This window comes from Castor canadensis, chromosome 11, assembly GCF_047511655.1.
Source record: "Castor canadensis chromosome 11, mCasCan1.hap1v2, whole genome shotgun sequence".
NCBI lineage: Eukaryota > Metazoa > Chordata > Mammalia > Rodentia > Castoridae > Castor > Castor canadensis.
Genome location: NC_133396.1, coordinates 23261331 through 23378101, shown reverse-complemented (window position 1 = coordinate 23378101; position 116771 = coordinate 23261331). Strand labels below are relative to the sequence as shown.

General features: G+C 38.7%; 2 protein-coding genes across 5 annotated transcripts; one reads left to right on the top strand and one right to left on the bottom strand.

Moving 5' to 3' along the window:
• Window positions 1-7551: 7551 nt before the first annotated feature.
• Window positions 7552-90738, bottom strand: Ikzf3 (IKAROS family zinc finger 3). Of its 3 annotated transcripts, XM_020175476.2 has the most exons (8): window positions 90464-90738; window positions 62552-62605; window positions 60438-60539; window positions 35997-36257; window positions 34170-34337; window positions 31756-31872; window positions 22410-22526; window positions 7552-12800 (listed from the first exon to the last, which is right to left on the bottom strand). In XM_020175476.2, exons 1-8 carry the CDS (start codon window positions 90468-90470, stop codon window positions 12097-12099), a joined length of 1530 nt encoding a protein of 509 aa, XP_020031065.2. In that variant the 5' UTR covers window positions 90471-90738; the 3' UTR covers window positions 7552-12096. The 3 variants fall into 3 exon arrangements, with proteins under 3 accessions (XP_020031065.2, XP_073901958.1, XP_020031066.1); XM_074045857.1 differs by lacking the exons at window positions 31756-31872; window positions 34170-34337; window positions 35997-36257; ... (1 more) ...; window positions 62552-62605; window positions 90464-90738 and adding an exon at window positions 22770-26228; XM_020175477.2 differs by lacking the exons at window positions 31756-31872; window positions 34170-34337; window positions 35997-36257; ... (1 more) ...; window positions 62552-62605; window positions 90464-90738 and adding an exon at window positions 22644-26227.
• A 3723-nt stretch (window positions 90739-94461) lies between these two features.
• Zpbp2 (zona pellucida binding protein 2) lies at window positions 94462-101581 on the top strand. 2 transcript variants are annotated; one of them, XM_020175486.1, is made up of 8 exons: window positions 94462-94510; window positions 94716-94781; window positions 95912-96037; window positions 96803-96964; window positions 97852-98070; window positions 98620-98705; window positions 100692-100872; window positions 101487-101581. In XM_020175486.1, exons 1-8 carry the CDS (start codon window positions 94462-94464, stop codon window positions 101579-101581), a joined length of 984 nt encoding a protein of 327 aa, XP_020031075.1. The 2 variants fall into 2 exon arrangements, with proteins under 2 accessions (XP_020031075.1, XP_020031078.1); XM_020175489.1 differs by lacking the exon at window positions 97852-98070.
• The last annotated feature ends 15190 nt before the right edge of the window (window positions 101582-116771 follow it).

Below are 116771 nucleotides of genomic sequence, written 5' to 3'. Positions count from 1 at the left end.
TCCAGGCCAGCCCAGGCCTAAAGTGAGACTCTATTTCAAAAATAACCAAAGCAAAAAGGGGTTGGGGCATGGCTCAAGAGATAGAGCTCCTGCCTTGCAAGCACAAGGCCCTGAGCTCACACTCCAATGCTTTAAAAACCAAACAAACAGGGCTTTAGGCTGCACGAAAAAAGGACCCAGGTGCCTGAGGTGCCAGGCAGGAGACAAAGCCCTTCTATGTCAATTAGCTAATCAGTGTCCAGGAGACTGATTATTTCTAATTTACAAATGGGAAACTGAGACTCAAAGACAGTGACTCCCTGGGAGTTAGGGACAGTAAGCCCAGGCTGCAGGTGGTAGGATGCAGTCCTTCCCTGCCCTTTGCTGTACAAGGGACCTGGGCTACTGGGAGTCTTACAGGTGACATTACTGGACCCAGAGCTGGATACTGGAGACCAGCAGCTGGACATCCTGGGTGAGTGGCTGAGATTTCTGGCTTCTTAAAGGAGATGTAGAAGCTGAGACTGTGTGAACTAGGGTCCCTCCAACCAGTTCTGCCCAGCTCTGGGGCTGTGGAAAGCCTGCTGTTCTACCTCCAGAGACTGCTGCATGACTTACCAAGGCCAGACAGCAGAAGGCACTGTCAAGGACAGAAACAGGTAGATAGTGAAGGTTCACGGTCCTGATGAAATCTGGGCTGGTAAGATAGCAGCAGGGGCTTTTCCAGTGAAGGCAGAGCCTGGAATCCCAAGATGCAATCTTTCAAAATTAAGGAAATTTCCCTTAATCTCCCCATGTCTAGGAGGACCCAGACATTGAGATAGGGTGATGCAGGGTCCACATCCATGGAGTTGGCCTTTAGTGGCCTGCAGTGTCTTGTTGACAGCAGCTTCCTGTGACCAGCATGACCAATGTAAGCCTAGAGATGGAAGCACCTCAGGCCTGTGAGGGTGTGGTCACAGGGCTGGTCACCCCGCCTGATGAAGCGGAGAGGGCAGAGAAGATTAATGCAAACTTTCCAGACTTTAGGAATGGGGGTGGGCATGATTCTAGGGAAGCCTACCTCTCTGGGGCTGACTGGTCTCCAGTGTCACTGCTCCCAATATCCTATTCAACAAAACCTCTACCCTCTACATTCATGGGCTGAGGGCTTCCTGGTGCAAGTCCCAGGGTTCAATGTCAGGTAGGCTCCTTTCTCATGCTCCAGTGCCTGCTACCCTGAGGGATGGAGAAGGCAGGAAAGTCCAAGGCTACAGGAAAGATCTTTCTTCCTCACTAAGCACATAAGCAGTTTTTTAACTGCTTCCCACAGTCCAGGGTCCAGTAGGGGCTGGGGAGCAGGCTGAGCAGGAGGTGGTGTAATCACGGCCCTTGTATCTGGGAGTTCATCCTTATTGGTACTGTGCATTGGGAAAAAGTCTCCCAGTGATCTGGTCCAACAGACAGAAGAATGGGGAGGTCCAGGCTGGTCCACCTTGCACAGGACAAGGTCTGCAGCAAAGACTGCTTCCCTGTCCCTTGCAATCGGCAGAAACTTAATTGTGGACACAGCACAATGGTGACTGTAGTGGCCACTTAAGACTGAGGGCTGGGACCTTCTGGATGGGGGTTGGGGGAGTTGGATGACACAGACTGGACTCTGTACCTCAGGGGAGTCTGGGATCCTGGGACTGAGGCTAGTCCCTAGGGGTACTTCAGAAGCTCCACACAAGAAGGGGTGCTGAGAAGTGAGGGTACTATCTGGGCTGGGTAAGGTTGTGCTCCATCAGACCCTAAAGGGCCTAAAATTACCCCCCTCACACACACACCCCTGTGTGGGCTGAGCTATTTTGGCCCCTGCCTTGCATTCTCCTACATGGTTGCATCCACTCCAAGGAGGGGCAAGGTTTCTTTGGTCTGTGTGTGTGTGTGTGTGTGTGTGTGTGTGTGTGTGTGCGCGCGCGCCCATGAGCCGGATGGAGGGGTATTGGGGGGGGTGGGGGGGGCGGTAGCGGCAGTAAGGGCGGTGGTGGAGGTGGGGTGGCTGGAGCTGCATTTCTGTGGTAAGCAGTTTGTTCTTACTTGAATTGGGTTTGTCTTGGGATAGTTTGGGAGAGAGGTTGGGAAGCACAAGCCATCCCCCACTCTTTTTTTTTTTTTTTTTGCGGTGCTGGCATTTGAACTCAGGGCCTGTACCTTGAACCACTCCACCAGCCCTTTCTTGTGATTTTTTTGTTTGTTTTTTTCCGAGATAGGATCTCACAAACTATTTGCCTGGGGCTGGCTTCCAACCAGGATCCTCCTGATCTCTGCCTCCTGAGTAGCTAGGATTACAGGTATGAGCCGGCGATCGGCCCCCAGCCGAGGTAGTCCAGGCTGGCCTCGAACTGCTTCTGCCTGGAAGCCATACCCTTAGTGCCACCGTGTGGATCCCCTCAAGGTGTCAGTAGTGGAAATGAGCCCGATGACCTTAGAGTTTGAGGGGGAGCTGTATGCAGGGATGCCATGGGCTGCCTGTACGCCACACACCGGTGACCAAGCATGTCCATCCGCATTTACCTGCCTAATTTCCATGGCCTGAGCCAGGTCTCCCATGACATGGTAGAAGCAGGGCATTACCCCACTTTTCTGCCGGATTCCAGGGGATCCTCTTTCCCCAGCCTTTCTACCCTCAATAACCCAGCACGCGGATGCTGGCGTTGACGGCCCAGAGCTCTTGGGGAACCTTGGGGGGACGAGGACCCACGTACGCACTGTCTGTCCCCAGGGTCCACGGGAGGGGGTTTCGCGTGGCTCCGCGGCCAGGGGCCCATCGCCACGCGGCGCGGGACCAGTCCTTTTGTCTTTGTGAGCCGGTGCACTAGATCGAAACTTCCGAGAGCAGGCGGGGGACAAAAGCGTGAGCGGAGCATGCAGGCGCCCAGCCCGCGTGCAGCGCCGCCACGGTGCGGCTGCAGTGACACCCAGCGGCCACTTCGGGAAGTGCGGGCGCTCGGCCGCGCCTCTTGAGGTTCCCACTGGTGGTTAGGAGCGGGCACCCCCGGGAGCGAGATCGCTCTGTGCACGCTGCCCGCGGGGCACTTCCCCTTCCCCTCCCCCGTTTCCTTCCTGCGCTCGCTTGAGCGCCGGGAGACCCTGCCTGGCTGCTGTGCCCGGAAGGGCGGGGCGGGGCCCAGCGGCGGCGCTGGGCTGTGACCCGAGCGGTTTCACTTCTGGATCCCGCTCCCGTGGTGATGGGAGAGTACCTGGGCGGGGCGGCTGGGGGACACGCGCCGGCCCGGTCCAGAGATCGATCGGGACCCCTGGGGTGTCACGCGACCCACGCCTTCCTCGGTTTTCCATCTCCCCCTCCCCCAATGGGTTCCACTCCACTGTCCCCAAGCTGTCGCTCCTCCCCGCAGCCTCCCCCGCCGGGGCTGCCGACCCCCGGAGAGGCCACGATCGGCGTGGGCGGCAGGAGGAGCGAGCTGTGAAGCCGCAGGCAGGGGTTAGGCTGAGGGCTGCTGAAATGCCGAGCTGTTTCTCAGAAGTGCAGCTACCCCTCCCCTCACACCCCCTCTGCTCCCACCTCGCGTCGCACCCCTTCCCTTCTCCGCCCGGCTGCATGTGCCTGTCCTGAGACCTCCCAGGCCAGGAATCTGTTGGGTCAACGCAGAACTAAGGGGAGAACCCCACAAAGGCCGCAGGGCTGTGATTCAGACAGAGCCCACATTCAGAGCCTCCCACCTGGAACCTCCCTGTTCCCCACCCCTGTGAGCCAGGATTGGAATTTCATGGAACAGTTGCGAAGGTGGCTTCTTGGGAAAAATCACCATGTACCCACCGCCACCCTTGCACACCTCCTTCCTGGTGTCTTGAGTCTGGTGAGCAAAGGAGGAAGAAGGACCTCTGTCTCCCTGGTCTTGTTTTTGGAATTCTGGGGGAAGGGGCTGGAGCAATGGGTTGAGATCAAGCTTAGAGTCCCTGGAGTCAGGGGGAAAAAAAAAAATCAAGACCCAAAGAAGAAAAGTGAAGTGTTTGGGGTCACTCAGAGTGTGACAAGACAGTGAAGGGACTCGAACCAGGAGTCCACATACTGCAAGAGCCTGCACTAGGCTGGCTCTCTCTCTCTCTCTCTCTCTCTGTCACACACACACACACACACACACACACACACACACACACACACCTGGCTCTCTCTCTCTCTCTCTCTCTCTGTCACACACACACACACACACACACACACACACACACACACACACACACACACACCCAGGCTCCTCAGGAGTCTATGAGAAAGAGGTAGGGATGTGGAGAATGTAATTCCAGTGGGGGTGTGATGGGGTCTGAGCTGGTTGCAGGACAAACCTGCCCCCCTGGTTCCCATCCTCCAGCCACCCCCAGGGCTGTGGTTTATTTGACTAGGCAGCTCTTCTGGGCCAGGGGGCTGGGGGCTGAGGGGGAGGGGAGGTGATGGGAAAAGACTGTTTTGGGGCTTCCTGCCCCCTCACTCCCCGGGTAGGGGGGCAGGTTACATCACTCACAGGCCCTCTAACCTCCATTCTTTCCACTGTGGAGCTCTTTCCTTGGGTATGTGTGAGCTATTCTGGGGGAAGGTCTGTTATTTGTGGGGCAGGGAGGCAGCTGTGTACTTCACAGGTCAAGAGAGAGTTAAAAACAAAACCGCAGCAAACCCAACACCCCATGTCCTTCAGGGACTTTCCATGACACCTTCCTTCCCCCTCTCCCCCAAGCCAGGGAGTACCTCCCCAGAGGGCCTCCCCACCCCAGGTGCAGTGGCTTTTGGCTTTTATGCAAACAACTGTCTACCATGGGCAGGGAATGATCCACAGCCAGAACTTCTGCCTGGGCACAGCATGCCTCTCCACCATCCCTCAAGCCATTCCTGGTCTTCCTTGGCCTTCCTGGTCTCACCTCCATACTTCCTCAGATGGAGATTCTATGGGATGGGGACAAGGGAAGGTAGCTTGGTCCTTTTCCTGCCTGCCCTGGGGTGGCAGTTGCCTGCAGGTGGAAGTTTGGGCCTCCACAGCCTGTGCGAATGACCTGGTGTGTTGAGTGATAGGGGAGGCAGAGAAGAAGGAGACTGCAGGTGTGCGGTAGCCTCCCCTACCACAGGCCCACCACTCTCTAAAGTAACAACTTGGGCCCCAAGAATTAGGAAAGGAAACTGTCCTTAGACTGGAAGGAAGCAGTTTCTGTCCTTGCAAATGAGGATCCTGGTGTCCCTGTCTGCTTGGGAAGGGCTCAGGGTCAGGGAAGGCCACACAAACATCATTTCCAAGGCTGACAATCAAATGGAGGGAGGTCACTTTTGAATTATCTAATGTTAAAATACAAAGGTGGGCTGTTCTGCCATTCCTCACTCTTCCTGTTCTTTGTTGACTCTGTGTGTGTGTGTGTGTGTGTATGTAACTGCTAGAGTTCCTCAAAACAGGGAGGGAGATGGTGCTGCACACAGATCCAGGAAACACTGCTTCCTCCAACTTGTGGGCAACCAAACTGATCCACAACTCCAGAAGCCTCTTTCTCCTGCCTCTTCCACAGACAAGGACAAGTGGGGTGCGCTTTAGATGAACCTGGGCAAACAGCCAGACCATCTCTCAAACTCTTCTTCTATATTGTCTAAGAGAGAACATAGATAAGTAAGACAGGGTTGGACCATTTTATCCTAAGAGCATCTCCCAACACCTCAGGTTTGGGCCTTCAGCTAGCTACAGACTTGTTTAACATGGCTGAGTTTAATGACTACAGCTTAAAGCCAGGACATGCCTATCTTTCAGGAAGACTCTGTTGAAGGGGAGGCAGAGCAGTGACAGGGAGCAGTGTTAATTCTGCTAAGTCCAGACCCCACCCCCTTCCTCCATCCTCCTTAGTGAGCTAAGGACCAGTGGAACCAGAACCCTACTATGGGGCCCAGTGGCCAGTAAGATACCAAGCGCAGGCTCAGCTGAACACCTGAGGAGATGACTTACTTCATTAATATGGAATTATTTTGCTACCTGGACCTATTTCTTAGAAATAGCCAAGGGAAGCTGGGCACCAGTGGATCACACCTGTAATCCTAGCTACTTTCAAGGTTAAGATGGAGAGGATTGCGGTTGGAGGGCAACCTGGGCAAACAGTTCATGGGACCCCCCCCACCTCCAAAGTAAGCACAACAAAATGGATTGGAGGTGTGGCTCAAGTGGTAGAGCACCTGCTTTGCAAGCGTGAAGCCCTGAGTTCAAATCCCAGACCTCCCCCCAGAAAAAAAGTCAGGGGGCTCAATTAAGGAATGATTCCTTGGGGCAGGATAAGGTCCTTCCATTTTCTGACAGCAATGACGACAAATGATAGGCATGTAGAGGGACTAATTTTAAACACACCAGGAATTTTTTTTTATTTTTCAGTGTAAAAATCAAACATGGTAAAGAAATCTTGACAGTCTCAGCAGGGTGTTTCAGATGTGAGGAGGCACTCATGTTTTGGCAAGTCAGCATGGCTGCATTCAAAATGGCTTTGGACAATCTTTACAGAGGAGGGGATACTGTACCATGCTCCAAGAGGTTGAGCTTTGAGCAAAACAGCAGAGCTGGGAGGAAAGACACTACCATGCAGGAGGTATTTTTGAGAAACACAGATGGGAGGAAGAGACTGTGAGCACAGGCCCTGTGGAAATTACTAGGCAAGGGCGCCCTCCTGCACTCCGGAGCCTCAAACCGCCTTCTGTTCCTTCATCGTCATTCTGCAGACAAGGGTCATCCACAGACCACACGTGTGGTGGCTTTGGAAACCAGAAATTAAAAATAAGCTATGGTTTTTCCAGTAGCCAAAATGATCCTTCCCCAAAGCTCATAGACTGAGAAACCTGAGCATGCAAAAACCACAGTCTGGGTGAAGGTAGGTCTGCTTTTTAAATGACCTGCTAATTCTTTGCAACCCACAGTAATTTGGTTTCCGTGAACCCACAGAAGCAGACCCACCAGGAAGGGCTTTGTCTGCTAGCCTGGAAAAGTCCTTGTATCAATGAGTCACTGGCAGTGGGATCAGTCATTTTTAAGACTGCCCCATTTCCCAACCTGTTAAAATGCATGTTCTCAGTACTTTTAAGAGGTGAAGAAGCAAAACTGTAATAACTAACTGGATGGGTGAGAAGGGCTTGGGAGGAGGTAGGTGGCACGGTGGGCTTCCCTCCAGCTTTCTGAAGTGAGCTCAGTGGAGAGATGAACAGTAGGAACTATCTGAGAAAAACTGAAGTTCCTTAAACAGGGAGGAAGCAAAGCAATGATAGTTCCCTAGGTGCACTGCCACAAAGTGTCACTTGTGATTAACTCACAGGGGTTCCAGGGTCCAGCATATTCTCTACCCTATGCATTAAAACATGATGTAAACATCAGTGGCCTCTGTTCACATCGAAATCATTGCCGTGGCTCTAGTATGATCTTGGCATATTTTTCATGCCTTTAAATCCAGACACAGTATATACAGCAGAATATTTGCAGTCATCCAGCACAACATTTTTGTGGGGGAGTCCATCTCCCCCACCCTACCCCACCCCCACAAAAATAACATTACCCCATAGACAAAATTACATCAAACCTCACAACACCCTTGGAAGGTATTGCTATGTCCTCATATTTTTAATAAAAACATTAACGTTCTAACTTCAAATAACAACTACTGATATCAATGTATAAGACTATTACAATATTTATAGGGAACTTGCAACCAACTTCTTCAATGTCCAGAAACCTGTTTAGCGTATTGATGGCATGGTGGGGTATAGACTATCTACAGCTTGGGTGAATCAGAGGCACAGTCTTGTCTTACTTTATGAGCTCACAAGTTTAAAGCCCACACTTCTAGGCCTTTCCAAGTCCACAGTTCTTAGCGCCAGAAGTGACCCCCTGGGTTCGCTGATCATTCTCAGGACCTTCAGTTCTGCACCCTTATAAAACAACCCCTTTCTTAGAATGGCTCAGGGCTAGCCTTTGGTTTTAGGTCAAAATCGTCACGTAAATCTCCAATCATTCTTCTCATCTGATCTCTGTCCATAGAAATTTCCTGAACTTTATTTTCTGTATGAATGTAAAAATAGATTCTGATTCTTTAAGAGATTTCACTATATGTTGCTTATCTTCTTCTAATCTTGATGGGTGTTTTAGGACAAAATTTTCTCCACTCGCCTTTTCTCTTCTTGAAATCACAAGTCCTAATTCCAAGTCTTTGAGTCCTTAGAGATGTCCAAACGCTTGCACAAATCTCCGTGTCTCAGAGTTTCCAAAGCTCTAGAAGGACCAACATTTCTCTCAATGAGGTGCCCTTTACAGTTAGGACTGAGACATTAACCTGACGGTGTTCCTCCCTGCCGTGGGATATGTCTCAGAGGTAGTCCCTCCTCCCCATCCACCCTTGATGTTGGTGATTGAACCCAGGCCCTTGGTATGCTAGGCAAACACTACTACTGCCAAGGAATACTGCTTTTTCCCATAAAACATTCTAAACTCATGCTCTTCAGAGGGGAGAAAGAAGCACAGGAGGATAAGAATAGTGATACAGCTGCTACTTGGAAAGCTTTATGTCAATGTAAGATTTGTTAATAATACAGTGTTTCAATTGAGTATGACTTTGTATCTTTAGATATTTCTCTTTGCAGGAGAAATCTGAGGTCCTTTTCTTTCTGTGAGGCCTCTGTGAATATGGATGCGCCTAGCAAAATGGTAAGCGTACATTAAAAGGTGAGAAATTTTGTTATGGGCGAGCTAAAAGGCTGAATCAGAATGGGTAGCAAAGCATGATTAGTGGCTTATCTCTCTTGGGGAGAGAATGACTTTTAGGCATCTAAGGATTGGTGGATTTCTCTCTCTCTCTTTCTTTGAGAGACACTTCTATTTAGTTCTCTGCCAGTAGGAACAGCCCATGCAGCACTTCAAATTGTGATAGGGAACATTTGGAGAGTCAGTTTTATTTTTTTTCCCCACTCTCACCCCAACTTGCCACCTTGGCTGCAAAGGGAACTTTTTGTGGGTTTGGTTAGTCCCAACCTGGGTGTGTGAGGGCTGGTGGAAAAGGAAGGTGAGAGTTATAGGGTTTGCATTCCGGGGCCTCTGCTTGAGAAAACAAATGTGCTGCTGAAGCTGCTCCAGCACTTCACTGACCAACTTACAGGTGCCAGTCCGACCCCTTCTTTCTAGGCACCTTACTTCAGCTCCACCCACCCCCATCAAGGAGGGGGTGTTAGTACAGGAGTGCATGCAGAGGAAGTGCGTGCCTGTGTGGTAGCAACCACTACACCCCACTGAGTTCAACTGCAAGACTTAAGAATGTGGAGTTTCCACCTAGACATTCTCACTGAGTTCCATGGGCCCCAACTGAGGGTCAGAATACCACCATGAAAGTGCAGGCTTTGTGAATGGGCACCTTACTCAGAAAACTGGCCTCAGGAGTTTGGGAGTTATTCAGCAAGTCCATAGTCACAGCACAAAGGAGGGTCTGATCCATAAAGAGTCCTCAGGGCTCTTAGAATGGGCCTTAGTTTGCCATTTTGAAATGCAAAAGTTGGTTTCTTCAGCAGACTCTAGTGCTAATCTGCTAGGAATGTCCCTTTTCCTTAGCTGTCTCTCCTGCTATTTCTTGCTTCCTAATTCTTGTCCCCTGAAGAGTCAATAGGATGTGTGAAATTTCAAGCATATAAGCAGTTCCTCATTCACAATGGATGTGAGAGCTGAGTCCTGCAGAAATACAGTGACACGCTGAAGACTACACACCAAAACACACCTAGTCCTTTAGCTGAAGTGTCAAACATATTGGGACTGTTGCCATGGAATTTCATAAATCCTTTTTCCCTGAGATAGACGCCATGCTACAAAGAAGGCTAAGCCATTTGTGCAGTCGGAGGTGGAACATTTTAATTACTGGCAGCACATAAATGAGTTGAGTGAGAGCTGAATGCATAAGCCCTTTAGAAATAAAACGCTAATCTACCAGGAATTTGGGATTCTTGGCTCTGATAGAAATTTTCATAAACCTGGTTCTTAATTTGTAAATAGGCTCCATGAAGTTGTCCCTGGAAGCAGAATTTATTTTCCCTAACACAAGTTCTTAAAAAGGGAAAAAAGAAAGAAAAGGCTCTGGTAAGCAGTTGCAGGTGCCAATTTGTGTGTACATTTTGGGCAAGATCAAAATACCTTCCTGTTTTTTGTTCTTCCCCACCATCTTCTTCACATTCACAACTCAGTGGTTAAAGGAAAAACTTATCACACCAGCATTTTCACACTAAAGAAATGTGAAACATATTTTCATATATAGACTTGTCTATTTAATACCCATACATTAAGAGGTTTAAAAAATAACTTGTGGTTAAGGCATATTCGCATATAAATTTAAAGCTGGAAGGAATTTTCAAGAAGGGTTTAAATCCAACTCTTATTTTATGGTTGAGGAAACTTAGTTTTTAAGAGTTAAATGATTTGCTTAAAGTCACATACTAATTAGTGGCAAATATGAAATCAGCAAACAGGTTTGGTGACCTCTATTCCATTGCTAGTTTTACAAATGATCACAGCACTTCTTGATAGCTTGGTGCCCATTTATAGTGAGAAAGATGACTGGTACATCTGTAGATCAGAATTTTCATGGAATGCAGCAGCTCCATTTAAAATGGAGGAGGGAGGGCTGGTGAAGTGGCTCAAATGGTAAAGCACCTGCTTAGCAAGTGTGAGGCCCTGAGTTCAAACCCTAGTACCACAAAAAAGAGGGAAGGTTGGAAGAGCCACATCTGCCTGACCCAGAAGAACCTGTCAGTAGAGGTGTTCCCACCTCACCCTGTCCTGAAACTTAGCTCTGATCTAAACAATACTCACAGCATCTCTCTTATGAGGCAGGGAAGGCTAAGCAGAACAGTTTGGATCCTTCATTTTTTTGTGTGTAAAAAAAATCACTTTCAAGTTTGCTTTGGGTCTGTCTACCCACGTTCCATGAAGGAGACAAGAACTTTTAGGTAGCTGCTAGAAACTGGTGCTGCCAAAACATTTCCCCTCACACCCTGCTCTGCCAATTTTTTTTTTCTTAAATGGCACTGGGGATTGAACCCAGGGCCTTGTGCATGCTACACAAGCACTTTACCACTGAGCCATGTCCCCAGCTTGCTCTGTCAATCATGATGCCACCGTCTTCTGTGGACAACTCTTTGGAGTTTTGATGATGCTCTATTTAAAACCATTAGCTCTTCTGTCACTGAATTTCTCCTACAAACAACTGGCTTAGCCCAAAGCTTTTCACTGATGATGGGAGGGTAAAGGGTAGAAGCAAAAGTGTCATTAGATGGCTTTTTTTTTTTCTTTTGTGATAGGAAGTGGATCTGGTCCTCTGATAGTAGGATTTTGAGTTAATGGTAACAGATATATTATGGCTGTTCTTTTCCTTACTATAACTTGGGATGGGGAGATTATATTCTAACATTTCAGCCTTTTTTTAAGTGCAGAAAGGCAAGGCCAGCTGGTCAGTTCTTCCTCTTTGTGGATTTGGACATAAGACCAAAAGGCTTTTCCACATATGGCTGATGTAGCGCAGAAAGAATGTCTCGTGCAGCACAACTGGGGGACTGTTCCAACTGGCAGCAAACTTCAACGGATGGCCTGTTCGACTGCTGCAAAAGATAATGGTCAAGTACTTCTTTGGCTTTCAAATTCAAAGGTTAAATCCAATTCAATTAATGGGAAAACAAAGGTTTCACAAAAGTAGCAACACAAAAGATACCTGAATAAAAACAGCGTTTCATTCATTTCTGAATGAAAACAGTGTTTCTCTGGCTGGTGATGTGAACATCACCCTTTGGGTACTAAAAATGATGTGGGAAGGAGTGCAGGTTTGAAAGCAGTCTATTAGGTGGGGTTATCAGTTTTTAAAAATGGCGTTGTGTAAGCACATATGGAAATATCACAATGAACCCCCTATACAACTAATATGTGACAATAAAAATGTTTTAAAAAATGGTCTTGATTGGGCTGGAGGTGTGGCTCAGTGGTAGAGCACCTGTCTAGCAAGTGCAAGGCCCTGTATTCAAACCTCAGTACCGCCACCACCAGAAAAACCAAAAAACCAAAAAACCAAAAAAACAGGTGTTGTATCCTCAGGCAGGATCTCAGAGACTGCCGCTCACTTCAGCATGGCTCTGTGTTCTCCTCTGGCTATGTGAGATGAGAACTCGTATCGATCATGGCTGCGATATCCACACATGTTACATTCAAAAGGGTCACGGAAGCCGTGGCACCCCATGTGGATAGTGAACATCACATAATCCAGGAAGAGAACTCGGCAGTGGTCACATCGAAACACATCTATCACCTCCCCTTCTTTGTTGATTACTTTGATGGAGTCTCTTGAGCAAATTGGTGGGGGCTTGAGGAGTTCATAAGAACGGGGGACCTCCTTCAGAAGTGGCATCCCATTGCGGGCCCGGGGAAGGACCATGTGACTTTGCTGATAGATGTGATTCTGACGTTCTTCGTGGTTGCTGTCAGTGTCCGTGGAGTCAGGGCCACTATTGTTGGGAGACAGGCCTCTTTCGGAAGGCAGACTCTTCTCTGGCAGGTGGATGCTCTTTTTTTCCAGCTCCTGGGGGGCACCATTTGGCATCTCAGCCCGGGTGAGGGCTATGGGATACATGCTGCTGATGACTGGGACCATCTCAGAGGTGGGAGCAGGTGGGGTCTGAACTAGGGGGCGCAGTGCCTCAGCACCAAGATAGCTGATGGCATTATTGATGGCTTGGTCCATCATTCGGGTCTGAATGATCTCATTCTCCTTCTCGTACAGGTAGCTGGAACTGTAGTTGACGTCAAAGCACGGGCGCTTCTCACCTGGAATAGTGAGAGGAAGAGTTACAATGGGAACAGCACCAAGGCAGAGAGCATGTGAAGTTATTTTTCACAGTCCTCAAAAAGTATGGAAGGGTCAGCTGCTGTTGCTGCTCAACAGCACGAAGTCCCAGCAGTTGAAGTCTCAGGGGGTGCTGCTCATCAGTCACACATTTGGTTGGTCAAAATAAAGCCAGTGGGCAAAAGGGAGGGGGCAGAGATGTTATTACGTGACAACTACATTGTGAAGTGTGCCCACTGGAGAGAGGAGGAGGACAAGAACCAGGAGACACCAGGATGCAACTTAGAGGGGAGAGAGCTACCACTAGGCAGCGATTTGGAGCATCTGCACTTCCACTGTTGAGAACTCTTAAGGCACAGTTCTTCTCAACTCTTATTTGACTTGTTATTTTCTGTTTGTAATATTAGGTACCCAGAGGGCCGGAAGTGCTGCAAAGAGTGGGGATGCTCAGCAATTAGCCTCAGCAGCTTTTAAAATAGTTAACAGAGGTAGAGAAACTAGCCCCTCAAACTCCAACTTCCTACTCCCTAACTCACCAGCCACCTGTTGGATTGAGATTTGGAAGTAAAAGAGCTTCCAAATGTAGGCAGTTCTAGGAAAGCCTTCTGAAGGAGAGATTATGATTTTATCCCTTTCCTAAAGTGTGTTGCTCTGTTTTTTTTTTTTTTTTTTTTGAGATAGGATCTTGTTATGTAGCCCAGGCTGGCTTTGAACTCGAGATCCTATTGCCTCAGCCTCTTGAGTAAACTGGGATCAGGCATGTGCCACTATGTGTTGCTGTTCTTTGCCTGTAAGATGCATCCTAGATACACATGGGATACTTAGGACCTATCTCACACCTAACTGAAGACATTTATTTGTGGTCACCCTCTTCTACTTCTCATGTCAAGCTGAGAAATTCTGAAAACAGAGTTAGCCACCAGCAGGACGTGTGGGTGCTGTGTGTTAGAAAACACAGAGAGGCTCTCTGGCCACAGAGAAAGCAGGGACTATATCTTTGGCACCGTGGCTGGGAGAGGGATGAGAATGCATGAAAGATGGGTTAATACTGGATGTGAAGCTAAGGTCATTCTGTTGATCTTGGGCTCTGGAGAGGTTTGTTGAACCCTGTCCTTCTCTTTGGTAACACTTCCTAGACAAGTTGGAGTTCCAAAATCTGTCACTGCCATACAGCAAAGGGTTCAGAAAAAAAAGAAAATAATGCACAAGGAAACAAAAGAATTGGAAGGAGCAGTTCCTGTTCTTGAGGTGTCTCCTGTCTAAATACTATATATTTAAACACTAAGGGAATGCAAAAGTTCAGAAGGACTTAGGGGAGGGAAAGCATTCTTGGAAAATCAAAATTTGAGAAGACCTTTAATAAACTTGCCAGGTTTAGATTGTCCAAGAGGTAAGAGGAGACATTCTGGTTGAAGGGGGAGCAGAAGTGAAGGCAGAGAGGGGTACTGTGCAGGGAAAAATAAGAGTATGAAACAAAGTGTTTCTCAAACTTCACTTGTCCTCCACACTCTGCAATATCTGCACACCAGGGTAGTGAGTGGTTGAGAGAATGAGCTCTAGAGTCACATGGTTTGATACTGGCTTAATGGTTACTAGCTGTGTGATCTCATGTGAAATAGACACAGTAACTGTACCTGCCTCATAGGGCCACTGGAAAGTGTTTAGGAAAGCACCTGGCACTTAGACAACATTTGGTAAATGTCAGTTTTTTTCTTTATTTACTTGAATCAACTCATATTTTTTTCATTCCTTTTTTTTTGGTATTGGGGTTTGAACTTGGGGCCTCATGCTTGCTAGACAGACAGGCACTCAACCACTTGAGCCACATCCCCATCCCTTTTTGCTTTAGTTATTTTGGGAGGGTCTCCAGAGTTTGCCTGGGGCTGTCCTCAGATTATGATCTTCCTACCAATTCTTCTTGCACAGCTGAGATTACAGATGTGAACCACTATGCCTGGCTTCATATTTTCTTTCTTTCTTTTATTTTTTTCTTTCCTCCTTTTTCCCTTCCTCCCTCCTTTCTTTTTTTTTCTCTTTCTCTTTCTTTCCTCTGTGTCTTCTTCTTCTTTTTTTCCTTCTTTTTTTAGACAAAGTCCTGATCAGCAGCCCAGGCTGGCCCCAAACTCATGGTCCTCCTGTGATTTATAGGCATGTGCCATCATGCCTGACTAAAATAAAAATGTTCAAGGAAACTTTGTATCACTATCATAAATGGAAAACTAGAATCACCTGCCACAAATAGAAGGTAGCTATGAAAAACAAAGACAGAGAGATTTATTAAACATTGAGCAGATACTACAGTGAGGACTTGGAGATTAAGATTTTCTCTTTTGATTAAAAACAAAGATTACCCAGTTTGAAGTCAGTGTTAAAGACAAGTAGCACCAAATTAAGTCTGAATCTTTCTTCTTACTGTCATCAATTTCCTTGGGGATTAAAAGAGAACTGAAAAATAAATGATTTTCTTGCCATGTGGATTAACATTTTCAAATGCACTGTGTGCTTTCTGGCAGTTTGTATTCTATATTTTGGGAAACAATGAAGAAAAAAAAGAATACATGGTGGGACAAAAGGATGATGATTCTGAATGACCAACCATAGGGTTTACACTGGAATACACAGCAAATGGCTATGTGCCCTTGAGAAAGTGAGCCTTGTGGTCAGTGTAACAGCAATGTGTAAGATGGATGAGAACAGTAAGAAATTGAAGGCAGAAAGGCCAGCTAGAAGATCTAATCGAGTCAGATGGAGTTATCCTGCATCCCCACTACCTTAAGGTCAACCCAATAGTTTCTAGACAACTAGGGGACAAGGGGAGTAAAGAAAAATGCTGTATCTTGGTAACTCATTAGGAAGCCACAGAAATGTGTAACTTGGCGAAAGTAATTAATGGTTATTATTTTCAGCTAATATATATGTTTAACAGAGATTTATTTAGCAGGGCAAAGCAGGGAAAAATAGAAAGGGAGAAAGGAGCACCCCTAAACAAGAGGTGGGAGCAAGAGGCTCAAAAAATTGGGTATATCTCTTGATGAAGGCTGCCTGGAGAAATGACACTGAGAACAGGAAGGCCGCTAGTGGAGGTCACTAGCATTCATTCTCCTGGAAGTGACACAGGAGTGATGAAATTTGGTTCCTTGGCCTTTTCAAGGTTAATGATGATTTCTCAGTGTGGCGGACTCTTGCTAACCTCCCTCAATACCAGGAGTCACGGGGAATCTCCTTATCTTTTCACATAACAGAGAGGCTCCAGGAAATTTCTAGGGCAGGGTAGGCACATCAGAACCTCTGTTTTCATTCTTTCTCCCAAGGGTCTGCTGTTCTTATCCAGGCCTACAAATTCACAACCCATACCACCTGCAGCATATGTTAGAAAACAGCTGAGTGCGAAAGTGGTGAGAGGCAAAACATTAAGAAGAAAACTAACCTCTGGAAGAATGGAAATATGTGACTGAATTCTGTGGTTAACACAGACCATTGTTCATTGTTAAGATGGGAAGAGTGTCAGATCTTCACGTGCATGCAATTTTGCAATCATCAGATCCCCTCCTCTCCCAGTTACGGTAACTTGAGCAGTGCAGATGATTATCAGTCACCTGTAGACATGATGACTCAATGTGTATGAAACCCAGAAGGGGTTAGCTACAGTAATTGAAAAGCCAGCAGCTCACGTTTCTTTAGTAACACACTCATAAAAAAGGTTAGTCAAACCACAAGAGTATAACTGCTTCCAAAGCTGCTCGGAGACTCTAGTCCAGCTTCTAGTCAAATCACACCACACCTTTGCATGATTCATGATACCAGCTTCAGGCTGAAGAGATGTTTCTTCCAACGAAAACACGAATGGTAACAGCAAGTCCTAAATTTAGAAACTAAGGTTGCCTGGTTGGAATATTCCCTCCCTGAGAGTCTTTTTGAGGGTGTTGATCTCTAATATTTAGGCTTTGGTAACTCTAAGCTGAGCAACTGCCAACCTGAACTGATGCCATGTAGTGAGGGCACGTGACTGCTGGCTTCTAACTGCCAACTTGGAAGCGTAGAATCACATACTGGGCATGTACAGTCACACCTCTGTCTTTAGGGTCTAGAGTCAAGATTCACCACTTAATCCATTTATTTCTGGTCCTTTTATGTCACAGTACCCAGTGCTGTATATATAAGTATATATATACTTATATATATACATATATATACATAAGAATACTACTGATCAGAGCTACTCTATATTAAGGCCCTACTGAATATATAATGCTATCCTAGATACTTTGTATATTATCTCGTTTTTAGCAGCCCTCAAGGATTAATACCTTTTGAGATACGGACTATCATCTCTTAGATGAAGAACCAAAGGCACAAACAGGTTGGATCACTTTCCAAGGTCATTCAGTTGGTGAACTGAGAACCAGGGTGCAATCCAAGAGTGCACATGTCTCAGCATATTTGGAGCATTGACTGCTGTGTCCTGGCAACTTCCTTGTCCATAGTGGCCCAACCCCACCGTTGTTGGTGACTTCAGATGCTCTGCTGGGGTGGTTCCTATAGCAGGGGAAGGCACTTAGTGGCTACAACTGCGTTTTTTTTTTTTTTTTTGACACCAACTAGCACATACATTCAAGAAGTATTGATGACACTCAGAGTTGTAGTGATGTCGGTAAAGTGCTTAACAGAGTGTGATGCCCAGATTTGCTGTGATGTCTATAAAGTGTAGCCTGGCACAATTAAACACTCAAAAAGAGATAGACCTATTGTCTATGCTTTGAGAAACACAAACATAATTGCAGTCCAATAGAGGAGATGCAATAGTTACCTAATTTCATTACAAAGCAGCATTCTTTTTTTTGGCAGTACTGGAGTTTGAACTCAGGGTCTCATGCATGTTAAGCAGGCACTATTTCACTTGAGCCACTCTACAAGGCAGCATTCTTAATGCTATACTTTGGTAGAACAAAGCATAGAGTAGCCAAGAGAGTAGGAAGAGGAAACTATGAACCACTTCTCAAGGAGACTATGCATAGTATGGTGTACACATTAATCTCTTCTTTTTTTTAAAGACTCCTTGTAATCAGAGGTGGTATTGGTGGAGACAGTCACATCTACAGCAAGAATCCAACTATTGCACAAGCCTGGAGTACACAGCAGGAACAGGCAGTGGGAGGACTAGGGAGAGAGAAGTGTGGAACAATGTGTACCATTAAGTGCAGCTGTGAGGGAGGACAAGCAGACTGAGAACCTGGAAAGAAGGATTACATAAATGTAAGGAAAGAACAGAAGGCACGGTGCCTCATGCCTGTAATCCCAGCTACTCAGGAGGTGGAAGCAGAAGGATTGAAATTTTGAGGCCAGCCAGGCAAAGTTATCCAGACCTTATCTCAAAACAAAACAAAACCAAAAAAAACCCAAAGAGCTGAGGTTGTAGATCAAGTGGTAAAACACTTGCCTAGTAAACACAAGGTCCTGGGTTCAACCCCCAGTACCACAAATTAAAAAAGAAAGTGGAATGGAGCACAGAGAAGTGGGAGGAATAGTTCATTGAGGCTGAAGCAGAGGCCTAATTGGTGGAAATGCCAGGATTAGAAAAGGCAAGTGGTTTGGAGTTCATTCATTGGGGAGCCATTGAAAAGTATTTTTTGAGGAGGGAGGCAAAATGATTTGACCTTCAGAAAAATGGTACAATATTCCATTATGATAGTCCAATATTATAGTCACCATGATATGGGGAATTGGGAAATATTTAGGTTTTCTTTAAGTCTTTACATTTCTCATGTCACTTAAATGTGTTTGCCACTACTTCATATAATTTCCCATGTGAACTATCGCTTACCCTACTGCAAGCACATATCCAAAAAGAGAAAAAACACGGGTAAGCAGGGAAAATGGAATGTCCAGTGAAGGGGGTGGCTTGAATTTCAACCTAAGGGAGATTAAAACTACTCGCAGTTCTTCCAGGAAGGTGACCACCTTGATCTGAATCATACATCTGGTTTTTGGGAAAAGAATGAAAAGCTAGTCATTTTTCTCCTCCTTCTAGGAGAGAACTCTATCCTCCATTTTATTTATTTATCTATTTCTGTGGTCCTGGGGACTAAACCCAGGGCCTTAATGTGCTAGGCAAGTGCTCCACCACTGAGCTATATCTGTCTGGCCTCCACTTTGAGCTAAATATTTGAGGATGAACAAGTTTATAACAGGACAAGATTCAAAGAAAGGGTTAGGATATGAAAAGTAAGTTCTCATCTTTTGGAAAGAACTAAATTATCCTGATGCCATAAAGATATATGTATATATATATATATATTTCTGATGAATTTGCATCAGTGTATTTCCCATTTGACACAAAGTGGTACAAAACTTCATGAATTAGAAAAAACAGGGCTGGGGGTGTAGCTCAAGTGGTAGAGCGCAAGCTGACCTCAAACCCCAGCAGCGCCAAAAAGAAAATTAGAAAAAACATTTTATTTTTCTCCTGTGTGGGCCATTTACTCTTGTTAATAAGAGTTTTTGTGTTTCCAAATGCATGTAGACTTAATTCAATGTGTCCCTCTTCCCCAGCTCATTGCTAATAAATGAAATTGCTACCCACTGGCAATCATCTTTGCCAGCCAGAGAGGAGCAGGCTGGCTGGGGGGTACAATTTCACCTTTGCCCTCACAGTTGAAGAGGTCAGGGCAGCCAAGGCTGGTGTGAGTGCGGTGTGGCCTCAGCAAGGATTAAAGGGAGTAAGTGACTCACTCTTCACACCTCACCCAGTGCCATTTCTCTGGCAGGTGAACTTTTTCAGAAAATGGTGCCTTGAAGAGGAAACGTGGGAGAGAGAAGAGAGGAGAAGGAAGAGGGAGGAAAACATTAGCCCCAGGTGTTTTATATCACTTCATCTCATACACTGCACAGTGTCACAGATAACCTCTTTCTTTCTTTTTTTTCTTTTTTCTTTCCCTTGACACAACTGTTTTTTATCAGAAAGGTCGATTCAGTTAAATGATTTGGGGAGTTTCTTTTAAAAAAATATCTTAAACAAAGGTTTGGGATGTAGGAAATGCTAGAAGATTAGAACAGTGCTCAGAACAACAGTACCATGTATATGGGACAGGAGCTCTTAACTGTTCATGTGAAGAACGAATGGGACAAGTGAGCAAGTTGTACAGCGCAGCCCTCAGTAAAATATACGGTGTTGAGCTAACACAACAATTTCTTTTAGAGTCTCAGATTTGACCTCCTCCTCAGATTGACAACAGGGCCTTGGCAGTCATTTGATCTTTTTTATTTATATTTTTTGGTGGTACTAGGGTTTGAACTCAGGGCCTCACGCTTGCTAGGCAGGTGTTCTACCATTTGAGCCACTCTACCAACTAGATTCTCAGATTTAATATTTTCCTCAACAACAACAAACAACCCCTGATGGTGTAAGTCAGTGGTAGAGCACTTGCCTACCATGCTCTAGGCTCTGAGTTCAATCCTCCAAACAAAAAGATCCCCCTCAAAACATGATATGTTTTATAACATAAATGGCCTATCTGTAGAGCCTCCAGAGAAAAGTTACCTGAAGTTACATACACAAGTTCTAAAACACAAAGTGGTATTTGGCACTGATGCCTGGGATTTCTAATTCATCTTACAGACTCATACATGAGAGCAGCCTTCCTGGTTATTTTATCATCTATTCAAACTCCTTATTTCACAGATACGACGAGTAAACAGAGGCTAAGATTATATGATTTGTCTAAACACATACAGTTAAGAAATGACAGAGGTAGAATGGAACTTGGGTCTTTTGGCTTCTGATCTGTTCTTCTAGTTGAGCTACATCATAATTAACAAGCAACAATAACAAAAAAAGTCCCCAGCTATTCTGGGCCCGGCAGCCCTGAAGCTGCTACCTCAGTTCAAATCAAGAGCTAACTCTGCTAGGTTTCTGATTCCAGCACAAAGAGAACATGATCATTCAAAAATGAGAGAAAGCACCTCCAAGGTCAGCATCTGTGGCTTGTCTGGAGATGGAGGAGTGAAACCCTGCAGTCAAAATGGCAACAAACTGTAGGATCCCTGAGGCAATAGGAAGAACCATATGGATCAGGACATAGGAAACATGTTGCATTTTCAAGTCCATTTTTGACTCAACTATAGGTTAAGGACAGCTGTGAGTACTAGGTTCCCTCTCTCAAATTTTTCCTCTCTCAAGGAAAACCTTTATTTGGTTTTCTTTGCCCATTTCTCCCCAGCATCCCTTTTCCATATCAGCTTCAACCATATCTAGAGTCAAAACTTCCCCAAATTAAAATACACTCATGTCAAAGAATAACAATCCAAGCTTTATTTTGTACTTCAGTCAGAACCTCTTCACACAGGCAAAGGTCAAAAGATATACTGGCAGTGTTTTAAGACAATGTCTCAGAATCCTGATTGATCCACGGGGTCTAATTTCTCTGTAGAAGTCACCACAGGCCCCATGACATTTCTCCAAGGGGAGACCAGGGCTGGGAGGGGAGAATCTCCCTAAACTGTAATACACCAACTTCAGTATGACACAATTTATTGTTAAAGTGACTAAAAGTGTAGAAAAGCTTTTCAGCTAATAAAGACAAAATAAATAACCCAAAATTGGTAAATTCGAAGTCTATAGGTTCTTTTTAATATACTCTGTAATTCACACAGAATGTCTGTTTGTAAAACCACTAGCTAAACCAGAATAAAATTTAACCAGATTTAAAACCAGGCAGGCACTTGATATCCATTGAAAAGGAGAAGGACTGACGTAAAAATCAACAACAGCAAGCAGCTTTGGAAAAAGATATTGGACAGGTTTCTAAAATACTGGTGGTGAGGATGGTTTATTATTGTGTTCAATATCACGAACTTTCCATTTATAATAAAGCTGATACATTCAATTCAGCTGTCAAATTCCTAACTACAAATCTATTTTAAGAAGCATGGTCATATGTATAGAAACATCTGGGAGAGTACAGCAAAATATCCCTGCCATTTGGAAGTCCTAACACTTTAATGAACATCATTATTTCTTAGTCATCTCATTCTGCTGTGGGTTTTGACAATGTGAAAACCTATGCCATAAAAATTAACTCCAGTAAGACAAATGATTAAATCAAACTGTAAATAACACAGCTTGCCCAACCACTTTCTGTTAAAACAGTTCTCAATCAAATTCAAGAATATAAGGCAATATGTTTTAGAACATGAAGAAAGTTTGAGCGTGCTAACAGAGCCAACTTGTAATATATAATTACAAAAGATCACAAAGATGCTATCTTGAACATCTTACTAGTGTAAGTTGCATAAATTCATACAACATATGTCTTTTAGAGTTAAGAGGAAGGAACAGCATTTTAAACACCAATTCCATTTAGGAAACTGAATACCAAATGCTTCCCTCTTCTGTTAAGATTTTTCAGTTAATATTTTTATTCTATATACTAGAGTCATCAAAATGAATCACAAAGAATAAAAGTGTACAAGGGAAACCAACTACCTTGTTTTAACAGAGGCTAAACTAGAAAGGGCCTGTGTAGTAAGCATCTACATGTTATCTCATTCAAACTATCTGCTAACAGCAGCAGGAAAAAGGTTTGCGTTCTTACCAATGAATTTCTGAGGCATTGAGCTTTTTCGTTTTGCCACATTGCTTGCTAATCTGTCCAGGACGAGAGCTCTTTCACTTCCCATCTCTGTTTTGATGTGTCTTGCCTCCGCACTTGCTGGTTTGGAAAAATATAAAAAGAAGAAGGAAAAGAACACATTGGTAAAGAGAGAGGAAAGGAAATCATCTGAGAGGAGGAGTGTCCAAAGTTCCAAGAGCTCTCTATTGTCCTTACCTGTAGTTACTGCTCAAATTCCTGCCCTGGGTACCTGCGGTGGTCAGTGAGGCCAACACCAGGGCATATTCAAATGTTGCAGTCTGATGCTGACATGGGAAAGCCCGACCCATCCCCAGCCAGTACCTTCATGAGCAAGAGGAAGTATTGAAGAAACAGCCTGGACGTGGTTGGTTGCAAAAAGATAGATGGGAGATCTTCTAACCCCCATCAGCCTTCTTTCTGATTCTGAGTAACTGCGTATGACACCTGCACACTGATATAATTCTTCTTAACAACTTTGAAAAAAAAAAGCATGGTGCCCCAGATTTACTGTTCTGTTTATGTTAATAGCACTTTTGAAAATAGACACACTCACCCAGATAGCAAGAAATCTACTCAGTGATTTGTGTATTGAAATTCTGACTGTTTTGTTTTTTTTTTTCCAGCATGTTCCTCTCAGTTCCTATCTTTCTATTTCTCTGGGCTCTGTGTGATCTGTTTCATGTGCTCTTCACATTTCAAAACTGTCTCAGTTAAAATTTCCCTGAGCCACACTGCTGTCTTCAAATTAAAGAACAATTTGTATAATGCATTTCTATTATACTTCTAATGAAAAATGTGAATCAAAACTGCTGAAGAATGTGGGCTAATTGCCGATCCACAAATAGACATTTGAGTGGCACAGGCTTGCACTTCTCAGACCTTGGTTACTCAGTAGAATTGCCTGAAGAGTATGTAAAAATATACCTATTCTTAAGCCCCTCTCAGATTAATGAAATCAGGCTCTCTGGCAGAGGGGCCTAGGCAACAGTATTTTTGAAGCTCACCAGATGATTTTAAAAAGCAGCCAGAAGAAGAGTATATAAAAAGCATCAATATCTAATTCACTAAAATGGTAAATTGGAATAAATATAGTATAATCTACTGTAGTACAGCGGGTAGTACCCAATGAGACACTAGCTATGCTAGATATAAGGCTTGAAACTTTAGCATATGATGCTGGCCAGGGATCAGCAAACTGTTTCAGGCCAGGTAGTAAATATTTTGTTTATTTATTATTTAATTTTTTTTGTCTTGCTATGTAGCCCAGGCTGGCTTCAAACTTTCAATCCTCCTGCCTAAACTTCCTGAGTGTGTACACTATTGCACCCAGTTTGGTAGTAAATATTTTAAAATCTGTGGGACAAATACAGTCTTTATGTGGGGTGTGTGTGTGTGTGTGTGTGTGTGTGTGTGTGTGTGTGTGTGTTTTCTGCCTTGCATCTCTTTAAAAATATAAAAACCCTTGTACACAAACAGGCTGCTGGCTGTATTTGGCTTGAGGGTCATGGTTTGACTATGCCTACTCAAAGCAAACATACTGTGATACTATAAACATTTCTCTTTGCTTTATCTAAGCATTGCAGGAATCAAAAATAAAATGAAGTATCCAAATATTTCTAATGTCTTTAAGAAAGAAGAAATTGAAATTAGTTTAAGGGACTAGAGTAAAAAGCAAGTGGTGACTACAGAATGGAATTTCACCCCAAATATATACATAGATTTGGGAACTGTCAGTGTTTATTCTGTAGTTGAAGGGTATGCTGTGTTTGCTGTGTGAAGAAGTTCTGACACATAGAAATAATGTCACAAATTCCAGAACCACAAGTGAAAATGCCCAGAGAAAAGAAAGCTGCCCACTTTTGCAGTAAATGAATGACAAATAAAAACCTCCAGGGCAAGACTGTCAAGTATGGCCAGGGAAGAACCAAGGCCTAATTAGAAAAGTATAATTCAAAGCATTAATGATTTTTCGTTTTATTACTAGCATTAAAAAATGTCTATACCAGGTATTATACATTATAAAACTGTGGGGGTCTCTTTGTTTTGTTTTGCTTTTTAGATTTAGGAATAAAAGGAAATCTGGCTCCAAAAATGAATAAAAGAAGATGGTGACAGTAACAATATTTACTAGACTTTGACTCTTGGTAAAAATAATTCTAGGCTCTAAAGAAATAGATCATTGCTTCCAGTCTAAGTTGTTAACAACTTTATGTAATTGAAAACAATAAAGGTCAAAACAAGGGGCCCTGGCAGCTTTTTGGACTAGTGGTAAAGTCCTTGGACTTTGACACTTGGTGACAGGACACTGCAACTGAGTGAAGTGGGTCAAATTCTGTCCAGCCTAGGGATGGGTTAAATGACCAAACAGGAAACTATTATATATATATTATTTCCTTTCACACAAACCACCACCAGATGTGGCACTACCCAAAGTCCCAAGAACAGAGAGATGAAAGACAAAGCCTGAAATTTGAATTAAGTTCCTGAGGCTGTTACAAGGAAGCTTTTTCATAAAAGCAGGGGAAAGGCAGCTAAGTTTGTGCTTTACCTGGGAACATTAGTTCTGGTTTGAGTAATTCTGAGCGAATTTAATCCAATTATAGCTGCCCCCAACTCAGCATTTATTATCAAAAAGGTTTATTTTGAAATAAGAACGAAAAATCACACTTTGGGAATTTTTACCTTTTACCCCAACTTTACCACTATCCTTATTAGTCTCTTTCAGTCCCTCCCCTCATGGTCAAATCATAACCTAGGACTTACCGCAAGCATTATGCTGCCTGCCTTGTTTCCCCACTGTCTCTCAGCAGTCACTGCCTATATTTGACCAGAGTCACTACCAATGACAACAAGCAGCTTTCAGAGGACACGTAATCAACAACCTCTACATTTGGGAGGATGATGAAGTGTGGACACATTGACCTAAATAATCGTAATTAGGGCATGCCACTAAATGGCAACCTTCTGAGATAACATCACCTTTCATTCCTGGTTACCCACCAAGCTGGTCTTGACAGTCATTTCAGACAAATCTTACCCTGTAAATCAGTGACCAAATGCCTGACATTTAAGAAAATAAAGTCCCAGAGTGCTCATGGGTGGACAGATAATTTGAGGCAGAGATGGAAACTTTCCCATTTCCATGCCTCAGTTAAATGGAAAGAAATCCTCAGAAAGGAATCTAGAGGCCTCTCATTCCCTTGCACCCTGTCCCTCGATCGCTCACTCAAAATACCATCTGCAACATCCTACCCCCACTATACGTGGGACCGTATTCAGGGGTTCAGTTCATCTTTACGTTAACTGTTTTCTTTCTTTTTCTTTTCTTTTCTTTCTCTCTCTCTCTTTTTTTTTTTTTTTTTTTGGTGATAGTGGGGTTTTAACTTAGGACTTTGTGCTTGCAAAGCAGGTGTTTTACCACTTGAGTCACTTCCAGTCCATTTTGATCTGGTTATTTTGGAGATGGGGTAGGGGAGGGTCTCATGAACTATTTGCCTGGGCTGGCCTAGAACTTCTGTCCTACCTGATCTCAGCCTCCCATGTAGCTAGGATTACAGGCGTGAGCCACCTGTGCCCAGCATTAACTGCTAATTGCAAGTTAGGCAAAGGTATGCACTCTCATTTTCTTCTCTAAACTGCTAGCCTTTTGCCTTGCAATTGTTGGACAACTGAGGCACCAAACCACTAAATGAGCACCCTTTTAAGCATATAGTAATATTTTGGAGTTGGACAATCTCTTTGCGATTACTCTAGAAGAGTTTAGGCAGTGCACTGAAAAAATAAAATAAAAAAGAATATTAGCTTTTGGTCCTCTGCTCCATCTTTAGGACCCAATTATCCATTTATACAAACAGTCTAGACTTGTTATCTTGCCACATCATGTCTCAGAAATGTACGTGGAGGGAAACCAGTCTGGCAAGATAGTAAGGGAACAAGATAATGGGTTTAAAAAAATGATGAAATAGGAAATCCGTTCCTAGGTGGTGTTTGGCGGTTTTTAATGTTGCAAGGGGTGGGTGTGGGGAATACTGGATGGGGTAAAGAACAGTTTGCACATTTGGTTCCTAAGTGAGCACAGAAGGAGCAGGACTGTAATTCTGGATCAATTTCCTTTTATGTCACTTGCCTGCTATTTAACCAATAAATATCAATTTTCATTAGCCAAGTGATTTTAAAGACATATTGAAAAATAAATGGTAATAAAATATAACTTTAAAAAAATCACAATTACAGAATAGGTCACTACCTTTATTCCCTGCATATGCCTTAACTGTTTGTTAGTCAACTGTTTCTATGAATGCAATTTTTATCTCAAAGTGATAGTAGATTTAGTTATGTAATGGTGTTTTGTTTTTGTTTTTGTTCAAAATGAACAAAAGACCTAATGAAGGCATTAGGTCTTAAAGTGTTAAATGGAGCTTAAATAAAAGGCGTTGCTTCCTGTCTCTCCCACATTATGGTCAGTCAGCAGCTAATAGAGAGTGGAACAAAGGAGTGTCATTGTGCAAAAAGAATTGTCTAACAAAAGATTCCTATCAAAGACTCAGACAGGTTCTAACAAAAAACTTACATAAAACTACTGCTTTTTTGAGCAAGTAAAATGAATACTGCTTGTCGGGAAAATAGACTTAAATTTTTTAAAACTTTTAAAAGAAAAAGTCTGTTACATTGCTAAAAATCTAAGTTTATTGTGAAAGTCTCATGTTTGCATTAGCTCACCTGAAACAACTAGCATGAAGATGAAAAGTTTTGACTTGTAGATTCTTAAGTAAATATTACTATCCAATTACTTAAAAAATCTTATTATTGCTAGAACTGACTGTTATACAAAAATATGTTTGGCTCCAAATATTCATAATTTGTGTGAATGAGGTTAAATGAATCTTTAAAAATACCTATGCATGCTTTTTTTGTGTGTGTGTGTGGGATAAGGTTTTGAACTCAGAGCTTCCCACTTCTAAAGCAGGTGGTCTACTGCTTGAGCCACAATTCCAGTCCATTTTGCTCTGGTTATTTTGGAGATGGGGTCTCACAAACTATTTGCCCAGGATTGGCCTTGAACTGAGATCCTCCTATCTCGGCCTCCCACGTAGCTAGGATTACAGGTATGAGCCACAGGTACCTGGATGTTTGTCCTTTTTTTAGAATAAAGATCACACTAATGAGAAAATGAAGGTCCATGGTCTTCTATCTATACTTCTCATCTATACTTAGACAACAGAACTAGAATATTTTGATGATGTCCCTGGTGATACCTGGTAATAGAAACTTGGGCTGAAGTTGCAATAGCTCATGCATCTCTATTAGACACCTCCATTATACTAATAGATAGTGTGTCTGGATGGATTGTGAGTTCTTCAAGGGCAGGACTTAGCTTTTACTCATTTTTGCAAACAATTCTAACATCGACCCTGGTACATATAGAACTCAACAAATATCATCTGAATAAAAGAAGATGATTAGCAAGGCCAGAAGTCCTGTCACACAATACCTGTGTTCTCTTGGAGGCTGGTCTTCACTCCAAGGTCTTTTCATCTGTCTACTTCCAGAAAAGTTCTGGAGGCAGCTTTATCTCCAGGCTTGGTGCTCCCATTTCTCCCCTTTCCCCTATCTCCCCTCGCTGTCTCTTTCCTCTTCCCTCTCTCTCCTACCCCTCTCCTCTCTCTCCCCTCTCCTGCCCTGTCCTTCTCTCACATGGGGTCTTGCTACAACCTAGGCTGGCCTTGAACTCAAGAATCTCCTCACTCATCCTCCTGAGTGCTGGATTACAGGTGTGTACCACCATGCCCAGCTGCATTTCAATTTAAATACTCACTTAATGTACTAGTGCAATATTCAGTGTGGCAATTTGGAACAGCATCACTTTAGAGGTGAGAAATGAAGACATCAGATGTAATATATTGGTCAAGCTTAGAATGGAATCCTATACCCACACTGGATTCCCAATTATGAGAAGGAAAGAGAAATGCAGGGAACAGTGTCAATAAAGGATTGGCTAGTGTTGGTTTAAACATTCTTTACATTTTAATCTCAGAAAAAAAATCATAAGAATTACCTTAAACATAAAAGATAGGGTAATATATTACTGACATGTAGTATTTATACTTGATTAAGCTGTGACCTTACCCATTTTGTAACCTAAAACCACCATTACAACATATTTGTTTTTTAAAAAAAATCAAAACTTGCTGACTTGGTTAACCCTTTAGTTTTTTGCTGAGACTTCAGGTATGTTGCACGCATTCATCAAACCGCCCTATGACATGCAAATTAATTCAACCTCTATATTTCAGCATATCCTGAATCATTTAAAACTATTGAAGATAGCTAAAATGTTTCTTTTGGTACTTTTCCTAACTTCAAATTCCTAAAAAGGTTGTGAGAATGGAAAGTAAGGTGGTAACCTCACTTCAAAATCAATAATTTATTTGTTGTATGTAGAGTATAATTTATTGATTTCTTCCCCATTTGTAGGAGAATCAACACACACACACACACACACACACACACACACACTATGTGTTATTATACTTCTTTTGCTAACTAGGTAATATGTAACCTTTGAAAAAGATAGCTTATCAAGCCCAAAAGTGGAAAAAAGTGAAAAAAACCCTTAAATATCCATTAACTGATGAATGGATAAAAAGAATGTGGTAAATCCGTAAGATGGAGTATTATTCATCCATAAAAAGGAATGAAGCACGAATACATGCCTCAACATAGATGAACTTCAAAACCATCATGCTAAGTGGAGGAAGCCAGCCATAAAAGGCTACATATTATGTGATTCCATTTATATGAAATGAATTTATATGAAATGTCTAAACCCATAGATAGAAAGTAGATTAGCAAGTTGCCAGGGGATGGAGGGAGGGAAGTGGCTGGTGGTGGGTATAGGTTTCATTTGGGAGGTATAAAGTGTTCTGGAATTAGATATTAGTGATGGTTCTACAACTTTGGAAACATACTAAAGACTGTTGAATTGTATACATTAAGAAGGTGAATGTTATGGTATGTGAATTATATCTCAAATTTTTTAAAAATAAAAAATATGGCCAGTCACAAAAACTACTAAAGTGCTAGTCATTTTTAAGCTAGTCACTGAACTTTGACATATGTCAATTTCCCACCCCTAAAAACAGGAGGTAGGATTAGATGCTTTCTTTCATCCTTCCAACTTTAAATATTGTCAGTTCTATTTGGTAGATGGTGGATATACATCACTTGGGAATTTCTCACACTTTGCCTATTGTCTGAAATTCAAAACTGTAGATAAAGATGCCTATGTTCTGTCCTTGGACAAGTACTGCCTACCATTAAAGCATGTCAAAACCCTAGTTTTAGCTTGCATTTATTTATTTTTTTTAAAGGGAGTAAACATTTCTCTTTAGAAATAAGGAGGAAATCCAACTCCTTCATAAAAACTAAAGATGCCATCAGGATAAAAAGCAGAAGCAAGTTGCAAACCAACGGAATTCAGTTGGCCAGCTCCTAACACCATAAAAAAGCCTTTATCTAAAAAGTTTCCTCTCACTTAAAACGGGGACAGTTTAAATGCTCATGATTTCCACTCCATTTTGTCTGAATTTCCCATTATTTCTGTGATATTTTTGTACTCCTTCTGCTTTATACTGTTCAAACTATTCAACTGTAACTACTGCTGTCAAACACCAAATCCCTGAAGGATTTTTATCTATTCTAAATAAGCACTTGGTACACCTAAACAGACAAAAAGGTTTTCACCCCAAGCTGGGGAACAGGACTAAGAGTCATCTGGATGATGCAAAGAACTGCAGAAATACAACACAAAAAAGTTTCAGGTTGTTTCAACTAAAAGATGAGAAAGAAATAAAACCACAATTAATCTAGGGAAAGGCATGAAGTGTTTCAACCAGTGGCCAGTAGGCATACAAGTCAAATGACTGAATAACATAGGAAATCCCCAACCAAATATAAACATTGCAATAAATCACATGAGCAGACAAGGATATGACTGAGGTACAAAGAAAAATCCTTGTAGTTTTAACCAACTCTCCTTAGCCACTCTCCAACTTGTTCTACCCTCAGTCTTTGCCATTTTAGTAAGTGGAAATTTTATTTTTCATCACATCCCACATCAAACTATTAGGAAATCGTGTTGTCTCTTACCTTCTCTCCAACCACAACCCCCTTTTACTGGCTACTTGCCAGGGAGGTGCTCAATACTTGAGCCATGACACCAGCCCTTTTTGCTTTACTTATTCTTTTTCAAAAATGATTTTTTATAACCAGGCCAGCCTGAACACAATCCTTCTTCTTTTTTTTTTCCACAATCCTTCTTTTATGCTTTCTATATAGCTGGAATGACAGGTGAGTACCACCATGCTCATGCTCTTTTTATTGGTTAAGATGGGTCTTGCCGTTTGATAGGGTCTGGCCATGAACCATGGTCCTCCCAATCTCTACCTCCCAAGTAGCTAGGATTATAAGCATGAGCCACTGAGTGAGGCTCAAATATATAAACACAATCACAACACTTCTCATCATCTCTATCACTACCAAGACACAACTTTATCTGGCTTGAATTCTTGTAATGGGCTTCTAACTAGACTACCTAACTTCTAACCTTGCCCCAGGTACAATCTATTCTCAACAGCAAATAGAATAATTCTTTTCAAATGAGAACATCTCTTTGTGTTCAAAACCATTTAAAGATTTTCAATTTTACTCAGAGTAAAAGCCAAAGTCTTTACCATAGCCTACAAAGATGGACAAGATCTGCTTTCTCATTTTCTCTCTGGCTTCATGTCCCATTACTCATTCTGTTCCAGCTACAGGGGACTATTTATACTTCTTCAAGTTTGAGCCTCAAGGTCTTTTCACTTGCTGTTTCTTCATTATCTGCAGGGCTCACTCCATATACCTTGAAGTCTGTTAAAATATCACCTTCTGAAGCCTTCCCTGACTCCTCACCTTCAGCCCTCAACACCTGCTTAATTTTTCTCCGTAGCATTTACTGCCTTCTGACACTTTTTTTTTTGGTGGGACTGAGGTTTGAACTCAGGGCTTTCCACTTGCAAAGCAGGTGCTCTACTGCTTGAACCACACCTCCAGTCCATTTTGCTCTGGTTATTTTGGATATGGGGTCTCAAGAACTATTTGCCCAGGCTGGCCTGGAACCATGATCCTTCTGCTCTCAGCCTCCCAAGTAGCTAGGATTACCAGCAAGAACTTTTTCTTGTGGTGTCATTTTATTAGCATCATATCCCAACACCTTCAAGGGCAAATGCTCACTGAATGTGTGCGAAGTGACTGCTATGGAACTCACCAGCGTCCCCCAGATCAGAGCTCTGAAGAAATGTGCGGCAGCGCTCCTTGTGCTCCTCCAGGGAACTTCTCTGCTTGTAACTCCTTCCACAGAACTCACATTTGTAGGGTTTCTCCACTGGAAGGAGAGCACAGGGGGTCACTCAGTAATTCTTAGAGGCTACAGGGGCTCCCTCCAGATGATGTACTGGAATTCTCTGAAAACTGTACACTAGGAATGAGACTGCTGGCCAAAGACAGAGTGCTTGGATGCTTGTGAACTCTGTTATTTTTAAATTTAGTAAGCTGAAATAAGGCCATAGTCTATGACTATTATTACTATATTTTTTGTGGGAATGGAGTTTGAACTCAGTACTTTGTACTTGCAAAGCAGGTGTTCTATCACTTAAGACACACCTCTACTCCAGTTTTGCTCTAGCTATTTCAGAGATGAGGGTCTCACAAACTATTTGCCTTGGCTGGCCTTGAACCAGAATTACAGGCGTGAGCCACCAGCACTATTACTATTATTGTGCCAGAGTATTTTTCAAAAGGATCACCCCTCTTGTCACAGATGAAAGGCTTTGGATTTGATGATTCCCATTTCACATAGTGTTTGGCTTCAGGTTAAATCTTATTTCTTCTTGTTTAACAACATAGGGCTTTTTTATTCCTCAGAGAGGTTAATGTGGTATAAGAAGACATAGGATGGGACTCTGTTTTGTGACATCCATCTGGCTGTAAGTAAAGACTGCTAGTACAATTTGTGGGAGTTACTGTTAGAACATCAAAATGTTTGGATTATTTTAAATGCATCTCATTCTTGTCAAAGTGACTATAACGAAGTCTGGGCTAAAACAATAAAAACTGAGCTAATCAACTAAGGGTATTTTTGAATAATAGAATTAAAAGTGAATTGCAAAAATGACCTCATCTAAATTTCCAAGATGAAGCAAAAATTTCCTCATAAATTCATCAATGCAATTCAGATAACCTTTATCTTTTCAACTCCCATGTAAGCAATAATTTCAACTCTTTGTGCAAGACTGGTTTTTCTGATTTGTAGATACAATAATACCATAAAAATTTGTCAGAGTTTTAGGGACTGAAGTTTTTAATTTTTTTTCTTTTGAGGTGCTGGGGGTCAAACATAGCCCACTGTGCTTGCTAGGTAAGGGGTCTACCCTTGAGCTATAGCCCTTTTCTGAAATTTTTATTTTCTAGCTACTTTTGTTCTGCTTACAAACAGAGGCTTTGGGATTTGAAGCATTAAAAGATCCTTATGAAATCCCAAATTAAAATAAAATGCAGGTTTGCTAACAATGTTACATTTCTACATAAATTGGAGTCCTCTAGAATTTGTCTTAAAATGCCTATTATTATTTTTTTCTTGCTTGAACAAGGCAATAAAAGAGAACTACACTATGTTTTTTGGATCAAACTCATCCTTAATTCATTACTTTGTGAAAGGAGCTATAAAAGAAAGAAACCCTCTCTTTGCCATGTACTGTTTGGTGGGTTTTGCTGGGGTTTACTTGTTTAATCCTAGTCTCTGAATTGTGACCAGTTTTGAGGTTGGGTCTAGGTTTTAGTCAAAGCAGTAACGGGGTTGAGATAAAAACAACCCCCCCTTTTTTTTCAATTAAAATTTTGCCAGATAACATCAAGAACATGAGGTGCCAAATTTGAAAATAAAAGCAGACTTTTTTTTCTAAGAGGGAAATTCTAAATGGTGAAAAAAAATGTATCATCTTGCTTGGTCAAAATAAGGAGTAAAAACATGAAGAGAGCACATTTTTTATGAGTATTTATTGTTATACATATTTAAAGATTAAAAATAAGTAGGCTGACTAAGCCAAAAGTTGGGTTTAAGAAATTTAGTCCAGAATGGCCAAAAAGGACCCTCAAACAATGATTTACACTTTATTTACAAGTTTTTATTTTATTTTTTGGCAGTACTGGAGTTTGAACTCAGGGCCTTGCACTTGCCTGGCAAGTGCTCTACTACTTGAGCCAATGCCTTCAGCCCTGGTTTACAGTTTGTATCATTTATAAAATGTACATTATTTGCTTGTCTGGTCTTGTAAATGGAAAATGTGTGTGTGTGTGTGTGTGTGTGTGTTTAGGAAAACAATCTTTTAACAAGGTTTACCATAAGAAAATATCAATGGCTATAATAGTCTTACAAAAATTAAAAAGGCATTTTTACAGGGCAGGTTCTTCCTATCTGACTGTTGTTTTCCAAGCACAAGGATGTTGAGTCTCCACTGAGGCAGACAGAGAGCAATTAATGCCTTAATGGAAGTGCAATTAGCCCTAGAGGTCTCTTCTGTTGCAACCCTTCAAAATGGGAATGACAGATTCAAGCCTCCACTTTTAACGCTTTCTAGTTTCCACACAGTTACTACATATGGAATGCTCATGTCCCTCACTTACCAGAATGTGTCCTAAGGTGCCCCGTGAGAGCATCTCTCCTTTGGCAGGCGTAGTTACAAAGGTGACACTTAAAAGGTTTTTCCCCTGTGTGCAGCTTAATGTGGCGGAGGAGGTTACCTTTTTGAGTAAAAGATGCCCCACACTGATTACACTGGAACGGGCGTTCACCTTTAGAAAAGACGAAAAAGATTTCTGGTTACCAGGCAAGTGGAAAAGTATGCACAGATTAGGTCCTTATGGCAAAAGGTCATCTTGTGGATGGTTCTGTCCACAGTGGGATCACTTGGGAGCTGCATTTCCAGGAACGTGTAAGATTTACTTTGGGATCTTCCTCACAGAAAAGAATGAGCTAAAGAGCTCAGCAAGGCTGTTCTAGGTATCATCTTGTCTTGAATCAGAGCAAAGAAAACAAGAGTAGCTTAGGAGAGCGTTCTAAATGTAGGTTTTTTTTTTTTTTGACATTCTTTTTGAATATAATCTGCTTTGAAAAAAGACTGGGAGACTCAAGTCCTAATAAGGTGTTCCTTAACATCTTAGTAGCTAGTAATGCTTCTTTTTTTTTGGGGGGGGGTGGGTACTGGGACTTGAACTCAGGGCCTTCACCTTGAGCCACTCCACCAGCCCAGTTTTTTGTGATAGGGTTTTTGGAGATAAGGTCTCTTGAACTATTTGCCTGGGTTGGCTTTGAACTTTGATCCACCTGATCTCTGCCTCCTGAGTAGCTAGGATTATAGATGTGAGCCACTGGTGCCTGGCAGAAATGCTTCTTTTTAGAGTTTTCATATCAGATATCAGATGAAATCTATTCGCTTAGTCAGATTGCTGTATATATGCCTTCCCACGGGCTGCCTGCTTATTGTCTGAAGATATATATATATATATATTTTTGGTGGCACTGGTGTTTGAATCCAGGGCCTCACACTTGCTAGGCAGGTGCTCTTACCACTTGAGCCACTCTGCCAGCCCCTTTTGTGATGGGTTTTTTTGCGATAGGGTCTCATGAACTATTTGCCCTGGACTGGCTTTGAACTGCAATCCTCCTGATCTCTGCCTCCTGAGTAGCTAGGATTATAGGTGTGGGCCACTGGTGCTGGGCTTGAAGATACATTCTTTAAAACTATATCCTTTCCTCTACCAAAATTGAACCCAATATAGTAAGGAGATCTGCTTTTATTTAAAGTGTAATAGAAAAATAGGTAAAAGATGTCTAGGAAGCAAATCACACTTCAACTCCTACTTATTAACTGAAGGAAAAATATTTGGATGACCTAGAGCACTGTGCTCTCCACAGTCTCATTTTTTTATTTATTTATTAATGGCATTTGTAATACGTTTGTCAAATGCATGGTGAAGTAGTAAGTAAAAATACCAGAATTATAGCAAAGATCAACGGAAGTAATCCAAGACTCTTAAGTTTTTTTGCTTTTTTTTTTTTTTTGAGTACTGAGGTTTGAATTCAGGCCTCCATACTTGCTAGGCAGGTGCTGTACTGCTTGAGTCACACTCCCAGTCCTTTTTGTGCTGGTTTTTTTGAAGATAGGGTCTTGCTTTGCCCAGGCTGGCCAGGACCAAAATTATGCTTCCTGCTGTTGCTGGGATGACAGGTGCATACCTTAATGCCCAGCTATTGGTTGAGAGGAGGTCTCATGAACTTTTTGCCTATGCTGGCTTTGAATTGCAATCCTCATGATCTCAGCCTCCCAAGAAGCTAGGATTAGAGGCATAAGCCACTGGTGCCTAGCTTTAAATTCCCAAATTCTGCCACTTCATTCCTCATGTGACACTTTAGAACATTTTTCAGAAGAATGGAAAAAAGAGACTATTTACCAGTGTGGCTCCGTTTATGTACCATTAAGACATTGAAGCTAATGCAGGATAATCCACACACATCGCAGTTCATCTTTCCACTGGTTGGCCTGCTACCATCATATGAAACAACATGTCTCTCCAACTTAATGTTTTCATATTCATTATATTCTCTTGCATAGCTGTAAGGAATTTCAGGCTCTTCTGCATTCCCCATGGGCTCTGGCTTTAAAACATTCTCATCTCTGTCACTGTATTCATCTTTTACTTTCAACGAATCATCTGCAGGGAAGAAAATGTAAGAAATGAACAATGACTATATTGGAAGCTGTGAAAACAGCTCAGGAAGCAGAGACCCACAACTGAGAAATAAGTACTAAATTAAACTAACTAACAGACACAAAACAAGAAAATGCCATTAGTATGATCACTCATTATTTGAATTCAGAACCACAGTCAGAGCAAAACACACATACATACTCACACACATAAAAATAGACAGTGTTTTAGATTATCCAGAAAATTAGAGATAACAGGTTTTAGCTATGACTACTCAAAGAGACCATGAAACAAACATTTTGATCAACTTGTCCTCAGTACTGGGGGAGAAGAAAGGTTCTCAGATGTAGTGCCTTTTTTGGTGGGTGCAGTTAAAAAGGCAGGGTGATGTGTGCTCTTAGGTTTCAAGAAGAAAATACCATTTTGATCCTTCAAATACATCAATTTAGATTACCAAGATTGGGAGTTAAATAGTGCAGTTAGAATTTAAGCCAGGCTTTGCTTCTTCCTCTTCCATGTATATGAACTGCTAAAACTCATCTTATCTTCCTATCTCTCTTGGAACTGTGAAATAGTGTTGAGAAAGATAAAAGGAGAAGTAATTCTTCAATAAAAATTAAGGCACAACGTCCCTTCACGTAGGTAAACTGGACTCACTTAAGTGAGGGAAGGACATTATACCCAAGCTGAGGAAGTCTAAACTCAAAACGCTAGAATTGTAGGACTAAATGGAGGGACAGGCCCAAGTGAGTTGACTGATCTACAGTACACTTTAAAAGGGCTATAACACTTTTTTTTTTTTTTGGCAGTGCCCTGGGGAGAACTTATGGCCTCATGCATGCCACATGCTATGCAAGTACTGTCCCAATAAGCTTTATTTCCAATTCTGCTATAATATTCTTAAGATAAAGAACATAAGAAACAGAGAAGGCAAATTTATGTACTAACAACAACAAAACCTAAAAATTTGTCTGATGAAATTACAAGTATTTGTAAGGGATTTTTCACGTATAAAATATGCTATATAAATGCTTAGTTTTTCAAACACTGGGTCTTTAGAAATTGGAAGTTATACTTTTCTATGAAGAATCACAAATCAATGGAACTAAGGGCAAAAGGGAATTCAGAGCTCATTTAATCCAACCCTCTTGTTTCTCAGATGAGGAAATCTGGGAGCAGAGATGTTTTCAGTGATTTGTCCAAACTTACAAAGCCAGTTACTAGCAGCGGTGTGCTTAGAATGCTAAACTTAATCTTGAACTATCAGTTACTTGGATTTTACCAGATACCCTAGATGTAAAAGGTCAAAGTGGCTTCTTACCAATTCCATTCCACAACCTCCCTTCACTGGGTAGATGTTAACACCCAAAACACTCTGAAAAAATATTTTTAAAAACTACATCCCTTTCAAAACACATTAGTGTTGCTCCTGTTGCCACATAGGAGGAAGTACAACTGCAGCTGTGCCTGGCTTGCTACCTTCAACCCAAGTTTCAATTTTCACTTCTATCAAGGTTACCTTTCATCTATATTAACTGTGTTTGCTTAATAGAGCAAGACAGGGTCTAACCAACAGCAGAGCCATGGCTGTAACACTGTTTCACTGCTCACCACAATTCATGGTTCGCAACCTTGCACTCTTGACTGGCAGAGACGGAGGACTGCAGTTTAAGCACATACTATTCCAAATTTGCCCATCCTATGCATCTGGGTTTTATATATATGAATTGATACCTATGTCCTACTTGGAAAGAGTTTTATTTTTCTCTGGACATTTCTGGACGGAATTTATTTCCTTAAGTGTTTTTTTTTTTTTTTAAGAGAAGGATGCACCTGAGGCTTGCACCCTCCTGCGTTCCTCCATCACTCCAGCTGTGGGTGATATTCCACCAAAGCTTGAGTGCTTTTCAGTTTGCATGTAGGCGTTAAAAAGAACCTCAACGGAAAACTTCAGCTACTAAAAACCAAAAAACAGCAGATTGAAAGGGCCAGCAGAAAAGGATCCTTTTTATTTTGGTTAGAAAATATGAATATGACCACACACAGGCCACTTCACAGTTAGTGAATTGTTAAAAAATAGTAAGATAAATGTGTGGGGTCTTTCTGAAAACAAAAGACAGAAGACAGCTGTTTCTTTCTTCAGGATTTTGGCTTCAGTAGTTCTAATTTGGAACTTAATACCCTAACCTGGCTCAGGATCAGATCTTACCAAGGAAGATGGTATTTGAGATCAAGAACATAAGGGAAAACAAATGAGTCATATGGAAAGGGTTGGAAAAGTCCTTTGGACTGATTACTGGACCAAAAAAGTTCATGGTATAGTTGCTTATTTACCAATTTTAGAAAAAAAAAAAACCTGCATTACTTTTCTGCATGATTATTGGGGATCAGCAACTTATAGTTTACTATTAAGGTTATCTTTCATCTATATTAACTGTAAAGGCAAACAGTTACAAATTAGAATCTAAGGTACAAATAGTATTTTTGAGAGATTACTGGGCTTAGTTCCCAGCCTCTAAATATAGTCCACTGAAACCTCCAGGAAAGACACAAAATTGCTCTAATAAAGAGATTCATTTAACTTCTTAGGAGGATTTCTTGAAGTAAAGGAAATGAGGGCACTCTACTAGTAGACCTAGGAAATACTAATAAGTATGTCTAAAATAAAATATGTCATCTTTGACCCCAAATTTGTTTCTAATTTTTAATTTATTCATATTTACAGATGGCATATCCCTTCTTCCAGTCTCTAAGTCTTGAAACTGTGGAGTTCTTTCCCATTCTAACTCTACACCAAATAAGTCTTCAGATTTAGCAACTCTATATCCTTGGGCTCTTTGGGTACCAACTCCTCTTTTACTTTTCATTTGCAATTTAGTTGAGCCTCCTATCAAAAGATAGCTAAACTCATGCTCTCTCAACATTCCTTTGCAATTAGATTGACTACAAAGATAATTTATACTTACTGCCTCTACATCCCTGAAAATGTCTGTAATCTGACTTCTGCCTCCATCATTCATTGAATCTGATCTTCTAAAGATCATCAATTATCTCATGATTCTTAAATGCAATGCCTTTTTGTATACCATTCCAAATTCTCAGTTATTCATGACATTACTGACTACCATTTCTTGTTCTTCTATACTCCTATTTCTCCAATTAAATTGTACTACCTTTTCTTTTTTATTGCTTCTTTCCAGCTTTTTTTCCTCCATATACCTCCTAACTACTGTCTTTAACCCTCTGTTTTCTTCTCTTTGCACATCTCTTCTATGGCAACTTCATCCATTCTTAAGGCTCCAACTAGCATCTTATATAATTAATCTTCAATTACATCTTTCCAGGTGTAATTCCTTCTTCAGCCCTCTTTTCCAAAGTCTTCCAAGGTATCTTCCCAGTTACTCAAGCTGTAATCCTTATAATCATGCTTCCTTTTTCTTGTTTGTGCTCTAATTCATTTACTCATTGGTTCTCTTTTTATACCCCACCTCCAGGCTGTTTTTCTACCCATCATTTGGCATGACCATTATTCTCTCAGAGTCTATCACCTTTCCCATTACCTGTAGCCTCCACATTTGTTCTCTTTTCTAACTCATCTTCTACATTACCACAAAATTGTTCTTCCTAAAGCTATAGTGCTGGTCATAGCATGGTCTTGCCAAAATTCTTCAACAGTCTCCACTGCCAACAAAATTAAGCACAAACTCAGAAACAAAGAATTTTAAAAGGTCTTTTGAGATCTGGTCCAAACTTATCCTTAGAATATTGGTTCTTGACTACTACTCAGATATCTTTAACTAACTTAAACAACTTCTAAGTATTCTTGGTTTTGTTTTTATTATTTCCACTGACTAAAAGGTCTTTCCCCAGCATTGCCACAGATCTAAATCACATATATCTTCTCAGGTTAAACTAATATGCTATTTTTCTTCTATTATGTCTTCCCTGATCTGCTTAGCTAGAAAATAACTTGTCCCTTCTTTCGAGTTACTTATAAACTCTCCTCACTCCCCTTCAGACATGTTAGCTAGCTGAGGGCAGAAGCCATACAGGTGTTTTGTGGTGTGTGTGTGTATCTAATTCAGTATTCCCTATGACACTACTTAACCTGTATTTACTAAGTACAAAAGTTTTTCTTGGGTGACATGGCATGTTCCCATATTCCTAGTTACTAAGGAGACTGAGGTGGGAGGATCATTTGAGCACAGGAGTTTCTGGTCATCCTGGACAACATAGTGAAACTCTTATCTCAAAATAAAATAAAAAGCAAATGCCAGGTGCCTGTGGCTCACACCTAGCTACTTGGGAAGCTGAGATTGGGAGAATGGAGGTTCAAGGCTAGCCCGGACAAACAGTTCACGACAGCCCATCTCCTAAATAATCAGAGCAAAATGGACCAGAGGTGTGGCTCAGAGCACAGGCTTTACAAGCATGAAGCCCTGAGTTCAAACCCTTGTCCCACCAAAAAAAAAAAAAAAAAAAAAAGTAAAATAAAATCAAGTAGTGGGCATGAGGGTGCATGTCTACAATTCTAGTAGTGAGATGCTGTCTCAAAAACATACAATGGCAACTAAAAAATCCCAAAGACCAGAGGACTGCATGGTTTTAAAATAGAAAGTTTGGAGCTCCTATGGCAGCTTTACTAATCTAGGAAAGGGGGCAGGAAATATGCATTTGAAAAACACACTTTCCACATAAACTTTAAGAACAATGGAGTTTGACACAGTGCCCTACATCAGGAAGGCATCCAATAAATTCTTGGCCCATGGGAATATAATACCATTGCATTAGACTCCTAATTAGCCTACTGCGTATGCAAGCTCTGTTACACTACCTCCAGTTGCCAGACTAGTCATGCCGTGGTGATAAGCCCTTGTTTAGAGACTTTTAGTGATTTCATCTTACTTACAGAATAAAATCCAAACTTCTTAGTGAATCCTGGCCAGAACCTGTCTCAGACCTACCTGAGCATCTCATTTCTCAGTTCTCTGGAATCAGCCTTTTCTCTGTAACACTAGAACCTTGCTATGCAAAGAATGTCACTGGATCTAGCATCATCTGGGAGCTTGTTAGAAACACAGTCACTGGGCCTTGACCCAGACCTACTGGATCAGACTTTGCAGCTTAAGAAGATCGTCAAAGATTCTGCACAGCACATATGATTAATCACACTTCTCCAAGTCTGTTCTCCAACCTTTTTTTCCCACCATGCCCCTGTTCTATTTAAACCTTCAGATGTAGTTTAAATGCCACTTCTTTCATATAGTCTTTCTTGATACCTTTAACTAGAAAATACTCTGTTTCTTTGTTCTTGTATACCCATCTCATTTTGTTTTGTATTTAGCAAGATGCAATTAACTTCTACAGATACATCTTTAGTTGATATGTTCACATATAATGTTACATGTAAAACCAACAACACTTTTCTACTGATTTACATGATATGATTAAGAGATGTTTATCATCATTTTTCACTGTTTTTAAATTATCAGGGATTGGCAACCCTTAAATTATTTTGTAAAGGCAGAAAATCATAAAAGTCTGGCTACAAATACTTGAATATACTAGAGGAAATGCTTTTAGTATCCCAAAGTCTTTTGCAAAGTGAATAAACCTTTTGTAATGTGAATAATCCCTCACTGTGATTTTGTAAATTCTAATCTTCTTAAAATATGTATTAGGTTTCTCAGGCATACAATATAAATTGACACATAAAAGATCATCGAGACTCTTCATAGGCACTAGCAAAACTTTCTTAAGTCAGGTGGTAGGTCTATGAATACTTGTTTAATGATTATTCTTTAAACTGCAAGTATAATTATATTTGCCTTTTTGTATGTATGATCTATTACATAATAAAAAACGTTACAGGCTTCCTAAGTAAATTTTTTATAACTGAACTTGTAGAGAAAAGAACCTAGCAAACTACAAATTGCTGATAAAGGTAATTGCTATACATTCCCAGAGGGAGGAAGAGATGTCTAAATTGAATCTAACCCATAGGAAATTAGATTAAACCAAACTTCTTTCTAAAGGAGCTGCTCTGGGGTACAATTGTTCCCATCTTTGTCTATGTTCTGGAGGCCTCTTAGGAAGATGATACACACTAACACACACACCCCCCAGAGAGAATTTTGTAGGCTGAAGAGAACAAAGGTTTGGCTCACTGGGGCTGATGCACATGGTTTCATTTCCTGGGGTGATGGTTATCACATGAAAGGCTTGCACTCCAGAGTAGACATTTTTGGTTTCACCTGAGACATTGCAAAAACAATGGGTCCTGGAAAGGATCCAACATCTAAATCCTTCAGGGGCAATAGCAGTCTCAGCCAACTGTGCCTCAGTTTGTTTTTATAGGCACATAAAATGCTCTGCTGGAGAAAAGAACTTATCAAAGATACAAAAAGAACAGACAACTTGGGTGCTTTGGGTAGCATGATTTACTAGAAACTTCCTAGTGTAAAAAGTAGGTTCTGAATTTCCACCTTAAGCTAGGAGATCTCAGGATTCAACTCCAAGAAGGACAGAATTTTAGGCAATAGCCTCAAGTTTGCCAGCGATACTATCAGAAGGGACAAGACGGCTGTTTGACAGGGAAGACACAAAAGGGTGATGTTGTTTAAGTGTTTTACAAGGATCTGGGGTCATAACCATGAAATCCTCAGCACATGCAAAAGTCAACTGGATAACAAAGAAGCTTAATCATCTTAATGTGGCATTTTAATGATGCCACTGATTTGCTATGCCAATTCAGAGATAATGAGGCCCTAATGCTACAGATGTTCAGCCAGGCTAAAAGAAGGAGGCGGGGGACTTTTTTAACATGCCATTTTCTAACTGCTCAATTAAACAAACTGTGAAAGCATCTAAATAGTTTACCAGGTTTTGACAGCTGTTAATAGGATTTAGAAGCTTTAAGCATTAAAGAGCAAAATGGGAGATATATGTATTGTAGGTGTTTGGTCTACAGAGTTTGTTACTACCACACAATCCTGCACAGATGAACTTGAACCGATTCCCTATAAAATTAATGTCTGCACTTTCTCACAATGGCTTCTTTGTATTAGGAACAAGAACACTGAAATGATGGGTCATTTTCATGTTTTAATGTACACTTTTATGTATAAAGTAATGAGAGAGAAAAGTTTATATTTTGAGAACTAAAGAATAAGGAGAGATTTTAGTATTTGGTAAAATTATAAAATTATAAAGTGTCAATGTAAACTAAATTTTTGGTCATTGATTTACAGGATCCATTATGTTTTCTTTTTTCTTGTCTTTTAAAATTATAAATGATAAAATGGCTATTAATTTTTAATAGTCTCTTTTAAGTTAGGAAAAAACTGGAAAAGGGGGATCAGGCTAAGAAGAGTATGAATTATCTCAATGGCAGAGAAATAAGAGATAGCAGGTTTGGATAATATTCAGTTGGTTTAACTTCTCCTTAAAACACGTTTTCATCAGACTTTTAAATTTCCCTGTAAAGAATCTACACTGGTAATCAGTAAATCCTGTCACTTCAAATGCAAGAGGATTAGCATGAAAACATGAACAAAGTTTTGTAGAAAAGAACTCCTCTCAGTTTTATTAATGATGTAAATTTTGCCTTATTATCTATCAAAATAGCTCATTCATTGGCATCGTAATAGAATTTTGTTAAATAATTTCAGTGCAATTTTTTTTTTTTTCGGTATTGGGGCTTGAACTCAGGGCCTTCACCTTGAGTCACTCCACCAGCCTATTTTTGTGAAGGGTTTTTAGAGATAGGGTCTCTTGAACTATTTGCTTGGGCTGGCTTCAAACCGCGATCCTCCTGAACTCTGCCTCCTGAGCAGCTAGGATTACAGGCGTGAGCCACCAGTGCCCGGTATTCAGTGCAATTCTTTACTTCCCCATTACAACAAGATGAAATTTACTACTTTTAACAGCAGGAAAACACTCCACATTAGCAGTAGGTAAAATCCCAGCTGCTCAGCTAGACTAAACTCTTCAAATGTCATGGGACCAGGTACAATTTTTATCTAAAATGGTAAGAACTGAAGAACATGATGTATGAAAGTTCCTTCTAAACCATAAAGCAATCTATAAGTATAAAGTATTGTTTCATTTCTGTCTATTATGAAGGTTATCTTTTTCCATTATTTTAATCTGTGCATTATATTATTTTGCAGTTATATTTCTGCTATCCATTAAAAAATAAGGGCTGAAAATACATTTAAGCCAGTTACAGTGGCTCACATTTGTAACCCAGCTACTTGGGAGACAAGAGGCACATAGTTTAACACTGGCCCAGGTGAAAGAGTTAGCAAGACCTTTTCTCAAAGAACAAGCCTAAAGTAGATTTAGGCTACTTTATAATCTCAGCTACTTAGGAGGCATAGGTGGGAGAACTGCAGTCTGAGCCCAGCCTGGGTAAAAAAGCACGACATCCTATTTGAAAAATAACTAAGGCAAAAAAGGTTGGGAGCATTGTTCAAATGGTAGAGTGCTTGCCCAGCAGACATGAAGCCCTGAGTTCAAACCCTAATACTGGCAAACAAGAAGAAAATTTAAAGTAGTTGCAGTTTCAGATGTTACCCAAAACACACTAGAAATAGATGAAAGCATGCATCTGATAAGAAATTTCACTGATAAATCCAGAAGAAAAGATTTCCTTTTCATTCAAAATTTTCTTGCACAGAATGTCACTCTATCTTAAAAAAAAGCAAACAAACAGCACTCATTAAGAAGTTTAAAGCATGTTAAAATATAATTATTTTTTTAACCTTGTCAATTTTTTTTTCATTTTATAAGGATATATTTGTTGTACAGGGGGCATACATTGTGAATTCTGAATAGGCTTACATTGTACATTGGTTAGATTGCCTTACTATCCCCCCCAATCCCCTCCCTGTCCCACTTAAAGCACTTGCAAGAGGTTTCATTGTTCTATTTTATATATGTGTATGAAGCACATCAACCATACTCCCTCACCTTTATCTCCTTCATTCACCCTCCCTCCTCCCATAAGTACCGCCCCCCCCCCACTGTACTTATTTTACAGTCCTGTTTTTCTTTTTTAATTCCAAAGTCAATTTTCAAAGGGGTTTCTTAATTATTCCCACTATGGGTATACTTTACTTTGGTCAGCTCAACCTTTCCCCCCACCCTCCATTATTCAACAGTTTTCAATATATATCGTTGTATCCTCTACCTGCACAAATATAATGCATAAAATATAATTATTAGAAAAACTAAAAAATTATCATCCAAATACAATTAAATTGACTAAAATCATTCTGACTGTCACAATATCAAACTCAGGATCACAGGTAAGGGAAGGAATGAAAATATCTTCCATATCCAGAGCATAAGTAGTCCTTGGTGTTTACATATGTGTTATATAGTTAACATGCTTACTTCCCATATAAACTAGGAGTATCTTCAAGGCAGACACCCAGAACCTGTCAGAGAGCTCAGTTATTTCAGGAATTGAATGAATGAATGAATGAATTCTTTGGACAGCCGGAACCTATTTACTGATAATAACCAGGCCAGGGAGAGAAGTAGTAAATCAAGTAGGACAAATATGCCCCCGATTTGTCTATAACAATTTCAAGATGATGTGTAGCAACAGAATTTCTCCTTACAATATATAGGAAGAAGACATATGTTCCCCAGCTGACTTTTTCTTTGTTGGTTGGTTTTTGTTTGTTTGTTGGTTGGTTTTTTTTTTTTGGCACTATGCAGGGCCTTGGACTTGCTAGGCAGGTGCTCTACTATTTGAGTCACTCTGCCAGACCTGTTTTGTTTTCTTGAGACAGGGTTTTGCTATGTAACCCAGGTTGGCCTCCAACGTACTATCTTCCTTCCTTCCCCTCCTAATAAGTGCTGGGATTAGAAGAGTGGGACATCATGCCTGCCTGATTTCCAGCTGACTTCTTCGCCCTCTGGAGTCTGGCTTCTGCCCCTCCTCCTCCATCACTTTGCAACAGGATGCTACTGGCCAGGGCCTTGCTTCTTGATCCTTTTCCCTTAGCTCCACTCTGCTGGTTCTAATCCTGATTCCCTATTTATATCCTTTGCTTATTCCTTTTTCTCTGTCTCCTAGATGTGAATGATGTCTAGGGATCTGTTTCTTGAAACTTCTCTCTTTTCACTTTACATTCTCTTACTTTTTATTGCCGAATACTCCCAAATCTGCTTCTAGTAGACCTCCCTGCTGAGCCCCAGGCAGACACTTTCAATCACTTCCTGGTTTCCTTCACTTTTCATACTCAACAGGTTGCAAACGACCTCATTTTCTTTATTCTTCTTTCCCAAATCTATACATGCTATGATATTCTCATTTCCTCCTCTACATGATGCTGCTTGGTGCCAATATCTATATATATTATTCTGCTTGTACTCTTGTCATTTAATACTGTGCTTAGTGTACAGCTTTGCGTCTGCTTAACAAACAAAAGGAGGGAAAGAAAAAAGGTGAGAAGGAAGGAATGAAGGAAGAAAGGAAGGAGGGAAAGAATAAAAAGAAAGAAAGAAAGAAAGAAAGAAAGAAAGAAAATTATTCTGTTCTTAGCCTCAAGTACAAAATTAGGGTTGATGATGTTTTTAAAAATTGCACAACTTGTAATTTTGCCTAAAGCTAACATATTAGCTCAGAGTAAAGGGAAACAATAAATTGTATTTCTAACTAAAGGTATACCAATCAGACCAATCTCAGAGGAGAGAGGAATAAGTATAGGGTTTAAAAATTAGAAGATTCTTAATCTTTTAAATATTCTATTAATTAAAATAAATTATGTAAAAATAATATAAAATTCACCATTTGTAAGATATTATTTGGACTTTTAGCTCTCTCTTCTTCCCTCTCTGTTTTTTAAATAACAGGATGAGAACACTAAGAACATGGAAGAAACTCAGCACTGTCCTCTCCTGGGTGAATGTGCACACAGGAATAAGTTATCTTGTCACTTGAACGTGTTTCATCCCTAGTGGTGAAGTACAACACTGCTCAACAGCTGCCCAGTCACACACTTTAAGGCTGCAACTAAAGTGGCATCCTAGCTCAACAAAACTGTGGACGGAATATTGTCTAGCAGAACAAAACTAGAATGGAATCTATAAACTGGAGTATATGTCCCTTCTATTGTAAATGGCAAATTCTAATGATCACAAATAGGTTTCTACTAATTGTATTCAATTAATAGAATGAGCACTGATAATTATGGGGAAGGGATGATATGGAATTGAACTCTTATTTTTCCCACTGAAAATACATTTGAATGCCTTGTACTCACCAGCTGGGTGAGCTTAGCAAGTCACTTGACTTTTGTGAATTTTCTCATTTGTGCAAAGATAACATCTACATCTCACAGGGTTGTTACAGTAATGAATTAAGCAAAACAATGTATAGTCCTAGCATAATAGCTGACATATAAAATGTTCACGTCCTTGAGCTAGACAAAGATTTCTTAGATATGACACCAAAAGCTTGATTCATAAATGAAACTATCTCACAAACCCATAATAAGACAAATAACCCAATTAAAAATACATAAAAGATGTGAAATTGACATTTCATCAAAGAAATTATACAAATGGACACTATGCCAACAAAAAGATACTTAACATTATCAGTAATTAGAGAAATGTAAATCAAAAACACAATGAAAGGTTGGGCATGTTGGCTCATGTCTATAATCCCAGATACTTGGAAGTTAGATATGGGGAAGATTTGCTGAGGCCAGATTCAGGGGGAAAAAGTTAGCAGGACTTTATGTCAACCAATAAGCTAGTCCTGGTAGTGGGTGCCTGTCATTCTAGCTATGAGTGAAGTATAAACAAGAGGATTGTAGTCCAGGCCCACTGGGGGCAAAAAACATGAGACCCTATTTAAAAAATAAACTAACACAGAAAAGGCTAGAGGCATGGCTCAAGTGGTAGAGTGCCTGCCTTGTAAGCTCAAGGTCCAGAGTTTAAAATGCTAGTACCTCAAAAACAAAAACAAAAACAACACAATGAGATACCCCTTTATACTCGCTAGAAAGGTTGCATCAAAAAGACACACAATAATGAGTGTTGGCAAGAATGTGGAGAAAATGGAACCCTCATATGTTGCTGGTAGGAATGCAAAATGGTGCAGTCATTTGAAAAAAAAAAGTTTGGTGGTGTGGCAGGTAGCCTTCTAAGTTACTTTCAGTGATCTCTGCTTCCTAGAATCCACAGGCTTATGTAATCTCTTCCCCTTCAGTGTGGGCTGGACCAATGACCAGAACTGGACAAAAGTGATGTGAGGTATCAATTCTGTGATTAGGTTATAAAAATTGTGACCTGGATTTTGTTCATAGCCTCTACCCTCCCTTTTCTGCTTCTTGTGTGCTTCTCCAATAACTAAACTGAACAGCCTAAATTTATGGCAAGGAACTGGAAGCAGTGTAAGGTCAATGTCCAGTGTGGAAATAAGGTCTTAGTCTAACAATCCTCAGGACTAAATCCTAACAATGACTGTGAGTGAGTTTGCTAATCAAGCCTTCAAAAGAGACCACGGACAGACCAATGCTTCCACTGAAACCTCGGGAAAGACTCAGAATCAGAGGACCCAGAAGTGCTGTGCCTATATTCCTGAGATAATCCTATTTGTACTGTTTTGAACTGCTAAGGTTTGCAGTAACTTCTTACACAGTAAGTGGTAACTAATATAGGAAATTTCTTATAAAATTAAACTTACAAATTTACCATATAGCCCTGTAATTCAACTCTTAAGTACCTACTCAAAAGAAATGAAAACAAATGATCACACAAAGACTTGTATAAAAAATGGTCATAGCAGCATTAGTCATAACAGTCAAAAAATGTAAGTAATCTGAATTAGTTGGTAAACTGATAAACAGAATGTGTGATACCAATACAATGAAATATTATTTAGAAATAAAAAGAAATAAACTAAAGATACATACAGCAACATGGATGAATTTCAAAAACCATTATTCTAAGTAAAAAAAAAGCTAGAAGTAAAAGACTATATACTGTATCATTCCATTTATATGAAGTGCTCAGATATGGCATACCTATAGAAACAAAAACCAGATTTGTGGTTTACTGGGGCTGGAGGTAAGAATGATATTTAACTGCAATCAAGTACAAGGGCACTTTTTAGAGTGATGAAATGTTCTAAAACATGGTGGCAATTGCATAACTCTGTGTTTACTAAAAAAATTACTAAAAAAATCATTGAACTGAATGCTTAAAGGCATGTAAATTATAAGCAGACTGTTTTAAAAAGAAATCTGTATGGAAAAACAAAAGAAAACTAAATTGATAGTTAGTTATCCTGATATGTCTAAAAAGGGAGAGTTTAGTTACCATTTACCAGCTACTACAAGAAGCATTGTGACAAGTGTAGGTTTTTGAGCTATGATCAGCCCCATATGACAAATTCTTAAAAGACTACCTAACTTCCTTTGCTCCTGTGCCACTGATTTCATGTCCTTGTCAATGAAATTAACAAGAATAACTGGCTAAAAACCACAAGATGCATCTCCTACTTTGCAGTGGGAAAAGAGGCTAAAACAATCTATTCTAAAGAGTCAGCTTTGACAGGACACCCCTCATACTTATTTTATTATCAATTTCAGACAACTGAAAACTACTGGTTTTTTGCTCTTTCTAAATTGTGCTACAATTACAGCTTTTCAAACTGTAGATTACTTCTTGGACATGCTTTGTGTTTTTATGGACTATACTGTCTCACTTTCTATCTGTTAATAATTTAGCATGCTTTGCTAGGCAATGATTATTAATTAGTTAGTGCATACGTCCCTGACCTACAAAGCAGCAGTAGCATAAATGCATGTGGGGAACTCCTCTGAAGGTTCATTTAAGGATGTGAAGCTTAGTTCTCTTAGAAAACAAAAGAAGAAAACAAAAAAATTATCTATATGGTCTCAGAGAGAGAACTAGCACAACCCGAAGGACTGGAACTGGAAAATCAAGTGGCTGCTGAGTAAGGAACAGGTCATATAAAAATTCCAGCAATGGTTCTGGGCTTTAAGCAATAAAGAGAGGTAAAAAAGGACAATTTAAGTTTTGTCCAGATATTTTGTTCCAAATTTTAGTAGATAAGAAGAATGGCCACAAGCCTGGATTGACTAGTCAAAAGCCTTTCCTAGCCAGGTGTGGTGGGGCACACACTCGGGAGGCTGAGGTCAGAGGATTGAAAGTTTGAGGCCAGCCTGGGCTACCCAGTTTCAATTTGGGAAACAAAGAAGAAAAAGGAAAAAAGGTGTTGACTTCTGGGTTGGGAATACAGCTCAGTGGAAAAGCATCCACCCAACATGCAAAAGGCCCCGCGCTTCACCATCCCCTGGGGGTGGGGTAGAGTGGGAAAACTTTTTTTTTCTCTAGGACTTCTGTGCACTTCCTTGAGGGGTACCAAAAGATAACGAAGACACAGATGGGATTTCTTCCTCTGTAGGTGCAGGTGCAGAAAGGGTTGGTTCTAACAAATGTTGTCAATGTCTTTAATGCCACCAGGCTGATGAATAAAGTAAAATATCTATCATGATCCCATTTTTACTTCTTTAGTTGACATAATTAACAAATCTATTATGGGTAAGGTCACAAATTATTTTTAATTATTAAACCATGGGTCTCCATATGTTGCTGTTTAGACAGCATCACCCACTGCAGAATGCAGTTTTTAAGACTGTCATTCATGCAACCTCAAACCTAGATCCAACTGCAGGCGGTAAAGGCAGATTTCAACCAGGCAGCTAAATGAAAAAACATCTGGACCTACCAGTCAAAATGAGAAAGGTCACATGTTAAATCCAGATAATCTTGTTTATTGGTGTTTGAAGGTTATTCACCAAGGGCTGGATTACCAGGGTCCTCCTTTAGGCCTGGCACGGATATCTTTATTCATCTGCTGTGTGAGTGACACTTTAAAACCCAAAGCCTTAAAACTGCTGTGTTAGTCACTTTCCAAATGTAATTTTCCTAACTCTGAACTTGAATACTACACCAACCTATTGCTAGACCACTGATTAGATGATGGAAGGAGCAGCATAACAGAACTCTCAGGGCAGATATCTATTCTTTTAAAAACTATAGGAATGGCAAAAAAACAAATAAAAAAACCCTGTTTTCCAAATTTCCATCCAGCATTTTTTTTTTATGGATGAAGCACCTGAAACTTCCCCCATAGAAATTAAGAAAAAGGAAAAGTCTTTGAATCAGCAAGGAATAAAATTAAGATTGTCCTCAGAAAGGTTTCAGGATGTAGCTCAGTGGTAGAGTTCTTGCCTAGCATGTGCAAGCCCTGGGTTCAATCCCCAGCAACAACAACAAAAAAAGAAAAAGATACTCAAGATTTTTCATAATTATTCCATAGTATTCTATATATAAACAGAACTAAACCAAAATTGTTTATGTTGCAAGTAAATCCTCAGGCCAGTGCATATGAAATAATCACAAACATACTGAAGACAAGAGCCTTAAGACCTTATGTACTTTGGTCAGATCTCTTTAATCTTTTCTGAGTTATTAACTCATTGAAGACCTGTACTCTTGGCCCAGAAACATGTACACATAACAATAAACATAAAATTTCATGTGCCATTAAGAGGTTTCTCAAACCCTGAGATATATAGCTGAGAATCCAGGCCTTAGAGCTTTAAATAAGCTCAGGCTTAATTGGAAGGAGCATCTGTGCTATACTTTGTACAATTTCTATGATAGTGTTTAGTATTCAACCTTTTTGCTCAAGTCTTCTAAAGAGAATTTTGAAATATGTTTCTTCTAAGGAAACATAGTGGACATTAAGAAGACATTGATCATATAATTTTTTATTATAAGTTTTAATACTCTTGTGCTGGGCACCAGTGGCTCACGCCTGTAATCCTAGCTACTAAGGAGGCAGAGAACAGGAGAATTGATGTTCGAAGCCACTAAGGGCAAATAGTTCTCAAGAGACCCTATCTCGATAAAACCCATCACAAAAAAGGGTTGGTGGAGCGGCTCAAGGTATAGGCCATGAGTTCAAACCCCAGTATCCCAAAATAAAAAAAAAGTTTAAATATTCTTAAACAAAACATACATCTTTGTTTATTGTAAATAATGATGGTTTAAAGTATTACTCAAATGTATCTACTGAACATAAATATTAGTGATTTGATTTACCCCATGACAAATTAAATATATAAATAAGCTTTTCAACAAAAAATCATGAATTTTCTCCTTGAAATTTTATTTCCAGTTCACTTCCCCATAGAATCTTATCGTAATGTGCTACTCTCACCTCTCTAGCAAAAAAAAAAAAACAAAAAAAAAACCATACGTATGAAAACAAAATTATTTTTGATACCATGAAGTGCCATGTGTTAAAAAATTTCTTCTGGATTGAATTATCATGACAACTGATTAAATGATATAGGTATATTATAATTTTTGATCAATAATTATCAAATATAAAAAGTAAAAAGAGGACTAAGAGAGTGGCTTAATTGGTAGAGCCAATGCCTAGCAAGCATGGGGCCCGGATTTCAAATCCCAGGGCAAAAAAAGTAAAAATTACTGGCAATATATCTTTCTTTCTCTCTCTCTCTGTTTTTTTTTTCCTTTTGTCGCACTGGGATTTGAACTCAGGCTCTTGCACTTGCTGGGCAGGCTCTCTACTACAGGAGCCACACCTCCAAGCTGGTAATTAATCTCTTAATGAGGAGAGAGGGGAAATAATTTATGGAAGTTTGATTAAAGAAGTTATTTAATTGGCCCTTTCTCGCACCTTATAGATGGGTGAGAGATGTGCCTTTCTTTTATAACAGTAGAAAAAGGGGAGGTAGGAAAGAAGAATCTCAACCACAACAGCCTCTGGGGCAGGACAGTTTTAGGAAGAGATCATATGAAATTAAGAACTTGGAAAGTAATTCTCGTAAACTTATCCACACCCATGCAGTTCTTGGAAAGTCTTCTTAGGGTTTGAAGAACACTGCTAAAAAAGATCCTATTGCCAAAATGTACTTCCAATCTTCTTCACTTTAACCAGTTGGTTCATTGAATGAACCAACCATTATTTAGGGGGCACTTGTGAACAGTGCAGGGGATAAATGGATTAATGGATGGTTGAGTGGAAAGGCAGAAAGACCGATAAAACGAAATATTTACTATCTTCCCAGAACTTTGGCATAAAAGAGTACAACTAAAAAAAAAAAAAAGAATGTCCTTGCTATGTCTTTAGAACACAATAAAGTATAGTAAGACCTGCCACAATACAATTTAGACAAATTTGGCTATAATAGGATTGTTGATTGCCTCCAGTTGCCCAGCCCTCCCCTCTCAAATAAGAGGAAATTAACATTCTTATATTATGGCACTAGGTAGGAAGTAGCTGCCTCATGAGCCTTTTGAGCTTTTAAGTTTATTATCTGACAATTGTTGCCTAGTCTAAACTTCATTGTTGTTGTTTTGTGCTTTTTCTAACAGCATGTATACAAAATATTTCATTTATTTTACAATAATGTGATCTGGATACTTTATTTGATTGTATTTTTTGCAGTGCTGGGGCTTGAACCCAGGCTCAGGACCTTACACATGCTAGGGAAGTGCTCTACCACTGGGCTACATCCCCAGTCCTTGTGACTCTTATGTTTTGGTTCCTACCATCTCCAATACTATTCCCTTTATGCAAATTACAAAAACACCCCCTCTAGGTGGATAAATTGTGAGCCAGGCAAGATTTTGTTCAGTCCTCAGTCCAGTGGTGTGCTGCTAAATGCTTAACAGTCTACTTAGGTTGGGGAAGGGCTCATTTGTAGCTTTGCTGACTTCGGTGGAATAAATACTCCACCATGGCCAATTTCAAGCTACCAGTGTGAAGTCAGCTAGCTCACAAAATTCCAAAAAATTTAACAAGCAACTATGAGTTGGCTCTGGCACACCACTGTGACACTCTTTGTTTCCCTCAGTGGGTGCCTTCATGTGGTTACCAAACTGCACCAGGACCCACAAAGGCCCGGTAGCCATGGCTGGTGCCAAACCTTATTTGATCCCAGAATTCACTTGGCAAGAGCAGCTGCTTTGAGAGTCAACATTCTCCTGTGAGTGTTTCATGTGCCTGTTAACCCAACTGGAAAGAGGTGCCAACACTACTGCTCCACGGAAAAAGAAAAGTAGAAAGAAGGGGAAAACTTTCCAAAGATCCATTAGGGATAGCAGGCAGATCTATGCTCCTTTAGCCATTTCAACTATCCATTCATTTTTTGTGGATACCAAATGTGTGCCTACACATTCCTTTTAGTTCAACTGTGCTACAAAGCTTGGTTTAAAAAAAAAAATCCAGAGATGTTTTTTGTTCACAGTTTCAAGGAGAGATGTCTTGGTTTTATCACCAACAGAACTTACCCGTTTGACATGGTGGAACCTGTAACATTCTCCCCATTGTAAGCATGTGCAGAAATCCCCTGTGACTGAACTTCTGCAGCAATGCACTGCTGATTTTGTAAGATAACCTCTGCATCCCATGAGCCACGGGGCTTGATCTGGGCTTGAGAGATGTAATATTTTGATAAAAAACGGCACTTCCTTTTGAAGCACATACTTGCGTGTGCTAAGCCGTACCACTGGAACCTCAGTGAGCACTGAGGTGAGGCTCACTCGGTCTCTCCCAACTTGCTCCAGCCACCCCCCCCACACATCTAAATGTAGCATAATTAGCATCCATAAACCACATATGTGGCTTGTTTTTTTCCCCTTTCAGAAGCTTCAAAAGTAGTTTGTAGTTCTTATAAGCACAACAGTTGTACACCTCAAAAGGGATCAAGACTATGGTATGGAAAGATACTGAAAATGGGAGGTATGTTTCCTAAAGAGGGAAGGATTTCTTTTTTCAGCAAAGTTTAAAATTAAAATTCTTATATTTGGTCCAAACATCTATACCACACAAGGTATCACAATAGAGAAAATTCAAGGTCTTTCAACAAATTATCAAATTCAACTTTTCTCATTGGAACTAGGCAAGACCCATAACTCTTACAGTACAGAAGTAATTAAGCAAATACACTGATTTATCGACATTGTACAATTAGTTAAAAATAAATCTATTTCACAATGGGTATCAGGTATATTCGATATCCAGTTGCAAAGTCAGGAGATGTGTTCCACCAAAATTCATGTCTGCCTGGAATCTCAGAATGTGACTTTATTCAGAGGCAGTGTCACTGCAGATGTAATTAGTTAAGATGAGGTCACATCTCATCTTAGGTGATGTAATTAGGGTGGACCCTAAATCTAATGATTGGTGTCTTGATAAGCAGAGAGGCCACATAGGAAGAAAGAGGTGAATTTTGGAGTTGTACTGCTACAAGCAAGGAGCACCAAAGGTTGCTGGAGCCTTCAGAGGAAGCATGGTCCCTTCAATGCCTTGATATTGAACATCTAGTCTCCAGATCTGTAGAGAATAAATTTCTACTCATTAAGCCACAGTTTGTGCTCATTTATTATGGAAGCCCCGGGAAACTAACACAAAGTAAATGTGCTTCCTGGGCAGAGGGTAAATAGCTGACGTTGATGGGTGATGAGTTTCAGCTGATACTTTTTGCACCTAAGCAACTCCAGAACAAATGGCTAGTACTAGCAGAAAGAGATGGTGGCTGTGTTTGTTGCTATGACAAAATACCTGAGAAAAACAAATTAAAAGGAATTAAGATTTACTTTGGCTCATAGTTTCAGAAGTTTCAGTCCATGATTGCTTGGCTCCATCACTTTGGGCCTGTGGCAAGGCAGGATGTTATGGTGAAAGTGTGTGGTGGGGCAAAGTTGCTCATCTCATGGAGACCAGAAAGCATAAAAAAGGTTCAAGTCCTAATACACCTTTCAAGGATATGACCCCAATGATCTACTTCATCCTACTAGGCACACCTCTTAAAAGTTTCCACCACCTCCCAATAGTGCTATCAGGCTAGCAACCAAGCCTTAAGCACAGAGCTTTTGGAGAACATTTAAGATCCAAACCATAACAGTGGCTAATGGGGACAAATGAGAAAAATGGGGCCAGTCAAATGGTAAATGCAGGGAGTTGGTGGCCAAACTTAGACACCCTAATTTTCACAGAGGGAAAAACAATGTTATTGGAAAATGCATGTGGAATTGTAACCTCATAACATACATGATCTTTACACACTCTTGCCTTCCATTTTTTAAAGTGGGAAATGGCAAGGATGAAAATCCAATCTCAGAGGAAGAAGGACTGAAGAAAAACTGTGAGGGTTCTTTCCACCTCAGCCATTCCACCCTTAGCTCCATGTCTTTTTACCGGCCCTTGTGAGAATGGTACTCTACTGCTTCATGTCTTATCTCTACCAGCTGATATTCCTGGACACAATGATGTTAAATGTATCTTACTCTAGCCCTGATCTTCAGAAGGTTTTATTTTATTGTGTTTCTCTGAGATCACAGGTCAGATATAAGTTATAAGGATATTTTTTTCTCATGAGATGTTTTAATATTGCTTTAGCTTTTCCTTTCAACATCACAGTATCTCACTGACATTTAAAAAATGTATTTATTTATTTTTGGCAGAGTACTGGAGTTTGAATTCAGGGCCTCATATTTACCAGGCCACTTGAATCACTCCGCCACCCTATTTGCTGACATTTTAAATTCAAGAGGAGGTCCCAGTATCTGTTGTAGTCAATGAAATGCCTAAGGTGCTCTTAGCACTCACTGGATACTAAACAGAAGTAAAGATCTGGGGACCCCCTGGACTGTTTATTGCTCAAGGTCAGTCTGAAAACAGTTTGACATGGCCACTAAGAAAAGGAGAAATAATAATTGCTCTATATAGGCCCAGGCTAGAAAAAGAACTCTGAATTTCTTTATTTTTTGTGCTTTTTAATCCAGTTGGATCGTACCAATTTACAGATAAGTATGTTTAGAAAGATGTAAGTTTAGGCTACTAGACAATGGGGTAAAAGCTTGTCAGGTAGAATATAATTAGGTATGTAAACAAGTACTAATCAAACATGTTCATTTTTAAGATGTAAATTAAACACGATTATAATTACTCTGAATTTAAAACATTCCAGACAGGTCTTAATTTCTAAAACCTTTCAAAGGACATTAAAAAAATGCTTCCATTAAACTTACATAGAATAGAATTCTCTAAAGAATGTTTTCTATAATTGTTAATACATTATTTCTACTGCTTCTTTAATTATATTATCACATTCCCTAATTAACTTTAAAGTATAATCTTAACTCCAGTCTTAGTACTGAACATGGCAGAAGTACCTTATTATGGTAGGTATATCTTCTATTAGGCAGTACTACTTTTCAATTTGATTATTTTATAATTTAGCAGGTATAAATTTGAACATACAGATTATATCTTTTGAAAAAGTGGTGTCCTGGTTTTAAATTAAGTATTAGCATTAACAGTACAGTAATCAGTTTGGAAGTTAATTATGAAAGAATATAATATATCAACACTAAAATTATTCTATTCATTTTTTCTAAGTTAGTCTGAGAGGAAAGAACAGTTTCTTCTGTTTTCCAAATTATTTACAATGATTGATTATATATTTTAATCTTTACCAAGAACTGCATAACACTTCCATACCCATAGCAACTGGGAAAAATAATTTCTACACTCAGATGCTTTATTAATAAATTAACATGTAGTTGATGTAGTTGGAGTTCAGGTGACAGAAATGGCAAAAGCAGCTTCAATAGAGAGGAACCAAACTGAATTGAGCCACAGAGACTGAAGGTCTCTCTTTCTCTCCTTGGTCACACGTCCAGAGCTGAGTCATCATGCACAGAGCCTACAGTCTACTCTATAGATTCCTAAAAAGGTGATGCATAAATTGAGTTTTTAAAGTATTCATTTTAATTCCCTATTGTTTAATGGAAATTATTTGGTTTCTTGCTTATGCTGGGGTAATCATTCCCTACTCCCAACAACTTGAAAACACAAAATTCATAGGCTACTTCTGAATTTGGAGGAAATTCTAACATGAATTATACATTCCCAGACCAGTCATTGAATAGGGGTCACTATTATTTCAAACACAAACTTAACAGTATGACCTATCGGAACTTAGAAACCCTAACTTAGAAAAATAAAAGCCAAAAGCACAGCTACCATTTGCCTTGTTCTGAATGTGACTCCATGGATGTCACCGTCAAGCAGCATAAAGTTGAAACACCATGTGCCTTTCCTCAGCACATATGACCACATCCTGCACCAGCAGCATTTTCTGTCCCTGTGGTTAAAAACTGGCACAAATTAATGTATAGCTCGGCAGAGCAGGAATGTGAGTTGAAGCTGTGATTTGAATCTCAGAAGTTTTAGACAAAGAACAACATTTCTTGGCCTTGAGCAAACAAAGACAAAAGAGAAACTATTTTCTTTTCTTCTCCCAAGAAACACACACACACACACACACACACACACACACTCTTAAGCTAGTGTTTTCATTTAGTTATTCAGCAAATATTTACTGCACATTTACTACCTACCAGTGAAAAAGATACCCAAAATGTCAGTGAAGGGTGAAAGAGAAAGACAATAAATGAACAAATAAAATTCCAAAATTATCTTTGGTAGGTGTCAGGCAGAGAATTAAAATGGGTATTGTGTTAAAATAGAGAATGGATTGTCAGGGAAATCCTCTCTGAAGAAATTATATTTTGGATGAGATCTGAGTGATGTTCATAAAGCAATAGTAATTAGATTTTTCAACATAATTTTCATCATTAAATGTGAGCAGTATAAATATAAAAATGGTGCTCAAAATTCAGACACACACATCCAAAAAGCTTGAACATAAGTATTCCATAATGCTAATACAGCATTTTACTTTTGGGTGGTAGGATAGAGGTGAATTTTTCTTTTTGCTTTCTACTTTAATGAGCTTTCCAAACTGGGATAATACAAAGATATATTTGATCTCTGTTACTGTTCCCAGTTCTGGACATAGAACTCCTAAAATTCTTGCAATTTCCTTAGTGATAGGAGTATATTTTGCTATTCATAACAAGCCCCTTTCGGTAGCACCTGAATTTATTCTAATGAGGTGACTTAGGCTGGGGCCTGTGGATGGCCTCAGAATGGGGGCTAGTAACCAAAGAAATCAAGTAATCAGAGGGCTGGAACATTCAGACTCACCCAATGACCTCTGGGAAGTGGGAGGAGGGAGCTGGAGATTGGGCTGTACAAAAGCTCTAGCGCAATGAGATTCAGCGAGCTTCCAGATCAAGGAACACATGCAGGTGCTAGAAGGGTGGTATGCCTGGCGACAGTATATACCATGTCCTCTTCCCCCCATACCTTGTCCTATGCAGCTCTTTCATTTGGCTGTTCCTAAACTGAATCATTTATAATAACCCAGCATGGTAAGAGAAATGCAATTTCCTGAGTTCTGTGATTCACTGTAGCAAACTATCACATTTGGCGATTTATGGGAAACCCTGGATTTGTCTAGATTATATAGAAATATCAGTAACCTGATTACTGATGTTTGAAGTTGCAGTAGTCTTACCTGTAAGTCTGACCTAACTCTGGGAATTAATATCAGAACTGAATTGAATTACTAGAACCCAACAACTGAATTGTCTGGAAAATTGGTTGTAAGTGTTAGAAAGCACCCAGAATTGGTGTCAGGAGTGGGATATGATAGCTCAGCCACAGAAACATGTGGTTTGGAAAGAAAAAGGATGAAAACACGGGGGGAGGGGTGGATAAGGAAACTGATTCCTAGATGGCTATATGGTCACCTGTGGTATGGAGTGGCAGCTATGCTGTGATCAACTAAGTACTAAAGATAAAAATTACCAGTGGAACTCAGAAACAGACCCAACCTCTCAGGAGATGGTTCATTGGATGTATAAGGAAATGCAAACTAATAAGAAAAAAGTGAGAATTGGCAAACTGGTTTTCTATAATGAACATGTATTACTCTTGCAGTGGAAAAAATTAAAATAAACATTTAAAAATGAAATTAATATAACTTGAACACTGAATGAACGTCTTAAATTCTCAAAGTTTACTGATATGGAAAAATTAAATGCAAATATTTGTGAAATGAACAAATCTGAATCCCTTCTCATTAAATCCACAAATGCAAGTTTTCCTTGGAGAGCTGATTTCTTTTTCATACTAAGCCTTAACCATATCTAGGTTTTACTCTGAACAGTATGGCTCACCTCCTGTATCTTCATCTTCATTGTTTGGGGCTTCTGCACTGTCCGCGTTTTCTATTTCATGTGGCTTGGTTAAACTGTAGTCACTCAAAACGGCTGGCCTTTCTAAAAGACAAAAAGAGTACACAATCAACTTTAAAGGATTTTTATAAATGTGTATTAAGTTCAGCTTCACTGACTCCTTTAGTGATAAACAGTGTCCTCTTCAGATATACATACACATACACACATACCCAAAAGTGACATGTGAAAACCCTTCAAGTTTAGAACTATGCACAGGGTTTATGCATCCTTCCATTACATTCAGCTTTCTCAAATAGTTCTTTCATCTGAGTTATTCTTTCTTTCTTGGTGTATCTCACAATATGCAGTAGGATGCTATTGCTATTATGTCCAAGGAGTATTAATATGTAATTATGAGAAATATTGATCCTGAAAATACTGGTATAACCCAATCTGGGAAAAATACTTTCTTAAGCAGAAGCCTGTAAACTTCTGTATATCAAATCCTATTTTCCCCTTCTGTTCACATCATAAGTGTGATTCTGTGGGAAACACACTGAATCTCAAGTTCCTTTATTTCTTTGAACATTTACTAAATGCTGACAAGGCTATGGATATTAATAAGTCATTATGCCTATCCTTAAGGAGCTTACACTCTGCAGATTTAGGTAAGGGAATCAATTTCTCAGTCTTCATGCAAGGCAGACTCAGACAAGGGATGGAAGGAAATAGTGTTATGGGAGTTCATAGGAGAAAAGGAGCTGACATGATAGAAGCAAGCTTAAGTAAACAGTAAGCTCGTTAAAGCCAAGTTTAAGGGAAATATAATGTTGTATAACACATATTAATTATACTAGAAATCAGAGAAGAGAACATAGCCACTGGAATTATTTTAATATATAATAGCTTAACAAAAGGGTGATAGCAAAAGAAATTAGCTGAGAAGTTGTTTAGTTTCTATTAAACTCCTTCACAAAATTTAATAAAATAGTTACTGACTACCTACTAATGCAACAAGTAGTCAAAGACCCTTGATTCTGTGGCATTTAACCTGAGCCAAAGTAGAGGAGGTGACTAGAAATTCTGCACTGGAATTCCTTTCAGATGCAACCATGACCAAGCTATGGAGCAGGGCACTGACTAGAATGCAGGGGTAAAATAGAAACATACTTTACAACATCCATGACTAAGAAGCCTTCATAACGGCCACCAAGGATTCATTTTTTATTATGAATACCTAAATATTGTAATTTTTATGAACTGTAAGATACTATTCTCAAGTGGTTTGCTTTTCTCAAGACTGAAATGATAACAAATAGTGCATACCTGTACAATTCAGATGAGGTTTAGGTTCAGTTAATTGTGAGGTTACAACTCACAGTAACACAAAAAGGCACTTAAGTGATAAAGGTTAGAAGTTTTGATTCAAAGTGAATTAGTTGATGGAGAAAGCATAGAATTTATTTTTAGGAAATAAATTACTTTAAATATTTATAGTTTATTCTGTAGCAAGAGTCAGTGAGTTATGGCCCGAGAGTCAGGACTAACTATGGCTTGTTCTATATGGGCCCAGGAAGCAGGGATGTTTTTTACATTTTTAAAAGGTTTTTAAGTACAAAGAATATGAAACAGACACCATCATCTGTGACCTGCAAAGGCTAAAATATTTATTATCTGACTCTTTATGAAAAAAAAATTTCCACACTGGGGGATGTAGCTGAAGTGGTAGTGTGCCTGCCTAGCAAGTGCAAGGCGCTGAGTTAAAAAAAAAAAGTTTGCTGATTGCTGACCACTGTTCTAGAGTGAACCACAAGTCATTTAAATCCAAGCTACTATATTATTCAACAAAATCTATATTTATTGAGACCAGTCAGTTGAAAAATAAAAAGAGAAAAAGACCAGTGATCAATGTAGGTAGAGTGTAATTTGACCTTACGATGTTAAAGAATTTATGTAATCTAAACAGATGAGTTATTTTAACAACAAGAGACAACCACGTATTTTTTAAAAAAAAATACTTTCATAGCTTTTTTACTACAACCACAATAAGAGCACTCCTCTTTCTTTGGTATTTTCTGTAAAGATAGGTTTCCAGTGAGGAAAGGTAATGTTACCTGCAGGTACTGGCTGCTCCTCAGGGCTTTTCAGTTCCACATTTGGTTGTATATCTAAAAAGAAAGAGGTATGAATATTAGACACATTTTCACAGCTTTGAGCATTCCAACTTTGATAAAGATATTATTTTGGAAAACGTAGTAGCAGAATTTCTCTTTCAGAGCAGGATTTCATTTATTTCCTTTATGTTCTCCCTAAAAGTGCCTTAAGAATGACAAGAATCATTGATGAAGCACTATTACTCTGAGAACTTTATGCCAAAGATCTACTTATACCAAGAACAATGACCAAAAAACTGGGTCTTCATAGAATTTCAGGTATCTTTTATTTTTCCCCCAATACTTTATTATGAACCTTTTCAAACACGTAGAAAGAAAAGTTAAAAGAATTACGCAGTGAACACTCATTAATCCCTAACTAGGTTCTGTGATTACATTATACTATCCCCTTTATCTCAGATCTTTCTACCTACTCACCACTCTATCCATTCATCAATCTATCTTACTTTTCTGATGGATTTCAAAAGAAGGTGCAGATATCAGTGTACTTCATCTTTAATACTTCAGCATACGCATTACTAACTAGAATTTTGTATTTGCTTACAATTTTTTTTTATGTAAGCAGGGGCTTGCTCTGTAGCCCAGGTTGGCCTAGAACTCACAATCCTACTAACTCAGTCTCTCTAGTGCTAGGATTACTGGTATGCATTACCACATCTGATATGTGTCACCATGTTTGCAAGACTTTTTAAGGTAAAATGTATATACAATGAAATATACAGATCTTAAGTGTATCACTCAAGCACTTTTAAGAATGCATATCCTTGCATAATAAAAATCTCTATCAAGAGTTGGACATCAGCAATACCACTGCTAGGGATATACCTGAAGGAATGTGAGTCAGGCTACAACAAAAGCGCCTGCATGCCTGTGTTTATTGCAGCACTATTCACAATAGGTAAGCTATGGAAACAGCCAGGATGACCCACTACTGACAAATGGATTAAAGAAATGTGGTGTTTATACACAATGGAATTTTACTCAGCCACAAAGAAGAATGAAATTTTGTCATTCACAGGGAAATGGATGGAATTGGAGAATATTAGTTTAAGTGAAGTTATCCAGGCTCAGAAGGCCAAAAGCTGCATGTTCTCCTTAATATGCAGATTGTAGACCTAAAATAAATGCAGCAATATTATGGGACACAGGTCACACTAAGGGGAGGCTGTGTAAGGGAGGGATAGGGCAAGGGAAAGAAACGAAAAATTTAAATGAGGTTGATGTGCTCACTGTGCAGGAATGAGTATAGAAATTTTAAACTGGTCAGGGCCACCATGGGAAGCAGACTGGAAAAGGCAAGTCAATTGGAGCTGTAATACACATATGCATGGGAACAACACAAGGAAACTCCCTGTGTAGTTATCTTTATCTCAAACTAGCAAAACCTAATGTTTCTCTGTTTATCTTTTATGTTTTTTCCTTCTACAAAATAGAAGAGCAGGAGGCAGAACCTCACCTGGGGAAGGGGGGGGTTGGTATTGGTGGGAGAGGGGGTGGATAAGGTGTAGGAGGATGTATATGGTGCAAACAATGTATACCCATGTATGTAAATGCAAAAATGATACCTGTTGAAACTGTTCCAGGAATCAGGGGAGGGGGAATGGGGAAGAGAAGTGTGTGGGAGATTCAAATATAATGTATTTGAAACATTGTAAGAACCTTTGTAAATGCTACAATTTACCTACACCCAGCACAATAATAATAATAATAATAATAATAATAATAACCTTGAAAAAAAAGAGCCAGACACAGGGTACACACCTATAATTCCAGCTTTTGTGAGGCCGAAGCAGGAAGATTGCAAGACTGAAATCCTGACTCCAAGGAAAGAAGGAATGAGGGAGGGAGTGAGAAGGAGAAAGGGAGGGAGGGAGGGAGGGAGGGAAGAAGGAAGGAAGGGAAGAAAGAAAGAAAGAAGGAATTCTTATCAAGACAGAATATTACCATCATTCCAGAAAAGTTCTCTCATGACCCCACCCAAATATTATAGAAGCTGTTTTGATTTATTTCAATCATACATCAGTTTAGCCTACTCTAGAATTCTGTAAAAAATGCGATCGTGGGTGGGAGGAGGAGGGAAGGAGCCAGGGGGAGGGGAAGAAATGACCCAAACAATGTATGCCTATATGAATAAATGAATAAAGAAAAAAATGGAATCGTACAGGCATATGGTGTGATTTTTTTTTTTGCCTGAGGATTTCTTTTTTGGCCATACTGGAGTTTGAAGTCAGGGCCTCAGGCTTTCTAGGCAGGCGTTCTACTGCTTGAGCCACTCCACTAGCCCTTTTTGTGTTGGGTATTTTCAAGATAGGGTCTCATGAACTATTTGCCAAGGCTGGCTTTGAACCTCGATCCTCCTGATCTCTGCCTCCTAAGTGGTTAAGATTACCTGGATGAGCCACCTGCACCGAAGGCTTCTTTTAATTCAATATAATGTTTTGCCCTTTTTTTTTTTTTTGATGGTGCTGGGGATGGAACCAAGGGCATCACACTTGCTAGGCAAGTGCTCTGCCACTGAGCTATAACCCTAGTCCAATGATGTTTTTGAGATACAGTCTTCCTATGATGCTTATTAGTAATTCATTCTTTTTTTAAAGTAGTATTCCTCTATATGCATACACCAATTTCTTTATCCATTCTCTTGTTGAGGGACATCTAGACTGTTTCCTTTTGGGGACATCATGACTAAAACTACTATGATATTGCTTTTCAAAATAATAAACTTAGATTTCAGCTTTAAATTTACAGAAAAGTTGTGAAGATAGTGCAAAGAGTTCTCATATAATCAATACTCAGTTAACATATTAGTATGGTATATTGTTACAATTAATGAACAAATACTGATATACCATCATTATTTAACTATTTGGATTTCCTTAGTTTTCATCTAATGCCCTTTTTGTCTCAGGATCTCGCGTTACATTTAGTTTTCATGTGTCCTTAGGTTCCCTTGGTTGTGATAGTGTTTCAGACTCTCCTTATTTTGATGACCTTGATGAGGTGTACTAGTCAGGTACTCTGTAGACTAGCTCTGAATTGGGATTTGTTTTTCTCATGATTACACTGAGGTATGATCATTCTTACAAGTTTTTCTGTCTGGGCACAATACCATTAATCCTAGCTACTTGGGAGGACTGCTGTTCTAAGCCAGCCCAGGCAAAAAGTTTGTGAGATCCCATCTCCACAAATAAGCATAGTGTTTCATGTCTGTTATCCCAGCTACTCGGTGGTATAAATAGGAGGATCACAGTCCAAGCCAGCCCTGGCAAAAACTTGAGACCCTTTTTGAAAAATAACTAAAGCAAAGAAGGTTGGAGATGTGACTCAAGTGGTAGAGCGCCTGTCTGGCAAGTAGGAGGCAGTGAGTTCACCACCACCCTGTACCACCACCACCAAAAAAAAAAAAAAAAGATTTTCTTTGGCAATATGCTTTCATATCTCTTCAGTAAACACCTAGCTATATAAATTACTAGGTCATAGAGTAGGCATGTGTTTAGTTTTAATAGAAACTTCCAGAACTTGCCTAAAAGTATCGTACCACAAGCGGTGTATGAGTTCATTCAGTTGCTCCATATTCTCACCAATAGTTGGCATTGTGAGAATTTTAAAGTAGAGCCATTCTGGTAGATGAGTATCAGTATCTCACTCTGACTTGAATTTACATATCCCCAAAGAATTAATCATACTGAGCATCTTTTCATGTGCTTATTCATAAATTTTCTTTGTGAAGTATCTGTTCAAGTCTTTTGCTCATTTTTATTCATTTATATTTTTATTTTAAATATTTTGGTGGTACTGGGATTTGAACTCAGGGCTTCATACTTGTTAGGAAGGTGCTTTGCCACTTGAGCCAAGCTTCCAGCCTTTTGCTCTGGTTATTTTGGAAATAGGGTCTAGTTTTTGTCCAGGCTAGCCTGATCCATGATCCTCCTATTTTATACTTCCTGCCTTCCTGGGATGATAGGTGCATGTCACCATGGCCAGCTTTTTTTCTGTTACAAACTTTTTCACTTGGGCTGGTATGGAACCATGATCTTCTGAACTCAGTCTCCTGCTTGCCTGGGATGATAAAAATGCACCACTGTGCACAGCTATTGGTTGAGGCAGGCTCTCATGATCTATTTGCCTGAGCTAGTCTCCCAGTCTCAGTTTCCTGAGTAGATAGGACTACAGGCATGAGCCATGGGTGCCCACCATATTTTTATGTTTTTATAGGAGTTCTTTATATATTACCAATAACAATCCTTTGTCAGATACATGTTTGGGTAATATTTTGTTCTAGTCTGTGGCTTGCTTATTCATTTTCTTAATGGTCTCTTCTGACACTTTTAAGTGGATCTTGTTTTCTGTTTCTTATTTAAGAAAAATGTACACCCCCATGTTGTAAAGACATTCTCCTGTTTTCTTCTATAAGCTTCATAGTTTTGACTTTTATGTTTCAGTCTATGAGCCATACTGAGTAAGTTATCTTGTAAGTGTGAGGTAGAAGTTGAAGTTCATTTTCTTCCATATGGATATTCAGTTGTTTGGCAAGTGAAATATTTGTTGAAAAGACTTTTCTTTCTCCATTGGATTGCTTTGATCCTTTTGTCAAAAACTGAATGACCAGTGCTGGAGGTATAGCTCAAGTGGTAGAGCACCTGCATAGCAACTGCGAAGCCCTGAGTTCAAACCCCAGTACTGCCACAAAATAAAATTGAATGACCTTAAGACTATGAGTTTATCTTTCAGCTCTTTATTATGGTCCAGTGCTATTTTGACTATCATTATACTAACGTTATAATATCTTAATACTTTATAGTAAAGCAGTGAAGTCAGATATAATTCTCCAATTTTGTTTTCCTTTTGAATATTACTTGGCCATTTTAGGACCTTTGCATTGTCATATAAATTTTAGAATAAGATTCTTTCTTTCTTTATTTTTAAAAAATCGTGGTGGGATTATGATTGGAATTGCAATGTATAATTGATCAGTTTGAGTCTTGACATGACTCTTTCCATGCATGAATATGATATCTCTATTTATTTTGGTCCACTTTAATTTTCCTCAGCAATGTTTTACAGTTTTCATTTAAAAGTCTTTCATGTCTTTGGTTAAATTTATTCTAAATATGACATGTTTTAGGATGGTATATATGAAATTTTAAAAGATTTTTTTGGTAATATTGGGGTTTGAACTCAGCGCCTGGAGTTTTACTAGGCAAACCTTCTACCAATTGAGGCACACCTCCAGCCCTTTTTTCCTTTAGTTACTTTTCAAATAGGGTCTCACTTTTGCCCTGTGTGGGCCTTAGACTATGACCCTCGTATCTACTCCTCACGTGTAGTTGGGATGACAGGCATATATCACCATACCTGGCTTCTTTGGTGAGATGGAGTCTAACATTTTTGCCTGGGCTGCTCTCAGACCTTGATACATGGTTGAAAAGTCTATATATTCTGCAGTTGTGGGTGTATTGTTTGATAAATGTCAATTAGATCGAGGTAATAGACAATATCATTCAGATCTTTTATGGCTTTATGTTTGGCTAGTTGTTTAGTCACTCTGAAAGGACTACTGAAATCTCCAAATACGATTATTAATTGCCTATTTCTCCCTGCTCTAGAGGCTACCGTATGTATATTTAGCTTTCCAGTCTGCTTAGACTAACTTATACTAGTTCACATCAATGTGCAGCTATTTAAGCCTATATTCCACTTTCCAATCTTTATGCTATTGCTGATATACGGGTCACATGTAAATATATGACAAACCCCACAATACAGTGCTATTAATTTTTGCTTTAAATAGTCACATCATGGAGTTTTTACTCCCATTTCCTGCGTGGGGAAATGTTTCTTTTTTTTTCTTCTATTTATCCCCACTTTTATCCTGCTATACTAAATTTCTTTCCTAATAAACATTACTATTATTTTTACTACAAAAAATAGATTGTATTTTACAGAAATTAAGAGAAAAAATGTTATTTACCACATATTGAACATTTCTGGTGCTTTTGTGAGTTCCCATATGATATCATATCCCTTCAGTCTAAAGAACTTCCTTTAGCATTTAAACAATTTTTGTTTCTTCTAGCTTTTTTTTTTTTTTTTTTGTAGTATTAAGGATTGAACTCAGGGCCTCCTGCTTGCTAGGCAAGTTCTCTACTACTTGATTCATGTCTCCAGCCTTTTTGCTTTTAGTTATTTTTCAGATAGGTCTCATGATTTTGCCCAGGCCAGCTTCCAACTGTAATCCTCCTACCTATACTTCCTAAGTAGCTGAGATTACAGATGTGTACCCCCATGCCTGGCTTTTTCTTTGAGATAAGGGCTCCTCTTGCAAACTTTTATGTCTGGAATGGCTTCACACCAAGATTCTCCTATCTCTGACTTTCAAGCAGCTGGGATTACATGATGAACCACTGCACCGTCTTCTTTTAGCTCTTTAAAGATGGCATTCTACTAACTGCTACTCTCCATTGTTTCTGATGAGAAGTCGATGGTGTCTTGTATTATTGCATTATTTAAAATATGCCCTTTTCTTTTCTTTTTAATTTTTTTGGAAGTACTGGGAATTGAACTCAGGGCCTCGGCAAGCACTCTACTATGTGAGCCACTCCCCCAGTCCTTTGCTTTTTGTTTATTTTTCAGATAAAGTCTTATATTTTTCCCTAAACTGGCTTAGGACCTCGATCTTCCTACCTATAAATTCCAAGTAGCTGGGATTACAGGCATGTACCACTATGCTTGGCTTTCTTTTTTTTTTTTCAGAATGCTTTCAGTATTTTCTCTTTACTTTGGTTTTCAGCAGTTTGATGATGATATGGCTAGATGTGATTTCATTTTCATTTATCCCACTTGGATCCACTGAACTTCTTAAATCTATAAAGTTAGAATTTTTATCGAACTTGGGAAATTCTCAGCCATTATTTCTTCAGACATTCTTCCTACTCATTCTCTTAATCTTCTTCTTCTATAGCTTCAGGTACTAGTATGTTAGACTGTCTCATATTTTCCCACACTCCCCTGAGACTGTTCTTTTCTCCCCCAGTATTTTGTTCTCTGTTATTCAGACTGAATAATTTCTATCATTATAGCTGCAAGTTCATTTACTTATTTTATTGTTGTTTTGTTATTGTTGAATCTCACTATATGGTCCAGGCTGGCCTTGAACTTGCCAACCTCCTACCTCTATCCCCTAGTGCTGGGATTACAGGCATGAACCACCATACCCAGTTCACTTGCTCTTTCTTCTGCACCTGAATTTGCTGTTAAGCCTATCCAATGGGTTTTGTCAGACAAGAAGTTTTTTTGTTTTCTTTTTTCTTGTGGTACTGGGATTGAATCCAGACTCTTACACATGCTAGGCAAGCAATATCCAATGAGTTTTGTATTTCAGATATTGTAATCTTTAGTTTCTTTACAGTTGTTACAGTTTCTTTGCTGATACTTCCTATTTGTTAATTCACTATAAGCATATTTTTTACATTTTTGAGGATAATTACAGTTGTTTAAAATTTTTGCCTTCCAGTTGCAATATCTATATCATCTTTGGGTTACTCACCACTGATTTCCTTTTCTCTTAAGAAATGATCACATTTTCTTCCTTATTTGTAAGACCTAAGGATTTTGGATTGTATTCTGGACATTATAAATGATACGTTATAGAAATTCTGAATTCTGTTATGTTCCTCTGAAGAACATAGGGATTTTTCTTTGCTTTGCTTTTTTTTTTTTTTTTTTTGCGAGATTGGGGTTTGAACTAAGGGTTTCATACTTCCAAAGCAGGTGCTCTCCTGCTTCAGTCATCTCCAGTCCATTTTGCTCTGGTTATTTTGGAGATGGGGTCTTACAATCCATTTGCCCAAGCTGACCTCGAACCATGTTCCTCCTCATCGCAAATTCCCAAGTGGCAAGAATTACAGGTGTGAGCTACTGGCACCTGGCTTTGTTTTACTTTTAAGTACAGTTTACTCATCTGGGCTCAAAGTCATATTCTGTCTCACTGTGATGAGCAGCAGCTAGGGTAACCAACTGTCCCAGTGTGCTTGGATTGAGGGAGTTCCCAGAACACAGAACTTTTATAATCCCAGGGAAATTGGGATGAATGGGTCACCTTTGCAGAAATGTAAATTTCTGTTCAGTTATTTTAGCACCAGATGAGCTACTTAAGAGTATAACCCTATGTATATGAGTTCAAGGGGAAGTCAGAGAACACATACACAGAAAAGCCTATCTCGCTTTCTCTATTTACCGATGCTTTCCCTTACCTCCCGGATGCTGTGACTGCTGTGTTTAAGCCAGTGAGACTGTAGATTTTTCTGTCTACATTTTAGTCATCTTGAGGTTAAAATGGGCCTGCTTTTGAACAAAATCCCATAGAATGTGTTGTTCTGGATTATTTTTCTAATGTTTTCAGGTGATAGATTTTTTTCCTTACATTTTGTCCAGAATCTGTCATTGTTTTCTGTGGGAAGGCTGGTTCAACAGCAGATTTTCTTCTATAATTAAAAAAAATTAAATCTCTTTTGTTTTTTTTATTTTCCTGGTGATCATTTACCAAAAAACTATTCAGAATAGTACTGATTTCAAGTAGTGAATACTGCAATCAGCATTATATTTCAATTTCTGGTTTGAAAAATATGACTACTGTATTTATACTCTATCTTAATTTTGTTAGATAAATTTAATAGTATTAATAACACTTATTTATTTATTTATTTGAGACAGGGTCTGGCTATGTAGCCCAGGCTGGTCTGGAACTCTTAATCCTGACTCAGCCTACAGGATGCTGGGATTACAGGTGTGTACTACTGTAACTGTCTTTATCCTAATTTTAAAAGTTAACATATCAGTCACTAGATGCCAGCAACAAAATATAAAGGCAGGGGAAATACACGTACTTAAGAGATAGCAAAGTGGCAGCTTGGCATGGGGTGTCGAAACCCAAGGTGGGTGAGGCAACATCCCTTAAAGGAAGCGGGGGTAGCCTAGGGCAGGCTACCATCCAGCATGAAGACAGTGTCCATGTGAGATGGGCAGTCTAAATGAGGTGATGAGGGCTTCTAGATGAAGGGAAAGATAGCATGAGAAGTCAGCCTTAACAGGGTGAGGAGGGCGTTCACCCAGGGACTGCCTGATTTGGAGAATGTGGAGTCTGAGGGTGGTGACAGAACTGAGGGACAGCCCATCATGGAGAGCCTGAGCCTAAGCATAGTAAGGACATTTGTACAGAGGAGTGGTCTAGTGTAGGGCATCAGACCCTAAACCAGATGAGCAGGGCACCCACATCTGGACAGTGGGGGCTGGCAACATTAAGCACAAATGTGGTGAAGAGAACTTGTACGCATGGGAGTCATCCAGGCAAAATGTCAGAACTTGAATGGGGGTAAATACAGTATCTACATTTTAAGAACAGTAATGTCTGGGGGTATCAGATCCCAAGGAATTGAAAAGAGTGTCCACATAGAGCAGTGGTCATGGTGTGGTATGTCAGACCCAAATTGGGCAAGAAGAGGCTCTGTGATGAGGAGATGGAAGTGGCAATGGGCGATCAGCCATCTAAATGGGGACTGATAATAAGAGCCTGGTTTTTCTCTGTCAGTGAAAGAGTTACACATAGGAAAACCTGTTGTACTATTTGAAGTTGCAGGTACTGGCATGAACCCCTTGGTTCCTGCTCTATCTAAAGAGGTATAAAAGTATAGATATAAACGTATGTACATAAATTTAGTTCCTAACTCTCTTCAGCAAAAGCACATAGGCACAGTGATACTACTGCTGCTTCTAGCCTCCAGATATCAATTCCTAAATATTGGAACCAGACTTCTTGGAGAAATGGCTGATTTTAGAGTTGAAGCAGGGAAAGTACAAGATGAGTCTGGAACATTTTGCTGTGCCAGAAAGCAAGGAAGAGTTCACAGAATGAAGAGAATATCTTAAGAGGACATAGAAGTTGTCATGACGAGGTTCCATTGGCCAAGTCTGAGACTAGGGAGTATTAAAATAATAATGATACTACTGGATTACAACACATTAAAATAAATTTATGAGTCCATTCTAACATTAATAAGTAGATGAATAAATTGAAAGTCTGATGATAAGCGAGATATTTATACAGTTTCAAGGTGCTTTTCCCACAAAATACTAATTACAAAGGTAAAAGAGTCTAATGAAGAAGTCTGGTTGACACCATTGTAACTGAGCAAAGTTACATATGATCATTGTCAGTAATGGAACAAATGAAAATGGCTGATAACAAATAAAACACAGTATCATTTTTGTGATATCCTTGCCAAATATACATATTAATTAAGCCATGAGGAACCAAAAAAACTAATTGAAGGACAGTTCACAAAGCAACTGGCTTATAATTCTCGAGTGCTAAGGTCACGAAAGATTGAGGAACTGTTCCAGACAAGGAGAGTGAAGAGAAATTGTAATGAAATGCAGTCTATGATTCTGACATGAATCCTCTTTTAATAAAAAAACATTATAGAAATAATTAGAAAAAACTGAACAGGGTCTCAGTATTAAATTGTAGTAACTCATCAGTGTTAATTTCCTGGTTTTGATAGCTGTATTGTGGTTATGTAGAAGATAGGATATGTACCCTAAAGTATTCAAGAGTGATAGGGATCATGTCAGCAACTTATTCTCAAAATTTCCGGAAAAAATAGGGTTTTTTTTGCACTGTACTGCAACTTTTCTGAGAGTTTGATAGTGTTTTTGAAATTTTTTTTTTAAAACGCTAACTGTGAAACTTTCAACTGCACACTGAAAGGATTCTTAACAGAAAAAAAAAAAAGAAAAAAAAAACTAGTTCAAAGGTTTCATGAGCAACCGTCATGTGGGAACATCTTTTAGTTAAACACAGCCAAGATGGCTTTTGATTTGGTGACTTAAAGGCAAAAGGTATGGTCTCTTGAACCTTTTAAACCATCTGACAGTGACATTTAAATAGGTCTCAATAATATTTTTTCCAAGTACCGTTGTGTACTGTAAATAACCCCAAAAGTACCTGAGTACTGTCTTAAGAGTAAAAAGAGATTTTAACTACCTTAGCATTCATAACTTCTAAGCAATATTAAGACCATCTAAATCAAGCCACATAAATGTTTGCCTTAGGTATTAAAAAATACTTAAAACACAAATACAAAATAGATTAAAGTACACTTCCTTCATGTAGACTTAAAGGAACATGAAGCCTATTCAAAAACAATCACGGATTGATGGTGAAGTAATTCCCAACTAAAGACCAGAAATTTGTTAAATATTCCTAAGTGCAGAAAAAATTTTTTGTTCTTAATGAATCATTTTGTAATTATTTACACTTTAGCAAATAAAAAAACACATAAAAATTTTCCATTTGGTCTATTGAGGTCTTTTTAATATGTAGGCAGTCAATATAGATTTAAAATATTTTCCAAAAGAATGTTCTGCAAACATAAGTAAGAAAGGATTTCTACATTCAGAAAGTAGATTACTTTGCTGGGTGCTGGTGGCTCATGCCTATAATTCTAGCTACTCAGGAGGCAGAGATCAGGAGGTTTGCAGTTTGAAGCCTGGGCAAATAGTTTGTGAGACCCCATCTTGAAAAACCCCTAATGAAAAAAATTGGGCTGCTGGAGTGGCTCAAGGTAAAGGCCCTGAGTACTGCAAAAAAAAGAAAAAAAAAAGTAGATTACTTTGTGGATAGAAAAGCAGGATGACTGTTAACAGGTAAGGGATTTTTTTTTTTTTTACAGGTAATGGGTAGGGGAATAAAATGTTCTAAAATTGACTATAATGAAGTTTGCACAATTGGTGAATATGTTAAGATTCACTGAATTGTATACTTTAAATAGATGAATTGTAAGATATGTGAGCATACCAATAAAGATGATATAAAACAACAAATAAGCAGCAGAGTCCTTATATTGCTACTGATAGAAATATAGTTCCTGTACTGATATTTATCCATCTCTGGTACAGATGATTGAAGAATCTTGGGGTAGGTTAATTTTGCTGAAATATAAATCTTGTTAATTTTTCCACATCTCTCCTGTTGCCTGAGGCTCCTGCTTCAGGGCCTTTGCATTTACCTTTCCCTCTGACTGTCATTCTCTCCCCCAGAAGATACTTGGTTCACTCCTCTCTTCATTCCTGCATCTGCTCAAAAGTCACATTATTCAGCCAGCTTTACCTAAATATTCTCTATCCTATATACCCTATCCTAAAGCCATCCTCCATTGTCTTTTTCCTCTTACCATGCTTTATTTTACTTCATAAAATGTCTTCATTAGCACCACCAGAATATAAATTTCATAAGAACAGAGATGCTATCCATTTTGTATAACTGTATCTTCAGCCCTCAAAACAGTGCCCATTCATGATGAACACTTAATAAATATTTGTTGAAAATCCTACCTAACACTCATATCATTTACCCTTCTGCCCTTCTCACAATAGGTTGTAAAGTTTAATTAGTTCATAAGTACTTTCTGTTAACACCTTAACTCTTAAATAACAAATCTTGTAAAGAGTAGAACTTAACAGGGATAGCTGACAAACACATTGGACAGTAAATGTTAAAGTATTATTTCTTTTGTAGCTGTCCACAGCATTCAACTATTGTTAGCTATTCATAGCTACAATAGAAATCTCAAATTGTCTTCTACCAGGATTGAAGACAAGTCTTCACCACATTCTTATTGAAAGATGACAACTTCAATTTTGTTTTTAATCCCTTCAGGTTCTTTTCACTGACAAAGATGCCATACAAAAGTTTTCATTTGTTAGAATTTTAAAGATGTCAACTCTTTTTCAAAATCTAGCATTTTATGTGCTGCAAAATGAAATGGCTCAAGTGTTAGAGCACCTGCCTAGCAAGTGTGAGGCCCTGAGTTCAAACCCCAGTGCTGCCAAAACAACAACAACAAAAAAGGAAGGTGGCAAATTACAAATAAAAATGGCAAGGGTCTGTTTAGCTGATATTTAATCAAAGTTCACATAGGCCACAAAATGTGTAACCATGGTCATACTGAAATGGTTATAAACTTGCCTTTATTTCTAATACTTAAATAACTACCATTCAATTAAGAATACTAGCTAATGCAGGGCTAGAGGTATGGCTCAAATGGTACAGTGCTTGCCTAGAAAGCATGAGGCCCTGAGTTCAATCCTTAGTTCCACCACTACCACCACGACTACCACCAAAAAAAAAAAAAAAAAAAGAATACTAGCTAATGCAATTCTCTTTTTAGTTTCAGACCTCAGATTTCACTTGCATAAAGGAGAGCAAAATGTCAAATTTCAGGAAGAAACCTGTACTGAATTCTCTAGCTGCCAGCACTGTTCAGACTGACAGGTGCCAGAAAGCTGTCTCTGTGTTTGATATTTCTTTTATCTTATTAGCAGTAAACTGACTCCCTTATTCCCATACCTCTTTTTTTTAAATTTCTCTCTTTTACTTTTTAACCAAATCTTTGGAAACTGAGGTGCTGACAATAAGGGATGTTTTCAGTATTGCAACATTAGTACTTGGGGCCATAAATGTGGCAGAGAAGTATTAGCTACCATTTCTGAAAAGTCTTCTGCCAGTTCTCTTAGCACTACTACGTCATCCTGGAATCCTACTGCCACAAGAACGGCTCTGTAAGATGAAAACTGATTCCTATAGGCAATGACATTGGGATATTGAAGTGGTAGTGGATACTTTAACTAGCTCACAACTCTTTTCCTTGCCATTTGATGCTTGCATTTTTCTAATATTCCCTTACTGTGCAGCCTCTGCTTACACCTTTGTAATAATAAAGCTACTCCTTTCCATTCAGGGAAATCCTAATGGTTAAAAAATGTTCTTCAATTGCAGATAAACTGAAATTTCCTGAAATGCCTATTGCAGGTCCTAGTTCAGATTTCAGGGAACATACAGGCTAATAAGTTCCTTGACCATGGAGAGGGCTTCTTCTGAACCAATTTTGTTGGCACGTAATCCTTTAAAAAGCTGGCACCAAGCACTCAGCCTAGACTGCAATGAGATTTCTTTTCATAGCATTGCTAGAAGACAAACAGGTGCAATGACATTTTTTCTTCATTTTACAGACAAGATCTAAGACATAGAGATTGACAAAAAATATAAAGTCAGGTAATTGTCCAAGGACACAAGCTCAGTGATGCATTAAGAAAAGAGTCAGGATTCCTCTCTTAAATTTCACTGTCACTTCAGAGAATTTAAATGATGTTTTAAAATGCCTTCCTATATAGATTATAGCTCGTAGAAGGCCAAAATGAGGAAAAATTTTAGGTTCTATTCATTTCAAACATCTCAACTAAATAACTATTATTATTGTTTGAGGGCAAAGGAAGATTAAGGGGGAAAAAAACCAACTGGTGTGGTAGCTCTTGCCTATAATTCCAGCTACTCCAGAGGCAGAGATCAGGAAGATCATAGTTTGAGGCCAGCCTGGACAAATAGTGAAACCCCATCTCAACTCATAAGTGGGGCCAGGTGCCAGTGGCTCACATCTGTAATCCTAGCTACTCAGGAGGCAGAGATCAGGAGGATCACAGTTCAAAGCCAGACTGGACAAATAATTCATGAGACCCTATCTTGAAAAACCCTTCACAAAAATAGGGTTGGTGGAGTGGCTGAAGGTGAAGGCCCTGAGTTCAAGCCCCAGTACCACACCCAAAAAATTGATAAGTGGGGTGTGGTGGTGCATGCTTGTCACCCTAGCTACATGGGAGGCATTAAGTAGGATGATTGTGGTCCAGGCAAAAACACCAGACCCTATTCAGAAAAATAACTAAAGCAAAAAAGGTTAGGGTCATGGCTCAAGTGGTAGAGTGATTATAAGGCCTGGAGTTCAAACCCTAGTACTATCCAAATAACAACAAAAGAACATAACATAAAGTGTGAATAATCCCTCCAGTCATGAAATGCTTCCTTCTCTACTTCTTGAACTAAGGTAAAAGTTAAGAAATACCAAGACTACCTGTCTAAGGACACCAGATCAAATATAGCCCATGTTAGCCATCCTGTTCTTCCTATCCTATCTTTTTGTATAAAGTATTCATTTCTTCCCTAGATTAAGTGTCTAATGAGGAAAATATAGATAAATTAATTGCTGATGATCATAACTAAAGTGACAAATTCAATGTCTAGTGTTATTTTTTGAGAGGTCAGCTACTTTAAAGTTGTAGAAAAATAAATATATTTCCATGTTTTTCTTGGCTATCATCTGTCACCAAATGAACATATATAGAAAAAGAAAGAAATAGATATTTCATGTCAGTGTTATTTAAAAGTAAATGTTTGTGCCAAAATGAATGAACCCAGCATATTCAAAGTAAGGCTTTCATGTTATAACTATAAAATGCCTAGTTTTGTTAAAAATAACTATAACCAAAACTAGAACCTGTAATTTAAAGTGTGTAATAGACTGAAGTATGAAAGTTTAAACTATCAAACTTCTAGAGGAAGACAAAGGAGAATATTTACATGGCCTTGGAGTAGGCAAAGATTTCTTAAACAAGACACAAAATGGACTTAATCACAAAAGAAAAATAATTGATAAACTAGCCTTCATTAAAATTAGGAATTCTATTTATCAAATAGATTAATAAGCAAGTTACAGACCGTGAGAAAATATTTGCAATACATTTCTGACAAAGAACATATTTCTGAAATATTTTTTAAATGCCTATGAAATCAATTATATAAAAGAAAGTCACTTAAAAAAACAAAAACACTCAAACCAACAAAAATCAAAATGACCCTGAGGATCAGAAAGAGGATATCCACATGGCCAACAAACATAGGAAAAGGTTCCCAACATCTTCTCACTCATCAGGAAAATGAAAATTAAAGTCACAATGAAATACTACTTCTTCTCCACCAGAATGGCTAAATGAAAATGCCTGACTTACAACAGCAAGTGTTAGCAAGTTGCAGAACAAATGAAACGCTCAGACATTGGTAGTGGGAGGGTAAACTGGTCCAACATTTTTGGAAACTGTTTGACAGTATGTATCAAAGCTAAACACACATCTACCTTATGATTTACAAATTGCTAGTCTTAGGTATATATTCAAGAGGCATGAAAGTATATATCTACTAAAAGACATAAATAAGAATGTTCATAATATAACTAAACACTAGAAACCATCAACATACTCTACCAACAGCAGCAGCTGGCGTATTCAACACTATTCAATAATAAAAGAGGTTGAACAACTAGTATATATAACAACATGTATGGATCTTAAAAATCTGTTGAAGAAACGAATCCAGGCAGACAAGAAACCACATATTGTATAATTCAATTTACATGGACTTCAAGAACAGGGAAACTAAATCAATGACAATAGAAATCTGAATAGCATTTAACCAGGGGGGGAAAGGTAATATAAATGGGCACAAGGAAGCCTTCTGAGGTGATGTACATGGTCCATATCTTGATCTGGAAGGTTGTATATATATAAAAAAATAACCAAGTTACATACACAAGACATGTGTACTTTATTGCATGTTATTTCTTAATTTACAAAAAATATAATGAACACCAACGATCTCAAGTATCTAAAACTCTAAGCCTTAGAAATGTAATTTTAGCAGTATTTTTCTACTTTGAAAAGGATATAGAATTTCAAGAATTTCTTATGGTTCTACTATTATGAAATTACACACACACCATCACTCCCACCACCACCACCACCACCACCATCATAATCATCATCCACTGAATGCTCCAGGTAGCTTAAAATCTCTCATAGTGAAGACACTGATGTATATATTATTGTGGCTTAGATATAGTTTGGGTATCTCCCAAGGGTCCACTGTTGGGATCTTGGTCCTTAGGGTATCAATATTAGTAGTGGTAGAATCTTTAAGAGACAGGGTCTAGTGGAAGGTCCTTAGGTCACTGCCCTAAAAAGGGATTAGGGTAGTTCCCGTGGGACCCCATGGTAGGTCTTGAGAGAGGGTCTTAAAAGGAGCAAGCCTTGAACCTTCCTCCCTCTCTGCTTCCTAGTTTAAGCTAAGACCACTGTTCCTATACATTTTCCTGCCATTTTGCCATCCACTACTCTCACCAGAGGCTAAACCAATTGGATTGCCTAATCTCGAACTTTCAACTGTGAGCTCTTTTCTTAATAAGTATTTTGTGTCAGGTATTTTGTTACAGTAACACAAAATTGATTTATACACATCATGTGCCAACTAAATAAGAAGGCATTTTCAGTGATAGCTAATTTCCAAACCTCCCTGAGAACAGTGATTTCAAAATCTGCTTTATTTTTTATGGTTCCTTTTCAATAAATTTAGGCTACAGATAGTAGCCTAAGACATAGGCTATAGAAAATAAAAACATCTATAGAAAATAAAAACAAGGGCTGGAGACATGGCTCAAGTGGTGGAGTGCCTAGCAAACATGAAGTCCTGATTTCAAATTCCAGTATGCAAAAATAACTAACCAATCAACCAACCAACCAACCAAGTAAGTAAGTAAATAAATAAAACTCTCAATCCACATTTCCCTCCAGCGACAACCCCATTAATTTCTTGTCTTCATCTCATAGCTGAGTTTCTGGGAAAAAAAGATCTATTATCAACATTTCTACTTCCTCTATTCCCACTTCTGCTTTAACCACTTCAATTTGGTTTCCTTCCTATCACTCCACTTTTGTCAAGGTCACTAGCAAGTTTTATGTGGCCAAAACTGGCACATACTTTTTTTTCCCTTGGCTTGCTTGATTTTTGAGCCACATTCAATAAAGCTGACCACCCAATCCTTCATGAGTATGCTCCTTTCTGTTGCACCACACTGCTGGTTTTCCTCCTGTCTCACTGACTGCTTTCTTTTTCACTGTTCTGCCGTCTCCACCTGAACAAATGAGGCACTTTTCAGGGCTCTATCTTGAGTCCCCTTCTTCAAGAACATTCTCTCTCCAGGGGATTCAGTTCATTCTCTTGGCTTTACATATCATAGATGTACTGAAGAGACCAAATTCCTACATTTAGCCAGACCTCTTATTTAGAAGAGAGGTCACCAAATCTGTTCTCTGCCATCATTTTTCATAACAGCATTCTTTTTATTTCCTTCATAGTACTTAGCATAATTTTAATTAATTCAATTATTATTACTTCTTTTTGATCTATCGTTCTTACCTTACTAAATTCCATGAGAATCAAAGTCCTGTCTTTGTTGTTCATCACTGTATTGCCAGTATTTTGCATACATGACCACAAAAGGCATTCAGCAAATATTTTTTGAGTGAAGAATGAGAATTTCTGACTTTTGAATTATATTATGCAATAAATGTTGTCTTCCAGGATTAGGTCAAAATTATAAAGCTTACCTTGTCCAATTATCTTTTAAAATCAGCATTTAAACAATAAAACATGTTAAATCCATCTATGCAGATGGTCCACCATTGATGCATTGCGCGGTGATAGGTTTCACTTGTACTGGTCAAATTGTAGACAATGTTTGTCAAACTTTAAACTATACAAGAATTCCTTGGAGTTCTTGTTGAAATGCACATCCTGATTCAGTAAGTCTAGCTTGAGTTTCTGCATTTGCAACAATTCCAAGTTACAATTGATTCTGATGTTGTTGAACCAGACCATACTTAGATTAGCAAGGCTCTAAAGAATCCTCAGAGTGGTTTATATATTCTGCTGAACATTTGCTGGATCCTAATTTTGTCTAGTATCGTGCAAGGTGATTTCATATACATTATTTTATTTAAGTTGCATCTGATCTCTTGTAGGATAGAAAGCTCCTGTTTATCTAAAAGAGTGGTTTTGGGCTGGAAGTGCAACTCAAGTGCCTGCTTAGCAAGTGCATAGCCCTGAGTTCAAACCCCAGCACCACCACCAAAAAAAAAATAAGAGAGTGGTTTCAACTTTACCAAGACTCAGTGCTCTTCTTTAGAAAAAATACTTTATAATAGTTGTTTTTACTATTGTGAGTTAAATATTGCCTACACATATATTTCTTTAAAAAATAAGACCCCCAATTGCAATGTAAGGGTGAAAAATGAAAATAATAATAAAATACATAATCTGTATTTCAAAATGTAAATGTGCCAGCACCATTTTTCTAGAAAACAGAATAATAAGATAGTCAGATATATTTGTAGAATAACATGAATGAAAAACCTAAATGCAGAAGGATATAGGCTGCATTAATAATGGTAAAAAGAATACTGGTTTTGAACTAAACCAAAAAATCATCCTCCCTCAATTTCATGGTAGTTGCAGTCCTAGAAAAATAAGAGTTGTGCTAAGACCACACAAAAAATATTTCATGTTTAAACCTAAAATGGAGTGAGAGTCTAGAAGTCATTAGACAGATGCAACATGTCAGCAAGTTTCAGCACAGGAAGAAAATCCTAGAATGAGGGATGGCTTCTTAAAGGAGTTAGCATTTAGGATGGACCATAACGGACACGGGAGAATTTTGATTGGCATGATTGTGGTGCTATTAACAGTATCGGGAAGCCAAGAGAAGTTGCTTTGGGTTGGAGAGAGAATGAATTCATTTTTGGACTTGTTAAATTGGAAGAACAGCAATAGAAAAACAGGGTATCAGGAAATGCAATGTGTGTTCAGAAAAAACTAAGCATTCTGGCGTAACATTAGAAGACAGGTATACTGAAGAAGGAAAGGTATAAAGAAGCTACACTGTGGAGTATTTTAAATACCCAAGTAAGAAATATTTAAAATGTTTTTGACTAGGGGATTAATTTGATGTTTTAGGTAGATAATTCTGGCAGCAATCCTCAAAATAGATTAAGAGAGGCAAGTCTAAACACAATGTTACCAGTAGAAAAAAAAATGAAGTATTCAAAATCAACATTTTTCAAATGTGTTCTATGGAACTTTAGGGTCCCAGAGGGCCACCACAGGTGCTGATCTGCAGTACCAGTTATATCTGTTTCACGTCTTGCCTTCTCTTCTCTTCCGTTCCTTTCCATTCCTTTTCCTTCTATTTCCTTCTCTTCCTCTTCACCATCCTCCCTCCCTCCTTCCTTCCATTCCTTCCTTTTAATACAAGATCTCTCTACATAGCTCAGGTTGGCCTGGAACTCATAATGCAGCCCATGCTGGCCTCAAATTCACAATCTTCCAGCTCCCACTTCCCAAGTACTTGTAATTACATATGTGCACCAGCCATCTACAGCTTGTCCCACATAAGCTTTTTTATAAAAGGGTGTTCCATGGCTAAAAACAAAATTTGTCTTGTTTTGGTGTCTAATCCTAATTCTTGTCAAACTGAGATTGATAGTGGACTACCTCAAGGTTATCATCCAATCACTGAAATAACTAGACAGAGTAGTAGCTATAAGATCTATAAGCACTTTATGAATTTTAATACGAACTTGTTCAATCATTATTTGTCCTATTGTATAGATTTACCTTTCTCCCCAAATTAGATTACCTATTAAAAATTTTCAGATATTAAAGGGCTGGGGGCATGGCTTAAGTGATAGAGTATCTGTTTAGCAAGTGTGAGGCCCTGAATTCAAACCACAGTACTGTCAAAAAAAATTTTTTTTCAGCTGTTTAGGTTTGAGGCAGCTAGGAACACATTAGGTCACTGATGTTTGCAACGCTATCTGGAGCCCTCTGAGAAACTCCAAATTCTTCACCGAGATGTGTATGTCAGTGAAATGTTGGCACATTTAGAAGCTATGTACTTGTGTGTGAATTCTGGTCTCCCACCACTATTAATTCAAATATGAGAAGGAGTTTTATATATATTATCCTACTTATAATCTTTACAGAAGCTATAACATTACAAATTATCATGTATTATGTTCTTTCAAGGTAAGTCACAAAGAGTCAAAACATCTGGTTACATTCATAAATGCCCAGGGTCTATTTTATATTGAATTATTGTTTGTTAAGTCCACAATTTTATTTCTAGAACTCATGAAAAATGTTAAAATCCTAATTTCTTCATCTACTCATAAAAGTATTCTCATTCATTCTAGGACATTTTATTCTTACAGTAGTAAGTACAAGAGTGTTGGTTAGAATGGCCAGTGTATCCCTGTGTCCACAAACCAAAAGAGGTTGAGAACCAGTGCTTTATTGCAGTGATGAATAATCTCTCTCTCCTGGCCCCCTGAAATCCACTGGCACACAATTGCTTTAGACAAATATTTCTTATAAATTGTGGCCCATCTATTTCTCAAAGTCTGAATGGTATAGCTTAATATCCACAGTACCAAAATGAAGTTAGGAACCTTTGTGTAGCAAGGAAGTTGTTTAGCTCTAAGCACCATGGGTTTAAGTTCTATAGAACCTGCTGAATCTTAGCCATACTGGCTTCCAGACACTGCTTAGTAAGAAAGTGTCTGTTTCCATACCAGTAGTTTTAAGCCTTTTTAAAAAGGCATTTTTTTCAAATGAAATTTTAGATGGATTACCATATATAAAACAGATAAAAGGGAATATTAATAATCCAAATAATAATTTCAAATATATAATATTTACTAAAAAGTTGAACTGTGAGAACAAGAAGACTTTTAATAAAAAGTTGAAAGCTAGAGTTACAGATGAAAATTGCAGCTTTATCCATCAGTTTCAACATGCTAATCATTTCTGTATTTTGTCTTATTTGCCAATTTGGAAAAGATTGAAGATGCATACATACAAAAACTTACAAGTGCTTCACCTTATTGTTTTAGTTTTTTTGTTTTGTTTCTGCAGTGTTGGGGATTGAACCCAGGGCTTGGTGAATGCTAGGCAAGTGTTCTACCAGTGAGCTACACCCTTAGCCCCAGAATAATTCGTAATCAAACAATTCCCAAACATTTGAAAAAGAAAGGTAAGTAATCTGTTGAAAAGTTGAATCACTAAAAATATTTAACATTCATCTTCTCTGTTTCTGAATATAAAAACCAGACAAGAAGTAACTCCACATTGTAATAAGTATTTAAAATATTTATACTACATAATTGTGATGTAACATACCCCATGTTATTTTTAGAGAGCAAGTGCCCACTATTATACTGCTATAAAAACATGCCCCCAGTGCCTGAGCCTTATAGGCATTAAATTATGTACAGGGAATAGAAGAGTTAGCAATATTCATGCTCAAATAATTTTACATGAGCAAATATGCACAGGAGACAAAAGACCAGTAAGGAAAAAAAATCTTACTCAAGTCACATTTATAAAATGTTAATATTTTCAGAGTTAGCAAAAAAGTTCTATTTGGAGACAAAAGGATAAATTTATACACTGATAATCCTCATTGCATTTGAACTTGGTATGTCATATGAAGATTATCAAGTTAGGCCTTATAAAACACATTTGTGAAACTGTGTACCCTGTATGGAAGCATATAATCAACTGTTAGTGAGTGCTAAAAGTGCGGATCAAATGAGACAAAGGCAAACGGTGATAAAGATTAGTTATTAAATATTATAAAAATTAGTTACTTCCAGTTTTCAGACTGGAGCTATTCTCCATTGACTGTATGTAACTCTATAGCGATAAACAAGGATTTACAGGTTGGTGAGGGTGATATTTTATTCATATCCACAGATTCTGTATGACTACTGTTCCAGGAAATTGTTTTGATGTACCAAATATTCTGGTAAATTAATAGTTTCTCAAATAGACTTCACTTCTCAAATGAACTGATATTGCTGTGATAGAGGACTCAAATTAAATGAAACAAGTTTTTTCTCAACAACTTTAAGAATGAAAACATTTGTTGTGAAGAAATGGTTTACCATGGAAATTCCAAAAGTTAGAAGGTAAAGTATTATTTTTCTAGAGCAGAGCCAAAATTGGATTTAAAAAAGATGGTAGTATCTATCACATTGGAATTAGCCAATATTCCAATCCCTTCTACTAAACTTTTAACAGCACCTTCAACAAATTAACCAGCAAAATTAACCAGTTTCAATGACGCTATAGGTAGAGTAGCACTTATTTAAATGTTTGAGAGCTGAAGTGTTTCAAATTTCAGATTTTGGGGATTTTGGAATATTTGTATATACGTAGTGAGATATCTTAGAGATGGGACCCAATTCTAAACATGAAATTCATTTATGTTTCAGATACACTTTATACACATAGTTTGAAGGTAATTTTATACAATATTTTAAATATTGCTGTGTTTTGACTTCAGCCAGTCACATGAGTTGTAGAATTTTCCACTTGTAGCATCATGTTGGCATTCAAAAAGTTTTGGCCAGACATGGGGTTCACACCTGTAATCCCAGCACTCTGGAGCCTGCTGGTTCAAGGCCAGCCTGGTCTACCTTGGACAAAACCCTGTCTCAAAAAAAAAAAAAAACTTTGAATTTTGGTGTATTTAAGATTTGGAATTTTTAATTACAGATGTTCAACTTGTATTAAAAATTACCACTGGAAAACTTGATGCTAATTTATGGCACCATCAGTATCTTACTGATTTATTTTAATAGACTAATCTGTGATCTTGAAATCTGCTTAAGTAAATTTAATTGACAAGATTTGGTTTTAAGTGAAAATCTCAAAAAAAATTCAATAACACTTTATTTTCTAAGCTTCTTATTTCAGTTACACCACTTAAATACCTAATAAAATTACTGATGCCAGGTGCATTGGCTCAAGCATGTATTCCTAGCTACTTGGGAGGCAGAGGTCAGGAGGACCATGGTTCAAGGCCAGCTGGAGCAAAAAATTCATGAGATTCCACTCTCAACCAATAGTTCAACATGGTAGCACATGCCTGTCATCCCAGCTGAAGAAGCACAAATAAGAGGATCATGATCCAGGCTGGCCCGGGCATAAAGTGACACCCTAACTCAAAAATAACCAACACAAGCCCAGTGCAGGGGCTCACATCTGTAGTCCTAGCTATTTGAGAGGCTGAGATTGTGAGAATCACAGTTGAAGGCCAATCTTGGCAAATAGTTTCGAGACCCTATCTCCAAAATAACCAGAGCAAAATGGACTGGAGGTGTGGCTCAAGTTGCGTAGAGTGCTTGCTTTGCAAGCACGAAGCCTTGAGTTCAAACCCAAGTTCCTCCAAAAAAGTGGAGGAGGGAGTGGTTCAAGAATGCCTATCTAACAAACACAATCCCAAATTCAATCCTCAGTACTACCAAAAATAAATAAAATTGTTGAGTTTTACCAAACAACTGCTAGCACTAATCTCCTCACACTTTAAATAAAATGCAATGGAGGAGATGAAGGTGAGGGAATGTGGTTGAGAGGCTTCATATACATATAAAGAAATATAACAATGAAACCTCTTGCAATTGCTTTAAGTGGGATGAAGGGGTGGGGGGGATAGGAATGGTGGGGGCGGTCTAACCAATGTACACTGTAAGCCGATTTGGGACGGTCACAATGAATCTCCCCATGTACAATGAATATATCCTAATAAAAATGAAATAAATAAAATGTATCATAATAAACATAATAAAAATGACTTTTCAGTACTAGTTTAAATTGAACGCAAAAAACTCTGAAGTCCTTCCATGAACCAGGAACTGTCCTACCACTGACCATACAAAAATAAAAAGTCTTTGGTGGGATGTGATAGCAAATACTTGTAATTCCAACACTTGGGAGGCTGAGGTAGGAATATCTAAATTTGAAGCCAACCTGAACTACACAGAAAGACACTGTCTCAAAAACAAAACAAAAAACCCCCCACAGTCTCTACTCCCCAGAAACGTAAAGACCAGAGGAGGAAAAAGCACTTAAATCAATAAATAATTTTCATGTTAAGTGGTTGAAGTAGCCACAAAAGGAGAGGCCCTTAGCCTGGGTGGAGGGAGGTGAGGGACTGGGTAGGAGTGATCACCAGAAGGCACTAGGCAGAAGTCATCAGTAGAGCTTTCATGGTGATGATGCCCAAGCAGAGTCTTGAAAGATGAATATATAACGAGGTAGGAAATGCAGTAAAAATGTTAACAAAGACATGAAAGTGTGAAGCAGATTGTTAGATTATAGGAAATGCAAGTGGAAATTTTAAAAAATTATGTTTTAGCAGGACCACATGGCCTTTCTGTGGCTGTGGTTCTCTACAACTTTGCCATTTCAATCTCTATATGCTTATAACAGAGGGCAAGAAAATACTACCTGGAGGCTAAATCTCTATTAATCCTAACTATCCAAAACATAGACCTGAAAATGAAAAAATGGCTACCACAAAATCCATGTGATAGGAAGCAGAAACTGACATCAAGAAAAAAAAATATTGCACAATAACTGGGAACATTTAGTGTAGGGCATTCAGCATTACAGTTTAAAATCCCTGACAATAACAACTGTATGATACCTTACCTGATAGTTCAAATCATGACCCAGAGTCACTGAGATAAAGTTATCTATTGCGTACCTAATTAATAAAGCAGGAGGCTGTGCAATAAATACACTTAAAAGATCTCTATCCATATCATTAAAATATAGATTTTATATTAATCAGAAACCTGTTATCTGTGAAATTCATCTTTGTGACTCATTTAATTTCCCAACCAGACCAGAAAAAAGTAATGTTATTATAGCACAAACAATAAATTTAGGGATAGAGTCTTTGAATAGAAAATATTTAGAGTTACTATGAGAAAAGACAAAAGCTATAGTTTTTGGTTTATTACATGAATTAACTCTTCATTTTCATATGACAAATATTTCTACCTTAGAAGATTATTTCATAAGACATTTTCACATATAGAAAGTCTCAATAAATGTGGAAAGATGAATGAAAAAATGACTATGTACTGAAGGAATGACTACAATACAGTCTTACATTTCACAATAGGCTGTAGTGTATTAATTTGACCACCAAATTAGGCAAAAATTAAGACATTCCATAAAATATTTTACTTTCTTACATTGGGTATTTACTATGGGTCAATCTCTATACTAGCGTGAGACCATAATATCAAGATAATATAACATATTTTATTTTAAATGTCAAAAACATGAGCAAGATCAGTAGATCTTGGGTGGCTACAGTGAACTAGACATTTTACTATATCAAATACTCTGTCCTCAAGGACTTAATGGTAGAATAGCCAAATTCACATCCCTAACCTCTTATTTTTTTATTTAAACTTTTAAGGTTTTGCATTAACCCTATTATATGTCGTTTATCTTTATGATCTATGAATTTTAGTCTAGTCATCTAAACTCGTAACTTTTTAAAGTAACTGATCTGTATTCTATCTCTTTCTACTTACAGTCTATAAATTCTGAATTAAATTCTATATAAGTTTTCATTTCTTTCTTCTTCAGAAAGTCCTTCCCAGGCTTATCTAAAAGTCTGTTAGAACATGTCTTAAAATATTTTATTTAGTTTAGCTTATTTCCCCTTGAAAAAGTGAATCTGGTAATATTTTCAGAGAAACTCCAGTTTCTGTGGACTTACATGATTCTGTACATTACTTTTGATAAATGATATGGCTAAGACTTGGAAAAAGGAGTGCTGGAGAACTGATTTATAACTTTATAGAAACTAATTATTTCTAATAATTAAGGCATGAGAGCTTTTTAAAAAAATATTTTTTCCATAGTATACAGCATCCCAACTTTTTAAAAAACTGTATGTGGCCAATTAAACCTTTGCATGTTAAAATTACACTTCATAAACCATTATTGAAATGTCCAAAGTGTAAAATTTTTACTCTTTGAACCCTGATAATTAAAAAAATTAAAAGCATAAAGAATTTTTCACAAGAGAACACATGAAGCATTATTCAATAAGGGCAATTTAATAATTTCTCCTTAACAAATACATACTGTTTATTGAATTATCGTTGGGCACTTTACTTAGAGAAAAAAATGTTTATATGAGTTAAGGCAGCAAAAAAAAATTGTAGGCACACCCATGTACAAACTGAGGACTTAGGACATCAGGGTTACACTCAATTATATTGTGAAAGTAAAACTTTACCTTTTCGATCCGTGAACCAAAGTACTTAATCATATTTTCGTAATTTCACAAACTCTAGAACTAAAGATGCCAAAGATCAAGGTTCATTTTCAATGACAGATCCTTCAGTTATTATGAAGAAAATATCCATGATGTTTGTAATATTTTTTACATTAATGCTTGAATGTCGGTACCTCATTTTTAAAATAAAATGAATACATTTCTCAAATTCTGATTGAATAAGTGTCACCTCCTCCCGCAAGTTGAGATGCAGCTGCAATTTTCCAAGTTTAAGAAACACTTGTTGAAAAAAGAGTATTAAAAAGCTTACATAGCAGCGTTAAATTTTCGTTATCCCAAGGAAGGACACACTTAAAAGTTTCTGAGAAGCAAGAATAGTTTTATAACTTCCAAAATTAATCCAAATGAAAACTCCTAATGTGAACCTGTTTTTTTTTTGGGGGGGGGGATGTTGGAAAAAAAGGCTCTAGCTCTGAAGCAACTGCGGTTGCCAACCACCTTAAAACTACGTTTTCCATATGATAGCACTGACCCTTAAAAGAAAAAAGGTATCGCCTTTCAACTCAAAACAAGTCAGTCAGATTAGCTTAGTTCCAATGGACAGCTGAAACCATGGATGGAAAAGCATCCCAAAGTATTATTCTGTCCTAGGTCTGTTGCCAATTCAGGGGTGCCCCCAAAACGCTCTTCCTTTGCAGACTTACGGTTGACCACCCCCTCCCCGCCGCCTCCATGTCTGACAACCCCGAAGAAATAAAACTGCGGAGAAATGAACACTTTTCAAGATTGGAGAGGTGGGGGGGGGCGGTGTGTGGGAGCGGACGCGTGTTGCCCTCTGAAATACCTCATATTTACTTTTGACAAGAGAAATAAATAGAAGCAAAACCGAGATTCAGAGAGCACTTTCTGCTGCGAGCACCGCTTGAGCTTCTCAAAGACCCCTTAGAAAAAAAGCGTGCTGGAGGCTCACCTTCCATGTCGTCGCCGGGCTGCGCTGGGCTGGAGCTGCCGCTTTGGCTTCCCGGCCTCTCCACGTGCTGCTGCCGTCGCTGGGACGCAGTGCGCAGCTGGCGGGAGATTCCCAGCGCGGGGAGTCCCCGGGATCTAACGACGCGTCGGCGCAGATTGAAGGGGCAGGAGCCCGCGACCTGCCAGCCGGTGCGCGGGGTTACAGCGGCGCTGGCTGGCGGCGGCTTTAAAGGACGCTCGTACAGAGCGAGCGCCGCAGGTTCCGCACCTTCAGTCCTCTTTGAATGTCAAGCCCGAGGAACCCGGATAGCATGGAAATGGCGCATCAGTAATTTTTGTCTCAGAATGGCTATTTTAGAGGAAGAAAAACAGATGAGAGTGTAATATCTCATGGGGGTGGGGGCCTGCACCACTTTCTTGGCGAGCTCAAGTTCGAAAAGGTTTGTCTTCTTTCAATTGAAAGATCTGGACCTTTTGGTCTAGGTTGATACATAGGATGATGCCCACAAAAACCATCAATGAGAACTCATTTCACTGCAAGTGTTATTTGTGGGAGTTCTTTCCTTCTTCATTTTTTTCAGTTCACATGATCAAAGTTCTTGGTCCAAGTTTTCAGAAAGACAGTTCAAAAGCATTTTGGCACTGTTATCAATCCAATTTTTTTTTAATTTTGAGGAGCAATTCTCTCTTTTGTTTTCTTTTCTGGGAACTGGTTGGTTTGTCCCTACTCACAAAACATGACTCTATTTATGTGTGTATTTATTTTCTACTACCCTGCTTTCTTGTAATTAGGACACCTTACAAACACACACACAACACACACATATCAGAAAAGTAAGTAAAGACAATAGAGTTGGGAGGGAGTAGCAAGGTAGTAAAATCAAGAGAAAGATGTCTGTTCACAGAGATGTACCAGTTGACATTTTTTTACAACATTCCCCCCACTTTATAGAGGTAAAACACACAGTTGACTTTAGGGAGAGGAAGGAGAAGTGACCATAAAACAACTTTTCAAAGCAGAACGTTTCTTCACTTGGAGGTCTTAAGAGATATTATTCAGGTGTGTCCTGCTAATGATGCCCAATGCGTTAGATGGACAATATACAAATGGTTCCACTGCCACCCTTGCTAGAAAATTATATTGTTAGTGTATAGAAATATATCTGAGACATAAGTTCATGCATCCATATCAGAAGATATGTGCCAACCATACAGAAGAAACACATACTTATGAGTAAAAGCATGCACACTAACTTTATGAATTTAACTTAATTTTAAATAGCACCTTAGTATAGGTGGTCTATGTAATACATACTCTCTATGTGTATATAATGAGTGACTTACACTGGCTTTAAGATCACAGCACCACAGCAGGTCTTTATAGCTATATGAATTGGAGTTCTATATAGGATAATATCAATTTCAGAGAAATACTCTAAACACTGGGTTTAATTTTAGTACTGAAAGGGGAAATTTGTTGTTTGTTAGTTTCTAAAAGCAAAAATAGCACATCAAAAGCAGCAGAAGAGGAACTGTAAACTTTCACAGGGATGGTGAGGATGAATAGTTAATTTGTTATTAAAAAGTTATAAAGAATATGCTATGTTTCCACTACAGTGTTCTTTATTGTGGAATGTGTAGGTACTCTGTAAATAGTTTACTTAGTTCAATATTGAGCATTTCAGACTCCACAGAGTGAGACATAAAGGAATACATCAAAAGTAGATGGGTAAAATAGTCGATATATGCAACCTACACTTCAAGAGTGGGGAGCTACTCAGCCTCCTCAAGGGTGAAGTATAGGTTTCATATAGTGACTTCTTGTCACAGAGTACAGTATGAAATGGGAGGGCACATAACTTTATAGTGGAGAAACTGACAAGCACCATCTCAGTCAGGAAATCAACATCAATGGCGATAAGGTATGATGTAATGAGAATGTCACTTTATTAGTTCTTCTTCTCAAAAACCCATAATCCTATCTAATGAGAAAACATCAGACAAATTGCAATACAGAGACGTTCTACAAAATACTTGACCACTTTAGGCTAGGACAAGGTCATGAAAAACAAGATAAGTCTGAAAAACTATCACAGCCAAGAGGAATCTAAAGGAACATGACAATTAAATGTAATGTGGGATCCTGGTTGGGATCCTGGTGAAGATAAACTAAGGTAAAAACCAAATAATTGTGAATAAAGTATGAACTTTAGTTAATTCTAAAGTATTGATATTAGTTAATTTTGAGAAGTATATAATACTAATGTAAGATGTCAATAATGGGGAAAAGTGGGTAGGGAAACATGAGAATTCTGTACTATCTTTGCAATTTTTCTGTGAATCCAAGACTTCTAAAAACAAACCTCATTTAAGAATGAATAGGTATTTTCATCAAACTACTCCTTTGGTTAGACTTCTTATAGGAATCAAAGTTTATAATACAAGATTTATAAGGATTAACTATTTTACAATAACTAGGAAGTCAATAAAACACTGTAGATTTGCAATGTACTTTGTTAAAAACTGGAAGGACAAACTTCCAAGGAATCTAAGAGAATGCCTAAATTTGCCTTCATTATCATCACCTTAAGAAGGGAACAGTTGAAACTAAACCATGAATCTAGACATAATAACTGACTTTGGTTGGATCTGACTCATTGAATCACATTTCATGCTTATGCTATATAGGTAAAATTAACAGTGACTAAAACTGAAATTACTGACAAAGACTGCTCCTGGACCATCTGAGATAGTCCAAATACTGACTTGGCTCAAAGGAAATAAAACTGAAAACTCTTGATCTCACCCAAAATAACCATTCTGCACCCTATCTGAACCTTGGGCTTGCTACCTACAACCTACTCAAAACCACTACAGAGGGTTTTGAAAACAGACAACACACAATATCTTTCAGGCCACCAAACTAGTAGCCCCAAAGGAACCATGAAAAATGAGGTCATGATCCCTTTTGCAGCTCCCTATTGACATATCCATATCCAAAGGAAAAGCAGATCTGGAACTCATGCCTTTCAATGGGGCCCATTTTCTAATGCAAAGTTACCTCCAAATAGCCAGGCACCAGTGGCTCCGTAGCTACTTGGGAGACAGGTATCAGTAGGATTGAGGTTTGAGGTCAGCCTGGGCAAATAGGTGGTGAGAACCTACCTCAAAAAATACCCAAAACTAAAACAGGGCTCATGGAGTAGCTCAAGTGGTGGAGTGCCTGCCTAGCAAGCGAGAGTTCAAACTCCAGTACTGCACCCCCCCCCCAAAAAAAGTTACCTCCAAATAAATTTGAACGGGCAGGAGGTGTCTATCACCATTGCAAACTCTGAAAATGAAGACTCAACCTTCCTCTTTATAGAAGGCCTGGAGGTGCCATGTCAGAGCACTAGTGATTCTTGGGTGGAGAGAGGTCTTGGTTTTGTGGGCAGAAGAATGCAGTTAGGTCAAAGCTGGGGTGTGAAATTGGGCACAGTTTCAAAGAAAAGTAAGGTATACAAAATTTCCAAGCAGAGATCTTGGCTTTAAGAAAATTTCACAAGCTTCTTCCTTCCTCAGGACCCCAGGCCCTACACCATCACGATCCTTGGGACCTATGGTGTTTTTCTGTTGGCCCCCTAAAGAAGTCCCCTGGAAGTCTTGGGTGCATTTTCTTTCCTCTCTTCTTCCCTTCAGCTACTCTCACAGAACTAAGCCGTCGAGAGCGCGGGAAAATGGCGCCAGCCCAAAGGCGTGAAGGACTCACGTGACACGACTGCGCATGCGCCAGGGGCGGGGCTCTCCTTGCCACGTTCACTCCACCCCGCCCGCGAGGCCGGAGCACGCACGCGCAGTGTGGCGCGCCCGTCCCAGCGGTAGATACTGGCCGGTAGGGGAGACAGTCCCTGGCCGTTTGCTCCTGTCTGTGGAGGAGCGGTGGGGAAGTGATGCGCTAGGGCCAGGGTAGGAAAGAGCCTGGCCGTCTACGCCTCCCGCGACGCTAGTCCCTGAGCCGTCATGCGAGCGTGGGTCCTACTCTTCGCGGTACTCTGGTACCTATTAGGAGGTGGGACTCTTCCCGCCCGCCACCCCCCCGGCCGGTTTCCCCCTACGTTCCGCCCCCATTCCCAGGCCCGTCTTCTCTGTACCTCCCCAGTATTGTCTTTTCTATCTGAGAGACCCTGTCCTTCCTCCGTTTCCCCCTGCCCTGCCCCACTCAAAGCCCTGGTTCCTTTTCTAACTAAAATGTCAAGGGTTTCTTTTCTCCGCAGTTGGGTTGCAGCGTTCTTCTTTATTTGATAAGAAAGGCTTCGTTTATGGCAAGCTAGGACACCCAGGTAAAAGGACCTCTTCACACGCAGGGCCTATCAGAAGAGCTGGGGTTGCCCTGGACTTGCTAAGGTTCTCCCCGAGGGGTCGGGGCATCTACTCTGTGCTCTACGGTTTGGCGAAGGTTTTGCACCGATCCTTCCTGATGGCGGCGCTAGCCTTAGTATCTCCTTACCTAGAACCCTCAACTCTAAGAAGTCAGGATTCACTGCACATCTCTTGCCCTGATGACAACACCCTTCCCAGGTGTTTCTGTTGCTTTGCAATGTGCAGTGAGTGGCCCACTCAGAGGAGTGATTTCCAGAGCTGGAAGTCCCTCTGTCTGCAAGGCTCTTCTCTCCTTGTATCTACTAGATCTACTCATCCGTTAAGGTTCAGCTCACATGTTACTCACCGTGGTCTAACTTTTGCACACTTCTCAAAGGAAAATTAGCCACACAGCTACTTTTAGATAACTTTGAGCTACTTCGTAGTATTTTGTTAGGTTTGGAACCTTTCCATATTTGAACACTTTTCCCTTCCCAGCGCCATCACTATACCACTAAGTTGTAGAATATGGTCTTTATATATTCAGTAAGCTTTAAAATTAATATCTTCTGGTACTGCATTGGTTCCAAGTATACCATGGCCACTTCCACCAAACCTGAATCAGAATAAGTAACTGCAGAACACCTTCCTAGTGTGTTCCACACAGGCTTAATTATTGTTGCCAACAGAGGAATTACAGTGGAGGAAATTATCCCCAAATTTCCCTTGGGGATAATGATTATTTCAAAAATAGTCTTGCAATCAAGCTCAAATCCTTGACTGAACTTTCATTCCATTATCCCTTCAAAAAAGTATGATTAGAATTCTGAATCTATACATTAAAATGAACTTCTGAATGGGTCCTGTACATTTTTATAAACTATAATATGGAAGAAAGAAAAATCCATGAGTAAAAGTATAACGTTTTAAAAACTTACTGTGAGAAGTGAAAAGGCCTTCATTCTAAATGACAGCTAGCATTCTAAATGTTATAATAATTTTTTAAGTACTGAAATCCAAAACTAATTAGTATCCTTGGGACAAAATAGTATGAGTTCATTTCTTGATTTTGCTATATAATATAGTTATACATTATTTTATTTTGTCACAGTGAAAATATATGTAAAATTACATCAAAATAGCCCAGTCCTTATCTGTATGGATTATGACCGTGCTAGTAAAGAAACAGTGGACCCCACTTATTTATGGGTTGGACCTAATGAAAAGACATTAACAGGTAAGATTTCGTTTGTTTGTTTTTTAAGACAGCATCTTGCTATGTAGTCCAGACTGGCCTAGAACTCCCTATGTGGCCCAGACTTGTCTAGAGCTCGCAATCCTCATGCCTCCACTTCTCAAATTCTGGGATTTAGGAAAGTACCATCATGCCCAGAAAATAATTTTAATATGTCCTTTATTAATGGTATGAACATTGTTGACTAATATATGTCTTGGTTTGTGTCTCATGTTTTTCTTATGCAAAAACTAAAGCAGTGGTTTGTGGGGTTTTTTTTTCAGTGCTGGGGATTGACCCAGGGCTCAGCTCTACCATTGAGCTACACCCCCAACTGTAAAGCAGTAATTTTTGTACCCTACTTCTCAAAGCTGTACTAGTTCAGAAGTTTTTACAGAACCTAAAACTTATCCTTTCAGCACTGATAATAGGAAATATGTAATATTTATTTTTCATGATGTTAGAAGCGTGCCTTGAGCTCTATACTAATTTCTGTCTTACATGAAGAAATTACATCTCACTTACTGAATTATTGGCATAAACCAATTGAAACTAGATGCTAAGAAATGAGTGAAAGAAAATTGATATATATTTCATTGTACCAATCTCATGGTTTTTCATAAAGATGACAGAATAAACATTTTGTTGGATTCTTGAACTTGAAATGGCTCATTTAAAACGATATGTCTATTTGTAACCGCAAGTTTACTAAATAATGTTTGAATTATTATTTGTTAAGTAATCAAATAATTTACTATTTCTGTTTAGGAAATAATCGAATAAGTATAACAAACACAGGAATGTTGATGGTGAAAGATTTTCTAGAGACTTTGTCTGGACTTTACACATGTACTCTTTCTTATAAGAATATCAAAGCAGAAACCCAAGAAGAAAGTGTAGTAAAGAAGAGATATGACTTTATGATATTTGGTAAGAATATAATCACACTTAAATTCATACATTTAGTTGGAATCAGAATTAAGTGTAAGATTTCTTTATTTAGTCAAAAATGGTTCTAATACAGGTAATTATGGTTCTAATACAGGTAATCATTATGATTTATGAAGTATTTTGAGATACATTTGACCAGGCAAAATCTTAAGTTAACATCAAGATGTTTGTACTAAATAATCCTCTTTCAGCTTCCCGCTTCCTACTGCCTGGGTAAGTAAGTACAAACTACTTTATCACAATTTTAATAGGTAATTTAAAATTGATATTTAATTTTGCAAAAGCAATTAATGATCCTTTCACTGGTCTGAACTGACAATAATAACATTTCTGCAATTTAAGACCTTTTCCAGAAACAATCTGATTTTTTTTCTTGTTACTATTAACTTATCTATATAGCCAACCTACAGAAGTCACCTCTCTTCCTTTATTTAGGTGGTACTTGGGTTTGAACTCAGGGCCTCATTCTTGCTAGGCAGGCACTCAACCACTTAAGCCACTCCACCAGCCCTGTTTTGTGTTGGGTATTTTCAAGATGGGGTCTCACAAACTATTTGCCCAGGCTGGCTTCTAAATGAGATCCTCCTGATCTCTGCTTCCTGAGTAGCTAGGATTACAGGCATGAGCCACCTGTGCCTAGCTCATTTCGCCTAAGTAGACAACACATCAGATGGAAATAACATTTTTTCATTAAAATTATTTTATATATTTCATGAGGACAAATTGATAAAACATTTCATCAGGTAAGTAAAATTTCTATGCTGATTTGCAAGATTGGTGAAATTTAATATTACATGTTTTTGGAAAATTGTTTGGTAGAGGATATTAATGATAGTCACTTTTTTTATTCTCATCATTTTTCAAAGCCTACCGGGAACCTGATTATTCATACCAGATGGCTGTGCGTTTTACCACAAAGTCTTGTTTAGGAAGATACAATGACCTCTTCTTTAGAGTGCTGAAGAAAATCTTGGATAATTTAATCTCTGATTTGTCATGCCATGTCATAGAACCATCATTTAAATGCCACTTTGTTAAAACTCCAGAACATGACTTCATACATGAGCTATTCATAGCCTTTCAAGGTAAAAACGATCTTTAAACATTTCTTTAATTTTATGAGTTTAGACCTAAACCATGATAGATTATAAAACTAATTATCATATGAATGAGATATCTTATAAATAATAAGCTTTAAATGTTTGTTTAGCACTAAGAAGATATATTGTTGCCTGGTTGTGGTTTTAAAAATTAACTATTTGCCTTCAAATATGATACATTGTTGCTTATCATTTAGAAATCAATATCATTTTATTAATATAGCCATAAGTTAGGCAGCTAATATTTCACTTATAACTTCTTACAGAATTTTAAATTGTATTTTTAAGAATTTAATAAGAAGGAGTAACTAAACCAAATTTATTTCTATTTTAAAGCCTTGTGGTTACTTTCATAGCCCACAGATGGAGTAAATTCATAATGTATAAATTATTCAAATTGTACACATTAATTTACTACGAGATTTAGAGGGCTGTATTAGATGCATGTATACTGAATAAACATCTGGGGCTTTATTGAAATGTGTGGGACTTTTTAAGAGTTCTTTTGTGAACCTACCATGTTTTCCTCTCCAGTTAATCCTTTTGCACCAGGGTGGAAAGGGGCATGCAATAACATGTCTGTTGACTGTGAAGACATCACTAATCGTAATATACTCAAGGTGAGAATTTCATTATAAGGGGAAAGAACTTGAATATCCAATAAAACTTTTTATAAATTTTTGTAAATATTTTATTTCATTAATTTGAAATGTCTTGATAGGCTGGAGGTGTGACTCAAGCGGTGGAGCACCTGCCTAACAAGAACAAGGCCCTGAGTTCAAACTCTAGTACTGCCAAAAAATATTTTTTCTTGCCAGGTGCCAGTGGCTCATGCCTGTAATCCTATCTACTCAGGAGACAGAGATCAGGAGGATCATGGTTCGAAGTCAGCCCTGGGCAAATAGTTCACGAGACCCTATCTCCAAAAAAACCCATCACAAAAAATAGGGGGCTGGCAGAGTGGCTCAAGTGGTAAGAGTGCCTGTCTAGCATGAGGCCCTGAGTTCAAATCCCATGCCACCAAAATTTTTTTCTTGAAAATTTCTTTTTATGTTGTGACTGTCAACAATAAAAACATTTGTAGGAGTAAATTATTCTCTTTTAAAATCTTAATTATTCAGCAGTATTTTTAATTTTTTTAACTGAGATTTTGAGATTATTGGCTATTTGATGACGTATTATTTTGTAGTAGTACATCTGCAGTATTATATAGCTCCCAAGGTAATATTGTACATTTTACTTATAACAGAAGGACGAATCCCTGGTTTCTGTTCCCCAAATGATAATTATACAGCAGCTTAAAGAACAATCTCACAATCATGTCATCTAGATTAAACCAATAGTTATTCCAAAATTGTATACATACTAGTCATAGTAGTTGAGAGACTAAGGACAAAGTCTGACAAACCCCTTACTCTTCTGTTTTTGTTCCTGAGACCATACCTTTAGTGTTGTGTATGGCTTATGGGAAATACTAGATTAATATTAGTTATTATTAACTCTGTGTTCCAAAAAATAAAACAAAATTCACATCATTAGTTTGTAATGATGACTAGAGAAAAAGTCTTGGTTTTACTTGTAAGGCTCCTTTTTTCCTGATGATCATATAGAATTAGAAATAATGGGCTAGGCATGGTGACATACACTTTGTTTTTTGGCAGCACTAGAGCTTGAACTCAGCCTCACACTTACTAGGCAGGTGCTCTACCACTTGAGCCACTCTGTCAGCCCATGGTGGCATATACTTATAATCCTAGCACTTGGAAGGCTAAAGCAGGAGGACTGAAAGTTCAAGGCCAGCCTTGGGTACAGAGTTCCAGGCCAGCCTGGGTTACATAGTGAGACCCTCTCTCAAAAAATAATAATATGCTGGTGGAGTGGCTTAAGTGGTAGCATGCCTGCTTTGCAAGTATAAGGCCCTGAGTTTTAACCCCAGTACTGCCCCTATAAGCCAGGCATGGTGGTTCATGCCTGTAATCCCAGCTACTTGAGAGGCTGAAATAGGAAGATCATGATTTTAAGGCCAGCCTGGGAAAAGATAGTGAGACTCTGTCTCAAAAGCAAAATAAAATTGATGGAGGCATGGCTTAAGTGGTAGAGCACTTGCCTACCAAACACAAGGGTTGAGTTCAAACCCAGTACTGCCTACAATAAAATAAAAGGACTGGGGGTATAGCTCAAGTGGTAGAGCGGTTTCCTATCATGCATGAAGCCCTGGGTTCAATCCCTAGTTCTGCAAAAGTAATTACATATGAATTGACATATTACAAGTAATTCAAAACAATTTCTAACTTTATTTTTTCTTATCCACTTTACATATGAATTGACAGTAGTTGGTAAGGTCTCAACTAGACTAATTTTAGACTAATTCTTAGTCTTTTTTGCAGTACTAGGATTTGAACTCAGGACCTGCATTTGCTAGACAGAAGCTCTGTCATTTGAACCAGGCCCCCAGCTAACTTTCAGTCTTAACACGCAATTTTTTAGGAATTCATATTGTCTAAAGCATGGCATGTTTATACTACATTTCTTTACCTCTGACAAAGGAAGAGGAGTTTGATTCGTGGTTTATATTTGTACTTTTCTCTGATATTTTTAAATCTTAGGCAAGAGATCGGATAGAAGAATTTTTTCGGAGCCAAGCATATATTTTCTACCATCACTCTAATAAAACCCTACCAGCTATGCATTTTGTGGACCATAGTTTTCAAGTAGTACGCATGGATAGCTGTCGACCAGGCTTTGGAAAAAATGCAAGTCTTCACAGCAATTGTGCTAGCTGTTGTGGTAATTATCAAATATAAATACCTACATATCTAGGTTATATAGTAAGAAGAATAGAAGAGTAATTCATTTAGGATAATTCAATGTTTTCAATGATTCTCCTGCAAAAAAGGAAGAGAAGTAAAAAATTCAAAGCCCAAATTTCTCACTGTAATTACCTTGTAACTCTTAGTAATGTACTCTTTATTTTTCGGATGGACCACTATTCTAGCTATTGGAATGAAAGGCATGCATTGCCACTCCCAGCTTTCTTCCATTGAGATGGGGTCTCTCAAACTTTTTTGCCCATGCCAGCCTGGAACTGCCGTCTTCTTGATCTCAGCCTCCCCAGTAGCTCCCATCATTGTTATTTTGTCTTTTGGCAGTGCTGGGATTTGGACTTGAGGCCTTGCACTTTGCTAGGCAGGCACTCACTCTATCACTTAAGCCATGCCACCAGCCCTTTCTCCTATCTTTAAATCATCAGATTATAAACTTGAAACTCATAATCTTCAACAACTTAATGGTTTAACATGTATATATGGGTATAGAAATGGTGTGATAGTGAAGACAATTTATCTTGTTGGTAGAAAATACTTCTAAATTATAATAATCCATTGCGTGTGTTTTCTTTGCAGTGGTTTGTAGTCCTGGAACTTTTAGTCCTGATGTTGATGTTACTTGTCAGATTTGTGTTTCTGTTCATACCTACGGAGCTAGAGCTTGCCCATAAACTTCATAACAAAAATCAGCATGTGAAGACTAGAGGTGAAAGCACTGTTATTTGCTTGTGGAGGTGGGGAACCTAAGAGTTTATCTATGGTGCACATCCCAGAGCAATTCCATAAAGTAAGATCAGTAAGACCAAAACCCTGGAAAACATGTATTTTAGAGCTTTTAAAAAATAGTTGACATGCATTTCTAAAAAAGTATTTAATATCTCTAGTGTACAAAGGAAAAATTTAAGTATTAATGGAAGATTTTTTAATGAAATATATTTTGTTGTTCACAAAGTGAGTTTTGCTTTGTACCTAAAACTATATTAACATCAAGAAGAGTAGCAAAGTATAATAAAAATTTTGTATTTTCCATATATTAATTTGTTTGAAATCACTCATATAAGGACATGTGTCTTATCTTTTATAAACAAAAATTATTTTCATCTTTTTGCTTTTTAATGATTAGTAGAATTAATTTTTTTTAATATAGGCTTAGGTTTACTGGATAATCAAACAAAGTTTTATACAGCTACTCTACACCCTCATCCTTGCTTGCATAGCTTCCCCTATTATTAACATATTGCATTAATGTAGCATGTTTGTCACAATTAATGAACCAATACTGATAAGTTACTGTTGACTGTAGTCCAAGGTTTATATTAAAGTTTAATTCTCCGTGTTACAGATTTTGGCAAATGCATAATGACATGTTCACCATTACAGTTCATACAGAATAGTGTCACCACCATAAAAATCCACTATGTTTCAGCTATTCATCCCGTTTGAGACAGGGTCTCACTATGGGGACCAGGCTGAGCTACTCTCTATGTAGCACTGGTTGACCTCAAACTCATGAGCCTACTGCTGCTGCTTCCTGAGTGCTGGGATTATAGTTGTGCACCACCACACTTGGCTGGTGCTGTGCTTTTAACTGCAAATTCCAAGTGTTCATTGCTGGTTTATAGGAATGCAATTGATATTTTGGTATTAACCTTAAATCCTGTAACCTAGCTATAATAATTTATTAGCTCCAGAAATTTTTGTCAGTTCTTTGAAACTTTCTGCATAGATAGTTATTCATGGGTTGGGCATGTAGCTCAGTGGTAGAGCACTTGCCTAGCATGCTTGAAGCTCTCAAGGTTCAACTCTCAAAACGGGGAAAATAATAAAATTAGAAGATAGTCATGTCATCTGTGAACAAAGACAGTTTTACTTCTTCCTTCTCAATCTGTGTATCTTTTCTTTTCTAATTGTATTAGCTACACTTCCTATATAGTGTTGAAATAGGAGTGATGAGCAAGGACATCCATGCCTCATTCCAAATGTTAGAAGGAACACATTCAATCTCTTACCATTAAGTGTGGTGCTACTTTAGGCTTTTTGTAAATTTTCTTGGTCAAGTTGAGAATCGCCTTGAGAAATTCCCTTTATTCTTAGTTTGCTGAGAGTTTTGTTTTTTTAATCACGAGTAGGTAATGGATTTTGTCAAATGCTTTCTCTACACTTATTGAAATGATCATATGACTTTTCTTTCACTTATTAGTGTGATGAATTACATTACATTAGTTAATTTTCAGATGTTGGATCAGCCTTACATATGTGGAATAAATCCTTCTTAGTCATTTTGTATAAATATTTTCATACATTATTGGATTTAATTTGCTAAGATTCTGTTAAGAATTTTTGCATTTGGCTGGGTACAGTGGCTCACACCTGCTACTTGGGAGGCAGAGATCAGGAGGATTGCAGTTAAAAGCCAGCCTGAGCAAAAAGTTAGTGAGACCTCCATCTCAACAAATAAGATGGGCATGTCAGAACACATCTGTAATCCCAGCTATTCAGAAGACATTGAAAGGAGGATCAGTTTGGGGGCCTCTCTGGGCAAAACATGTGAGACCCTTTCTGAAAAATAACTAAAGCAAAAAGGGCTGAGGGGATGGCTCATATGATAGGAGCATTTACCTTGTAAATGGGAGGCTTTGGATTCAATTCCCTCCCCGCCCCCAAAAAAGAATTTTTACATTTATGATCATGATACATATTGGTCTGTAGTTTAACTCCTTTAATGTTTTTTTTATTTTGAGATAGAGTCTCACTAAGTAGCCCAGGCTGGCCTTGAACTCAAGATCCTGCCTCTACTGGGATTATAGGCTTGTGCTACTACACCCAGATTCCTATAATATCTTTATCTGGCTTTAACATTAGAGTAATGCTGGCCTAATTGGATGAGTTAGGAAGTGTTCTCTCTGCTTTTTTTTTTTTTTAAATTGTAGAGAATTGGTATCATTTCTCCCTTAAATGTTTGGGACTTTTACCATTAAGATTATCCAGGGGCTGGTAGAGTGGCTAAAGGGGTAGAATGCCTGCTTAGCAAGCACAAGGCCTTGAGTTCAAACTGTAGTACTGCCCACAAAAAAAGAAGAAGGAGGAAGAGGAGGAGGGGGAGGAGGGAGAGGGGGAAAGAAAGAGGAGGAGGGGGGGAAGGAGGAGGAAGAATTCAAAATATTATCCAGGCCTAATAAACAAAAAAAAGTTTTTTAATTTAAATTAAAAAAAAGATTAGTCACACCTGGTTGAGCACTTGCCTAATATGTGTAAGATCCAGGTTTGATTTACTAGCATAGGAAAAAAGTATTTGAACCTGTACTTTCTGCCATAGGAGTTTATTAAAATATATTTCAGCAGGCGGGGGGAGAGGGAAGGGGCGGGGGGGGTAAGGGAGGGGGTGGGAGAAGGGGAGAGAAATGACCCAAACATTGTGTGCACATATGAATAAAATATATAGATAGATAGATAGATAGATTCAGTGCTGAATCTACTAATTTTTATGTTTTTCATTTTTATTTGCTTAAAAATATTTTCAAATTTCTCCTGAGACTTCTTTGACCCATGTGTTATTTACAAGTATGTTATTCAATCTCCAAATATTTTGGAATTTTCCAGCTATCTTTCTTTTATTCATTTTTAGTTTAGTTCCATTGTGATCTGATAGCAAACTCATATGATATCTATTCTCTTAAATTTGTTCAGGTATTATGTTACATCCCAAAATGTGTGTGGCCTGTCTTGGTGAATGTTCCATATGAGCTTGATTTTTCTGTTATTGGATCAATATTCTGTAAATGTCAATTAGATCCAACTGATGGATGGATTTTCTACCTGTTGAATCTGTCCATTACTAACAGAGAGGTGTGGAAGTCTCCAAGTATAATAGTGGATTCATCTATTTCTCTTTGCAGTTCTATTCATTTTTGCCTCACGTATTTTGACACTGTTGATAGGTGCCTTCATACTTAGGGTTGTTACACCTTTTCAGAGAATTGACCCTTTATCATCGTGTGATACCCCTTATTATGCCTGATAATTGTTCCTTTTTTTTGTTTTCAAGTACTAGTGTTTGAACTCAAGGACTACACCTTGAACCACTCCACCAGCCCTTTTTTGTGATGGGTTTTTTCAAGATAGTCCATGAGCTTTTTGCTCATGCTGGCTTTGAACCACAATCCTCTTGATCTCTGCTTCCGGAATTTCTAGGATTTATAGGTGTGAGCTGCTGGCACCTGGCTCTGATAATTGTTCTTGCTCAGGAGTCTGCTTTGTCTAAAATTAATATAGTTACTCTAGCTTTCTTTTGATTAGCATTAGCTTTTTTACCCCTTTAACCTAAAATTATACTTAGTTGCTGCAAAATGTTTTAAACAAAGACTTCTATCAAGGTGGTGATACCATATATTCTTTGTGAGCTCTCTTTGTTCCCTGCATATCTATATATAGCAAATTGCCAATTAATATTGATAAATGTTTTATTACTTTCTCTACCACTATATCTTTCCAAAAGAAAGTGTTCTGGAAATGCTGGGGGTGGAACTCAGGACCTCACTCAGACTAGGCAAGTGCCTAACACTGAGCCACATCCCTGACCCCACAAAAATACTTTTAATTTTACCATTTATTGGCAACTAAATTTTATCAGTACTGCTTATGTATCCTGTAGTGATTTTTCCCAGTACATTATGTATTTACAATGCTGCCACTTAAGGTAGTTTTATCCTAGCATAGATATTTCTTTTTTACTTCTAATGATGTATGGATACTACTTTAGGCATAATTTAAATTTACTGAAGAAAGGCATTTCTGTTGAAAAGATACATACATGGTTTCAAAATAGTCATGACTTTCTTAAGTCTAAGAAAATTAATTCAATAATTTTGAGGTCATGATGTCTACAGAATTACATTTTGAAAAATGCAGTTGGAAAAATGCAATACCTCCTATTCAAGGTAGTTATGATGAATAATTAGCTAGCTTCTCACTTATTTTTTTTTTATTTAGAGAATAGTTTATTAGTTTCTGTAATCAAACCCACATAGATAAGACCTTACATATTTAATACAGTGCGTTACCCCTGTACAAATGGAAAAAAAAATTAAGTTTAACGTTTCTAGACCAATATGGCTATTAATTTCTGTACAATGCCAACTCAACACAGTAAACCGGGATACTTTTTTCCACAGTTGACAGCACAGCTAAAGTTTCCAAAAATTCAAATTATATATATATGTATATATATATATATATATTTATATTTATATAAAAAGACCAATAATAGCAGTATGTTATGCATCAATAGCAGCAACAGCTTTTCCAGGTTCTGCAGTCATCTGAACAAAATTGTAGAGACATCTAGCACACTCCATTAAAACAACAAAAAAACCAAACCAAACCAAACCAAAACAACAACAAAAAAAGTGAAAAAGTAAAAAAAACAAAACCCCAGAAAACAGCAATTTTCTGTTACTGTTGTGGTACCTGGCACCATTTTTTTTTATTAGCTTCTCAATCATCATTTAGAAAGAAAACATTCTAGAGTAACATCATTAAAAACAGCTCTGATAAAGCACAGTCACTACTACGTATCATAAAGCAGGTGCAAGATACTTTACATTCACAGAGGTATGATACAGTACTGTCCTACATCTATAATACTAGAGGATACAATTAAAAGGGCATTATTTGAGACTTGATTCTACTTTTCCAGCAGAGGGCCCAAAGGATGGTATGACACAGCTCTTTAAAGAAATGCACTTTCTTAGACAGTATTTCCTTTCATTGGTGGCAGTTCTAAGTACTCTCTTAATGAACATCAGCTAAAACACCGTTTAAAAAAAAAAAAAAGCCAGGGGAGAGAGGGTAACCCCAATCCCCCAACCACTGGAGTCATACAAAGATGACCAAATGAAGGCAAGCAAGACTCAACCTAACTAGGACTTTACCAAATCTGTCCTGTTTGAATAGGAAGAACTCCACGGAAGGATGCTAAGCAGCACTTCAAAGCTTTAGACCACAATCAAAACACAGCATCATTTCAGATAGCAGCACTAAGTAGTCAAACACTGCTCATTTGCATCTGTTCAAGGATGCTGACATTAATATTTAATCATCTGCTCACTCATCCAGGAAGTAGGGGAGATCAGTTACTACTGTACGTTGATTGTGTTCAACCCAATCACCACATTACAAAAATAGCAAGCTGCCATAATAAAAAATAAGGCTCCTCTTTCTAGCACCATTATCTTCAGTTTACTTTCAAACCTACAAACACCATAATCACACCCAAAGAATGTTAGGAAGCAAAGAAACCACATCTGATGTATTAGCTGGGACTGCCACACTGTTCAGGCTAATCTATTCCTCTGTGGTTATTATTTTCCCCCTATTTCTGGTGTTTCACCTAATCATAAAGGTTTTTAGATCTAAACTGTATGCACTTAAGGAATATGTGCACATTTTGTATATAAATTCTGACTGAAGACACATGGCCAGCAACTGAGCAAATGTTACATAGTTAGGTGAAAGCTTGCAAAGCCTCATTTTAACTGGTGCAGCAGCTGTGTGTCAGTGTAAATTGCTCCTATGTCGCTTGTGCATCTCCAAGCTCTAGAAAGAATAATGTCACAGACCATTTAACCCCGTGGCTCCTGGCATTATCTGACTTCATTCTCCCTATACCCCCCTCCCCCAATACCCTGCAATAAACCATAGCCTTTAAGATTTTGTTTCTTCGGTTTTGATCGCCTGAGGTTTGATTGGTCCAGTTCTAACAGGTTTGGTGGCTATGGTGGGTGCAGGGGGTGGCTTTTCTTCTACTTTTTCCTGACAGACACCAGGAGGGTCAGTCAGTGTTTCAGAAGGTTTACTTGAATCACTGTCCACTTTCTGGGCTTTGCCTCCTATTTGTTTGCTCTGTTGAGCTAGCTTCTCACTTAGATTTAAGGTACCTTTGCCTTGTAAATAGTCTTAATGAAATAGGTCACAGGGTGGGTCTGCCTCAATCTTAGGTGTGAGGTCATATTTTATCAGTTGGTACTACAACTCTAAATTAGAACAGAATTTCTTGTCGGAGTCAGTATTATCTTTTGTGTGTCCTCCCTCCTAAACTACCAGTTTAGTGCAAAAAGTACAAAATAATGTATGTGTGTTTATATCTTCATATTAACCTCAAGACCTTTGGAAATCAATTGCATCTTACTTTTGAATCACATATTTTGTGTACCTTTTGTAAACATTTATTACTAATTTCAGGCATTATAGTAATTATCTGGCTGTTCTAATGTAATAAACACACTAATGTCCTATACATAGATTTTTCATAGGAAACATCTCTTATGTACTTCATCCTTTCTTAACTGATTAATGTCTCTGCGGAGATTTCTACTAATTACTTTGGTTGTGGTTGCTGAACCATGAGAACATTAAAAAAAAAACACAAGTCATACTTTCTGACTTGAAACAATTATCTGTACTACAATCAAAACATTAATAATGTAGGATGTGGAGGGAGGCTTCTGCTCAGACTCACTGAGCCTTAAGACCAAAACTAGGGGAAAAGAAAGAACTTGTTTTGGGATTATATGAGAATTTTATCATTATTATTTCTTAATTTTAAAACTTAAAAAAATGTACATTGTGGTATTAGCCTCCGTTTTGTTTTTATTTTTTGTTAAGACCAGAGAAGATTAGAAAATACAATTCAGTTTTATCTACTATGGAGAGAAAAATATAGGCTTAAAAGAAAGGAAAGAAAGTGAGAAGGAAAAAAGAAGTGAGGAGGAAGAGAGCAAGTCAAAGAAACAAAGATGAAACTCAGTGCCGCTAAAACACCTTAATAGTTATCCATTACTTATAAAATAAAGTATGACTTTTCAATAGAAATGGTATTGCCCCTAAGTTGGTGAAAATTGACTCAGGGCAGGGGATCTTCGATTCTACAGTGGTTTGTGGCTCTCTAAAAGATCAGACTGTATAAGCAGATCCACAGTGTATCTGTGTTATTAATTTTTCATGGGGAGGTAATTAGGGAAAAATGTCTTAAAAGCCTTCTAAATAGGAGCAATAAATGGGGGAAGGTTGGCATAAAGATCAGATTCTACAATCAGTAATTCAAGGCTTTGGACAGTTTGGCTTCAGTTAGCCTTCTCAGCCTTGACTCCTGTCATTGCATATTGACAGACTGGAATCTGTTAAGATCTCTTCCAGGTCTAAGAGTTGAAGTCTTTTGAAGCCTTTACTGTGATCAGACTCATTTGCTGCTTCCTAGACAGATTACACTCCTTCCCCATGTGCAGACCAACCTTCCTCTTTTATTCCACTTTATTCAAAGCATTGCAACCCACATCAATCACTTTCTGCCTTAAATTTATTGTCCTCCACTGCTAACTTTAGCAAGCAATCACACTTTTGTTGCCCTTTACATTGTAAAGCCTCCTGTTTGTAAAATGAAGGGATTGTATTAAACAAGCTATAAGATCTCTTCCAGCACTGACTAGGTTTACTATTTTGTCTGTTATGTCTTCTGTATCCCTCTCCCCTCTCTTATTACATAATGAACTATGAGCAGAAACTTCCTCATACTGCTTTTCAGTCCCCTTACAGAACAATTGTTATAATGGTTGAAGTAATTAAATTGAGTCAGCATTCAGAGATACTTTTGATTATACCCTGCTTGCTTTTCTTTTGAACTTTGAGAATATTTGCCCCCTTTCTCTACCCTAACCATAATCCAAAGTAATCCATTGAAATAGTATAACCCATCAGAATAAAAAACATGTGTTCAATTAATATTTTCAAAATGATAATAAAATTAAGTGGATATAATCTCCTTTATTTCATTAGCACAGAAAAGCAACAAAGTTGCTTCAAAGTTACATCTTCCAACTTATTCAATGGAAACAGAAGTTGTTGTAATAGCATCCCTGCAATTTGCTGTTGGAAAAGTTCCATACTACTACTCTTTTTCATATTGACTGTATAAGTAGTCATTTGTAATATTTAGAGGTCACTTTTAACATGACTATTTCTACCAAAAAAGTCACTATTGAAAATAAAATTGTACTTTGTACTGCTATAAGAGTATTTTTCCAACACTGGTGGATTATTCACAATAAACTAAAGAACATCGGTTTTCCTGTTTGTATGATTTAGCCACCATTTTTTTTTTTTTTTTAGCTTCAAAAAAATTATTTATTTATTTATTTTTATTTTTTATTTTTTTTTTCATTTTTCTTTTATTATTCATATGTGCATACAAGGCTTGGTTCATTTCTCCCCCCTGCCCCCACCCCCTCCCTTACCACCCACTCCACCCCCTCCCGCTCCCCCCCTCAATACCCAGCAGAAACTATTTTGCCCTTATCTCTAATTTTGTTGTAGAGAGAGTATAAGCAATAATAGGAAGGAACAAGGGGTTTTGCTGGTTGAGATAAGGATAGCTATACAGGGCATTGACTCACATTGATTTCCTGTGTGTGGGTGTTACCTTCTAGGTTAATTCTTTTTGATCTAACCTTTTCTCTAGTTCCTGGTCCCCTTTTCCTATTGGCCTCAGTTGCTTTAGGGTATCTGCTTTAGTTTCTCTGCGTTAAGGGCAACAAATGCTAGCTAGTTTTTTAGGTGTCTTACCTATCCTCACCCCTCCCTTGTGTGCTCTCGCTTTTATCATGTGCTCATAGTCCAATCCCCTTGTTGTGTTTGCCCTTGATCTAATGTCCACATATGAGGGAGAACATACGATTTTTGGTCTTTTGAGCCAGGCTGACCTCACTCAGAATGATGTTCTCCAATTCCATCCATTTACCAGCGAATGATAACATTTCGTTCTTCTTCATTAGCCACCATTTTGACTGGCATGGTGGCACATGCCTATAATCCCAGCACTGAAGAGGCTAAGATTGAGGATCACAAATTCAGTGCCAGCCTAGGCTACATAGTGAGTTGAAGACCAGCCTGGGCTACAAAGACCGTCTTGAAAAAAAATTTTTGACCTGTCTGTGGTGTTACTAGTATTATGCTTTAAATTGAAGGAGCCATATCTTCATGCATTATGTATGCTTCTTGTTTGAAGCAGCTAAACACATTAGTAGGCTTACTTCAGATTATACATTCGGTAAAATTTTCTGGTCAAATGTGAAACATTACTTTATGGAAGTAAAAGAATAATCTCTGATCACATAAACTTTTAAGAACACAATTTCTTAAATATTAATCCTCTATAAATTTATCAGCATGCCTATCAAAGAATTTGGGGATTAGAATACTAACAGTTTATGTATCTTTCTAATCAATGATAAAATCTCTTCTTAGAGTTTGTATAGCCAGGCATGGTAGCACACACCTATATAATCCCAGCACTAGAGAGACTAAGACAGGAGGATCACAAGTCCTAGGTTAGCCTGGACTACTTAGCGAGACCCTGTCTCAAAAAAACAAAAACAAAAACAAAAAAAACCAAATGAGAGAGTCTAGGTGTAGACACTAGACATTTTGGTCTCACTTTAAGCTTTCTTTTCAATACCAGATAGATTTAAGTTTTTACCAAAATGTGTTTGCTTCTATGTTACCAGTGTGTAAACCTGCTCAAAATGTCCAGAGAGAAGATGCAAATGCAATTTAAATTCCACTGCTAGTTTTGGGCTTTTGCACTTCCTTTCAATTATATACTTTGGGTTTTTTGTTTACTTCAGATTCTAAGAAAATAATAATGTACAAGTTTACTAAAAGCTTCTTTATAATTCTCCTCTATCACTATTTTCTTTTCCTACCCCAGGAAGTAATCACTGCTCTGAAATTGGTGGGAATCCTTCATACCCAAGTTATTAATCATTTGACTTTTACATTAAAAGTGTCATATGTATCTTTGGAACTTTGTTTTTTCTTTTTTTTCATTTCTCTCTTTTTTTTTTCTTCCAGTTTTGTGGTGGTGCTGGTGCTGGTGGTACTGGTTGTACTGGTGCTGGTGGTGCTGGTGGTAGGAATCAAACCCAAGGCCTCGTGCTCTAACATTGAAGTGTACCCCCCAACCCTTTCTCAATATTTTATAAAAGATTTTTCTGTGTTAATACATGTATATTTAGTTCCATTCCTGTTCAACTGTACTACACTAACATAGCAAATTTTTTCCTAATATTTCATTCAAATTGTCAGTTTGTGTACCAGTGAAGGTATAATTTGGAGTCAGAAAACACAGTAATTTAACAAGAGGAGGGTTTATTTTTGTTTGGTTGGTTTTTGGTTTTGTTTTGTTTTGAGACAGGTCTTGCTGTGTAGCCCGGGCTAGTGTCAAATTCACAACCCTCCTGCCTCTGACTGCTGGCATTACAAATATATGCCACTACACCTTGCTGGGAAGCTTAATATAAAAAAATTACTAATTATATACAAGGATTGGATCAAGGAATTGGTTAGTTAGATGTAGAGAGAACTCTGAAGAATGTAGAAATAGTAGCTGTGAAAAGCAGCCACTCCGGCTAGGTCTGATTTAGAATGTCCAAGCAAGCTCCACCATTCCTAAGGGCTAAGATCCAGCTTGACTAAAGCACAACTGTGGGTCACTGGATAGAATAAAAGTCACTGTGGTGCTGAAAGTTCTGGAGCTGACCAGAGAGCCCACCCTATAGGGTGCTAATGAGGAAGTATGTCATCAGAGACACAGCTACAAAACCACATGAAGAGAGGTAGTCAGTGAAGCTGCTGGCCACCAGTTAGAAAAGTATTTTCTCTCTGCAGTGCTCTCCAGCATCTTTTTCTGATAAAGCTTATCATTGTGTCAGATGGACAGCTAGAAATGAAATTTATTTAAAAGGCCCAGATTCATTACATAGAACAGGAAAAAAAAAAAAGAATTTGCAGCTGAGAGGCAAGAAATTGATAACTGGCTATAGTCCAACCCTATTCAGCTTCCACTTACACCTTTCTACACATTTGAACTCTTGCACATGAACAAAACAATTTTATATTTCTACCTAGAAAGATAAATACATTCATCTTGCAAGTATTCTCCATTTTCCCAAAACAAGATACATAGTCATCATTTCTATGACTGGCTAGATGAATAGCTCCTCATCTCCAGTCACAATATCACTGAATGTTCTGTAACCTAACGACAATTATAAAATTCACTTTCCAACAACTTGTATATAAAATTTGGAAGGAAAGAGAAGATAGCATATTAAAATAAAGGTGTAACAACAACAAAGAGAAAATATGCAAATCTACTTTGTTTCTATAATTGCATGAGGTTATAGTTCATGCCTGTGACTTTCTTCTTTACCTGATCATTCCTTATCTTCAGTTGCTCTGGGTTCTTTATGTAGTAGAGTGAAGCAAAAAATCTGCAAGTGGTTTGTTAGGTGGTCATTAAAAGGAACCACTCACATGTCCAGCCTTTGATTTCTGGACTGATCTGGCTATAAGCAAAACAGCACTATTTATGTTGGTCTCTGATCAGAGTTATCCCGCAACTGAAACTGCAACAGATTTTAGTAAGCTATTTCATCTTTCCTGAGACCAGTTGCTTCTGGGTGGTAGGGTCATGAGTCCATGGCTTCACTTCCTTTGCTGTGAAGTGAGTTACTTGATCAGACCCAATGCTGTGATGCCATCATGGGGGGATCTACAAGTGCCAGTGCCAGCTGAAGCACTCGGAGCAGAGAAGGCAAATCCACATCCAGAATATGTGTCTATTACAGTGAGGATGAACCTCTGGTGTTTATAAACAGTTTTATTCTGTCAGCATAAAAAAATGAGGCACTGAGTTAATGAATAGAAAGTTATAATGAGCTTGGCTAATGCATTCTTTTTTATTTAAAACTGCATGTCTCAATTTGAAACAACAGAATACAAGTGAGAAAGAGAAAGAACTTGAACATTTTAATGCTAGAATTCTAAAGGAAAACTTCTGTTCTCTTAACTAAAATGTTTCCTTCTTTTTTGTTTTGTTTGATAGGACAGGGGTTTGAACTCAGAGCTTTGTGCTCGCAAAGCAGGTGCTCTACCACTTGAGCCACACTTCCAGTCCATTTTGCTCTGGCTATTTTGGAGATGGGGGGAGGATCTCATGAATCATTTGCCTGGACTGACCCTCCCAAGTAGCTAGAATTATAGGGGTGAGCCACTAGCAACTGGCTAAGTGACAGCAGAACTAGCACCAGAACCACCCTAAAAAATCAGGTGCCTGGGGAATTCAAGGGGAAAAACTGAACATGCTCCCAAATAACAGCCAACACATACATATATAGCACTATGCCAGGAACTGTATTGCTTTTGATGTGTTAATTCAGTGCTCCTCAAATTCATCATAGATGGTAGATACTCTCATTATTTATGCTTTATAGATGTGGAAACAGAAGCACATAGTTAAGTAATTTGCCTAAAGTCATACAGCTGCTAAGTGGTAGAGTTGGCATTGGGTGTCTCCAGAATCTAGGCTCTTAATTACTAACTAGTCTTTCATAGTAAGTTTTTTCTTAACAGGTAATAATTACTTCCAAAACTTTATATGAACCCTCAGACAAAACAGTTTAATGGGAAAGCGCCTGTTAAGCAAATAAAGTATAACCAAATACAAATTTTAACCAACCACAGTGAGGAAAAACTAACATGTAGGTCAAAGGGTGAACAAGTGGTGGTACTGAATATCACAGGATTGCCACCTCCTCCTGCAGATAATATTCTGCTTTAACTTTTGTCTCCTCTCCTTAGAAAAATCCCACAGAACATAAGCACTGCTTTTCATGAATTTCTCTTTCCTAAGCCAGGAAGCTATTTTCACTTTGCATATTTTTTCATCCTCCAGTTTCCTTTTGCCCTTTAGACTGCTGCTATATTTGCATGTTAACTGTGTTCACCCTTAATAAGTGTTCCTTACCTCACAGCACATGCATCTGATGTTTCTCAAGCCCTTCTTCCTCATTCTGTGTTTCATAAGTTTCTTTAGTCCCTCAGAAGGAAGGGCATAGATAAACTGATTAGTATGATTACCTTTCTGAGTGGAAAAAGTTGTCAGTCAAAAACAAAACCTGGCTGGGTGCTGGTGGCTCATACCTATAATCCTAGCTACTCAGGAGGCAGAGATCAGGAGGATCGAGGTTCAAAGCCAGTCCAGGCAAGTATTTCACAAGGCCCTATCTCAAAAATACCCAGCACAAAAAAGGGCTGGCAGAGTGGCTCAAGTGGTAGAGTGCCTACCTAGCAAGCATAAGGCCCTGAGTTCAAACCCAACTGCTGCCAAAAAAAAAAAAAAAACCACCCAAAAAACCTGATCTCTTATTGCCTGTTAAGAAAAATGTTAAAGTTATAACAAGGGAAATATATTTATATACTGCTACCAGTTTGTGCAGATGTCAGTGGTCTAGAGTAGAAATTATTCTCTGGGTTTCTCTGTAGCAAGCTGTCTATTTCACCAGGAACCAATTCCTCAGAATTAAAAATTAAGTAATCAAAGAAAGAATTTCTCAGAGGTAGAGAATTGTAGCTATGTATTTAATGTAACTTCAGACAGCTATGGCACAGCAATGAATTGTGGAGCCCTGAAGGCCTCTGAAGTTGCAGAATGTGGTTGGTGTCAAAGTATACTTTCAGAGTGGTCTTGTGGTTGTTACAAAGACTGCTAGAAGTGGACTTGATTATGAGGGGCATTTGGATAAGCAGATACTGTGCTGCCATTTTGGATCATCCCAGGGTAATACGTTGCTATCTGGTATCAGAATCTGGAAGCAATAAAAGAGCTATGAAGGTTTTTGGAAAACAAAGAAGATAAGGGAACAGGAAGCAAAAAAAGAGACGGGAAGTGGTTGTTACACCAACCACTGAATAGAAAAGGTTGCGTATAGAACAGAGAGTAAAGGAAGCATACCTCTCATGTGAGCTTAAGGTCCTTTCCTACAGATTGTAGGTCACACAGCTTTGACTCCTGGACCTTACCTCCTTCCTGGGGGAAGTTTCCTGGAGTGTGGCTCACTGTGAAGAAAGTCAACCAAATTTCAGAATGCAGAAGAAAGACTTAAGTTAAGGCCTTATGGCATAGCTTTGATTGAGCCTAATATCCAGTGGTTGATTTGTTTGCTTATTTGTTTGCTTGTTTGTTTGAGGTAGAGTATCACTGTGTTGCCGAGGCTGGCCTCCAACTTCTGGGCTCGAAGGATCCTCTTGCCTCAACCTCCTGAGTAGCTGGGACTACAGAAGCATGCCACTGAACCCAGCTTATCCATTTTTGTTTTTTTTTAAAAGCATCTCTCAAGGCATTAACTCCTTTAAAAGACAGAATGCAAACAAGGAAGACATCTGCGGTGTATGATAGAAGGACCCAGGCTTTCTGATTCGAGTCCTGGCTCCATCATTTTCTGGTATATCTCTGGTGAAGGCCATTTTCTCAGATCTGCTGCCGGTACAGCACAGTACTCTACCATTGCATTAAGTACCACTGTAACCTAGATGGCAGCTTAGGTCCCTCAGAGTCCTAAGTGGTAGACTAGGGAAGGTTTCTATAAGCTGATTTTCCTCCAAAAAGGATGCTTTTCCAATAAATATTTCCTCACTTTTCTTAGCATTTTACCACCAAAGTGTGGCTCCCTAAAGAATATAGTTTTCTCTGGTTTTTATTTTGTTCTTTTTTGTTTGTTTGTTTTTTTGTTTTTTTTGGTTGGGGGAGGGTTGTCAGTACTGGAGCTTGAACTCAGGGCATCACACTTCTAGGCAGATATTCTACCAACTGAGCCACTCCACCAGCCCTTTTTTGTGTTGGGTATTTTCGAGATAGGGTCTCTTGAACTATTTCATGATTCTCCTCATCTCTGCCTCCTGAGGACCTAGGATTACAGGCATTAGCCACTGGTCCCTGGCTTAGTTTTCTCTGTTTTTGAAGGTTATGTG

Bases quoted from the DNA above. Each gene is read 5' to 3' on its own strand.
- Ikzf3 (XM_020175476.2), bottom strand. The intron at 36,258-60,437 runs GTGAGCCATACT...TCTTCCCTGCAG, and splicing joins TGAAGATGAAGATACAGGAG to ATGATTCGTTGAAAGTAAAA. The intron at 22,527-31,755 runs GTGAGTTCCATA...TTTCCAAACCAG, and splicing joins CTCTGATCTGGGGGACGCTG to CAAGTGCGGAGGCAAGACAC.
- Zpbp2 (XM_020175486.1), top strand. From the start codon at position 94,462: ATGCGAGCGTGGGTCCTACTCTTCGCGGTACTCTGGTACCTATTAGGA. The intron at 96,038-96,802 runs GTAAGATTTCGT...ATTTCTGTTTAG, and splicing joins TAATGAAAAGACATTAACAG to GAAATAATCGAATAAGTATA. The intron at 98,706-100,691 runs GTGAGAATTTCA...TTTAAATCTTAG, and splicing joins CTAATCGTAATATACTCAAG to GCAAGAGATCGGATAGAAGA.